This window comes from Pyrus communis, chromosome 8, assembly GCF_041283825.1.
Source record: "Pyrus communis isolate YQ-2024b chromosome 8, ASM4128382v1, whole genome shotgun sequence".
In the NCBI taxonomy this organism is placed as follows: domain Eukaryota; kingdom Viridiplantae; phylum Streptophyta; class Magnoliopsida; order Rosales; family Rosaceae; genus Pyrus; species Pyrus communis.
The window spans coordinates 9,967,529-10,096,701 of NC_142572.1; the positions used below are offsets into that span (position 1 = coordinate 9,967,529).

The 129,173-nt window shown below is 38.7% G+C and overlaps 1 protein-coding gene and 1 pseudogene across 1 annotated transcript; one reads left to right on the forward strand and one right to left on the reverse strand.

The window, feature by feature from the left end:
- Positions 1–3,474: 3,474 nt before the first annotated feature.
- Positions 3,475–5,752, forward strand: LOC148695065 (uncharacterized). Its single transcript, XM_088698298.1, has 2 exons — positions 3,475–5,125; positions 5,504–5,752. The coding sequence occupies exons 1-2, from the start codon at positions 4,361–4,363 to the stop codon at positions 5,750–5,752; spliced, it is 1,014 nt and encodes a 337-aa protein (XP_088554424.1). The 5' UTR covers positions 3,475–4,360.
- A 1,642-nt stretch (positions 5,753–7,394) lies between these two features.
- LOC148695066 (uncharacterized) lies at positions 7,395–93,998 on the reverse strand (annotated as a pseudogene).
- Between the last annotated feature and the right edge of the window lie 35,175 nt (positions 93,999–129,173).

Genomic DNA, 129,173 nt, shown 5'->3' on the forward strand with positions numbered 1-129,173 from the left:
TGCTCGAACAAACAACCTCGAACTCCTTGAGATGCTTGTTGGGATCTTCCATGGAAAGCCCATGGTATTTCGGAATGTGGTGCAACAAGCTTGACTTCAACTCGAATTCATCGGTCTTGCCTTGGGTAGCCGCGGGGTATTGAATGCATAATGGTGCGGCATTGGCCAACCCCGAGGCCGAAAGCTCTTTAATGGTCCGATTGTCTGCTGCCATAACTTCTTCTTCCACACTTTCAAACTCAGATTCGGCCTCTGAACTTGAACTAGGTTCACTAGGTTCACTAGGTTCGGGATGCCTCCTCTTTCTTCTCAAATCACGTTCAAAATCGTCGTTAAAGTCCAAGATATGTGCATGCACAGTTTGAGAACTCCGCGTCATGCACTAGTACCTAAACCAAGAAAACAAAACAAAATGAGAAAACTAGGTAAATTACACTAAAAACATACGGCTAAAACACAAGGGATTAGCAATTTTGCTAATCCCCGGCAACGGCGCCAAAATTTGATGCGAAAATAGTTAAACACACAAATTAACCCTATGGATGACAATTGTAGTAAATGAGCAAATAGGGATCGTTCTAGACCGGGGATTAACTAGGGATGCTAATCAATGTGAAATTGACTCAAAAGACTCAAAACAACACAAACACACTCAAATCTGCCTAAAAACCACTTTCTGGGCAGATTTGAGCACAAACACAAATTTGGACGAAATTAAGTAATAACTTGACTCAAGAACGTAAAAACACAATATAAAACACTAAACTAACTCAAAGAATGTAAAACTAAACACTTAAAACATTAAAACAAACCAAAAGACTCAAACATCACCCAAAACACTCAAAACTGCCTTAAAATCACTTTCTGGGCAGTTTTGAGCACTTTGGTGAATCTGGACGAAATTGGGAAATAAAATGAATCAAAACACTTAAAAGCACAAACTAAATTGATTTCTAACTAAATTGGACATTAAAGTAAAGGGGGATTAAGGTTTTGACGAAATTAAATTAAATAAAACAAGTTAATAAACTAGGCAGATTGTATAAACGGATTTGAGAAACAAGATGATGGATGGATTAGTTAGAGGTCCATTCTCCACACATGACACATTTATATATGAATCGATTCTCCAATTGCTTTTCATTATCTATGATGCTCAACACCCCAAGTTAACCGTGATGCACTAATTAACTCTCAAATTTTCCTTATGTTATTGAATTGGATGATGCATGCGACAATTCAAATCATTCTCCAATGGTTCTCAACATGAATGCATAGAAGAGATACAATGAGAGATCATTATGCTCTATGAGAATTATAAGTGTTGACGAGGCAATTGTAACTATGAATGCATGATACTTTTGCCAAGAATTCAATTAACGCGGTTGTGACTAGCAACCTTCACTACTCATGTTTATAAACTTGTGACGATTAGGTGAAACTTGTTTATAAACTAGCATCGAGTTTATGCATGAAGACTAAGTATGCATCCCTAATCAACATACAAAAACAAGTTTTTAATAAACATGATAATTGAATTACAATCACAACTTAACAAATCACAATTGGAAGAAATCAATTCATATTTCAAACATGTTCATGGCTTCAAACTTTCCCCTAACTAATTAGGGGTTTAGCCACTCATGATTACAACAAACTTAGAGAGTAATAACAAAGTAAACATTGAAAACAAGAATCGAAGTACACCTAAAAATTCCAACAACTCAATCTTGAATTGTATGAACGTTTAGGCCTCTTCTCCTCTAGTTGCTGCGGCACAAGGGGTTTTGGTGAGTTTTGGGGGTTATGGATGATGTAGAATGATGTGTTTAGGGTAGGGATGGATGTAGGGGAAGGCAAGGAGTGTTTTTGGGCAGAAAATATGAAGAATGGTGAAGTATGGTAGTGCTAGAGGGAGAGGAGGAATTTCTGGCGTGAATGAATGTGTATGAGAGATGGTTTTCTGAAATGGAAGAGTGTGTGTTTTGTGGCTGCAATGCATGCTTATTTATAGGTGAAATGGGGGGAACATGATGACTAGGAATTAGGTGGAAAGCTGAAATGGTGATGGGAGATGCATGTGGCTGAAATGCATGTGATTAAAGGGTGGGAATGCATGTGTTTTGACAGAAAATAAAAGGGAATGCTGGAAATCTGGAATGGGAACCCACGGCATGGTTGTTTTCTGGTGGTGAATGGGTTTATGTTTGATTGGTGCATGTGGGTTGATTATTTAAAGTGTAAATGATTAATGAATGGTTCTTTGTTGATGGTGGAAATCTGAAATGATGAAGTGGAATGTGCATGTGGCTGCAATGGTAAAGGATGGGAGTGCATGTGCTTTGACAGCTAGGTTGCATGTGGAATGTGACTGTAATTGATGGAGAAAGGCCACGGCAAAAGGGGATTGTGGTGCAATGATGGTGTTTTGCACGGCAATGATGGGGAAAGAATGTGTGGATGCATGGTTGTGTTGGTGATGAATGTGAACTCTTTGTTCTTCATTTTCATTCCTTTGGTCTTCAATTTCGTCCATCTACTTGGCTTTAAGCATATGCAATCCATTCCAATCTCTAATTTGCTCCAAAAGGCTCCGAAAGGCATCCTTTTGCATCCTTAGCCATATGAACCTATAAACACACGAAAATGACTTTAAACACTAAATTAAGTAAGAAAACACAACATAAATGCATAAGAACTAGCTAACTAAGGCGCATAAATATGCTCCTATCAGCAGTTTTGAGTGTTTCAAATCTGTTTTGAGTCATAGTAGTCTTGTTAAGAGTCTTTAAGTTTAGTTTTTGTGTTTTTAAGTCAATTCAAATTAGATTAGCACCCCTAGTTAATCCCCGGTTAGAACGATCCCTACTTACATCATTACTACAATTGTCACAAATAGGGTTTAATTTGTGTGTCAACATAATTTACACATCAAATTTTGGTGCTGTTGTCGGGGATTAGCAAAGTTGCTAATCCCTTGTCTTGAGTCTTGTTTAAATTGTTTATTTTCTGTTTTGTTTTTAAAGTTTGCACCGTGTGTGTGTTTTGCTTTTGTGCCGTGTATAGGCACCTTATTTCCTTACTTGTGCCGAGTCTATTAGGTTGATTGCTAACCTTGTTTGCTCTTGTGTGCAGGTAATAGTTTATGACCCGTAGCTCACAACCTGTTCGTGAGCATATCTTCGACCTTGACGGTGATTTCGAGAGGACTTTGAGAAGGAAAAAGAAATTGCAAGCGTCTAATCCTCCTAGTCCCGAACCTGAATTAGAAGAGCAAGAAGTTGAGGTTGAAGAGGAGGCCACGGCAAGGTTTGAAGAGGAAGTACCAACCATGGCAGTGGACAATCGACCCATCAAGGAGCTTTCTGCCTCGCGTTTGGCCAATGCAGCCCCTCTTTGCATCCAATACCCTAGGGCAGCCCCTGAGAAGGCCGATGAATTTGAGTTGAAGTCCAGTTTGCTACATCATATACCCAAGTTCCATGGGTTATCAATGGAGGACCCCAATAAGCATTTAAAGGAGTTCGAAGTCGTATGCTCAAGTATGACACCGGTGAACGTGGACAGCAACATATTGAAGATGAAGGCTTTTCCTTTTTCTTTGTTGGAGAAGGCCAAGGATTAGTTGTATGAGTTGGCTCCCGGAACTGTCACATCATGGGAGAGTATGAAGCGAGCCTTCTTAGAGAAGTTCTTTCCGACATCACGAGTCATTCTTCTTCGCAAGAAGATTAGTGGAATTCAGCAAAGCCAAGGTGAATCTTTTCCAACTTATTATGAACATTTTAAAACTCTTGTTGCTTCATGTCCACATTACCAAATGAAGGAGGAGCTACTTCTTCAATATTTTTACGAAGGTCTTTTACCACTTGAACGGCAAATGTTGGATGCATCCGTGGGAGGAGCTCTAGTGGACAAGACACCTAGGGATGCCAAAACTCTCATTGCTAATCGAGCACTCAATGCACAATAATATGAAGGTGTTGGGCAGAGAGACACCCCACGGCCACATCATGTAAATGAGGTAAGTTCTATTTCTGAGTTACAATCCCAAATGGCTAACCTTACGTCTATGTTATCGCAGTTTGTTGAAGGCCCCAAAACGCAAGGAACTACAATCTGTGGTGTATGCTCCATTCAAGGACACTAATCTGATCAATGCCCTCAATTAATTGAGAATGGAGGGTGGGAATCTGCCAATGCCGTGGGCTATGGGAATCAAAACCAACCAAGGGGTGATCCTTTCTCCAATACATACAATCAGGGATGGCGTGACCACCCCAATTTCAGATGGAGAGATGCACCACAATATGCCCAACAAAGTAGATTTCGACAACCCCCGGGTTTCTTTCCAAGGCCAATGGCACCACAACCACCTCCTCAAGCACAATCATCCCAAACCAACTCAGGTACGTCTATGAATGACGATAAAACATATCAGTTACTAACCATAATGGCGCAGGGAATGCAGAACCAAGCAAAGGAGGTTAATGAGCTAAAGAAGCAAATGGGCCAAATGGCCGAACTTTTGGGACAATTCCGTGAAAATGGTAAGTTACCAAGCACTACGGTGGTCAATCCCAAGGGTGGTTTCGAATCTGCAAAAGCTATCACACTAAGAAATGGAAAAGAAGTGGGAAACAAGGAAGATGAGAAGATACAAATCGAAGAAGAGGAGCAAAATTACCCTACGGCAAGGGTGGCACCACCCATGCCGCAGCCATCTAAGACCTCCCATCCATCCACCTCAGGTAAGGTTGTCTCAAATGTTGTGATTTCGAACACTAATCTGCCCAATGTTCCTTTCCCTCGCAGATTTGCACAATCGAAGAAGGAAGAAAGCGAAAATGACATTTTGGATACCTTTCGAAAAGTCCAAGTAAACATTCCTTTACTTGATGCTATTAAGCAAGTGCCCAGGTATGCAAAGTTTTTAAAAGAGTTATGCACAACTATGAAAAGAATTTCAAACAAAGAAGTTGTGAAAGTAAGTGAAAATGTATCCGCGGTTTTGCAACGAAAGTTACCTCCAAAGTGTAAGGATCCAGGGAGCTTTACTATCCCATGCATAATTGGAAACACTAGATTTGAGCAATGCATGTTAGATTTAGGTGCTTCTATTAATGTTATGCCATATTCCATTTATGCATCTATGAACCTTGGTGAGTTAAAACAAGATGGCGTTATAATTCAATTGGTCGATCGTTCTAACGCTTATCCCAAGGGAGTCCTTGAGGATGTTTTAGTGCAGGTCAATCATCTTATCTTTCCTGCAGATTTTTATGTCTTAGAAATGGAGGATTCGAGCCATGCTCCATCATTGCCAATCTTGCTAGGCCGTCCATTCATGAAAACAGGGAGAACAAAGATAAATGTGTTTACGGGAACATTAACCATGGAATTTAATGGGGACATTATTCGTTTTAATCTTTCTGAAACCATTAAATATCCAATTGAGGACCATTCTTGTTTTGCTATTGACATTGTTGATTCTTTGGCACAGGTACATTTGAATCGAATGAACGAAGATGCACTTGAAGTAGCCTTAGCGCACGGCATAAGAGCAAGAAATGAGGGTGGGGGAATCCTTGCAATCCACGGCATGGAATCTGACCATATTGCCGTGCCCCCTTGTAGTGAAGTGTTTGAAATGGAAGCAGCCCTTGAGTCATTGCCCTCACACTCTGGTAAGTCTCCACTCTCAATTTTAGATTCGGTTTTGACTAACAAGTTACTTCCATCAATTGTGTAGCCAGGTACACTTGAGTTAAAGCCATTACCTAGTCACTTGAAGTATGTTTTCTTGGGAGAAGATTAGACACTACCTGTCATCAGATCTAGCTCACTCACGGCCCAAGAAGAAGACAAGTTGATAAGGGTGTTAAAGGAGCACAAATCTGCCATTGGATGGACCTTGGCGGATATCAAAGGCATTAGTCCCACCATGTGCATGCATCGCATCCTTTTGGAGGAGGGAGCCAAGCCATCTCGTGAAGCTCAACGTCGCCTTAATCCACCCATGTTGGAAGTAGTAAAAAATGAGGTTATAAAATTGCTTGATTGTGGTGTTATATATCCTATTTCTGATAGTCGTTGGGTGTCACCCGTGCAGGTTGTTCCAAAGAAGTCCGGAGTCACGGTGGTGAAGAATGATGAACAAGAGCTTGTACCCACTCGTGTTGTGACAGGTTGGCGTGTTTGTATTGATTACAGGAAGTTAAATGCCATGACAAGGAAGGATCACTTTCCATTGCCATTCCTGGACCAAATGCTAGAAAGGTTAGTCGGTTATAAATTTTATTGCTTTCTTGATGGATATTCCGGATATAACCAAATTGTGATAGCTCCGGAGGACCAAGAAAAGACAACCTTCACGTGCCCCTTTGGCACCTTTGCATATAGGCGTATGCCATTTGGTTTGTGCAATGCCCCTGCGACATTTCAACGATGCATGGTGAGTATATTTTCTAATTATGTGGAGAAGATTATTGAGATATTCATGGATGATTTTAGCGTGTTTGGTAATTCATTCGATCATTGCTTGAATAATCTGACCTTAATTTTGAAACGTTGTGTTGAAACGAATCTTGTGCTTAATTGGGAAAAATGTCACTTCATGGTTAAGCAAGGTATTGTTCTAGGACATATTATTTCTGAAAAAGGCATTGAAGTGGATAAATCTAAGGTAGACCTTGTTCGTCACCTACCCTCTCCAACTTCGGTTAGAGAGGTTCGTTCGTTTCTTGGTCACGCAGGTTTTTATAGGCGTTTCATAAAGGATTTCTCCAAGATTGCACAGCCACTATGCCGATTGCTTCAAAAAGAGGTGGCTTTCGAGTTTGATGATGCATGCTCCACGGCATTCAAGCACTTAAAGGAGGCTCTCACTTCGGCTCCCATTATCACACCTCCAGATTGGAGCCTTCCATTCGAGTTGATGTGCGATGCTTCGGACTATGCGATTGGTGCTGTTTTGGGGCAGCGAAAGAACAAACAACCTCATGTTATTTATTATGCATCTAGGACACTAAATGATGCTCAATTAAATAACTCAACCACTGAAAAAGAATTACTTGCTGTGGTATTTGCATTAGATAAGTTTCGGTCATACTTACTTGGTACTAAAGTTATTATTTTTACTGATCATGCAGCTCTCAAGTATTTGCTCACGAAAAAGGAGGTCAAGCCTAGACTAATTCGATGGCTGTTGCTTTTACAAGAGTTTGACATTGAGATTCGGGATAAGAAGGGCGTGGAGAATGTGGTGGCTGACCATCTAAGTCGAATGGTACATGAGGAAGCATCGCCAATTTCTGAAACCTTTCCCGATGAGCAATTAATGTCTATCCAGGTAAGTGAGCCTTGGTATGCAGATTTGGTGAACTTTTTGGTGTCTAAACATACCCCTAGCACAATTAATAGGAATCAACGTGATAAGCTTAAAAAGGATGCTAGGTTTTATGTTTGGGATGACCCATACCTTTGGAAATTTTGTCCTGATCAAATTGTACGACGTTGTGTGAATGAATCTGAGTTTCAATCTATTTTAACATTCTGTCATTCATATGCATGTGGGGGACATTTTGGCACCCAACGCACTGCCCTTAAAGTCTTAGAATGTGGGTTTTATTGGCCAACCATTTTTAGGGATGCTAGGACATTTTGCCTTACATGTGATCGTTGTCAACGAATGGGTAATATAAGTGTTAAGGATCAAATGCCACAAAACCCTATACTTTCTGTTGAAATATTTGATGTGTGGGGAATTGATTTTATGGGTCCTTTTCCTTCCTCACATGGTTTTCTCTATATCTTGTTGGCGGTGGATTATGTTTCCAAATGGGTGGAAGCAAAAGCCACCCGTACTAACGATTCCAAAGTGGTTGCAGATTTTGTGAAGTCTAACATTTTTGCTAGGTTTGGAATGCCTCGAGTCCTTATAAGTGATGGAGGTTCACATTTTTGTAATTGCACAATCGAGGCACTGCTCAAGAAGTACAACGTTACACATAGGGTTTCGACACCCTATCATCCTCAAACAAGCGGGCAAGCCGAGGTGTCGAATCGCGAGATAAAACAGATTCTTGAGAAGACGGTTGGCCCAACAAGAAAAGATTGGAGCTTGAGGTTAGAGGATGCATTGTGGGCTTATAGGACCGCCTACAAAACACCCATAGGAATGTCCCCCTTTCGGCTTGTGTATGGAAAACCATGTCACTTACCTGTGGAGTTGGAGCACAAGGCTCATTGGGCCGTGAGGAAGTTCAACATGGATGTAGATGAGGCGGGAATTCATCGTAAGCTTCAATTGAATGAACTTGAGGAAATACGGAATGAAGCTTACGAGAATGCTCGACTTTACAAGGAAAAGACAAAGGCCTTTCATGACAAGATGATTCGCACCAAGTCCTTCTCTGTTGGACAAAAAGTGTTGTTGTTTAATTCTCGTCTTCGTCTATTTCCGGGTAAATTACGTTCACGTTGGATTGGACCCTTTGTTATTACTAATGTTTTTCCTCATGGTGCAGTCGAAGTTCGTAGTTTCAAAACAGGTCAAGAGTTCAAGGTGAATGGGCATCGCTTGAAGCCATACTACGAGAGCTTTGTAGAACATGATGTGGAGGAGACAACCCACTATGCCGTGGGTTCCCATGAAGGTTGATCAATGTGGCATCGTCCGCCTGCAAGACGTAAAAGAAAGCGCTACTTGGGAGGCAACCCATGCAATCAACAAAGGTAGAACTTGGGAATCGCTCCACACTCAGATTTGCGTCCCTAAACCCTTTCCTTTGTTGCTTACTTTATGTTATGTGTAATGTGTTCAATTGTGTCTAAAACATTGAGGACAATGTTTAGTTTAAGTGTGGGGGGAGGGGGGTAACATTCTGTTTTGAGATATTTTTGCATGAAATTCGTAGGGTATTACCACCTAACATGTCTAAACTTGTTTCCCACTGTTTTTGAGTGTTTTTAACATGTTTTGAAGTCTTTTTATGTGTTATTTTGAAAAATCCGAAAAACAGTTTGAAACAACTAAAAAGAGTCAGTTTTGTGTTTGTTTTTGTGTGTTTGTGTCTTAGGATACCTTCCAACACAATGATGAGGATTTGATTTTTATGTGCATGGCTGTGAAAGAGTGTTATAAACATGGATGGAAGTTGATATATTCTTGGTTTATACTTGGTTATAGTTGTTGTTTATGAATTCATGTTTAATCCCAAAGATAAAAAAATAAGTTTTTGTAATATGCTTGAAGGAAGGAACTTAGAATAACATTACAACCCTGAGAGACTTGAGCTTTAAACATTCTTTGGAGAGTATTAATCTGTGATTCTTGTTTTCAAACTCGTTGCATGATCTCATTATTCTTGCTTGGTTGCTAATTAGAAGGCGTTTCATCACTTAGTTCCAAATGCTAGAACTTGCATCCATTCCATTCAAAGCATGATATTGAGTGCATAATATATATCAAGATGAAGTGTGTAGTGAAGCCATCAACCAAACAGCCAACCCATGCACTATATATTGTAGGTCATAACCCCCATTCAGCCATTGTTATCCTTTGTTCCTTGTTTACCCATATCATCCCTACCTAGCCTAGATTAGGACCACCCATACCCTTGTTCTTGAAGCATAGTAAGCATGACTTAGAGGGAATCCTTTCGAGTATGCAAAACAACAAGTGTGGGGGAATTTGTGTGTGTGTGTTGATATGCCACGAAAAGAAATAAGGCATGAAAAAAAAAAAATCGTGGAAAAAGAAAAAGAAAAGAAAAAGTTGTGAAAAGAAAGAAAAAGAGTATGAAATAAGTGAAAATATGCTCACATGTTTGTGGTAGTTGAAGAAAGGGCCCAAAACGTGGAATATGGCCCTAAGAGTTGTGTGAATTTTTCCCCCTGTGTGTCTAAGTGAGTTTATGTAATCATAAGTGATTCTAAGTGTCAAATTTCAATACTTTGCTTGCTATTGCTTAAAGAACTTTTGTTATCCTTACCTTTCATTGTTAGCCAATCGCCCTTAACCCATTACAACCCTTATGCTTTAATCTTGATCATTATGTTTTAAATAATGTGGAGTTTGGAATTGATGTAAGCATATGGTGACCCTGGTTCTCGCATCTAATTAGTAGCATTCCTTTCATGAGATCATATTCATATACATCCCAGAAAAGTGCTTTCCTTGTTATAAACATATGTGGGTGTTTAGTTTCATATTTACATCAATCTTCTCACATATACTTAGTGTAGGGTGTGTAACCAGAAATTCTATGTGAAAATAAGAGAGTATCTTGTAAGGAATTAAGTGAATTCTCTAAGGCATATTACTACATTCAAATGTTGTTTTAAATTGATTAAATGAGAACTAGTAAGTAGTGATTATGATTACGTATGTACCTAAGCGTAAGGATGACTAAAATCTATGTGAGTAATGATCTTGAACATGTCATGTGCATTAAGAATCCCTGAGACCATTGTTGGAAGGTTTAGGTTTTGTTTTGTTTTTCCGTTTTGCTCGAGGACTAGCAAAAGTTAAGTGTGGGGGAATTTGATAGGAGCATATTTATGCGACTTAGTTGCTTGTTTTCGTGCATTTATGTTATTAGTTCTTAGTTATTTTAGTTCTTTAAGCCTCTTTTGTGTGTTTTCAGGTTCATAAGACGTATTTTGGCAAAATGATGCATTTTGGAGCCTTTTAAAGCAGTTTTGGGCTTATTATGGATAGCTTGTATATGGAGCAAGGTGGATGGACGAATTTGGAGTCAAAAGAGGTTAGAAACATGTTACAAATCAGAAAAGGAAAGTTCATGACAAAGAAGATAAGGAAAGTGCAAGAAAAGAGGAAACATTATCCAAAACCTTATCCAACCTTATCTTATCCAAACCTTATCCTATCTTGTCCTAACCTAATCTTGTTCCACCTTAATCCTAGCTACAAGTGGACCTAAAAACCTAATTTCTAGAGGCCCTATCTGACCCTAAAAGGGTGCCACACCTTTCCCTCTTTTATGCCTTCTAGAATACCCAAAATCAGCCATAAGACACTTAGTTTCTAGAAGGCCCAATTTTGGACGAAAATTCTTAACCTATTTCTAATTGGATTCTGATTTTAATTGGCCCTTTTTCTCTTGGATTTGGATTGTGTAAGTCCATATCTGAAACCAATTGGGCTAGGACTTAATTCCCAAACCCATGCCGCAACTTAGGGGCCCAAAAACACTTGTATCAGCTAGGTTAACCCTAAATCTGTTTGCTAGGGTTTCGGCCATGCTATATAAATATACCCATTAGTGTGCCGCACCCCCCAAGAGATAACCTACGCAGCCATTCATCATTCATCACAGAAATTCGTCCAAAAACACCCTAGGGCAGAAAAACACCCCAAAACACCATTCTAGCGCCCAGAAAATACAAGCAGCCGCTCCACCTTCTTCCACCTCTTTGCCGAGTTCTCCACCACCTTCCAACCATCAAACACCCATCCACACTCAACCTACACCCCTTGCCGTGCCTCTACACCACCCAAAATCCATTCTACATCATCAAAACAGCCCAGAAACCATCATCATCCAATCTGCCGCAAGCAAAGGAAAGGAGACAGTTTCACACAATTGTTTGGCTCTTCATTCTGAGTTGTTGAACAATTTTAGGTGTATTCTATCTTAAATTTCAATGTTTAATTCATGTAATCTTTGTTTTGCTTTGAGAATGATTGGCTAAATTCGTTTTGGCTAAGGGTGTATTCGAAACCATGATTATATATGTGAATTAAGTTGATTACTTCCAGTTATTGGTGCATAAGTCGTGAATACAATTTGCTTAACCGTTTGATTTAGAACTTATTCTTGTATGTTGATTGAGAGTGCACGCTTAATTTGCATGCTTGAATTTGGTGCTAGGATATAAGTTTGTTTCACCTAATCGTTATGAATTTATATTCACAAGTAGTGAAGGTCGCTAGTCAGGATCATGTTATGTAGATTCCTGGCAAGAGTATCATGCTTTTCATAGTTACAAATGCCTTGTCGATGCTTATGATTTCCAAAGAACGTAATGATTCTAACTTATGTCTTTATCATGCTGTTCATATAGAGAATTTGTTAGGAATAATTTGTTTGCGATGCATATTCATCTGATAGGCGCATATTCATGCGACTTAAATGGCTTGTTCTCGTGCATTTACGTTATGTTTCTTTAGTTATTTTAGTCCTTTAAGCTATTTTCGTGTGTTTGTAGGTCTAAAGGGCTAAAGGAGCAAAAAGATGCATTTTGGAGACTTTTGGAGCACTTTTGGGCTAAGGATGGATAGCTTATGCATAGCGCCAAAGTGTTGGACGAAATTGAAGACCTAATTGAAGACCAAAGTGTTGGAACCTTGTTCCCTTTAGTTTTAGGACATTTAAACCTTTCCAATTTCCTTAGCCGTGCATAACATTCCAACATTCCACTCCTTCATTTCAGCCACACTCACACATATCATTACTTATCATCACCACTTATCACTTATCATAACCACATATCATATCACTTATCACTTATCACTTATCACTTATCATCATCACTTATCATATCACTTATCATAATCACTTATCACTTAACATGCACCCATCACCTAACACAAAACCTTGCAGCCACATGCATTCCCCTTTTGCACATGCTTTCCCATTTCATTATTCATTCACCTTAATCATTCCCTCACATGTTTTCCCAACCCATTGCAGCACATGCACATTCACCCTTCATTATTTCCATCCACATGCATTTATCATCATTCACCCTAGCTTTAAGTCACATGCAAACACATTCAAATCAGCCACATGCATCTCCCATCTCATTTCCAGATTGTCCCCTTGCACATGCAGCCACTTATTCAAAGCACATGCATTTCCACCCTTTAATCACATGCATAAATCAGCCACATGCATCTCCCATCATCATTCCAGATTTCCACCACCCTCCTAGCTGTCATGTTCCCCCCATTTCACCTATAAATAACCCTTCATTGCAGCCACAAAGGGGGGGATCCATTCACCACAGAAATAAGGCCTTTGTGCCAGAAATTCATCCATTCCATAAACACTTCCATTCCATTGTACATACCACCAACACTTCCCCCTTTGTGCCGTGAGTTTCCCTTACAATCCAAACACCATCCTTCCATTTTCACCACTCCCCAAACCATTCACACCATCAAACTATCCTTAGACCTTGTGCTACAACGAAGAGGAAGAGAAGAGTGCCTAAACGTTCATACAATTCAAGTTTGAGTTGTTGGAATGTTTAGGTGTTTCTTTGATTTCAATGTTAATTTCAATACTCTTTGTTTTGTACGTATGAGGAATGGAAGAGAAGAGTGCCTAAATGTTCATACAATTCAAGTTTGAGTTGTTGGAATGTTTAGGTGTTTCTTTGATTTCAAAGTTATGAGGAAATTCGAAATATATGTTTATGCTTGCATTTTGATTTGATTACTTCTAATTGCGTTTCATAAGTTGTGATTCAATTTGTTTAACCGTTTGATTGATAACTTATTTATGTATGTTTATTGAGAGTGCACGCTTAATTTTCATGCATGAATATGACGCTAGAATATAAGTGAGTTTCACCTAATAGTTACGAACTTATATTCACAAGTAGTGGAGGTTGCTTATAAACAATCGCGTTAAACGAATTCTTGGCATAAGTTTCATGCGTATTCCATAGTAACGAATGCCTCGTCAACACTTATAATTTTCATAGAGCGTAATGATTCTTGCTTGTATCTCTATTATGCAATCATGTAGGGGACTTGTGGGGAATGTTTTTTATTGTTGTATGCGCTAACCCATCCAATTCAATAACGTTAGGAAGATTTGAAGGTTAATTAGTGCATCACGGTTAACTTGGGGTGTTGAGAATTCATGGTTTATTGAAATGCAATTGGAAATCATTTTATTATGCAAGTGTAACATGTGTGGAGAAGAACCTTCTAGCTAGCATTCATCCATTCATTTTCATCGCATTCATATTTACATTCTGTCTAGTTTATTAAACTTGTTTCGTTATTTCAATTTTCGTCAAATTAAAATCCCCCTTTACTTTATTGTCTAATTTAGTTAGAAAGTGTCTTAGTTTGTGTTTATAAGAGTTTTGAGTCATTTTGTTACACAAATTCGTCCAAATTTGTGTTTGTGCTCAAATCTGCCCAGAAAGTGGTTTTTAGGCAGATTTGAGTGTGTTTGTGTTGTTTTGATTCTTTTGGTTTGTTTTAGTGTTTTAAAGTTTAGTTTTGCATTCTTTGAGTCTAGTATAGTGTTTTATATTGTTATTTTATGTTTGAATCAAGCCATAATCTTAAATTCGTCCAACATTGGGTTTAAGGTCAGAAACTGCCTAGTTAGTGTTTTTAGGCAGTTTTGAGTCTTTTGAACTTGTTTTGAGTGCTTTGAGTCTTTGTGAACGTTTTTAACTTTGTTTTTATGTTTTTGACTCAAATCCAAGTGATTAACAATCCCTCCTAATCCCCGGTCCAGAACGATCCCTACTTATACATATACTACAATTTGACAAAAAGAGGGTTTAATTTGTGTGCTTAACTATTTTCGCATTAAATTTTGGCGCCGTTGCCGGGGATTAGAAAATTTGCTAATCCCTTGGATTGTTTTATTTTCGTTTGTTTTTATTTTATTCCAGATTCTTAATCTTGTTTTGTTTCTTGTTTTAGGTACTAGTTCATGACTCGGAGTTCTCATCCGATTCGTGAACATATCCTGGAGTGATTGGGTTCTTCGTCCGGCTGCAAGACGTAAAAGAAAGCGCTACTTGGGAGGCAACCCAATGCACTAAATAAAACAAAGCATGTTCAAAAAAAAAAAAAAGAAAAAAAAAAGAAAAAAAAAAAAAAAGATACTAAACATGGAGAAAAGTGGAGCTTCACAAAGGTTGTTTACGTGAAGCCCCACTACGAGGCGTCGAAGCGGAAGGCATAGAAGCGGGAGGCATAGTAGCGGAAGGCATCGAAGCGGAAGGCATCGGAGCGGAAGGCATCGAAGCGGAAGGCATCGGAGCGGAAGGCATCGGAGCTAGAGCATTCCAGGCCTCAATACTTGGCCAAGTGCTGGATGACCCAGGAAAAAGGTGCCTCTGGAGATAAGACGCAAGCCTTTGACGGTCACTGTGAATTCGACCCTCAGATTCTTGCAGCTCATCAAGCTTCCTCTTCATCCCCGACGAATAGTTATTTGCAAGCACATGCAAACTTCTATTCTCGTACTTAAGCTGCTGGATCTCTTGCTTAAGTCTTTCCACCTCTGCCATCAATGATTCCACCTGACGGGACCGAGCAAGCAGGCGTTGGCCCATGTTGGACACAGAACTCGCACACTGAACACTAAGTGCGAGGGACTCTTGAACGGCCAACTCATCGGACCGTCCTGACAGCAGCCTACTATCTTTTGGAGTGAGGAGGTTCTTAGCTACTATTGTAGCTGTTGTGGCGTCCTGCATCACGGAGTCTTCACCTGTAAGAAGACCGTTAGAAGATAAAAAAGAAGGGCGCCATACGTTACCTTGACGCGGCGCGCCCGTATCACTGCTAAGGCTCAATTCCAAGCTAAGGTTCGATGGGTTTGCCATTTTTTCAAAAGTGTTCAAAGAGAAGGGATGGAGTTAAATTTCAAAGGGCCGGAGTCGATTTTCAAGAATGGGAAATCTTCAGAGTGTGTTTGTTGGCGGTGATCGATAGCTCTATAAAAAGCCAAGGCGACGTGTCCACCGATTCAAAAAGCCGGAATTTCCGGCGTAATTTTGGCGACGCTTTCTCGGCTTTTCTGAAGACGTGTTCAACTTTGTCAAAAGTTTTCTTCTTTTCAGAAAACACGTGGAGGCCATCATCGCAACTACACATCTTTAGCCGACAAGCGCAAAGTCCGGCGACGCTTTCTCTGCTTTTCAGAAAACGCGTGCAGCTTTGTCAAAAGGAGCCGCATACGCACTACTACGTGTCGTTCAGAAAGCAAAGAGGCGTCGTTCAGAAATCGAAGGGGCGTCTGCTCAGAAATCGAAGAGGCGTCGTTCTGATATCTGATAGGAGCATATTTAGGCGACTTACTTAGCTTGTTTTCGTGCATTTATATTGTTAATTCATAGTTGTTTTTGGCGTTTAAGCCATTTTCGTGTGTTTTTAGGTTCATGTGGCTAAGGAAGCAAAAAGATGCATTTTGGAGCATTTTGGAGCAAAATTGGACTTGGAAGGGATAACTTATACTTGGAGCAAAAGGAATGGACGAAATTGAAGAGTTGATGTCACAAGGATTCCTACTTGAAGTAGCCACACACCTTCCACATTTCAGCCACATGCACTTGTTCCTCCATCATTGCACCAACAACAACATTGCACATGCACTCCCTTTAATTAATTAACCCACATGCACCCTTTATTCTTTCATCATTCCAGCCACTCCACATCCCTCACCAAGAAATCATTCAACATATGCATCCATAATCATTTCTCCACACCAAAACCGTGCACATGCATTCCCCTTGTGCAATTCCATCATTCCACACCTCCATGGAAGCCACCAACCAACCTAGCTGTCATGTTTCCCCTTTAATCATTCAAACATTCACCCACATGCATTTCTAACCCACATGCACCCTAGATTCTAATCAGCCATTCACATTTAATCATTCATTCCCATCAGATTTCTAGCATATTCACATGCATTCCATCCTTTAAAACATTGCACATGCACTCCACATGCATTCATCCTAGCTGTCATGTTTCCCCTTTCATCATTCCCTCACATTCTTTAAATCAGCCAACACATGCATCCACCTTTCTCCCATCAGATTTCCAACATTGCACATGCATTCCCCTTACAATTTCAGCCATCCTAGCTGTTTTGCACATGCATTCACTTAACCTAGCTGTCATGTTCCCTCTCCCATCCATTCATCTCCCTATAAAAACCATACACACTTCACACAACACTAATTCATTCTCATTCATACACATTTCATCCCACACTTCCATTTCAGAAATTCATCCATTGTATATACCACAAACACTTCCCCCTTTGTGCCGTGAGTCTCCCTACAAATCCAAACACCATCCTTCCATTTTCACCACTACCCAAACCATTCACACCATCAAACTATCCTTAGACCTTGTGCTACAACGAAGAGGAAGAGAAGAGTGCCTAAACGTTCATACAATTCAAGTTTGAGTTGTTGGAATGTTTAGGTGTTTCTTTGATTTCAATATTTAATTTCAATACTCTTTGTTTTGTACGAATGAGGAATGGAAGAGAAGAGGACCTAAACGTTCATACAATTCAAGTTTGAGTTGTTGGAATGTTTAGGTGTTTCTTTGATTCTCTTTGTTTTGTACCATGAGGAACTAAAACCCCCTTGGCTAGGGGGTAATTCGAAATATATGTTTATGCTTGCATTTTGATTTGATTACTTCTAATTACGTTTCATAAGTTGTGAATTCAATTTGTTTAACTGTTTTATTGATAACCTATTTATGTATGTTTATTGAGAGTGCACGCTTAATTTTCATGCATGAATATGACGCTAGAATATAAGTGAGTTTCACCTAATAGTTATGAACTTATATTCACAAGTAGTGGAGGTTGCTTATAAACAATCGCGTTAAACGAATTCTTGGCATAAGTTTCATGCAATCATAGTAACGAATGCCCCGTCAACACTTATAATTTTCATAGAGCGTAATGATTCTTGCTTGTATCTCTATTATGCAATCATGTAGGTGATAGGAGCATATTTAGGCGACATACTTAGCTTGTTTTCATGCATTTATGTTATTAATTCATAGTTGTTTTAGTCTTTTAAAGTATTTTCGTGTGTTTTTAGGTTCTAATGGCAAAGGGAGCAATAAAGTGCATTTTGAGGCTATTTGGAGCATTTTTGGGCATGGATTGGATAGCTTAACATAGGAGCAAAGAGGATGGACGAAATTGAAGACAAGAAGAGCTAGGAAAGGCTACAAATCTGGTGGAAGAAGTTCTACTCCAATGAAGATAAGGAAGAAGCAAGAAACAAGGAACCTTATCCAACCTTATCTTATCCTATCCTAGAAACCCTATCCTATCCTATCTCTAACATTATCCTATTCTATCCTATCCAAATCAGATTGGGACCTAAACCTAGCTACTTAGGGAGAATCAATTACACATTTAAACACCTATTTCAGTTTCTAGAAGACTCATCCATACCATTGCCGCAAATCACCATTCCTTGTAGGTTTAGGAATCACAATCCTTTTCCTACTCCTATATCACATGTCCTAGGCCCTTTAGGATTAGGAAATCTGCCTTAAATACAGTTTCTAGAACACCTAATCCTATCCCTACATGTGTGCCGCACCTAGCCTTCTAGAACTCCCTAATTCCTAGCCGAAATTCCTATTCCCATTCCCACTTGATTTCTGCCTTGAGTTAACCTTTTTACAATGGGATTAGGCAATCCTTTTCCTTCACTAAGTGTGCCAAAATAGCCTATATAAACAGCCTTGCCGCACCCTTTAGTTCACCACCATCCCTTCACACAACATTCATACATCCCTTCAGAAATCAACCTTTGCCGTGACCTTGCAACCACCCATCCATCATTCCCCTACTTCCATACATCCATTCCAACCTCCATACACCACCATAACCCCTTGCCGCACCACCATATATACCTAAAACCATCTAAAAACCAGAAAATCGTCCACAAACTCACCATAGACCCTTGTGCCGTGACCTAGCAAGGAGGAGGAGAAGGAAGACCAAGCCTTGGGCGTTTGTGCATTCAAGTTGGAGTGTTGGACGTTTCTAGGTGTAATCTATCCTTTATTGTTAATGTTTAAATCTATATTGCTTTGTTTTGTCATGAACATGAGAGGCTAAACTCGTTTTAGCCTAGGGATGCTTTGAAACCATGATTACATTTATAATATGAGTTGATTAATTCCAGTTGTGATTTCATAAATTGTGAATGCAATTTACTTAACCGTTTGATGGATAACTTATTCTTGTATGTTTATTAGGGAGGCCTACTTAATTTGCATGCTTGAATTTGGGGCTAGAATATAAGGGTGTTTCACATAATCGTCACAAACTTATATTCATAAGTAGTTAAGGTTGTTTTCACAATCATGTTAAGTAAATTCCTAGCATGCGTATCATGATGTCATAGTTACAAGTGCTTTGTCAATACTTATGGTTTCCATTGAACGTAATGATCTTTAACCGTATCTCTATTATGATGTCATGTAGGGGACTTTTTGAAGAATGCTTTGGGTTGTCGTATGATGTCATCCAATCCACTAACTTAAGGGAAATCTGAGGGTTAATTAGTGATGTCACGGTTAATCTGGGGTGTTGAGGTTCATGGTTTATTGGAAAAGCAACTGGAAATCAATTTATGTTAGAAAGTATCATGTGTGGAGAAGTATCCCTTGGCTATCCCATCATCCATTAGTTTTTCTTATTTTCGTCCAAAATCTGTTTTAAAGTTTTAAGTCACTTGTTTTCTTTTAAATTCGTCCAAAATCAAAACCCCCTTTCTTATTTGTTCCAAATCTGTCCAAAAGAGTCTTTTTGAGTCTTTAGAGTCAAAACCAAGTGTATTTTCGTCCAAATTAAGTCATAGAGTCTAAATTGAGTCTTTGTGGTTGTTTTTGGTTGTTTTGAGTCTTTAAAGTTTGTTTTGAGTTATATAAGTTAGTAAGAGTCTTGTGAGTCTATTTAAAGTGTTTTAAAACATATTTTCACATCTTTGAGTCAATTTTCATTAGATTAGCAATCCCTCCTAATCCCCGGCCTAGAACGATCCCTACTTATATCTATACTACAATTGTCGAAAAGAGGGTTTAATTTGTGTGCTTATATATTTCGCATCAGTAGGGGACTTGTGGGGAATGTTTTGGGTTGTCGTATGCAATCATCCAATTCAATAACGTTAGGAAGATTTGAAGGTTAATTAGTGCATCACGGTTAACTTGGGGTGTTGAGAATTAATGATTTGTTGAAATGCAATTGGAAATCGTTTATTATGCAAGTATAACATGTATGGAGATGAACCCCTTAGCCATTCTATCATCCATTCATTCCATTCCATCAAATTCGTTTTACAATCTGTTTAGTTTATTAACTTGTTTTGTTATTTCAATTCTCGTATAAATCTAAATCCCCCTTTACTTTATTGTCCAATTTAGTTAGAAAGTGTCTTAGTTTATGTTTCTAAGTGTTTTGATTAAATTTGTTACATAAATTCGTCCAAATTCACCAAAGTGCTCAAAACTGCCCAAAAAGTGATTTTAAGGCAGTTTTGAGTGTTTTGGGTGATGTTTGAGTCTTTTCGTTTGTTTTAGTGTTTTAAAGTTTAGTTTTGCATTCTTTGAGTCTAGTATAGTGTTTCATATTGTTATTTTACGTTTTTGAGTCAAATCCAAGTGGTTAACAATCCCTCCTAATCCCCGGTCTAGAACGATCCCTACTTATACATATACTACAATTTGACGAAAAGAGGGTTTAATTTGTGTGCGTATAAATCACGCATCAAATTTTGGCGCCGTTGCCGGGGATTAGAAAATTTGCTAATCCCTTGGATTGTTTTATTTTCGTTTGTTTTTATTTTATTCCAGATTCTTAATCTTGTTTTGTTTCTTGTTTTAGGTACTAGTTCATGACTCGGAGTTCTCATCCGATTCGTGAACATATCCTGGAGTGATTGGGTTCTTCGTCCGGCTGCAAGACGTAAAAGAAAGCGCTACTTGGGAGGCAACCCAATGCAAAAAAAAAAAAAAAAAAAAAAAAAAAAAAAAATTTCATATATTAAATAAAATACTAAACATGGAGAAAGATGGAGCTTCACAAAGGTTGTTTACGTGAAGCCCCACTACGAGGCGTCGAAGCAGAAGGCTTTGAAGCAGAAGGCATCGGAGCGGAAGGCATTGGAGCGGAAGGCATCGGAGCAGGAGGCATCGGAGCGGGAGGCATCGGAGCTAGAGCATTCCAGGCCTCAATACTTGGCCAAGCGCTGGATGAGCCCGGAAAAAGGTGCCTCTGGAGGAAAGACGAAAACCTTTGACGGTCACTGTGAATCCGACCTTCAGACTCTTGCAGCTCATCAAGCTTCCTCTTCATGCCCGTCGAATAGTTGTTGGCAAGCACTTGCAAACTTCTATTCTCGTACTTTAGCTGCTGGATCTCTTGCTTAAGACTATCCACCTCTGCCATCAATGATTCCACCTGACGGGAGCGGGCAAGCAGGCGTTGGCCCATGTTGGACACAGAACTCGCACACTGAACACTAAGTGCGAGGGACTCTTAAACGGCCAACTCATCGGACCGTCCTGACAGCAGCCTACTATCTTTTGGAGTGAGGAGGTTCCTAGCTACTATTGTAGCTGTTGTGGCGTCCTGCATCACGGAGTCTTCACCTGAAAGAGGACCGTTAGAAGATAAGAAAGAAGGGCGCCATACGTTACCTTGACGCGGCTCGCCCGTATCACTGCTAAGGCTCAATTCCAAGCTAAGGTTCGATGGGTTTGCCATTTTTTCGAAAGTGTTCAAAGAGAAGGGATGGAGTTAAATTTCAAAGGGCCGGAGTCGATTTTCAAGAATGGGAATTCTTCAGAGTGTGTTTGTTGTGGTGATCGATAGCTCTATAAAAAGCCAAGGCGACGCGTCCACCGATTCAAAAAGCCGGAATTTCCGGCGTAATTTTGGCGACGCGTTCTCGGCTTTTCAGAAGACGCGTTCAACTTTGTCAAAAGATTTCTTCTTTTCAGACAACACGTGGAGGCCATCATCGCAACTACACATCTTTAGCCGACAAGCGCAAAGTCCGGCGACGCTTTCTCTGCTTTTCAGAAAACGCGTGCAGCTTTGTCAAAAGGAGCCGCATCTGCACTACCACGTGTCGTTCAGAAATCGAAGAGGCGCCTGCTCAGAAATCGAAGAGGCGTCGTTCTGATATCGAAGAGACATTTGTCGACAAGGGTAAAAGAACAGTACCACCACTTTATATTATCTCTATATATGTCGACATTCGTCTTTTATGGCAAGGCAAACCTGAAGAAAATGCCCAACTCTCCCTCACCTCTGAGGGCGCACTCCCAGCAAAGCCTTTCGAAATACTCAATTCTTTCTTCTTCCCCAAAGATAATACCAGATGCCTAGAGTACATATGACCCAGGAGGAAACGGCGGATTGAACTGTGCTGATTCATTCACCGCTTCTTCAAAAGCAAAGGTATCTCATATCATCAAGGTCAAAAGCAAAAGTATCTCATATCATGCTCTTTCCCTGTCTTTTTCTTTGTCCTTGTTCTTACTCGCATGGCAAAGTAAAAGAAGCAATCAGCCGGCACTTGGAGTCAGTCGTCCGATCTGGAGCCAACTGCCTGGAATCTATTCCTGATTGCTTACCTAGCGTTGCTCTCGAGTAGTCATCTTCAACGGTTGATACACTTCCGGAGAAGGGACCACTTCTGCAAAGGGGAGCGAGTAAGGCAAGTGAAAATGATACATTGAAGCATGTGGAGACAAACATAGGCTGAGTTTTCCTCCAACCCTTTTCAATACGAATTGGACAGATTGAACAAAGAAACAGACCAAAGGAGTAAGCTCAGACCTTCGGGGAAGACCAAAGGAATCCTGCTGCCCAGTTCAAGAGTAGCACAAAGGAAAATCAATGATGGGCGGAAACCAGTTCAAGAGTAAGCTTGTGGAGTTACTATGATCAAAGCCTCAATGCAATTACCAAGAAGAAGAGGGAATTTACACTCCATAACCAGATTTGCGTCCCTAAACTCTTCTCTTTGTTAATTACATTCTGCTATGTTTAGTATGTTTAAATTGCTTTTTGTGTGTTTACTTATGTTTTGTGTGAACCATATGCTTAAAACATTGAGGACAATGTTTGATTTAAGTGTGGGGGGGTAACTAATGTTGTTAATGCAAATTCGTGCGATTTTATCACCCATGACTTCAAATGTTGTTCCTTGCTGTTTTAAGGTGTTTTTAAATTGTTTTAGAGTGTTTTAGTATGTTTTGTTTTTATAACTCCGAAAATACCATAAAAATTTGAAAAACATGTTTTAAAAAAGCCTAAAAAGAGTGTTTTGAGTTGTTTTTGTGTGTTTGTGTCTTAGGGTACCTTCCAACACAATGATAAGTATTTGGTTTATAATTGCATGACGGTTAGAAAGAGTTATAAACATAGAGAAAAGTTTGATTTACTCTTGGTATATGCTTGGTTATGGTTATAATGTATGACTTCACATGCAATCATAAAAGAAAAAAAAAAATTCGTTTTTGTAACATGCTTAAAGGAAGGAACTCAAACAAACGCTACAACTCTGAGAGACTTGAGCCTATAACGTTCTTTGGAGAGTATAATCTGTGATTTTTTGTTTTCTAAAGTTGTTGCATGATTGATAGGAGCATATTCATGCGACTTAAATGGCTTGTTCTCGTACATTTACGTTATGTTTCTTTAGTTAGTTTAGTCCTTTATGCTTCTTTTGTGTGTTTTCAGGATAATAAGACGTGTTTGACGAAAGGATGCATTGTGGAGTGTTTTGGAGCACTATTGGGCTAAGGATGGATAGCTTATGCTTGGAGCCCAAGTGTTGGATGAAATTGAAGGCCTTGTAAGCACTTGAGGACATAAAACAATGGCCCTAACCCAATTACATTCACCTTGCCTTGGGCTTAACACAAACACCATTCCTTGCCATGCAAGGGGGAGCAATTTGGGTCCATTTCATGTACTTAAACCCTAGCCCAATCCACAATCACTTCAAAGCCATGCAAAACCTTTCAACACCCTTTAATCATTCCCCTTTAAGTTATGATTTTATTTCCTAACCCTACATGCATTATTTATTAGCATCTTCACATGCATTCACACCTCTTTAATCCACATGCATTCATCATCATTCACTCTAGTTTTAATTCACATGCAAACACATGCATTTCCAACACCAAACACACCTTGCCATGTATCCCATTCCATTTTCCAGCTTTTCTCCTTCTCTTTGCAACCTAATTCACATGCATTCCATCCTTTAATTCACCCACATGCCCCTTTAAATCATTCAATCACACCATCACACATTCATCCTCCAACATTGCACATGCACTTTGCCTTTCATCATTGCACAACAATCATAAGAGCCACATGCACTCTTAAACAATCAACAACATATTCTCCCATTCCCCCTATAAAAACCCATGCATTCATTGAGAAATTCATTCACTCCCCACTCCATCTCTCCATTTCTCACACCACAACTAACACAAACACTTCCCCTTAGAATCCAAAACCGTGAGTCCCCCTTCCACCATTCCTCATCCATTTCCATAATTCCCCAAACCTCACCTTAGACCTTGTGCTACAACAACGAGGAAGATAAGAGGGCCTAAACATTCATACAATTCAAGTTTGAGTTGTTGGAATGTTTAGGTGTTTCTTTGATTTCAAAGTTTAAATTCAATTCTCTTTGTTTTGTACGTATGAGTAATGGAAGAAAAGAGTGCCTAAACGTTCATACAATTCAAGTTTGAGTTGTTGGAATGTTTAGGTGTTTCTTTGATTTCAAAGTTATGAGGAACTAAACCCCCTTTAGCTAGGGGGTAATTCGAAATAAATGTTTATGCTTGCATTTTGATTTGATTACTTCTAATTGCGTTTCATAAGTTGTGAATTCAATTTGTTTAACCGTTTGATTGATAACTTATTTATGTATGTTTATTGAGAGTGCACGCTTAATTTTCATGCATGAATATGACGCTAGAATATAAGTGAGTTCCACCTAATCGTTATGAACTTATATTCACAAGTAGTGGAGGTTGCTTATAAACAATCGCGTTAAATGAATTCTTGGCACGAGTTTCATGCAATCATAGTAACGAATGCCTCGTCAACACTTATAATCTTCATAGAGCGTAATGATTCTTGCTTGTATCTCTATTATGCAATCATGTAGGGGACTTGTGGGGAATGTTTTGGGTTGTCGTATGCAATCATCCAATTCAATAACGTTAGGAAGATTTGAAGGTTAATTTAAGCGGACCTAATTAACCCGGGGTGATGAGTTTCATAATTTATTGAAATGCAATTGGAAATCTTTTTATTATGCAAGTGTAACATATGTGGAGATGACCCCCTTAGCTAGCATTCATCCATTCTATTTCATCAATTTTATACTTACATTCTGTTTTAATTTGTTCATTTAATTTAATTTCGTATAAACTTAAATCCCCCTTTACTTTAATGTCAATTTAGTTAGAAATCATTTTAGTTTGTGTTTTTAAAAGCATTTTGAGTCTTTGGTTTGTCTTAGTGTTTTAAAGATTAGTTTTGCATTCTTTGAGTCTAGTATAGTGTTTTATATTGTGTTTTTACGTTTTTGAGTCAAATCCAAGTGATTAACAATCCCTCCTAATCCCCGGTCTAGAACGATCCCTACTTATACATATACTACAATTTGACAAAAAGAGGGTTTAATTTGTGTGCGTATAAATTCTCGCATCAAATTTTGGCGCCGTTGCCAGGGATTAGAAAATTTGCTAATCCCTTGGATTTTTTGTTTCTGTATTGTCTTTTAGATTTAGTTTTTTTTTATTATTTTTTTATTTGTGTTTTGTTTGTTAAGAACAGGATGGCACTTGATAATGCTTCTCTTTTGTCACAACTCATGGAAAGGTCCCAAATGCAAAGAGTTGATATATTTAATCTTCAATCAAGGAATAACGTGTTTTCCAATACTTACAATTCGGATTGGAGTGATCATTCAAACTCTATGCGGTGGGAACCTCAAAATGCTCAACAAGGAGGATATTGGCAGCCACCACAACCTCATATTCAATATGCCCAACCAAACTCAAGTTCGTCAATAGATTATAATCAAAAGCTTAATGAATTAATTTGTTTGGTGCAGGGCTCACAAATTCAAGACAATGAGGCTCAACAAGAAGGATATTGGCAGCCATATGAGGAGTTCTATTCTACGCCTATGCAGCCACCACAAAAGTTGGACCACTTGGATAAGCAAATTGGGCAGATCGCGGAGTTCGTAGGACAGTTTCGAGACCAAGGCGAACTCCCTAGTTCAACCATTGCAAATCCGAAGGGAGAATTTGAAACTGCCAAGGAAATCATGTTGAGAAGTGACAAGGAGGTTGGAACGGACCCTCAACCATCAAAATCAAATCACAAGGAAGAGGAATACACCCAACCCACGGCAAGGGTGGAAACACCTTTACCGGAGGCACCTATTGCTCCTATGCCATCTAATACAGGTGTGGTTGTTCCAAATTTCATTATTTTTAACCCTGTTCCAAGATTCATGACTTCCAAGGAAAAAGAAGGTGAAAAAGACATCTTGGAAGCCCTTCCAAAGGTGACAAGTAGGGAATGTCATGAATTCATCAAAGAGGACGTTCTTGAAACCACAAAATCCAAAGAAGTTAAATTTGATGACATTGGACAAGTAATAACCATCACTTGCAATCTGGCCAAGTCCAATATCCCTGAAACTTTCAAAGGAGTGGTATTTGTCATTGAGTTCTTGTCGGACAAAACAAGTAAGTATTTTTTTCCAAATTCCATTAGATTTTATACTAACTTGCTATTTTTTTTGAATCAGGCACCTACACTAGAATTCAAACCAATGCCGGTTCACTTCAAGTATCACCTTCCATTCAAGGACCAATTCCATGCCGTTTGATTTTATTTATGTTAATAAAAAAAAATATAAAAAAAAATAAAAAAAAATAAAAAATAAAAAAAAAAAAGAAAAAAAAAAGAAAGATACTAAACATGGAGAAAGGTGGAGCTTCACAAAGGTTGTTTGCGTGAAGCCCCACTACGAGGCGCAGAAGCGGGAGGCATAGAAGCGGGAGGCATCGGAGCTAGAGCATTCCAGGCCTCAATACTTGGCCAAGTGCTGGATGACCCAGGAAAAAGGTGCCTCTGGAGATAAGACGCAAGCCTTTGACGGTCATTGTGAATTCGACCCTCAGATTCTTGCAGCTCATCAAGCTTCCTCTTCATGCCCGCCGAATAGTTATTTGCAAGCACATGCAAACTTCTATTCTCGTACTTAAGCTGTTTGATTTCCTGCTTAAGACTTTCCACCTCTGCCATCAACGATTCCACTTGGCGGGACCGAGCAAGCAGGCGTAGGCCCATGTTGGACACAGAGCTCGCACACTGAACACTAAGTGCGAGGGACTCTTGAACGGCCAACTCATCGGACCGTCCTGACAGCAGCCTACTATCTTTTGGAGTGAGGAGGTTCCTAGCTACTATTGTAGCTGTTGTGGCGTCCTGCATCACAGAGTCTTCACCTGAAAGAGGACCGTTAGAAGATAAAAAAGAAGGGCGCCATACATTACCTTGACGGGGCGCAACCGGATCGCTGCTGAGACTCAAATCTAAGCTAAGGTTCGATGAGTTTGCCATTTTCTTTCAAAAGTGTTCAAAGAGAAGGGGTGGATGGAGTTAAATTTCGAAGGGCCGGAGTCGATTTTCAAGAATGGGAAATCTTCAGAGTGTGTGTGTTGGGGTGATTGATAGCTCTATAAAAAGCCAAGGCAACGCGTCCACCGATTCAAAGAGCCGGATTTTCCGGCGTAATTTAGGCGACGTTTTCTCGGCTTTTCAGAAGACGCACGTGGAGGCCATCATCGCAACTACACCTCTTTAGCCGACAAGCGCAAAGTTCGGCGACGCTTTCTCTGCTTTTCAGAAAACGCGTGCAGCTTTGTCAAAAGGAGCCGCATCTGCACTACCACGTGTCATTCAGAAAGCGAAGGGGCGTCGTTCAGAAATCGAAGGGGCGCCTGCTCAGAAATCGAAGAGGCGTATTCAAAGATCGAAGAGGCGCCACTATTTCAAAAAGACGGATTTGCGGGATCAAAACGTTTGTCGACAAGGGTAAAAAGTACCACCACTTGCTATTATCTCTATATATGTCGACCTTCATTTTGTTTTTGGCAAGGTAAAACCTGAAGAAAATGCCAAACTCTTCCTCACCTCTGAGGGAGTACTCCCAGCAAAGCCTTTCGAAATACTCCATTCTTTCTTCTTCCCCAAAGATGATACCAGATGCCTGGAGTACAGATGACCCAGGAGGAAACGGCGGATTGAAATACGCTGATTCATTCACCGCTTCTTCAAAAGCAAAGGTATCTCATATCATCAAGGTCAAAAGCAAAAGTATCTCATATCATGCTTTTTCCCTGTCTTTTTCTTTGTCCTTGTTCTTACTCGCATGGCAAAGTAAAAGAAGCAATCAGCCGGCACTTGGAGTCAGTCTTCCGATCTGGAGCCAACTGCCTGGAACCTATTCCTGATTGCTTACCTAGCGTTGCTCTCGAGTAGTCATCTTCAACGGTTGATACACTTCCAGAGAAGGGACCACTCCTGCAAAGATTGAACAAAGAAACAGATAAAAGGGATAAGCTCAGACCTTCGGGGGAGACTAAAAGAACCATCCTGCTGCCCAGTTCAAGAAGTAGCACAAAGGAAAATCAACGATGGGTAGAAACCAGTTCAAGAGTAAGCCTGTGGAATCACAAAGATCAAAGCCTCAATGCAATTACCAAGGAGAAGATGGAATTTACACTCTATAACCAGATTTGCGTCTCTAAACTCTTCTCTTTGTTAATTACATTCTGCCATGTTTAGTATGTTTAAGTGCTTTTTGTGTATTTACTTATGCTTTGTGTGAATCTATGCTTAAAACATTGAGGACAATGTTTGATTTAAGTGTGGGGGGGGGGGGGGGGGGGGGGTAACTAAGTATGTTGATGCAAATTCGTTGAATTTTATCACCCATAACTTCAAGTGTTGTTCCTTGCTGTTTTAAATGTTTTTAAGGTGTTTTTAAACTGTTTTAGCGTGTTTTGTTTTATAACTCCGAAAATCACATAAAAATTTGAAAAACATTTTTTTGAAAAGCCTAAAAAGAGTGTTTTGAGTTGTTTTTTTGTGTCTTAGGGAACCTTCCAACGTTATGATGAGGATTTGGTTTGTAATTGCATGACTGTTAAAAAGAGTTATAAACATGGATGAAAGTTTGATTTACTCTTGGTATATGCTTAGTTATGGTTATAATGTATGACTTCACATGCAATCATAAAAGAAAAATTCGTTTTTGTAACATGCTTGAAGGAAGGAACTCATAATAACGCTACATCCCTGTGAGACTCGAGCCATTACCTTCTTTGGAGAGTTATATTCTGTGATTCTTTGTTTTCTAAAGTTGTTGCATGATCTCATTATTCCTTGCTTGGTTGCTACTTAGAATGCAATTGTATCATGATAGAACTAAATGCTAGAACTTATATCCGTTTCATTCAAAGCATGACATTGAATTGCATAACATATATCAAGATGAAGTTGTGTAGTTGCCACCATAGCCAAATAGCCTTACTTCCCATATTTCGTATATATTAGTTTTAACCCCGTTGAGCCTCGTTTAGCCTATTTTCTTTGCTAACCACATCACCCCTTACCTAGCCTAGAGTAGGACTTTCCTATACCCTTGTTCTTAAAGTATAGTGAGCATGACTTAAATGAATTCCTTTTGAGTTACATTATGCAAGGAAATAAGTGTGGGGGAGTAAAAGTTTGTTCTTACGTTTATATGTATGTTTTGAGATTCAAAAGAAAAAGAAGAAGAAAAGAAAAAGAAAAAAAAAAAAGGAGTGAAAATAAGTAAGAATGAACTCACGAGCGTTGATGGTTGAAGAAAGGGTCCAAAAAAGTTGAATATGGCCCTAAGTTTTGTGTAATTCCCCCTTGGGTGATCAAAGTTGACTTCTGCATTCTAAAGGAAATTCTAAGTGCCTAATTCAATACTTTGCTCACTATTGCTTAAAGAACGTTTGTTATCCTTACCTTTCATTTTTAGCCAATTACCCCAAGCCCCATTACAACCCGTGACTTCAATCTTGAGTGTTATGTGTTTCAATTTGTGGAGTTTGAACTTGGTATGAGCATATGGTGTCACTGGTTCTCGCATCTAAGTAGGAGCATTCCATTCATGAGATCATATCTAAACATGCTTATTAACTCCAGAAATTGCTCTCTTTATGATACATATATGTGAGTGTTCGTTTTCATATTTACATCAATCTTCTCACATGTAACTAGATTAGGGTGTGTAGTCAGAAAATCTGAGTGAAAATTGAGTACATATCTTGTAAGGAATTGAGCAAATTCTCTAAAGGCATGTTACTACATTCAAAATATAGTTTTAAATGCTTAATTGTGAATTAGTATGTGGTGACTATGATTAAGTATGTACTTAAGTGTAAAGATAACCAAAATCTGTGGGAATAATGATTTTTAACATGTCATGTGCATTGGAAATCCCTGAGGCAACGTTGGAAGGTTTAAGATTGTGTTTGGTTTGTTTCGTTTCGTTTTATTTTGTTTTTCTGTTTTGCTCGAGGACTAGCAAAAGCTAAGTGTGGGGGTATTTGATAGGAGCATATTCATGCGACTTAAATGGCTTGTTCTCGTACATTTACGTTATGTTTCTTTAGTTAGTTTAGTCCTTTATGCTTCTTTTGTGTGTTTTCAGGATAATAAGACGTGTTTGACGAAAGGATGCATTGTGGAGTGTTTTGGAGCACTATTGGGCTAAGGATGGATAGCTTATGCTTGGAGCCCAAGTGTTGGATGAAATTGAAGGCCTTGTAAGCACTTGAGGACATAAAACAATGGCCCTAACCCAATTACATTCACCTTGCCTTGGGCTTAACACAAACACCATTCCTTGCCATGCAAGGGGGAGCAATTTGGGTCCATTTCATGTACTTAAACCCTAGCCCAATCCACAATCACTTCAAAGCCATGCAAAACCTTTCAACACCCTTTAATCATTCCCCTTTAAGTTATGATTTTATTTCCTAACCCTACATGCATTATTTATTAGCATCTTCACATGCATTCACACCTCTTTAATCCACATGCATTCATCATCATTCACTCTAGTTTTAATTCACATGCAAACACATGCATTTCCAACACCAAACACACCTTGCCATGTATCCCATTCCATTTTCCAGCTTTTCTCCTTCTCTTTGCAACCTAATTCACATGCATTCCATCCTTTAATTCACCCACATGCCCCTTTAAATCATTCAATCACACCATCACACATTCATCCTCCAACATTGCACATGCACTTTGCCTTTCATCATTGCACAACAATCATAAGAGCCACATGCACTCTTAAACAATCAACAACATATTCTCCCATTCCCCCTATAAAAACCCATGCATTCATTGAGAAATTCATTCACTCCCCACTCCATCTCTCCATTTCTCACACCACAACTAACACAAACACTTCCCCTTAGAATCCAAAACCGTGAGTCCCCCTTCCACCATTCCTCATCCATTTCCATAATTCCCCAAACCTCACCTTAGACCTTGTGCTACAACAACGAGGAAGATAAGAGGGCCTAAACATTCATACAATTCAAGTTTGAGTTGTTGGAATGTTTAGGTGTTTCTTTGATTTCAAAGTTTAAATTCAATTCTCTTTGTTTTGTACGTATGAGTAATGGAAGAAAAGAGTGCCTAAACGTTCATACAATTCAAGTTTGAGTTGTTGGAATGTTTAGGTGTTTCTTTGATTTCAAAGTTATGAGGAACTAAACCCCCTTTAGCTAGGGGGTAATTCGAAATAAATGTTTATGCTTGCATTTTGATTTGATTACTTCTAATTGCGTTTCATAAGTTGTGAATTCAATTTGTTTAACCGTTTGATTGATAACTTATTTATGTATGTTTATTGAGAGTGCACGCTTAATTTTCATGCATGAATATGACGCTAGAATATAAGTGAGTTCCACCTAATCGTTATGAACTTATATTCACAAGTAGTGGAGGTTGCTTATAAACAATCGCGTTAAATGAATTCTTGGCACGAGTTTCATGCAATCATAGTAACGAATGCCTCGTCAACACTTATAATCTTCATAGAGCGTAATGATTCTTGCTTGTATCTCTATTATGCAATCATGTAGGGGACTTGTGGGGAATGTTTTGGGTTGTCGTATGCAATCATCCAATTCAATAACGTTAGGAAGATTTGAAGGTTAATTTAAGCGGACCTAATTAACCCGGGGTGATGAGTTTCATAATTTATTGAAATGCAATTGGAAATCTTTTTATTATGCAAGTGTAACATATGTGGAGATGACCCCCTTAGCTAGCATTCATCCATTCTATTTCATCAATTTTATACTTACATTCTGTTTTAATTTGTTCATTTAATTTAATTTCGTATAAACTTAAATCCCCCTTTACTTTAATGTCAATTTAGTTAGAAATCATTTTAGTTTGTGTTTTTAAAAGCATTTTGAGTCTTTGGTTTGTCTTAGTGTTTTAAAGATTAGTTTTGCATTCTTTGAGTCTAGTATAGTGTTTTATATTGTGTTTTTACGTTTTTGAGTCAAATCCAAGTGATTAACAATCCCTCCTAATCCCCGGTCTAGAACGATCCCTACTTATACATATACTACAATTTGACAAAAAGAGGGTTTAATTTGTGTGCGTATAAATTCTCGCATCAATGATCTCATTATTCCTTGCTTGGTTGCTACTTAGAATGCAATTGTATCATGATAGAACTAAATGCTAGAACTTATATCCGTTTCATTGAAAGCATGATATTGATTGCATAACATACAATAAGATGAAGTTGTTAGTCAAGCCAAAGCCAAAAAGCCTATCCCTTTTCACATGTATTGTAGGATTACCCCTTTTGAGCCTTTTCAAGCTTATTTTCTTTGTTAACCCCTTGTTCTTAAAGGATAGTGAAGTATGACTTAGAATGAACTCCTTTTGATCAATATACTGCAGAAAATAAGTGTGGGGGAAGATAATAGGGCACGGCCAAAGAATGAAATAAAGAAAAAAATTGTTGAAAAGAAAGAAAAAAAAAAAAAAAAAAGAGTTGAAAAATAAGTGAGAATGATCTCACAAGCATTGGTTATTGAAGGAAGGGTCCAAAAGAGTGAATTTGACCCTAGTTGTTGCATGAATCTTCCCTTGTGTTTAAAAGTTGATTTCTGCCATTAAAAGTGAGTTTAAGTGTCAATTTCATTACTTCGCTTCCTATTACTTTAAGAACCTTTGTTTTACTTTACCTTTCTTTGTTAAACCATTACCCTTAGCCCCGTTACAACCCTCAACTTCTATCTTGATGTTATGTATTCAATATGTGGAGTTTGGAATTGATATGAGCTTATGGAATCCCTGGTTCTCATTCTAAGTAGTAGCATTCCATTCATGAGATCATATTCATGTCATTATCGTAAATCCAGAAAATGCTTTCTTTGTTATAACATATGTGAGATGCTAGTCTTTCATGTTTACATCAATCTCTCACATATAACTAGTGTAGGGTGTGTAGTCAGAAAATCTGAGTGAAAATTGAGTGCATATCTTGTAAGGAATTGAGCAAATTCTCTAAGGCATGTTACTACATTCAAAATATAGTTTTAAATGCTTAATTGTGAATTAGTATGTGGTGACTATGATTAAGTATGTACTTAAGTGTAAAGATAACCAAAATCTGTGGGAATAATGATTTTTAACATGTCATGTGCATTGGAAATCCCTGAGACGATTGTTGGAAGGTGTAGGTTGTGTTTTGTTCGTTTTCTTTTGTTTTTGGTTTCTTTTGTTTTGTTTTGCTCGAGGACTAGCAAAAGCTAAGTGTGGGGGAATTTGATAGGAGCATATTTAGGCGACTTACTTAGCTTGTTTTCGTGCATTTATATTGTTAATTCATAGTTGTTTTTGGCGTTTAAGCCATTTTCGTGTGTTTTTAGGTTCATGTGGCTAAGGAAGCAAAAAGATGCATTTTGGAGCATTTTGGAGCAAAATTGGACTTGGAAGGGATAACTTATACTTGGAGCAAAAGGAATGGACGAAATTGAAGAGTTGATGTCACAAGGATTCCTACTTGAAGTAGCCACACACCTTCCACATTTCAGCCACATGCACTTGTTCCTCCATCATTGCACCAACAACAACATTGCACATGCACTCCTTTTAATTAATTAACCCACATGCACCCTTTATTCTTTCATCATTCCAGCCACTCCACATCCCTCACCAAGAAATCATTCAACATATACATCCATAATCATTTCTCCACACCAAAACCGTGCACATGCATTCCCCTTGTGCAATTCCATCATTCCACACCTCCATGGAAGCCACCAACCAACCTAGCTGTCATGTTTCCCCTTTAATCATTCAAACATTCACCCACATGCATTTCTAACCCACATGCACCCTAGATTCTAATCAGCCATTCACATTTAATCATTCATTCCCATCAGATTTCTAGCATATTCACATGCATTCCATCCTTTAAAACATTGCACATGCACTCCACATGCATTCATCCTAGCTGTCATGTTTCCCCTTTCATCATTCCCTCACATTCTTTAAATCAGCCAACACATGCATCCACCTTTCTCCCATCAGATTTCCAACATTGCACATGCATTCCCCTTACAATTTCAGCCATCCTAGCTGTTTTGCACATGCATTCACTTAACCTAGCTGTCATGTTCCCTCTCCCATCCATTCATCTCCCTATAAAAACCATACACACTTCACACAACACTAATTCATTCTCATTCATACACATTTCATCCCACACTTCCATTTCAGAAATTCATCCATTGTATATACCACAAACACTTCCCCCTTTGTGCCGTGAGTCTCCCTACAAATCCAAACACCATCCTTCCATTTTCACCACTACCCAAACCATTCACACCATCAAACTATCCTTAGACCTTGTGCTACAACGAAGAGGAAGAGAAGAGTGCCTAAACGTTCATACAATTCAAGTTTGAGTTGTTGGAATGTTTATGTGTTTCTTTGATTTCAATGTTTAATTTCAATACTCTTTGTTTTGTACGAATGAGGAATGGAAGAGAAGAGGACCTAAACGTTCATACAATTCAAGTTTGAGTTGTTGGAATGTTTAGGTGTTTCTTTGATTCTCTTTGTTTTGTACCATGAGGAACTAAAACCCCCTTGGCTAGGGGGTAATTCGAAATATATGTTTATGCTTGCATTTTGATTTGATTACTTCTAATTACGTTTCATAAGTTGTGAATTCAATTTGTTTAACTGTTTTATTGATAACCTATTTATGTATGTTTATTGAGAGTGCACGCTTAATTTTCATGCATGAATATGACGCTAGAATATAAGTGAGTTTCACCTAATAGTTATGAACTTATATTCACAAGTAGTGGAGGTTGCTTATAAACAATCGCGTTAAACGAATTCTTGGCATAAGTTTCATGCAATCATAGTAACGAATGCCCCGTCAACACTTATAATTTTCATAGAGCGTAATGATTCTTGCTTGTATCTCTATTATGCAATCATGTAGGCGACTTGTGGGGAATGTTTTGGGTTGTCGTATGCAATCATCCAATTCAATAATGTTAGGAAGATTTGAAGGTTAATTAGTGCATCACGGTTAACTTGGGGTGTTGAGAATTAATGATTTGTTGAAATGCAATTGGAAATCGTTTATTATGCAAGTATAACATGTATGGAGATGAACCCCTTAGCCATTCTATCATCCATTCATTCCATTCCATCAAATTCGTTTTACAATCTGTTTAGTTTATTAACTTGTTTTGTTATTTCAATTCTCGTATAAATCTAAATCCCCCTTTACTTTATTGTCCAATTTAGTTAGAAAGTGTCTTAGTTTATGTTTCTAAGTGTTTTGATTAAATTTGTTACATAAATTCGTCCAAATTCACCAAAGTGCTCAAAACTGCCCAGAAAGTGATTTTAAGGCAGTTTTGAGTGTTTTGGGTGATGTTTGAGTCTTTTCGTTTGTTTTAGTGTTTTAAAGTTTAGTTTTGCATTCTTTGAGTCTAGTACAGTGTTTCATATTGTTATTTTACGTTTTTGAGTCAAATCCAAGTGGTTAACAATCCCTCCTAATCCCCGGTCTAGAACGATCCCTACTTATACATATACTACAATTTGACGAAAAGAGGGTTTAATTTGTGTGCGTATAAATCACACATCAATATCGAAGAGACATTTGTCGACAAGGGTAAAAGAACAGTACCACCACTTGATATTATCTCTATATATGTCGACCTTCGTCTTTTATGGCAAGGCAAACCTGAAGAAAATGCCCAACTCTCCCTCACCTCTGAGGGCGCACTCCCAGCAAAGCCTTTCGAAATACTCAATTCTTTCTTCTTCCCCAAAGATGATACCAGATGCCTGGAGTACAGATGGCCCAGGAGGAAACGGCGGATTGAAGTATGCTGATTCATTCACCGCTTCTTCAAAAGCAAAGGTATCTCATATCATCAAGGTCAAAAGCAAAAGTATCTCATATCATGCTCTTTCCCTGTCTTTTTCTTTGTCCTTGTTCTTACTCGCATGGCAAAGTAAAAGAAGCAATCAGCCGGCACTTGGAGTCAGTCTTCGGATCTGGAGCCAACTGCCTGGAATCTATTCCTGATTGCTTACCTAGCGTTGCTCTCAAGTAGTCATCTTCAACGGTTGATACACTTCCGGAGAAGGGACCACTTCTGCAAAGGGGAGCGAGTAAGGCAAGTGAAAATGATACATTGAAGCATGTGGAGACAAACATAGGCTGAGTTATCCTCCAACCCTTTTCAATACGAATTGGAAAGATTGAACAAAGAAACAGACCAAAGGGGTAAGCTCAGACCTTCGGGGAAGACCAAAAGAATCCTCCAGCCCAGTAGCACAAAGGAAAATCAACAAGTGGAGGAGACCAAAAGAATCATGCAGCCCAGTTCAAGAGTATGCCTGTGGAATCACCAAGATCAATGCCTCAATGCAATCACCAAGGAGAAGAGGGAATTTACACTCCATAACCAGATTTGCGTCCCTAAACTCTTCTCTTTGTTAATTACATTCTGCCATGTTTAGTATGTTTAAGTGCTTTTTGTGTGTTTACTTATGTTTTGTGTGAATCTATGCTTAAAACATTGAGGACAATGTTTGATTTAAGTGTGGGGGGGTAACTAATGTTGTTAATGCAAATTCGTGGGATTCTATCACCCATTACTTCAAATGTTGTTCCTTGCTGTTTTAAGGTGTTTTTAAGTTGTTTTGGAGTGTTTTTAGTGTGTTTTGTTTTATAACTCCGAAAATCACATAAAAATTTGAAAAACATGTTTTAAAAAGCCTAAAAAAAGTGTTTTGAGTCATTTTTGTGTGTTTGTGTCTTAGGGTACCTTCCAACAAAATGATAAGGATTTGGTTTGTAATTGCATGACTGTTAAAAAGAGTTATGAACATAGAGAAAAGTTTGAATTACTCTTGGTATATGCTTGGTTATGGTTATAATGTATGACTTCACATGCAATCATAAAAGAAAAATTCGTTTTTGTAACATGCTTGAAGGAAGGAACTCAAACAAACGCTACAACCCTGTGAGACTCGAGCCATTACCTTCTTTGGAGAGTTATTTTCTGTAATTCTTTGTTTTCTAAAGTTGTTGCATGATCTCATTATTCCTTGCTTGGTTGCTACTTAGAATGCAATTGTATCATGATAGAACTAAATGCTAGAACTTATATCCGTTTCATTCAAAGCATGACATTGAATTGCATAATATATATCAAGATGAAGTTGTGTTGTTGCCACCATAGCCAAATAGCCTTACTTCCCATATTTCGTATATATTAGTTTTAACCCCGTTGAGCCTCGTTTAGCCTATTTTCTTTGCTAACCACATCACCCCTTACCTAGCCTAGAGTAGGACTTTCCTATACCCTTGTTCTTGAAGTATAGTGAGCATGACTTAAATGAATTCCTTTTGATTAATATGTTGCAGAAAATAAGTGTGGGGGAAGGGATTTTTGTGTGTATGTATGTGCCTAAGTCTTAAAGGAGGCACGGGAAAAAGAAAAAAAAAATGTGAGAAAAAGAAGAAGAAAAGAAAGAAAAAGAGTGAAAATAAGTGAGAATGGACTCACAAGTGTGATTGTTGAAGAAAGGGCCCAAAAAGTTTGAATATGGCCCTAAGTTTTGTGTGACTTCCCCTTGGGTGTTCAAAGTTGACTTCTGCGTTCTAAAGGGAATTCTAAGTGCCTAATTCAATACTTTGCTCACTATTGCTTAAAGAACGTTTGTTTTCCCTATCCTTTCTTTGTTAGCCAAACACCTTTAGCCCCGTTTCAACCCTTATGCTTCTATCTTGATCGTTATGTGTTCTATATGTGGAGTTTGGAATTGATATGAGCTTATAGAATCACTGGTTCTCATTCTAAGTAGTAGCATTCCATTCATGAGATCATATTCATGTCATTATCGTAAATCCAGAAAATGCTTGCTTTGTTATAACATATGTGAGATACTAGTCTTTCATGTTTACATCAATCTCTCACATATAACTAGTGTAGGGTGTGTAGTCAGAAAATCTATGTGAAAATAGAGTGCATTCTAGTAAGGAATTGAGGAAATTCTCTAAGGCATGTTACTACATTCGAAATGGTTTTAAATGCTTAAATGTGAACTAGTATGTGGTGACTATGATTAAGAATGTACTTAAGTGTAAAGATGGCTAAAATCTGTGGGAATAATGATTTTTAACTTGTCATGAGCATTGGAAATCCGTGAGACGATTGTTGGAAGGTGTAGGTTGTGTTTTGTTCGTTTTCTCTAGTTTCGTGTTCTTTTGTTGTTTTGTTTTGCTCGAGGACTAGCAAAAGATAAGTGTGGGGGTATTTGATAGGAGCATATTCATGCGACTTAAATGGCTTGTTCTTGTGCATTTACGTTATGTTTCTTTAGTTATTTTAGTCCTTTAAGCTATTTTCGTGTGTTTGTAGGTCTAAAGGGCTAAAGGAGCAAAAAGATGCATTTTGGAGACTTTTGGAGCACTTTTGGGCTAAGGATGGATAGCTTATGCTTAGCGCCAAAGTGTTGGACGAAATTGAAGACCTAATTGAAGACCAAAGTGTTGGAACCTTGTTCCCTTTAGTTTTAGGACATTTAAACCTTTCCAATTTCCTTAGCCGTGCATAACATTCCAACATTCCACTCCTTCATTTCAGCCACACTCACACATATCATTACTTATCATCACCACTTATCACTTATCATAACCACATATCATATCACTTATCACTTATCACTTATCACTTATCATCATCACTTATCATATCACTTATCATAATCACTTATCACTTAACATGCACCCATCACCTAACACAAAACCTTGCAGCCACATGCATTCCCCTTTTGCACATGCTTTCCCATTTCATTATTCATTCACCTTAATCATTCCCTCACATGTTTTCCCAACCCATTGCAGCACATGCACATTCACCCTTCATTATTTCCATCCACATGCATTTATCATCATTCACCCTAGCTTTAAGTCACATGCAAACACATTCAAATCAGCCACATGCATCTCCCATCTCATTTCCAGATTGTCCCCTTGCACATGCATGATGCGAAAATAGTTAAACACACAAATTAACCCTATGGATGACAATTGTAGTAAATGAGCAAATAGGGATCGTTCTAGACCGGGGATTAACTAGGGATGCTAATCAATGTGAAATTGACTCAAAAGACTCAAAACAACACAAACACACTCAAATCTGCCTAAAAACCACTTTCTGGGCAGATTTGAGCACAAACACAAATTTGGACGAAATTAAGTAATAACTTGACTCAAGAACGTAAAAACACAATATAAAACACTAAATTAACTCAAAGAATGTAAAACTAAACACTTAAAACATTAAAACAAACCAAAAGACTCAAACATCACCCAAAACACTCAAAACTGCCTTAAAATCACTTTCTGGGCAGTTTTGAGCACTTTGGTGAATCTGGACGAAATTGGGAAATAAAATGAATCAAAACACTTAAAAGCACAAACTAAATTGATTTCTAACTAAATTGGACATTAAAGTAAAGGGGGATTAAGGTTTTGACGAAGTTAAATTAAATAAAACAAGTTAATAAACTAGGCAGATTGTATAAACGGATTTGAGAAACAAGATGATGGATGGATTAGTTAGAGGTCCATTCTCCACACATGACACATTTATATATGAATCGATTCTCCAATTGCTTTTCATTATCTATGATGCTCAACACCCCAAGTTAACCGTGATGCACTAATTAACTCTCAAATTTTCCTTATGTTATTGAATTGGATGATGCATGCGACAATTCAAATCATTCTCCAATGGTTCTCAACATGAATGCATAGAAGAGATACAATGAGAGATCATTATGCTCTATGAGAATTATAAGTGTTGACGAGGCAATTGTAACTATGAATGCATGATACTTTTGCCAAGAATTCAATTAACGCGGTTGTGACTAGCAACCTTCACTACTCATGTTTATAAACTTGTGACGATTAGGTGAAACTCGTTTATAAACTAGCATCGAGTTTATGCATGAAGACTAAGTATGCATCCCTAATCAACATACAAAAACAAGTTTTTAATAAACATGATAATTGAATTACAATCACAACTTAACAAATCACAATTGGAAGAAATCAATTCATATTTCAAACATGTTCATGGCTTCAAACTTTCCCCTAACTAATTAGGGGTTTAGCCACTCATGATTACAACAAACTTAGAGAGTAATAACAAAGTAAACATTGAAAACAAGAATCGAAGTACACCTAAAAATTCCAACAACTCAATCTTGAATTGTATGAACGTTTAGGCCTCTTCTCCTCTAGTTGCTGCGGCACAAGGGGTTTTGGTGAGTTTTGGGGGTTATGGATGATGTAGAATGATGTGTTTAGGGTAGGGATGGATGTAGGGGAAGGTAAGGAGTGTTTTTGGGCAGAAAATATGAAGAATGGTGAAGTATGGTAGTGCTAGAGAGAGGGGAGGAATTTCTGGCGTGAATGAATGTGTATGAGAGATGGTTTTCTGAAATGGAAGAGTGTGTTGTTTGTGGCTGCAATGCATGCTTATTTATAGGTGAAATGGGGGGAACATGATGACTAGGAATTAGGTGGAAAGCTGAAATGGTGATGGGAGATGCATGTGGCTGTTTGTGCATGTGATTAAAGGGTGGAAATGCATGTGCTTTGACAGAAATGAAAGGGAATGCACGGTTTTGGTTGATTTCTGGTGGTTGTGAGGTGGAAATCTAGGTGGAAATGCATGTGGATTAAAGCTATGTGAATGATTAAGGTGAATGTGCATGAGTGCATGTGAAATCTGCCAAGATGCATGTGTTATGAAGTGGATTTTCTGCAAAGGCAAGGTGAATGTGCATGTGATTAAATTAAAAGATGGAATGCATGTGAAAGGTTGGAGATTGAATGATTAAAGTGCATGTGGCTGATTTATGAAGGGGAAATGCAAAGGGGAAATCTGGAAATGGGATAGGAGCCACGACATTGTGTGGTGTTTGTTTGAATGTTTGCAATGATGAAATGGATGGGAGTGGTTTGATGAATGAGTGGATGGAATGATGAAAGAATAAAGGGAATGATGAAAGGGGAACAAGTGCATGTTAGCCACGGCAAGGAATGCATTTTCTGAATGAATGAAGGCAGGTTATGTGGAAGGGCTTGAACAAAGGTAGAAGCATGGCACAAAGGTGAATGGGTGATGTGTGAATGTGGTTGAATGATTAAAGTGTAAATGATTAATGAATGGTTCTTTGTTGATGGTGGAAATCTGAAATGATGAAGTGGAATGTGCATGTGGCTGCAATGATGGTGTTTTGCACGGCAATGATGGAGAAAGAATGTGTGGATGCATGGTTGTGTTGGTGATGAATGTGAACTCTTTGTTCTTCATTTTCATTCCTTTGGTCTTCAATTTCGTCCATCTACTTGGCTTTAAGCATATGCAATCCATTCCAATCTCTAATTTGCTCCAAAAGGCTCCGAAAGGCATCCTTTTGCATCCTTAGCCATATGAACCTATAGACACACGAAAATGACTTTAAACACTAAATTAAGTAAGAAAACACAACATAAATGCATAAGAACTAGCTAACTAAGGCGCATAAATATGCTTCTATCAAATTCCCCCACACTTAGCTTTTGCTAGTCCTCGAGCAAAACAAAGAAACAAAACATAACCTAAACCTTCCAACGTTCACCTCAGGGATTTCCAATGGTACATGACAAGTTAAAAATCATCATCCCCACAGATTTGAGTCATCTTTACAATTGAAAACATACTTAATCATAGACACCACTTACTAGTTCACAATTAATCGATTAAAAGAATGTTTTGAATGTAGTAACATGCCTTAGAGAATTTGCTCAATCCTTACAAGATATGCACTCAATTTTCACTCAGATTTTCTAACTACACACCCTATACTAGTTATATGTGAGAAGATTGATGTAAATATGAAAACGAATGCTCACATATACGTATAACAAAGAACGCAATTTATGGAGTTAATAAGCATGTTTAGAAATGATCTCATGAATGGAATGCTACTACTTAGATGCGAGAACTAATGACCATATGCTCATACCAAATTCAAACTCCACAAATTGAAACACATAACACTCAAGAATGAAGTCAAGGGTTGTAACGGGGCTTGGGGTAGTGGTTAACAAAGAAAAGATAAAGAGAACAAGCGTTCTTCAAGTAATAGTAAGCAAAGTAGTGTACTTAAGACTTAGAATTCATTTAGATTGCAGAAATTAACTTTAAAACACAAGGGGAAGACTTAGACAACTCCCTAGGGCCGAATTCATTGTTTTGGACCCTTACTTCAACAAACAATACTTTGGAATTCTTTTTCACAACTTTTCAACTCTTTTTCATACTTTTCACGCCTTTTTTTTTTTTTTCTTTTTCTTTTCTTTCATGCCGTGCCTATGGCACACAAATTCTCACACAAGAACACTTCCCCCACACTTGTTTTCTGCCAACATAAATCAAAAGAAATTCAATTTGAATCATGCTTTACTAAGCTTTAAGAACAAGGGTGTGGATGGTCCTAATCTAGGCTAGGTGATGATAATGTGGGTTAACTTGAACATAAAATGACATGGGATACACGGCAATATGGCTAAGGTGGTGGTCACTACACAACTTCATCTTGAATCTGTGTTATGCAAATCAATAACATGCTTTGAATGAAATGGGCATGAGTTCTAGCATTTGGAACTAAATGATGAAACGCCTCTAAGTAGTAACCAAGCAAAGAATAATGAGATCATGCAACGACTTAGAAAACAAAAATGCACAGATTCTAACTCTCCAAATAAACGTTTAGGCTCAAGTCTCACAAGGTTGTAGCGTTAATTTGAGTTCCTTCCTTCAACCATGTTACAAAAACTGATTTTTTTTTTTTTTTTTTTTTTTTTTTTTTTTTTTCTTTATGATTGCATGTGAAGTCATAAGTTATAATCACAACCAAGCATACACAAAGAGTAAATCAAACTTTCATCCATGTTAATCACTCTCTTTAACAGCCATGTAATTACAAACCGAATCCTCATCATTGTGTTGGAAGGTACCCTAAAACAAAAACAAACACACAAAAACACTTTGAAAACAACTCTTTTTGGGTTTTTAAAACAAATTTTTCAAATTTTTATGTGATTTTCGGATTTTTACTTCAAAACACACTAAAACACACCAAAACTGCTTAAAAACACTTAAAAACAGCAAGGAACAAGTCTATAAGTAAAGGGTGATAAAATCCCATGAATTTGCATCAAAAACACTTAGTTACCCCCCCCACACTTAAATCAAACATTGTCCTCAATGTTTCAAGCATAAAATCACACAAAACACAAAGAAACACACAAACAGCAAGTAAAACAACTAAATAGGCAGATTCGAAATAAACAACAAAGTGAAGGGGTTAGGAACGCAAATCTGGAATTGGAGTGATTCCTTGAGCTTCCTTTGTTGAATTGCATGGGTTGCCTCCCAAGTAGCGCTTTCTTTAACGTCTTGCAGCCGGACGAAGACACGTTCATGCTCCATTGGAGCCCACGGCATGGAGTGGGGTCTCCTCCACGACATGCTCCACAAAGTTCTCATAGTATGGCTTCAATCTATGTCCGTTCACCTTGAACTCGTGGCCACTTTTTAAGCTTTGGACTTGGACTGCACCATGAGGAAAAACATTAGTAACAACAAGAGGTCCAATCCATTTAGAACGTAACTTACCAGGGAATAACCGAAGTCTTGAATCAAAAAGCAACACTTTCTGCCCCTTGGAGAACGTTTTGGTACGAAGCATCTTATCATGATAAGCCTTCGTCTTGTCCTTGTAGATGCGAGCATTCTCGTAAGCCTCGTTCCTAATCTCCTCAAGTTCATCTAATTGGAGCTTCCTATGAACTCCAGCAGCGTCTATGTCCAAATTGAAGGTTTTCACAGCCCAATGTGCCTTGTGCTCTAACTCAACGGGCAAATGACATGGCTTACCATATATAAGCCGAAAAGGTGACATGCCAAGGGGAGTTTTGTAAGCCGTACGATAGGCCCACAATGCATCGTCCAAGCGCAAACTCCAATCTCTTCTTGAGGGTCCCACGGTTTTCTCTAGGACTTGTTTGATCTCCCTATTTGAAACCTCCGCTTGCCCATTGGTTTGAGGGTGATAAGGTGTGGAAACCTTATGAGTAACGTTGTACTTCTTGAGCAAAGCTTCAATGGTGCGGTTACGAAAGTGAGAACCCCCATCACTAATTAAAACTCGTGGCATCCCAAACCTAGCAAAAATATTAGATTTCACAAAATCTGCAACAACCTTAGAATCGTTAGTACGGGTGGCTTTGGCTTCCACCCATTTGGAAACATAATCGACAGCTAGCAAGATATAAGTGAAACCAAAAGATGGAGGGAAGGGGCCCATGAAATCAATACCCCACACATCAAAAATTTCCACAAATGAGAGAGATTGTTGTGGCATTTGGTCCTTAGGCCCTATGTTACCTGTTCTTTGACACTTATCGCATGTTAAACAAAACATTTTAGCATCTTTAAAGAGATTAGGCCAATAAAATCCAGATTGTAACACCTTTAGGGCTGTCCTTTGGGTGCCAAAATGTCCCCCACATGCATAAGTATGGCAGAATGTAAGAATGGAATTAAATTCAGATTCGGGCACACATCTACGCACAATCTGATCTGGGCAGAATTTCCATAAATATGGATCATCCCAAACATAAAAACGTGCATCATGAACAAGTTTATCACGTTGGAACTTGTTTAGGGTACTAGGAACTTGCTTAGACACCAAGAAATTGACCAAATCGGCATACCAAGGGGTTCTTACCTCAATGGACAGAAGTTGCTCATCCGGAAACGTTTCTAAAATGGGGGTGGACTCTTCCTCACGCACCATTCTACTTAGGTGGTCAGCCACCACGTTTTCACACCCTTTCTTGTCTCGGATTTCAAGATCGAACTCTTGAAGTAGGAGCATCCAACGAATGAGTCTTGGCTTAGCCTCCTTTTTGGTGAGAAGATACTTCAAGGCTGCATGGTCAGTGAAAACAATTACTTTAGTACCAAGAAGATATGATCTAAACTTATCTAAAGCAAATACAACCGCCAAGAGTTCTTTTTCGGTTGTAGAATAATTCAATTGAGCATCATTTAAAGTGCGTGAAGCATAATAAATAACATGTGGCTGTTTATTTTTCCTTTGACCCAAAACAGCCCCAAGTGCATAATCCGATGCATCACACATCAATTCAAAGGGAATGGACCAATCCGGGGGAGTTATGATGGGTGCCGTGGTGAGTAAGTCTTTTAGATGCTTGAATGCCTTCTCACACGCCTCGTTGAACTCAAAAGACACATCCTTTTGGAGTAGGCGGCATAGGGGTTGTGCAATCTTGGAAAAGTCCTTGATAAATCGTCGATAGAATCCTGCATGGCCAAGAAAAGAACGGACCTCTCTAACCGACGTAGGAGAGGGTAAGTGACGTACAAGATCTATTTTAGACTTATCAACTTCAATTCCTTTTTCAGAGATGATATGACCCAAAACTATACCTTGTTTAACCATAAAATGACATTTTTCCCAATTCAAAACAAGGTTAGTTTCCATGCATCTTTTCAAGATTAAAGTGAGATTATGCAAACAAGCATCAAATGAGTCTCCAAACACACTAAAATCGTCCATAAATACTTCAATTATCTTTTCAACATAATCAGAGAAGATACTTACCATGCATCGTTGGAAAGTGGCCGGTGCATTGCATAAACCAAATGGCATACGACGATATGCAAAAGTACCAAATGGACAAGTAAAGGTGGTCTTTTCTTGATCATCCGGCGTTATGACAATTTGATTATAACCCGAATAACCATCAAGAAAGCAATAAAAAGAATGACCGGCTAACCTTTCAAGCATTTGATCAATGAATGGCAAAGGGAAGTGATCTTTCCTTGTTGCGGCATTTAGCTTTCTATAGTCAATGCACACCCTCCAACCGGTTTGAATGCGTGTAGGCACAAGTTCATCTTCTTCATTCTTCACCACAGTCACTCCGGATTTCTTTGGCACAACTTGAACCGGTGAAACCCAACGGCTATCCGAGATAGGATAGATCACCCCACAATCTAGAAGCTTGATAATCTCCTTTTTCACAACTTCCATCATTGGAGGGTTGAGCCGGCGTTGAGCCTCTCTGGTTGGTTTAGCCCCCTCCTCTAAAAGTATGCGATGCATGCAAGTTGTAGGACTAATACCCTTTATGTCGGCCAAGGTCCATCCTATGGCCGTCTTGTGCTCTTTCAACACCCGAATCAATTTCTCCTCCTCCATTGCTGTGAGGGATAAGGAAACTATGACAGGCAACGTCTCATTGTCTCCCAAATAGACATACTTCAAATGATCCGGCAATGGTTTAAGCTCAAGAATGGGTGCCTGAATCACTGAAGGTAACAACTTGTTAGTCGAAACAGGAATTGGACTCGGTTTTGGAGGCTTACCAAAGTGTTGTGGCAATGACTCAAGTGCAGCAACCATCTCGGCCTCATCTTCACTTCTAGGCACGGCAAAACCAGATTTTTGCCCAATTCCTTGTGCAATTGTTGTTTCAAGTGTATCCCTCTCCAAAGAATCGAGAAATTCCTGCGCCAAATCATCAATTATATCAATAGAAAAGCAAGAATGATCGTCCTTAGGAAATTTAATACTTTCAGAAAGATTGAAATCAATGACTTCCCCATCAAATTCCATCGTTAAAGTTCCTTTAAACACATCTATCTTGGTGCGGGCTGTTTTCATGAAGGGCCTCCCTAATAGAATCGGTAGTGGGGTGGAATGGGGTGAATCCTCCATGTCAAGCACGTAGAAATCCGCTGGAAAAATCAAGTTATCAACCTGTACCAAAACATCTTCCAAAACACCCTTTGGATATGCATTAGAACGATCGGCTAATTGAATTATCACACCATCATTTTTAAGCTCACCTAAGTTCATAGATGCATAAATAGAGTATGGCATAACATTAATCGAAGCCCCTAAGTCTAACATGCATTGTTCAAACTTAGTATTACCAATAACGCACGGAATTGTAAAACTACCCGGATCTTTGCATTTAGGGGGTAATTTCCTTTGTAACACAGCAGAGACATTTTCACTTACCTGGACCACCTCCTTGTTTGAAATCCTCTTCCTCGTTGTGCAAAGCTCTTTTAAGAACTTGGCATACTTAGGGACTTGCTTGATTGCATCAAGGAGCGGAATGTTAACTTGAACTTTCCTAAAGGTTTCCAAAATGTCCTTTTCACTCTCCTCCTTCTTTGATTGCCTAAACCTGCTAGGAAAGGGCACGTTTAGTGGAATGGAACTTGACAAAGTCGAATTTGGACTTACCTTAGGCATATTGGACGGTTTTGGCACAATAGGGGGTTGCGGCAAAGATTCTTTCACCCTTGCCGTGGCCTTTATTCCTTGTTCCTCCTCTTCTTGCAGCAACACGTCCTCTTCTTGACTTGTTTTGGACGTGCTTGGGGTGGTTTCGACCTCCTTACCACTTCTCAACATGATTGCCTTGGCAGATTCGAATCCTCCCCTTGGATTGACAACGGTTGAGCTAGGGAGCTTGCCTTTGTCTCGGAATTGTCCTACAAATTCCGCAATCTGCCCAATTTGTTTCTCCAAGTGATCCACCCTTTTGTCTTGGTTTTGCATGGCTTTGGTTTGATCCTCTTGCCCCTGAGACAAATTGGTAAGTAATTTAAGAAGTGTTTCATTGCCCAACGACGTACCTTGATTGTTTTGGGCAGGTTGTGCTTGGTTTGGATTGGGGCCGAATGGCTTGGTGTAGAACCCCGGGGGTTGTTGTCTAAAGCCTCCTTGTTGTTGAGGTTGTTGAGGTTCCCTCCACTTGAAGTTTGGATGGTCTCTCCAACCCGGATTGTATGTGTTGGAATATGGATCATTCCTTGGTTGATTGTGGCTCGGAAATCCCATGGCATTTGCACTCTCCCATCCCCCATTCTCAATCAATTGAGGGCATTTTTCCGAAGGGTGTCCTTGGATAGAACATACACCACATACAATCGGTCCTTGTATCTTCATTCCTTCGGCCATCTGAGACACAATAGAAGTAAGATTAGCTATCTGAGATTGAATATCGGATTGAGAACTTACCTCATTCAAGTGTTGCCGTGGGGGGTCCCTTTGCCCAAGTCCTTCATATTGTTGTGCATTTAGAGCACGGTTTGCAATTAGGGTCTTGGCCGACATAGGAGTTTTGTCCACCAATGCACCTCCCGCCGAAGCATCGAGCATTTGCCTTTCAATGGGAAGAAGGCCCTCATAGAAATATTGAAGGAGAAGCTCCTCCTTCATTTGATGTTGAGGACACGATGCAACAAGGGCTTTAAAACGCTCGTAGTATGCCGGAAAAGATTCTCCTTGACTTTGTTGGATTCCGCTAATTTTCTTCCTCAAGAGAATGACTCTTGAAGTAGGGAAGAACTTCTCCAAGAACGCTCTCTTCATGCTCTCCCAAGAAGTAACGGTCCCGGGTGCCAATTCATAAAGCCAATCCTTAGCCTTTTCCACAAGAGAGAATGGAAAAGCTTTCATCATTAGAATGTTCCCATCGACATTTATGGGTGTCATGCTCGAACAAACAACCTCGAACTCCTTGAGATGCTTGTTGGGATCTTCCATGGAAAGCCCATGGTATTTCGGAATGTGGTGCAACAAGCTTGACTTCAACTCGAATTCATCGGTCTTGCCTTGGGCAGCCGCGGGGTATTGAATGCATAATGGTGCGGCATTGGCCAACCCCGAGGCCGAAAGCTCTTTAATGGTCCGATTGTCTGCTGCCATAACTTCTTCTTCCACACTTTCAAACTCAGATTCGGCCTCTGAACTTGAACTAGGTTCACTAGGTTCGGGATGCCTCCTCTTTCTTCTCAAATCACGTTCAAAATCGTCGTTAAAGTCCAAGATATGTGCATGCACAGTTTGAGAACTCCGCGTCATGCACTAGTACCTAAACCAAGAAAACAAAACAAAATGAGAAAACTAGGTAAATTACACTAAAAACATACGGCAAAAACACAAGGGATTAGCAATTTTGCTAATCCCCGGCAACGGCGCCAAAATTTGATGCGAAAATAGTTAAACACACAAATTAACCCTATGGATGACAATTGTAGTAAATGAGCAAATAGGGATCGTTCTAGACCGGGGATTAACTAGGGATGCTAATCAATGTGAAATTGACTCAAAAGACTCAAAACAACACAAACACACTCAAATCTGCCTAAAAACCACTTTCTGGGCAGATTTGAGCACAAACACAAATTTGGACGAAATTAAGTAATAACTTGACTCAAGAACGTAAAAACACAATATAAAACACTAAATTAACTCAAAGAATGTAAAACTAAACACTTAAAACATTAAAACAAACCAAAAGACTCAAACATCACCCAAAACACTCAAAACTGCCTTAAAATCACTTTCTGGGCAGTTTTGAGCACTTTGGTGAATCTGGACGAAATTGGGAAATAAAATGAATCAAAACACTTAAAAGCACAAACTAAATTGATTTCTAACTAAATTGGACATTAAAGTAAAGGGGGATTAAGGTTTTGACGAAGTTAAATTAAATAAAACAAGTTAATAAACTAGGCAGATTGTATAAACGGATTTGAGAAACAAGATGATGGATGGATTAGTTAGAGGTCCATTCTCCACACATGACACATTTATATATGAATCGATTCTCCAATTGCTTTTCATTATCTATGATGCTCAACACCCCAAGTTAACCGTGATGCACTAATTAACTCTCAAATTTTCCTTATGTTATTGAATTGGATGATGCATGCGACAATTCAAATCATTCTCCAATGGTTCTCAACATGAATGCATAGAAGAGATACAATGAGAGATCATTATGCTCTATGAGAATTATAAGTGTTGACGAGGCAATTGTAACTATGAATGCATGATACTTTTGCCAAGAATTCAATTAACGCGGTTGTGACTAGCAACCTTCACTACTCATGTTTATAAACTTGTGACGATTAGGTGAAACTCGTTTATAAACTAGCATCGAGTTTATGCATGAAGACTAAGTATGCATCCCTAATCAACATACAAAAACAAGTTTTTAATAAACATGATAATTGAATTACAATCACAACTTAACAAATCACAATTGGAAGAAATCAATTCATATTTCAAACATGTTCATGGCTTCAAACTTTCCCCTAACTAATTAGGGGTTTAGCCACTCATGATTACAACAAACTTAGAGAGTAATAACAAAGTAAACATTGAAAACAAGAATCGAAGTACACCTAAAAATTCCAACAACTCAATCTTGAATTGTATGAACGTTTAGGCCTCTTCTCCTCTAGTTGCTGCGGCACAAGGGGTTTTGGTGAGTTTTGGGGGTTATGGATGATGTAGAATGATGTGTTTAGGGTAGGGATGGATGTAGGGGAAGGTAAGGAGTGTTTTTGGGCAGAAAATATGAAGAATGGTGAAGTATGGTAGTGCTAGAGAGAGGGGAGGAATTTCTGGCGTGAATGAATGTGTATGAGAGATGGTTTTCTGAAATGGAAGAGTGTGTTGTTTGTGGCTGCAATGCATGCTTATTTATAGGTGAAATGGGGGGAACATGATGACTAGGAATTAGGTGGAAAGCTGAAATGGTGATGGGAGATGCATGTGGCTGTTTGTGCATGTGATTAAAGGGTGGAAATGCATGTGCTTTGACAGAAATGAAAGGGAATGCACGGTTTTGGTTGATTTCTGGTGGTTGTGAGGTGGAAATCTAGGTGGAAATGCATGTGGATTAAAGCTATGTGAATGATTAAGGTGAATGTGCATGAGTGCATGTGAAATCTGCCAAGATGCATGTGTTATGAAGTGGATTTTCTGCAAAGGCAAGGTGAATGTGCATGTGATTAAATTAAAAGATGGAATGCATGTGAAAGGTTGGAGATTGAATGATTAAAGTGCATGTGGCTGATTTATGAAGGGGAAATGCAAAGGGGAAATCTGGAAATGGGATAGGAGCCACGGCATTGTGTGGTGTTTGTTTGAATGTTTGCAATGATGAAATGGATGGGAGTGGTTTGATGAATGAGTGGATGGAATGATGAAAGAATAAAGGGAATGATGAAAGGGGAACAAGTGCATGTTAGCCACGGCAAGGAATGCATTTTCTGAATGAATGAAGGCAGGTTATGTGGAAGGGCTTGAACAAAGGTAGAAGCATGGCACAAAGGTGAATGGGTGATGTGTGAATGTGGTTGAATGATTAAAGTGTAAATGATTAATGAATGGTTCTTTGTTGATGGTGGAAATCTGAAATGATGAAGTGGAATGTGCATGTGGCTGCAATGATGGTGTTTTGCACGGCAATGATGGAGAAAGAATGTGTGGATGCATGGTTGTGTTGGTGATGAATGTGAACTCTTTGTTCTTCATTTTCATTCCTTTGGTCTTCAATTTCGTCCATCTACTTGGCTTTAAGCATATGCAATCCATTCCAATCTCTAATTTGCTCCAAAAGGCTCCGAAAGGCATCCTTTTGCATCCTTAGCCATATGAACCTATAGACACACGAAAATGACTTTAAACACTAAATTAAGTAAGAAAACACAACATAAATGCATAAGAACTAGCTAACTAAGGCGCATAAATATGCTTCTATCAATGCAGCCACTTATTCAAAGCACATGCATTTCCACCCTTTAATCACATGCATAAATCAGCCACATGCATCTCCCATCATCATTCCAGATTTCCACCACCCTCCTAGCTGTCATGTTCCCCCCATTTCACCTATAAATAACCCTTCATTGCAGCCACAAAGGGGGGGATCCATTCACCACAGAAATAAGGCCTTTGTGCCAGAAATTCATCCATTCCATAAACACTTCCATTCCATTGTACATACCACCAACACTTCCCCCTTTGTGCCGTGAGTTTCCCTTACAATCCAAACACCATCCTTCCATTTTCACCACTCCCCAAACCATTCACACCATCAAACTATCCTTAGACCTTGTGCTACAACGAAGAGGAAGAGAAGAGTGCCTAAACGTTCATACAATTCAAGTTTGAGTTGTTGGAATGTTTAGGTGTTTCTTTGATTTCAATGTTAATTTCAATACTCTTTGTTTTGTACGTATGAGGAATGGAAGAGAAGAGTGCCTAAATGTTCATACAATTCAAGTTTGAGTTGTTGGAATGTTTAGGTGTTTCTTTGATTTCAAAGTTATGAGGAAATTCGAAATATATGTTTATGCTTGCATTTTGATTTGATTACTTCTAATTGCGTTTCATAAGTTGTGATTCAATTTGTTTAACCGTTTGATTGATAACTTATTTATGTATGTTTATTGAGAGTGCACGCTTAATTTTCATGCATGAATATGACGCTAGAATATAAGTGAGTTTCACCTAATAGTTACGAACTTATATTCACAAGTAGTGGAGGTTGCTTATAAACAATCGCGTTAAACGAATTCTTGGCATAAGTTTCATGCGTATTCCATAGTAACGAATGCCTCGTCAACACTTATAATTTTCATAGAGCGTAATGATTCTTGCTTGTATCTCTATTATGCAATCATGTAGGGGACTTGTGGGGAATGTTTTGAATTGTTGTATGCGCTAACCCATCCAATTCAATAACGTTAGGAAGATTTGAAGGTTAATTAGTGCATCACGGTTAACTTGGGGTGTTGAGAATTCATGGTTTATTGAAATGCAATTGGAAATCATTTTATTATGCAAGTGTAACATGTGTGGAGAAGAACCTTCTAGCTAGCATTCATCCATTCATTTTCATCGCATTCATATTTACATTCTGTCTAGTTTATTAAACTTGTTTCGTTATTTCAATTTTCGTCAAATTAAAATCCCCCTTTACTTTATTGTCTAATTTAGTTAGAAAGTGTCTTAGTTTGTGTTTATAAGAGTTTTGAGTCATTTTGTTACACAAATTCGTCCAAATTTGTGTTTGTGCTCAAATCTGCCCAGAAAGTGGTTTTTAGGCAGATTTGAGTGTGTTTGTGTTGTTTTGATTCTTTTGGTTTGTTTTAGTGTTTTAAAGCTTAGTTTTGCATTCTTTGAGTCTAGTATAGTGTTTTAAGGTCAGAAACTGCCTAGTTAGTGTTTTTAGGCAGTTTTGAGTCTTTTGAACTTGTTTTGAGTCCTTTGAGTCTTTGTGAACGTTTTTAACTTTGTTTTTATGTTTTTGAGTCAAATCCAAGTGATTAACAATCCCTCCTAATCCCCGATCCAGAACGATCCCTACTTGCACCTATACTACAATTGATAAAAAGAGGGTTTAATTTGTGTGCGTATAATTCCCGCATCAAATTTTGGCGCCGTTGCCGGGGATTAGAAAATTTGCTAATCCCTTGGATTGTTTTATTTTCGTTTGTTTTTATTTTATTCCAGTTTCTTAATCTTGTTTTGTTTCTTGTTCTAGGTACTAGTTTATGACTCGGAGTTCTCATCCGATTCGTGAAATTATCCTGGAGTGATTGATAGGAGCATATTCATGCGACTTAAATGGCTTGTTCTCGTGCATTTACGTTATGTTTCTTTAGTTATTTTAGTCCTTTAAGCTATTTTCGTGTGTTTGTAGGTCCAAAGGGCTAAAGGAGCAAAAAGATGCATTTTGGAGACTTTTGGAGCACTTTTGGGCTAAGGATGGATAGCTTATGCTTGGCGCCAAAATGTTGGACGAAATTGAAGACCAAAGTGTTGGAACTTTGTTCCCTTTAGTTTTAGGACATTTAAACCTTTCCAATTCCCTTATGCCGTGCATCTCCACCTTTCTCCCAAAACCATACACATGCATTCATTATTCATTCCCTCACATGCTCCCATTACTTATCATCACCACTTATCACTTATCATAACCACATATCATATCACTTATCATTCACCACTTATCACTTATCATATCATTCACCACTTATCATTCATCACTTATCATTTACCACTTATCATTCATCAAACACATGCATTCACATGTTTTCACAATCCAACTCACATGCACATTCATCCACCTTTCTCCCTAAAACCGTGCACATGCAAACACATTCACCCACATGCACCCTTTATTCTTTCATCATTCCATCCACTCATTCATCAAACCACTCCCATCCATTTCATCATTGCAAACATTCAAACAAACATCACTCATTGCCGTGGCCTCCCTTTGCATTCATATGCATCTCACTTCATCATTTCAGCCACAAAACCACTCCACATGCACCCTAGATTCTAATCAGCCACTTCACATGCACATTCAACATTCCAGAAAATACCCATGCCGTGCACATGCATTCATCATCTTCCCCCTTTACATTTGATGCGAGAATTATACGCACACAAATTAAACCCTCTTTTTATCAATTGTAGTGAAGAATGTAAGTAGGGATCGTTCTGGACCGGGGATTAGGAGGAATTATTAATCACTTGGATTTGACTCAAAAACGTAAAAACACAATATAAAACACTATACTAGACTCAAGGAATGCAAAACTAAACTTTAAATCACCAAAACAAACCAAAAGACTCAAAACAGCACCAAAACACTCAAAACTGCCTAAAAAACACAATCTGGGCAGTTTTGAACACTAGACACAACTTTGGACGAAAATTGGTTTTAACTTGACCTAAGACACTTAAAAACACAAACTAAAGTGATTTCTAACTACTATGACTCAACAAAGTGAAGGGGGATTGGTTTTGGACGAATTTAAAAACAAAACACACTTTTTAAATTAGAACAGATTGTAAAAACGAATTTGATGGAATTGAATGGATGGGAAGCTAGCTAAGGGGTTCATCTCCACACATGTTATACTTGCATATAAAACGATTTCCAATTGCTTTTCAATAACCCATGAATTCTCAACGCCCCAAGTTAATTAGGTTCGCTTAAATTAACCTTCAGATTTTCCTAACGTTATTGAATTGGATGATTGCATACGACAACCCAAAACATTCCCCACAAGTCCCCTACATGATTGCATAATAGAGATACAAGCAAGAATCATTAAGTTCTATGAAAACCATAAGCATTGACGAAGCACTTGTTACTATGATTGCATGAAACTTATGCCAAGAATTTACTTAACGCGATTGAGATCATCAACCTTTACTACTTGTGAATATAATTCCATAACGATTATGTGAAATTTCCTTATATCCTAGCATCCAATTTATGCATGATAATTAAGCGTGCACTCTCAACCAACACACACAAATCAATGTAATTTACATAGATAAGTAAATTGAATTCACAACTTATGAAACGCAATTAGAAGTAATCAAATCATATAGCAAGTATGTTCATGGTTTCGAATCCCCCCCCCCCTAGCCAAGGGGGGGTTTAGTTCCTCATACGCACAAAACAAAGAGAATTGAAATTAAACATTGAATTCAAAGGAAAAGAAACACCTAGAAATTCCAGCGACGCGAACTTGAATTGCATGAACTTCCGAGCTTCCTTCTCCTCCTCCTTGGTGCGGCAAAGGTCTAGGGACAGGTTTAGGGCCTTAGGTGTATGGATGCATGGTTATGGAGGGGTGTAGTAGTGTTTAGGGGAAGGGGATGGTGCGGCAAAGCTTAAAACTAAGGAGAAAGGTGTTTGGTGGCTGCGGCAAGGGTGTGGAGAGGGTTGGACGAATTTCTGGAATTAATGAATGTGTATGAGAGGTGGTGATCTGATCTAGGGGTTAATATGAGTATATATAGGCACTTAAAACCCTAGGGTAATCTGATATGGACTTGAATAACCCAAATCCACAAGGAAATAGGCTTAGAAATCAGAAATAGAAAGGGATAATGCTTCCTAGGTGCGGCAGGTAAGGAGATAAGGTGATAAGGCTTCTAGAATGCCTTGCAAGGCAAGGGAAATCAGCTTTCTAGAAGGATTTGGGGCGCCACTTTTGTAGGAGATAAGATAAGGTTCCTAGAATCATGTTTTAAGGGCCAAATTTGTAGGGAAAAAGAGATAAGGGTGCAGCACCTTTGTAGGGATAATGTTAGGGCTTCTAGAAAGCCTAAAAACTAAGGGGATTTGGATAAAACCCACGGCAAAGATAGGATAGGGCATCTAAGGCTTCTAGAAACCCTCCAAGATAAGGTAAAGTGCATGGCATCCCTATAGGATTAGGATAAGGTGTCCTAAATGGATAAGGACTCCTCATTGCACTTGGAAACTTTGCCTATTAGGATTAGGAAACCTTGTCTTCATCATTCCTTCTTCATCTTGGACTCCTTTTCCTTCTTGGACTTGGAAAACTTCTTTGTTGCTTCACTTGAGACCATTTGGACTTTGCCTTTCCTACATCAAGTAGGAAACCTTATTTGAGTAGGAAACTTTATTCTTCTAGGAATCCTAATTTAACTAGGAAACCCATTTTAACTAGGAATCCTAATTCAACTAGGAAACCATCTTCCATGAGGGACTTTCCTACTGCAACTAGGAAACCTTGCTCAAGTAGGAATCATCATCTTCAAGTCTTCAATTTCGTCCATCCTCTTGGCTCCAAGCATATGATGTCCATTCCAAGCTCTAATTTGCCCCAAAAGGCTCCAAAATGCATCCTTTTGCATACTTTGCCCTTAAAACCTGAAAACACATAGAACTAGCTTAAAAGACTACTTTACTAAGGAAAAACACTATAAATGCACAAAAACAAGCTAAACTAAGGTGCATAAATATGCTCCTATCAAATTCCCCCACACTTAGCTTTTGCTAGTCCTCGAGCAAAACAAAATGAAACAAAGTAAATAAACGAAGTAAAACGAGTAAAACACAACCTACACCTTCCAACAATCGCCTCAGGGATTTCCAATGCACATGACATGTTAAAAATCATCATTCCCACAGATTTTAGCCATCTTTACGCTTAAGCATCTACTTAATCATAGTCACTACTTGATGCGGGAATTATACGCACACAAATTAAACCCTCTTTTCGTCAAATTGTAGTATATGTATAAGTAGGGATCGTTCTGGACCGGGGATTAGGAGGGATTGTTAATCACTTGGATTTGACTAAAAAACGTAAAAACGTAATATAAAACACTAAACTAGACTCAAAGAATGTAAAACTAAACTTTAAAACACTAAAACAAACCAAAAGACTCAAACATCACCCAAAACACTCAAAACTGCCTTAAAAACACTTTCTGGGCAGTTTTGAGCACTTTGGTGAATTTGGACGAAATTATGTAATAAATGGAATCAAAACACTTAGAAACATAAACTAAGACACTTTCTAACTAAATTGGACAATAAGGTAAAGGGGGATTGAGTTTTGGACGAAAATAAACTAAATGCACAGATTGTAAGTAAAAGCAAAATGTAAATGTGAAAGTGTGATAGAATTGAATGGAATGAAGGCTAGCTAAGGGGTTCATCTCCATACATGTTATACTTGCATAATAAAACGATTTCCAATTGCATTTCAATAAATCATTAATTCTCAACACTCCAAGTTAACCGTGATGCACTAATTAACCTTCAAATCTTCCTAACGTTATTGAATTGGATGATTGCATACGACAACCCAAAACATTCCCCATAAGTCCCCTACATGATTGCATAATAGAGATACAAGCAAGAATCATTACGCTCTATGAAAATTATAAGTGTTGACGGGGCATTCGTTACTATGATTGCATGAAACTTATGCCAAGAATTCTTTTAACGCGATTGTTTATAAGCAACCTCCACTACTTGTGAATATAAGTTCGTAACTATTAGGTGAAACTCACTTATATTCTAGCGTCAAATTCATGCATGAAAATTAAGTGTGCACTCTCAATAAACATACATAAATAAGTTATCAATCAAACAGTTAAACGAATTGAATCCACAACTTATGAAACGCAATTAGAAGTAATCAAATCAAAATGCAAGCATAAACATATATTTCGAATCCCCCCCTAGCCAAGGGAGGTTTAGTTGAATTTAAACATTGGAATCAAAGAAACACCTAAACATTCCAACAACTCAAACTTGAATTGTATGAACGTTTAGGCCCTCTTCTCTTCCATTCCTCATTCGTACAAAACAAAGAGTATTGAAATTAAACATTGAAATCAAAGAAACACCTAAACATTCCAACAACTCAAACTTGAATTGTATGAACGTTTAGGCCCTCTTATCTTCCTCTTCGTTGTAGCACAAGGTCTAAGGATAGTTTGATGGTGTGAATGGTTTGGGGAGTGGTTGGAGTGGCTGCAATGGAGGAGAAAAGTGTTTTGGTGGCTGCTGCAAGGGTGTGGAGAGGTTTTGACGAATTTCTGGAATATGGAAGAGTTAATGAGAATGAATGCAATGGATGCTTATTTATAGGTGAAATGGGGGGAACATGACAGCTAGGAGGGAATGTGGCTGCATGTTTGAATGATTAAAGGATGCATGTGGGTTGGAATTGCATGTGCAATGAATATGTGGCTGCATGTGCAAGGGGACAATCTGAAAATGCATGTGAAAGCATGTGTTGGCTGCAATGATGAAGTGGATGGGAGTGCATGTGGCTTAATTAATTAAAGGGAGTGCATGTGCAATGTTTTAAAGGATGGAATGCATGTGAATATGATGGAAATCTGATATGGTGATGGGAGATGCATGTGGCTGATTTATGCATGTGATTAAAGGGAGTGCATGTTTGAATGATTAAAGGGACATGTGGGGGTGGAAATGATGAATGAAATGCATGTGAATGAAAGAGAGAGAATGTGGTGTAATGATGAAGTGGAATAAGTGCATGTGGATGTATGTGCATGTGCAAGGTTGTTGTTGTGATAAGTGATAAGTGTATGGTTATGATAAGTGTATGATATGATAAGTGAATGATATGATAAGTGAATGATATGATAAGTGAATGATAAGATAAGTGAATGATATGATAAGTGGATGATAAGATAAGTGAATGATATGTGGTGAATGATATGTAATGATATGTGGTGATATGTGGGAGTGTGGCTGAAATGAAGGAGTGGAATGTTGGAATGTTATGCACGGCTAAGGATATAGGAAAGGTTTAAATGTCCTAAAACTAAAGGGAACAAGGTTCCAACACTTTGGTCTTCAATTAGGTCTTCAATTTCGTCCAACACTTTGGCTCCAAGCATAAGCTATCCATCCTTAGCCCAAAAGTGCTCCAAAAGTCTCCAAAATGCATCTTTTTGCTCCTTTAGCCCTTTGGACCTACAAACACACGAAAATAGCTTAAAGTACTAAAATAACTAAAGAAACATAACGTAAATGCACGAGAACAAGCCATTTAAGTCGCATGAATATGCTCCTATCACTACTCATTAGTTCACAAATAACCAATTAAAACATGATTCTGAATGTAGTAACATGCCTTAGAGAATTTCCTCAATTCCTTACTAGATATGCACTCAATTTTCACACAGATTTTCTGACTACACACCCTATACTAGTTATATGTGAGAAGATAGATGTAAATATGAAAACGAATGCTCACATATATGTATGACAAAGAAAGCACTTTTCGGAGTTAATAACATGTTTGGATATGATCTCATGAATGGAACGCTACTACTTAGATGCGAGAACCAGTGACACCATATGCTCGTACCAATTTTAAACTCCACAAATTGAAACACATAACACTCAAGATTAAAGTCAAGGGTTGTAACGGGGCTAGGGGTATTGGCTAACAAAGAAAGGTAAAGGATAAAATAAACGTTCTTTAAACAATAGTAAGCAAAGTAATGAACTTGATACTTAGAATTCACTTTAGAGTGCAGAAAATAACTTTAAACGCAAAGGGGAATACACGTGCATACTTAGGGTCAAATGCAACGTTTTGGACCCTTTCTTCAATAACCAACAACTTAGAGCTCATTTTATGCTCTTCCAACTCCTTTTCATACTATTCACAACTTTTTCTTTTTTTTTTTCCTTTCTATTTTGCACGAATTTTTCTCTTTTTTTTTTTTTCTTGCCGTGCCTCATTCAAGACTTGGCACACCCATATATCAAGAATAATTCCCCCACACTTGTTTTCTGCAATGCAATGATCAAAAGGAATTCATCTTTGAGTTATGCTTTTACTATGCTTCAAGAACAAAGGTATGGGTGGTCCTACTCTAGGCTAGGTGAGGATAATTGTGGGTTAACAAAGAAAGTAGGCTACACAAGGCTCAACGGGGTTAAATCCTACAAACAAATGAAATAGGGAAATATGGCAATTTGGCTATGGTGGTCACTACTAACTTCATCTTGAATATGTGTTATGCAATTCAATAACATGTTTTGAATGAAATTGGCATGAGTTCTAGTATTTGGAACTAAATGATGAAACGCCTTCTAAGTAGTAACCAAGCAAAGAAAAATGAGATCATGCAACGACTTTAGAAAACAAGAATGCACAGATTTTAACTCTCCAAATAAACGTTTAGGCTCAAGTCTCACAAGGTTGTAGCATTAGTTTGAGTTCCTTCCTTCAAGCATGTTACAAAAACTAATTTTTTTTTCTTTTTGATTACATGTGAAGTCATAAGTTATAACCACAACCAAGCATAAACAAAGAGTAAATCAAACTTTCATCCATGTTAATCATTCTCTTTAACAGTCATGCAATTACAACCGAATCCTCATCATTGTGTTGGAAGGTACCCTAAGACACAAACAAACACACAAAAACAACTTAAAACAACTCTTTTTGGGTTTTCAAAACAATTTTTTCAATTTTTTCTGGGATTTTCGGATTTTTAGAACAACAAACTCTAAAACACTCTAAAACGGCTTAAAAACACTTAAAAACAGCAAGAAACAACATTTGAAATTATGGGTGACCAAACCCTACGAATTTGCATCAAAACACCTTGGTTACCCCCCCACACTTAAATCAAACATTGTCCTCAATGTTTCAAGCATAGACTCACACAATTAACAAACAAACAAACAAAACAACATCTAACAACCTAACATGGCAGAAACAAAATCAACAACAAAGAGAAGAGTTTAGGAACGCAAATCTGGAATTGGAGTGCTTTCTCGGTCTTCCTTTGTTGAATGCATGGGTTGCCTCCCAAGTAGCGCTTGCTTTAACGTCGTACAGCCGGACGAAGACCTCATTCACTCCTTACTAGGGCCCACGGCTTCCAAGGGTATGTCATCCACGGCATGCTCCACAAAGGTGTCATAATAGGGCTTCAAACGATGCCCGTTCACCTTGAATTCTTGTCCCGTTTTCAAGCTTTGGATTTGGACTGCACCATGAACAAAAACATTAGTAATAACAAATGGTCCAATCCACTTAGAACGTAACTTACCGGGAAATAAACGTAAACGGGAATTGAACAATAGCACTTTCTGCCCAATTGAGAATGATTTCCCACGGATCATGTTGTCATGGAAAGCTTTGGTCTTTTGCTTGTAAATGCTTGCATTATCGTACGCCTCGTGCCGTATTTCATCAAGCTCATTCAATTGGAATTTCCTAGTACTTCCCGCTTCATCTAAGTGCATGTTGAACTTCTTGACGGCCCAAAGAGCTTTATGCTCCAACTCCACGGGAAGATGGCATGCCTTGCCATAGACAAGTCGAAAGGGGGACATCCCAATGGGGGTTTTGTACGCCGTACGATACGCCCAAAGTGCATCATCTAACTGTAAACTCCAATCCTTTCTTGTTGGCCCAACGGTCTTTTCTAGGATTTGCTTGATCTCTCGGTTGGAAACCTCGGCTTGGCCATTCGTTTGAGGATGGTAAGGTGTAGAAACCTTATGGGTGACATGGTATTTCCTCAATAACGCTTCAATGGTCCGATTGCAAAAGTGTGACCCTCCATCACTAATGATCACTCGTGGCATTCCAAACCTTGCAAAAATGTTAGTTCTAATAAAATCTGCAACCACTTTAGAATCATTAGTCCGGGTGGCCTTGGCTTCCACCCATTTTGACACATAATCAACCGCAAGCAAAATATACATGAAACCATACGATGAAGGGAAGGGACCCATAAAATCAATACCCCAAACATCAAAAATTTCAACATTTAAGATAGAAACCTGCGGCATTTGGTCCTTTGCACTAATACCACCCATTCTTTGGCATTTATCACATGTTAAGCAAAACGTTCTAGCATCCTTAAAAATACTAGGCCAATAAAATCCACATTGTAACACTTTGAGGGCCATGCGTTGTGTGCCAAAGTGCCCTCCACATGCATATGTATGACAAAAACTCAAAATTGAATGACATTCAGAACCATGCACACAACGACGTATAATCTGATCGGGACAAAATTTCCATAAGTATGGATCATCCCACACATAAAACCGTGCATCATGCCTAAGTTTGTCACGTTGGTGCCTATTGAACTCATTTGGAATACGTTTTGACACCAAAAAATTAACTATATCGGCATACCAAGGTGTACTAACCTTTATGGACAGCAATTGTTCATCGGGGAATGTCTCGGCAATGGGTAGGGCTTCTTCATTGTGCACCATTCGGCTTAGGTGGTCAGCCACCACATTTTCACTTCCCTTCTTGTCCCGAATCTCTATGTCGAACTCTTGAAGTAGCAACATCCATCGAATTAGCCGTGGCTTGGCCTCCTTTTTAGTGAGCAAGTACTTCAGAGCTGCATGATCAGTGAAAACAATTACTTTAGTACCAATTAGATATGATCGAAATTTATCTAAAGCAAAGACAACGGCCAGAAGTTCTTTTTCCGTAGTGGAGTAGTTCAATTGTGCATCGTTCAATGTCCGTGAGGCGTAGTAGATGACATGCGGCCTCTTGTCCCTTCTTTGTCCTAAAACAGCTCCTAAAGCATAGTCGGACGCATCACACATGAGCTCGAAAGGTAGACTCCAATCCGGTGGAACAATGATGGGTGCCGTGGTCAACAACTCCTTAAGTTGGTTGAATGATGCCGTGCACTCCTTGGTGAATTCAAACGTCACGTCTTTTTGTAGGAGACGGCAAAGAGGTTGTGCAACCTTCGAGAAATCCTTGATAAACCTACGATAAAATCCTGCATGGCCAAGAAAAGAACGAACCTCTCTAACCGAAGTTGGAGAGGGTAAGTGACGTACAAGATCTATTTTCGACTTATCAACCTCAATACCGTTTTCAGAGACTATATGACCTAAAACTATGCCTTGTTTAACCATGAAATGGCATTTTTCCCAATTAAGAACAAGGTTAGTTTCAACGCAACGTTTTAAGATTAAACTAAGATTATGCAAGCAACCATCGAAAGAATCACCAAACACGCTAAAATCATCCATAAACACTTCAATGATTTTCTCAACATAATCAGAAAATATGCTCATCATGCATCGTTGAAATGTAGCAGGTGCATTACATAAACCAAAAGGCATGCGACGATATGCAAAAGTACCGAAGGGGCATGTAAAAGTGGTTTTTTCTTGATCTTCGGGTGTTATGACAATTTGATTATAACCAGAATAACCATCAAGAAAACAATAGAAAGCATAACCGGCTAACCTCTCAAGCATTTGGTCGATGAACGGCAGTGGGAAGTGATCCTTCCTTGTTGCGGCGTTTAGCTTCCTATAATCGATGCACACCCTCCAACCGGTTTGAATGCGTTGAGGAACAAGTTCATTCTCGGCATTTGCAACCACAGTCACTCCAGATTTCTTCGGAACACATTGCACGGGTGAGACCCACTTACTATCCGAGATTGGATAGATTACTCCACAATCCAAAAGCTTGATTACCTCCTTCTTCACAACTTCCATCATCGGAGGGTTGAGACGGCGTTGAGCCTCTCGGGATGTTTTGGACCCCTCCTCTAGAAGTATGCGATGCATGCATGTAGTAGGGCTAATTCCCTTGATGTCGGCCAAGGTCCATCCAATTGCCGTTTTGTACTCCTTAAGCACTCGCACCAATTTGTTTTCTTCTTGTGCCGTGAGTGAGGATAAGATAATGACGGGCAATGTCTCATCCTCGCCCAAGAAAACATACTTCAAATGACTAGGCAATGGCTTAAGTTCAAGTGTAGGTGGCTGCACAACTGAGGGAAGCATTTTATTAGCCGAAACTGAACTTAAAATAGGGTCCGAATACTTACCCGATTGTAATGGCAATGACTCGAGGGCAACCACCATCTCAATAATATCCTCATTAGGGGGCACGGCCAAGGATTCCTCATGCATGCCGTGGGGTTCCTTGGTGGTTGTTTCTATGTTTTGCATGTTCCTTCCTTGTGCAATGACCAATTCAAGTGCATCATCCTTCAAATTGTCTAAATAGTCCTGCGCCAAAGAGTCAATTATATCAATAGCAAAACACGAATGATTCTCACTAGGGTACTTCATAGAATCAGAAAGATTGAAATTAATAACTTCCCCATCAAATTCCATGGTCAAAGTGCCATTATATACGTCAATCTTCGTACGAGCAGTTTTCATGAATGGCCTTCCGAGGAGGATGGGCAATGAAGGGGCATGGTCCGATTCATCCATCTCAAGTACGTAGAAGTCCGCCGGGAAGATCAAATGATTAACCTGCACTAACACATCTTCCAAAACTCCCTTTGGATAGGCATTAGATCTATCGGCTAATTGTATGATCACACCATCGTTTTTCAATTCACCAAGGTTCATTGAAGCATAAATAGAGTAGGGCATGACGTTAATTGAAGCCCCTAAGTCTAACATAGCATTTTCAAACTTAGTTTGACCAATAATACAAGGAATTGTAAAGCTACCTGGATCCTTGCATTTTGGTGGTAACTTCCTTTGTAAAACAGCGGAAACGTTTTCACTTACCCGTACTACCTCTTTATGTGACGCCCTCTTCCTTGTAGTGCACAATTCCTTCAAGAACTTAGCGTATTTGGGCACTTGCTTTATTGCATCCAAAAGGGGGATATTGACTTGAACTTTCCGAAACGTCTCCAAAATGTCCTTTTCCGCTTCTTCTTTCTTTGTTTGCTTAAACCTACTAGGAAAAGGAACATTCGCAGGAAAATCATTAGTAGGAACCGAACTTGACACGTTCTTACCTTTATTGGATGAATTGGACGACTTGGGATCACTTGGAACTTGCGGCACAATTGGTTCCACCTTGGCCGTGAGTGGCCTTTGCTCCTCCTCTTCAATTCTCAACTCGTCCTCCTCGTTGGAACGTGATTTGGATGGTTTGAGGTCAGATCCGACTTGCTTTCCACTTCACAAATGCATAGCTTTTGCAGATTCGAATCCACCTTTCGGATTGACCACCGTTGAGCTAGGCAACCTTCCTTGCTCACGAAATTTCCCCATGAACTCGGCAATCTGTCCCACTTGCTTCTCCAAGTTGTCCACCCTCTTGTCTTGGATTTGCCTCTCTTTGTTTTGAGTTTGGACTTCCTGCGTCAAAGTAGTAAGTAATTGAAAAATCTTATCATTATCACTTGAATTACCTACATTGCTTTGGGCAGGTTGTGCTTGGGCTTGTGGTGGTGCCAACGGCTTTTGATAGAAACCCGGGGGTTGTTGCCTAAATCCGCTTTGTTGTTGACCTTGTTGGGGGTCTCGCCATTTGAAATTCGGATGATCACGCCAACCGGGATTGTAAGTATTAGAGAACGGATCACCACGTGATTGGTATTGGTTGCCATATCCCACGGCATTGAGTGTCTCCCACCCTCCATTCTCGATTAATTGTGGGCACTTGTCCGTAGGGTGTTCTTGCATGGAGCATACGCCACAAGAAGCTATGGTTTTGACTTTTGGACCTTCCACCACCTGAGAAAGCAACGTAGTAAGGTTAGCCATTTGATTTTGAAGTTCGGTTATGGCACTTACCTCATTGACTTGGTGTTGCCGTGGGGTACTCCTCTGTCCAACGCCTTCGTATTGTTGAGCATTCAATGCTCGATTAGCAATCAAGGTCTTTGCAGCCGTAGGGGTCTTGTCCACCAAGGCTCCTCCCGCTGAGGCATCTAGCATTTGACGTTCAATAGGTAGAAGTCCCTCGTAAAAGTATTGTAGAAGTAGTTCCTCCTTCATTTGATGCTGTGGACATGAAGCAACAAGAGATTTAAAACGTTCATAATAAGTAGGAAAGGATTCACCTTCATCTTGTTGAATTCCACTTATCCTTTTTCGTAGGAGGATGACTCGAGAAGTTGGGAAAAACTTCTCCAAGTAAGCTCGTTTCATGCTCTCCCATGATGTGACAGTTCCGGGAGCCAATTCGTACAACCAATCTTTCGCTTTCTCTTGGAGAGAAAAGGGAAAGGCCTTCATCTTCAAGATGCTCTCATCCACGTTCACCGGAGTCATGCTTGAGCAAACGACTTCAAACTCCTTCAAGTGCTTGTTCGGATCTTCCATGGATAGCCCATGGTACTTCGGAATGTGATGTAACAGGCTTGACTTCAATTCGAACTCGGCAGTCTTGTCTTGAGCCGCCCTTGGGTATTGGATGCACAAGGGTGCGGCATTGGCCAATCCCGAAGCGGAAAGCTCCTTGATTGTTCGGTTGTCCGCTGCCATGTCTTCCACTTCTTCTTCAAATTCAGAAACGGACTCAGAGCTTGCACTTGATTCACTAGGTTCCGGGTTCTTCCTCTTACGTCTCAACTCACGCTCAAAATCGTCGTCAAAGTCTAAAATATGTTCGTGAACCGGATTAGAACTCCGAGTCATAAACAAGTACCTAAAACAAGAAACAAAATAACATAAGAATCTGATCTAATAAGAAAAACGAAAATAACAATCCAAGGGATTAGCAAAGTTGCTAATCCCCGGCAATGGCGCCAAAATTTGATGCGAGAATTATACGCACACAAATTAAACCCTCTTTTTATCAATTGTAGTGAAGAATGTAAGTAGGGATCGTTCTGGACCGGGGATTAGGAGGGATTATTAATCACTTGGATTTGACTCAAAAACGTAAAAACACAATATAAAACACTATACTAGACTCAAGGAATGCAAAACTAAAATTTAAATCACCAAAACAAACCAAAAGACTCAAAACAGCACCAAAACACTCAAAACTGCCTAAAAAACACAATCTGGGCAGTTTTGAACACTAGACACAACTTTGGACGAAAATTGGTTTTAACTTGACCTAAGACACTTAAAAACACAAACTAAAGTGATTTCTAACTACTATGACTCAACAAAGTGAAGGGGGATTAGTTTTGGACGAATTTAAAAACAAAACACACTTTTTAAATTAGAACAGATTGTAAAAACGAATTTGATGGAATTGAATGGATGGGAAGCTAGCTAAGGGGTTCATCTCCACACATGTTATACTTGCATATAAAACGATTTCCAATTGCTTTTCAATAACCCATGAATTCTCAACGCCCCAAGTTAATTAGGTTCGCTTAAATTAACCTTCAGATTTTCCTAACGTTATTGAATTGGATGATTGCATACGACAACCCAAAACATTCCCCACAAGTCCCCTACATGATTGCATAATAGAGATACAAGCAAGAATCATTAAGTTCTATGAAAACCATAAGCATTGACGAAGCACTTGTTACTATGATTGCATGAAACTTATGCCAAGAATTTACTTAACGCGATTGAGATCATCAACCTTTACTACTTGTGAATATAATTCCATAACGATTATGTGAAATTTCCTTATATCCTAGCATCCAATTTATGCATGATAATTAAGCGTGCACTCTCAACCAACACACACAAATCAATGTAATTTACATAGATAAGTAAATTGAATTCACAACTTATGAAACGCAATTAGAAGTAATCAAATCATATAGCAAGTATGTTCATGGTTTCGAATCCCCCCCCCCCTAGCCAAGGGGGGGTTTAGTTCCTCATACGCACAAAACAAAGAGAATTGAAATTAAACATTGAATTCAAAGGAAAAGAAACACCTAGAAATTCCAGCGACGCGAACTTGAATTGCATGAACTTCCGAGCTTCCTTCTCCTCCTCCTTGGTGCGGCAAAGGTCTAGGGACAGGTTTAGGGCCTTAGGTGTATGGATGCATGGTTATGGAGGGGTGTAGTAGTGTTTAGGGGAAGGGGATGGTGCGGCAAAGCTTAAAACTAAGGAGAAAGGTGTTTGGTGGCTGCGGCAAGGGTGTGGAGAGGGTTGGACGAATTTCTGGAATTAATGAATGTGTATGAGAGGTGGTGATCTGATCTAGGGGTTAATATGAGTATATATAGGCACTTAAAACCCTAGGGTAATCAGATATGGACTTGAATAACCCAAATCCACAAGGAAATAGGCTTAGAAATCAGAAATAGAAAGGGATAATGCTTCCTAGGTGCGGCAGGTAAGGAGATAAGGTGATAAGGCTTCTAGAATGCCTTGCAAGGCAAGGGAAATCAGCTTTCTAGAAGGATTTGGGGCGCCACTTTTGTAGGAGATAAGATAAGGTTCCTAGAATCATGTTTTAAGGGCCAAATTTGTAGGGAAAAAGAGATAAGGGTGCAGCACCTTTGTAGGGATAATGTTAGGGCTTCTAGAAAGCCTAAAAACTAAGGGGATTTGGATAAAACCCACGGCAAAGATAGGATAGGGCATCTAAGGCTTCTAGAAACCCTCCAAGATAAGGTAAAGTGCATGGCATCCCTATAGGATTAGGATAAGGTGTCCTAAATGGATAAGGACTCCTCATTGCACTTGGAAACTTTGCCTATTAGGATTAGGAAACCTTGTCTTCATCATTCCTTCTTCATCTTGGACTCCTTTTCCTTCTTGGACTTGGAAAACTTCTTTGTTGCTTCACTTGAGACCATTTGGACTTTGCCTTTCCTACATCAAGTAGGAAACCTTATTTGAGTAGGAAACTTTATTCTTCTAGGAATCCTAATTTAACTAGGAAACCCATTTTAACTAGGAATCCTAATTCAACTAGGAAACCATCTTCCATGAGGGACTTTCCTACTTCAACTAGGAAACCTTGCTCAAGTAGGAATCATCATCTTCAAGTCTTCAATTTCGTCCATCCTCTTGGCTCCAAGCATATGATGTCCATTCCAAGCTCTAATTTGCCCCAAAAGGCTCCAAAATGCATCCTTTTGCATACTTTGCCCTTAAAACCTGAAAACACATAGAACTAGCTTAAAAGACTACTTTACTAAGGAAAAACACTATAAATGCACAAAAACAAGCTAAACTAAGGTGCATAAATATGCTCCTATCAACATTTCAGCCACACATTCACCCACATGCACCATTCAAACATACACCACCAGAAATCATCATTGCCGTGGCTCTCCCTCCACTTTCTAGCATCCCATTTCCATCCTTGCACATGCATTCACTTCATCATTGCAGCCACATTTCCACTCACATCCATTTAATTCACATGCTTTCACATGCATTTCAGATTGCATTCCATTCATTCCACCCTTTAATCACATGCATTCCATCTTTGTTCCAGCAACCCACATGCACAATCCACTCCACAAACATCCCATGCCGTGCACATTCATACACTTTCACATGCATCTTGGCAGATTTCACATGCACACACAAGCATTAGCACATGCAACCTAGCTGTCATGTTCCCCCCATTTCACCTATAAATACTCATTCATTCATTCTCATTCAGGCACAATTCATTTCACAACAGAAATTGGTCCCTTGGGGCCGTGCCCTTCACAAAGTCCATCCATTCCATTCATACACTTCATCCTTTGCAGAAATGTAGACCATAAACCCCCCTTTGTGCCGTGAGTCTCCCCTACAAATCCAAACACCATCCTTCCATTCCTCCACCACTACCCAAACCATTCACACCATCAAACTATCCTTAGACCTTGTGCTACAACGAAGAGGAAGATAAGAGTGCCTAAACGTTCATACAATTCAAGTTTGAGTGGTTGGAATGTTTAGGTGTTTCTTTGATTTCTATGTTTAATTTCAATACTCTTTGTTTTGTACGAATGAGGCATGGAAGATAAGAGTGCCTAAACGTTCATACAATTCAATTTTGAGTTGTTGGAATGTTTAGGTGTTTCTTTGATTCTCTTTGTTTTCTATCATAAGGAACTAAAACCCCCTTGGCTAGGGGGTGATTCGAAATATATGTTTATGCTTGCGTTTTGATTTGATTACTTCTAATTGCGTTTCATAATTTGTGGATTCAATTTGTTTAACTATTTGATTGATAACTTATTTATGAATGTTTATTAAGAATGCGCGCTTAATTTTCATGCATGAATATGATGCTAGAATATAAGTGAGTTTCACCTAATAGTTACGAACTTATATTCACAAGTAGTGGAGGTTGCTTATAAACAATCGCGTTAAATGAATTCTTGGCAAGAGTATCATGCATTCATAGTTACAATTGCCTCGTCAATACTTATAATTTTCATAGAGCGTAATGATTCTTACTTGTATCTCTATTATGCAATCATGTAGGGGACTTGTGGGGAATGTTTTGAATTGTTGTATGCGCTAACCCATCCAATTCAATAACATTAGGAAGATTTGAAGGTTAATTAGTGCATCACGGTTAACTTGGGGTGTTGAGAATTAATGATTTATTGAAACGCAATTGGAAATCATTTTATTATGCAAGTATAACATATGTGGAGATGAACCCCGTAGCTAAACTTTCCATTCATTCCATTCCATCAATTTGTTCATTCTTTTCTTGTTTTTGTTTTCATGTTTAATTTAACTTGTTGTTCAATTATGTTAAACATGTGGAACTAATTTCTTTTTAGTTAGAGGCGAATTTGAAGCCATGAACATATGTTGGTTATGATTTGATTTACTCCAGTTATGAATTCATGAACTTTAGATGTGGGTTACTTTTCTGTTTTGATTAAGAACTTGTTTATGTATGTGGGTTGAGGGTCGACACTTAATTTGCATGCCTAAACTTGATGCTAGGATATAAGGGAATTTCACCTAATCGTTATGAACTTATATTCATGAGTAGTAAAGATCGCTAGTCACGATTGTGTTTAGTAAACCCTAGGCTGGATTAACATGCGTATTCCATAGTTATGAATGCCTAGTCGATGTTTATGATTTCCGTTGAACTTAATGATCTTTGTTGAATGTCTCTATCATGCGTATTCCATGGTTAGGGACTTTGATTAGGAATGCTTTGGATTGTTGTATGCGCTAACCCATCCAATCCAATGAATCTAGGGAAATCTGAAAGTTAATTTAAGCGGACCTAATTAACTTGGAGCATTGTCATTCATCGTTTGTTGAAGTCATAACTGGGAGTCAATTTATATGCTTATGTTCATGTGTGGATAAGGAACCCTCTAACTAGTTTTTCATCATTTTATTTCATTAATTTCGTTTTTACAATCTGTTTGTTTCCAAGTTTCTGTTTTTAGATTAATTTCATTCAAAACCAATCCCCCATTTCTTTTAAAGTGTTAGATTAGTTAGAAATACATTTAGTTTGTGTTTGTAAGTGTTTTGATTCATTTTGTTTCCCAAATTCGTCCAAAGTACTCAAGGTGCTCAAAACTGCCCAGAAAGTGATTTTAAGGCAGTTTTGAGTGTTTTGGTGCTGTTTTGAGTCTTTTGGTTTGTTTTAGTGTTTTAAAGTTTAGTTTGCATTCCTTGAGTCTAGTATAGTGTTTCATATTGTTATTTTACGTTTTTGAGTCAAATCCAAGTGGTTAACAATCCCTCCTAATCCCCGGTCCAGAACGATCCCTACTTATACATATACTACAATTTGACGAAAAGAGGGTTTAATTTGTGTGCGTATAAATTTTCGCATCAGTGATTGGGTTCTTCGTCCGGCTGCAAGACGTAAAAGAAAGCGCTACTTGGGAGGCAACCCAATGCACCGAATAAAACAAAGCATGTTCAAAAAAAAAAAAAAAAAAAAAAAAACATGGCAGAACGATGGAGGCTTCACAAAGGTTGTTTACTTAAAGACCCACTACGTGGCAAAACTCTTGAAGCGGAAGGCATCGGGACGGAAGGCATCGGTGCAGAAGATATAGGAGCGGAAGGCATCGGAGCTGGAGGCATCGAAGATAGAGCATTCGAGGCCTCAATACTTGGCCAAACGCTGGATGATCCAGGAAAAAGGTGCCTCTGGAGGAAAGACGAAAACCATTGACGGTCACTTTGAATCCGACCTTCAGACTCTTGCAGTTCATCAAGCTTCCTCTTCATGCCCGTCGAATAGTTGTTGGCAAGCACGTGCAAACTTCTATTCTCATGCTTAAGCAGTTTGATCTCCTGCTTAAGACTTTCCACCTCTGCCATCAATGATTCCACCTGACGGGAGCGGGCAAGCAGGCGTTGGCCCATGTTGGACACAGAACTCGCACACTGAACACTAAGTGCGAGGGACTCTTGAACGGCCAAGTCATCGGACCGTCCTGACAGCAGCCTACTATCTTTTGGAGTGAGGAGGTTCCTAGCTACTATTGTAGCTGTTGTGGCGTCCTCCATCACGGAGTCTTCACCTGTAAGAAGATCGTTAGAAGATAAGAAAGAAGGGCGCCATACGTTACCTTGACGCGGCGCGCCCGTATCACTGCTAAGACTCAATTCCAAGCTAAGGTTCGATGAGTTTGCCATTTTTCAAAAGTGTTCAAAGAGAAGGGATGGAGTTAAATTTCAAAGGGCCGGAGTCGATTTTCAAGAATGGGAAATCTTCAGAGTGTGTTTGTTGGCGGTGATTGATACCTCTATAAAAAGCCAAGGCGACGAGTCCACCGATTCAAAAAGCCGGAATTTCCGGCGTAATTTTGGCGACGCTTTCTCGGCTTTTAAGAAGACGTGTTCAACTTTGTCAAAAGATTTCTTCTTTTCAGACAACACGTGGAGGCCATCATCGCAACTACATATCTTTAGCCGACAAGCGCAAAGTTCGGCGATGCTTTCTCTGCTTTTCAGAAAACGCGTGCAGCTTTGTCAAAAGGAGCCGCATCCGCACTACTACGTGTCGTTCAGAAAGCAAAGGGGCGTCGTTCAGAAACGAAGGGGCTCCTGCTCAGAAATCGAAGAGGCGTCGTTCAGATATCGAAGAGACATTTGTCGACAAGGGTAAAAGAACAGTACCACCACTTGATATTATCTCTATATATGTCGACCTTCGTCTTTTATGGCAAGGCAAACCCGAAGAAAATGCCCAACTCTCCCTCACCTCTGAGGGCGCACTCCCAGCAAAGCCTTTCGAAATACTCAATTCTTTCTTCTTCCCCAAAGATGATACCAGATGCCTGGAGTACAGATGACCCAGGAGGAAACGGCGGATTGAAGTATGCTGATTCATTCACCGCTTCTTCAAAAGCAAAGGTATCTCATATCATCAAGGTCAAAAGCAAAAGTATCTCATATCATGCTCTTTCCCTGTCTTTTTCTTTGTCCTTGTTCTTACTCGCATGGCAAAGTAAAAAAAGCAATCAGCCGGCACTTGGAGTCAGTCTTCCGATCTGGAGCCAATTGCCTGGAATCTATTCCTGATTGCTTACCTAGCGTTGCTCTTGAGTAGTCATCTTCAACGGTTGATACACTTCCAGAGAAGGGACCACTTCTGCAAAGGGGAGCGAGTAAGGCAAGTAAAAATGATACATTGAAGCATATGGAGACAAACTTAGGCTGAGTTATCCTCCAACCTTTTTCAATACGAATTGGAAAGATTGAACAAAGAAACAGACCAAAGGAGTAAGCTCAGACCTTCGGGGGAGACCAAAAGAATCCTGCTGCCCAGATCAAGAGTAGCACAAAGGAAAATCAACGATGGGCGGCAACCAATTCGAGAGTAAGCCTGTGGAATCATCAAGATCAAGCCTCAATGCAATCAACAAAGAGAAGATGGAATTTACACTCCATAACCAGATTTGCGTCCCTAAACTCTTCTCTTTGTTAGTTACATTCTGCCATGTTTAGTATGTTTAAGTGTTTTTTGTGTGTTTACTTATGTTTTGTGTGAATCTATGCTTAAAACATTGAGGACAATGTTTGATTTAAGTGTGGGGGGGTAACTAAGTATATTTAATGCAAATTCGTGGGATTTTATCACCCATTACTTCAAATGTTGTTCCTTGCTGTTTTAAGGTGTTTTTAAGTTGTTTTAGAGTGTTTTTAGTGTGTTTTGTTTTATAACTCCGAAAATCACATAAAAATTTGAAAAACATGTTTTAAAAAGCCTAAAAAGAGTGTTTTGAGTCATTTTTGTGTGTTTGTGTCTTAGGGTACCTTCCAACAAAATGATAAGGATTTGGTTTGTAATTGCATGACTGTTAAAAAGAGTTATGAACATAGAGAAAAGTTTGAATTACTCTTGGTATATGCTTGGTTATGGTTATAATGTATGACTTCACATGCAATCATAAAAGAAAAATTTGTTTTTGTAACATGCTTGAAGGAAGAAACTCAAACAAACGCTACATCCCTGTGAGACTCGAGCCATTACTTTCTTTGGAGAGTTATTTTCTGTGATTCTTTGTTTTCTAAAGTTGTTGCATGATCTCATTATTCCTTGCTTGGTTGCTACTTAGAATGCAATTGTATCATGATAGAACTAAATGCTAGAACTTATATCCGTTTCATTCAAAGCATGACATTGAATTGCATAATATATATCAAGATGAAGTTGTGTTGTTGCCACCTAGCCAAATAGCCTTACTTCCCATATTTCGTATATATTAGTTTTAACCCCGTTGAGCCTCGTTTAGCCTATTTTCTTTGCTAACCACATCACCCCTTACCTAGCCTAGAGTAGGACTTTCCTATACCCTTGTTCTTGAAGTATAGTGAGCATGACTTAAATGAATTCCTTTTGATTAATATGTTGCAGAAAATAAGTGTGGGGGAAGGGATTTTTGTGTGTATGTATGTGCCTATGTCTTAAAGGAGGCACGGGAAAAAGAAAAAAAAAATGTGAGAAAAAGAAGAAGAAAAGAAAGAAAAAGAGTGAAAATAAGTGAGAATGGACTCACAAGTGTGATTGTTGAAGAAAGGGCCCAAAAAGTTTGAATATGGCCCTAAGTTTTGTGTGACTTCCCCTTGGGTGTTCAAAGTTGACTTCTGCGTTCTAAAGGGAATTCTAAGTGTCTAATTCAATACTTTGCTCACTATTGCTTAAAGAACGTTTGTTTTCCCTATCCTTTCTTTGTTAGCCAAACACCTTTAGCCCCGTTTCAACCCTTATGCTTCTATCTTGATCGTTATGTGTTCAATATGTGGAGTTTGGAATTGATATGAGCTTATGGAATCACTGGTTCTCATTCTAAGTAGTAGCATTCCATTCATGAGATCATATTCATGTTATTATCGTAAATCCAGAAAATGCTTTCTTTGTTATAACATATGTGAGATACTAGTCTTTCATGTTTACATCAATCTCTCACATATAACTAGTGTAGGGTGTGTAGTCAGAAAATCTATGTGAAAATAGAGTGCATTCTAGTAAGGAATTGAGGAAATTCTCTAAGGCATGTTACTACATTCGAAATGGTTTTAAATGCTTAAATGTGAACTAGTATGTGGTGACTATGATTAAGAATGTACTTAAGTGTAAAGATGGCTAAAATCTATGGGAATAATGATTTTTAACTTGTCATGAGCATTGAAAATCCGTGAGACGATTGTTGGAAGGTGTAGGTTGTGTTTTGTTCGTTTTGTCTAGTTTCGTGTTCTTTTGTTGTTTTGTTTTGCTCGAGGACTAGCAAAAGATAAGTGTGGGGGTATTTGATAGGAGCATATTCATGCGACTTAAATGGCTTGTTCTCGTGCATTTACGTTATATTTCTTTAGTTATTTTAGTCCTTTAAGCTATTTTCGTGTGTTTGTAGGTCCAAAGGGCTAAAGGAGCAAAAAGATGCATTTTGGAGACTTTTGGAGCACTTTTGGGCTAAGGATGGATAGCTTATGCTTAGCGCCAAAGTGTTGGACGAAATTGAAGACCTAATTGAAGACCAAAGTGTTGGAACCTTGTTCCCTTTAGTTTTAGGACATTTAAACCTTTCCAATTTCCTTAGCCGTGCATAACATTCCAACATTCCACTCCTTCATTTCAGCCACACTCACACATATCATTACTTATCATCACCACTTATCACTTATCATAACCACATATCATATCACTTATCACTTATCATCATCACTTATCATATCACTTATCATAATCACTTATCACTTAACAACACATCACCTAACACAAAACCTTGCAGCCACATGCATTCCCCTTTTGCACATGCTTTCCCATTTCATTATTCATTCACCTTAATCATTCCCTCACATGTTTTCCCAACCCATTGCAGCACATGCACATTCACCCTTCATTATTTCCATCCACATGCATTTATCATCATTCACCCTAGCTTTAAGTCACATGCAAACACATTCAAATCAGCCACATGCATCTCCCATCTCATTTCCAGATTGTCCCCTTGCACATGCAGCCACTTATTCAAAGCACATGCATTTCCACCTTTTAATCACATGCATAAATCAGCCACATGCATCTCCCATCACCATTCCAGATTTCCACCACCCTCCTAGCTGTCATGTTCCCCCCATTTCACCTATAAATAACCCTTCATTGCAGCCACAAAGGGGGGGATCCATTCACTACAGAAATAAGGCCTTTGTGCCAGAAATTCATCCATTCCATAAACACTTCCATTCCATTGTACATACCACCAACACTTCCCCCTTTGTGCCGTGAGTTTCCCTTACAATCCAAACACCATCCTTCCATTTTCACCACTCCCCAAACCATTCACACCATCAAACTATCCTTAGACCTTGTGCTACAACGAAGAGGAAGAGAAGAGTGCCTAAACGTTCATACAATTCAAGTTTGAGTTGTTGGAATGTTTAGGTGTTTCTTTGATTTCAATGTTAATTTCAATACTCTTTGTTTTGTACGTATGAGGAATGGAAGAGAAGAGTGCCTAAACGTTCATACAATTCAAGTTTGAGTTGTTGGAATGTTTAGGTGTTTCTTTGATTTCAAAGTTATGAGGAAATTCGAAATATATGTTTATGCTTGCATTTTGATTTGATTACTTCTAATTGCGTTTCATAAGTTGTGATTCAATTTGTTTAACCGTTTGATTGATAACTTATTTATGTATGTGTATTGAGAGTGCACGCTTAATTTTCATGCATGAATATGACGCTAGAATATAAGTGAGTTTCACCTAATAGTTACGAACTTATATTCACAAGTAGTAGAGGTTGCTTATAAACAATCGCGTTAAACGAATTCTTGGCATAAGTTTCATGCGTATTCCATAGTAACGAATGCCTCGTCAACACTTATAATTTTCATAGAGCGTATTGATTCTTGCTTGTATCTCTATTATGCAATCATGTAGGGGACTTGTGGGGAATGTTTTGAATTGTTGTATGCGCTAACCCATCCAATTCAATAACGTTAGGAAGATTTGAAGGTTAATTAGTGCATCACGGTTAACTTGGGGTGTTGAGAATTCATGGTTTATTGAAATGCAATTGGAAATCAATTTATTATGCAAGTGTAACATGTGTGGAGAAGAACCTTCTAGCTAGCATTCATCCATTCATTTTCATCGCATTCATATTTACATTCTGTCTAGTTTATTAAACTTGTTTCGTTATTTCAATTTTCGTCAAATTAAAATCCCCCTTTACTTTATTGTCTAATTTAGTTAGAAAGTGTCTTAGTTTGTGTTTATAAGAGTTTTGAGTCATTTTGTTACACAAATTCGTCCAAATTTGTGTTTGTGCTCAAATCTGCCCAGAAAGTGGTTTTTAGGCAGATTTGAGTGTGTTTGTGTTGTCTTGAGTCTTTTGGTTTGTTTTAGTGTTTTAAAGTTTAGTTTTGCATTCTTTGAGTCTAGTATAGTGTTTTATATTGTTATTTTACGTTTGAATCAAGCCATAATCTTAAATTCGTCCAACATTGGGTTTAAGGTCAGAAACTGCCTAGTTAGTGTTTTTAGGCAGTTTTGAGTCTTTTGAACTTGTTTTGAGTCCTTTGAGTCTTTGTGAACGTTTTTAACTTTGTTTTTATGTTTTTGAGTCAAATCCAAGTGATTAACAATCCCTCCTAATCCCCGGTCCAGAACGATCCCTACTTGCACCTATACTACAATTGATAAAAAGAGGGTTTAATTTGTGTGCGTATAATTCCCGCATCACCAACCAATCTAGTTGTCATTACACATGCATTCCCTTCTTTAATCATTCCGAGCTGCCATTCACATGTTCTCCCATCCATTCTCTCCTTATAAAACCATGCAATGCATTCATACAATTCATTCCATTCACCACAACACAACACACAACACAAACACCTTTGTGCCGTGCAAATCCCCTTCCATTTCTGCACCATTTCTTCCCCTCCATTGCAGCCACTCCAACCATTCCCCACTCCAACCATTCCCCACTCCATTCCACATACACCTAAAGCCCTAAACATCTCCTTAGACCTTGTGCTACAACAACGAGGAAGAAAAGAGTGCCTAAACGTTCATACAATTCAAGTTTGAGTTGTTGGAATGTTTAGGTGATTCTTTGATTTCAATGTTTCATTTTAATTCTCTTTGTTTTGTACGTATGAGGAATGGAAGAGAAGAGTGCCTAAACGTTCATACAATTCAAGTTTGAGTTGTTGGAATGTTTAGGTGTTTCTTTGATTTCAAAGTTATGAGGAACTAAACCCCCTTTAGCTAGGGGGTGATTCGAAACTATGTTTATGTTTGCAATATGAATTGATTAACTTTCGTTGGAATTTCATAAGTTGTGGATTCAATTCGTTTAACCGTTTGATTGATAACTTATTTATGTACGTTTATTAAGAATGCGCGCTTAATTTTCATGCATGAATATGACGCTAGAATATAAGTGAGTTTCACCTAATCGTTACGAACTTATATTCACAAGTAGTGGAGGTTGCTTATAAACAATCGCGTTAAATGAATTCTTGGCACGAGTTTCATGCTCATCATAGTAACGAATGCCTCGTCAATACTTATAGTTTTCATAATGCTTAATGATCTTTGATTGTATCTTTATTGTGCTGTTCACGTAAAGGACTTTTGGAGAATGTTGTGAATTGCGTTGCGCAAACCCATCCAATTCATTAACTTAAGGAAAACTTGACGGTTAATTTAAGCGGACCTAATTAACCCGGGGTGTTGAGTTTCATAATTTATCGAAAGACCAACTGAGAATCAATCTTGTATGCAAGTGTAACATGTGTGGAGAAGAACCCCTTGGCTATTCCATCATCCATATTTTCATCACATTCATATTTACGTTTTGCCTTTAATTACAATTTGTGCATTTTAGTTAATTTCGTCAAAAACTCAATTCCCCCCCATCTTTTGTTAAGTCTTAATCATTTGATTGGTTTTAGTATTTTACGTTTATTTAAGTTTTGCATTCTTTGAGTTTAGTTAGTGTTTTAAACTTTATTTTTACGTTGTTTAGTTTTGCATTCTTTGAGTCTAGTATAGTGTTTTATATTGTGTTTTTACGTTTTTGAGTCAAATCCAAGTGATTAACAATCCCTCCTAATCCCCGGTCCAGAACGATCCCTACTTACATACTTACTACAATTGTCAAAAAGAGGGTTTAATTTGTGTGCGTATAAATCTCGCATCAAATTTTGGCGCCGTTGCCGGGGATTAGCAACTTTGCTAATCCCTTGGTTCTTTTCTTTTTGGTTTAGTTGTTTTCGTTTTAGTTTCTAACTTAGTGTTGTTTTCTTTGTTTGTTGTTACTTTTGATATTTGATTTAGTTCTCTTTCTTTGATTTTAGGTACTAGAGAAGTAAGATATGGATTTTGCTAGCATTCAAGCTCAATTGGCAAATCTTACTTCTCAATTGTCGCCGTATGCCGAAAGGACCACAATGGAGAGTGTCCCTACATTTGGTGCTTCATATAGGCAAGGATTTCAAGCCAATCAATGTCCACAAAGAGATTGGAGGGATCATTCAAACTCTATGTGGTGGGAAGCTCAACAAGTTCAACGTGAAGCATATTGGCAGCCATATGAGGAGTTCTATTCAAGACCTACGCAGCCACTGTAACTTCATATGCAATATGCTCAATTAAATTCAAGTTCGTCAATAGATTATAATCAAAAGCTTGATGAATTAATTTGTTTGGTGCAGGGCTTACAAATTCAAGAGCAAAGTGAACTCTCCAACTCAACTATTGAAAACTCGAAGGAAGATTTTGAAATCCATAATGCTATCACTTTGGGAAGTGCTATGGAGGTTGGAGCTGACCTAAAAATGTCCAAACATAGCCTAGAAGTGGATGAGGAGCTGCGAATTGAGGAGGAGGAAGAAGACATGCACACGGAAAGGGTAGAACAACCCTTGCCGCAGCCCCCTAAGCCCTCTAAACCACCCACCACAAGTAAGGACGTCCCAATTCCATGTTATTCTGATGTTATTCCACCCAATGTCCCTTTTCCTAGCAGGTATATTATTCCCAACCAAGAAGAGAGTAAAAAGGACATCGTGGAAGCCTTCCCAAAGGTGCAAAATGCTATTCCAATTCTTGGTGCAACACAGCAAGTTTTAGATGGTGTTGAATTCTTCAAAGGACTTTGTACACCAAGAAGAATGATTCAAGAGAAGGTAGTGGTTGGAGAAGATGTAGAAGGCATCAAAGAGGACATATTTGAAACCACAATTCCCAAAGAAGTTGGATTTTATGACACGGGACAAGTCATAACTTTCGAAGGGGTGTTTATTCTGGAGTTCATTTCGGAGCACACAGGTAAGCCGCCTCCCCGAATTTCAATTTTCTTTTATACTAACATGTGGTTAATGATTCAGGCACCAAATCTTGAATTTAAACTATTACCGGATCATTTCAAGTATCACCTTCCATTCAAAGATAAAGTTCATGCCATTTGATTCAAAAAAAAAAAAAAAAAAAAAAAAAAAATAATAATAATAATAAAGCAGATGCAGCCTTCACAAAGGTTGTTTACGTGAAGACCCACTACGTGGCAAAACTCTCGGAGCGGAAGGCATCGGGGCAGAAGGCATCGGGGCGGGAGGCATCGGGGCGGGAGGCATCGGGGCGGAAGGCATCGGAGCGGGAGGCATCGAAGATAGAGCATTCGAGGCCTCAATACTTGGCCAAACGCTGGAAGACCCAGGAAAAAGGTGCCTCTGGAGGAAAGCCGAAAACCTTTGACAGTCACTTTGAATCCGGCCTTCAGACTCTTACAGCTCATCAAGCTTCCTCTTCATGCCCGTCGAATAGTTGTTTGCAAGCACATGCAAACTTCTATTCTCATACTTCAGCTGCTTGATCTCTTGCTTGAGACTTTCCACCTTTGCCATCAACGATTCAACCTGACGGGAGCGAGCAAGTAGGCGCTGGCCCATGTTGGACACAGAGCCTGCACACTGAACACTGAGAGCGAGGGACTCTTGAACGGCCAACTCATCGGACCGTCCTGAAAGCAGCCTACTATCCTTAGGAGTGAGGAGGTTCCTAGCTACTATCGTAGCTGTTGTTGCATCCGTCATCACGGAGTCTTCACCTGTAAGAGGACCGTTAGAAGATAAGAAAGAAGGGCGCCATACATTACCTTAACGGGGCGCAACCGGATCGCTGCTGAGACTCAAATCTAAACTAAGGTTCGATGGGTTTGCCATTTTTCAAAAGTGTTCAAAGAGAAGGGGTGGATGGAGTTAAAATTTCAAAGGGCCGGAGACGATGTTCAAGAATGGGAAATCTTCAAAGTGTGTATGTTGGCGGTGATCGATACCTCTATAAGAAGCCAAGGCGACGCGTCCACCGATTCAAAAAGCCGGAATTTCCGGCGTAATTTAGGCGACGCTTTCTCGGCTTTTCAGAGGACGTGTTCAACTTTGTCAAAAGATTTCTTCTTTTCAGAAAACACGTGGAGGCCATCATCGCAACTACACATCTTTAGCCGACAAGCGCAAAGTTCGGCGACGCTTTCTCTGCTTTTCAGAAAACGCGTGCAACTTTCTCAAAAGGAGCCGCATCCGCACTACTACGTGTCGTTCAGAAAGCGAAGGGGCGTCGTTCAGAAATCGAAGGGGCGTCGTTCAGAAATCGAAGAGGCGCCACTATTTCAAAAAGCCGGATTTGCGGGATCAAAACGTTTGTCGACAAGGGTAAAAGAACAGTACCACCACTTGATATTATCTCTATATATGTCGACCTTCATCTTTTGTGGCAAGGTAGACCTGAAGAAAATGCCCAACTCTTCCTCACCTCTGAGGGCGCACTCCCAGCAAAGCCTTTCGAAATACTCAAATTCATTTTCTTCCCCAAAGATGATACCAGATGCCTGGAGTACAGATGACCCAGGAGGAAACGGCGGATTGAAGCATGTGCTGATTCATTCACCGCTTCTTCAAAAGCAAAGGTATCTCATATCATCAAGGTCAAAAGCAAAAGTATCTCATATTATGCTATTTCCCTGTCTTTTTCTTTGTCCTTGTTCTTACTCGCAAGGCAAAGTGAAAGAAGCAATCAGCCGGGACTTGGAGTCAGTCTTTCGATCTGGAGCCGACTGCCTGGAATCTATTCCTGGTTGCTTACCTAGCGTTGCTCTCGAGTAGTCATCTTCAACGGAGCAAGTAAGGCAAGTGAAAATGATACATTGAAGCATGTGGAGACAAGCAAAAACTGCATATGCTGAGCTATCCTCTAACCCTCTTCAATACGAATTGGAAAGATTGAACAAAGAAACAGATAAAAGGAGGAAGCTCAGACCTTCGGGGGAGACCAAAAGAATTCCTGCTGCCCAGTTCAAAAGTAGCACAAAGGAAAATCAACGAGTGGAGGAGACCAAAAGAATCCTCCAGCCCAGTTCAAGAGTAGCTTGTGGAAAATCAACGATGGGAGGAAACCAGTTCAAGATTAAGCCTGTGGAATCACCAAGATCAACCCATGCATTCAACAAGGAGAAGATGAAATTTACACTCCATAACCAGATTTGCGTCCCTAAACTCTTCTCTTTGTTAGTTACATTCTGCCATGTTTAGTATGTTTAGTTGCTTTTTGTGTGTTTACTTATGTTTTGTGTGAATCTATGCTTAAAACATTGAGGACAATGTTTGATTTATGTGTGGGGGGGGGGGGGGTAACATTCTGTTTTGAGATATTTTTGCATGAAATTCGTAGGGTATTACCACCTAACATGTCTAAACTTGTTTCCCACTGTTTTTAAGTGTATTTAAGTTGTTTTAGAGTGTTTTAGTATGTTTTGTTTTTATAACTCCGAAAATCACATAAAAATTTGAAAAACATGTTTTGAAAAGCCTAAAAAGAGTGTTTTGAGTCGTTTTTATGTGTTTATGTCTTAGGGTACCTTCCAACACAATGATAAGGATTTGGTTTTAATTGCATGACTATTAAAGAATGTTGTAAGCATGGCTGGAAGTTGATTTGTGCTTTGGTATATTCTTGGTTATGGTTATAGCTTATGAATTCGCATGTAATCACAAAAAGAGAAAATCAGTTTTTGTAACATGCTTGAAGGAAGAAACTCAAACTAAAGCTACATCCTTGTGAGACTTGAGCCTATAACGTTCTTTGGAGAGTATAAATCTGTGATTTCTTGTTTTCTAAAGTCGTTGCATGATCTCATCATTCTTTGCTTGGTTGCTACTTGGAATGTGATAGAAGCATATTTAGGCGACTTACTTAGCTTGTTTTCGTGCATTTATATTGTTAATTCATAGTTGTTTTAGTCGTTTAAGCCATTTTCGTGTGTTTTTAGGTTCATATGGCTAAGGAAGCAAAAAGATGCATTTTGGAGCATTTTGGAGCAAAATTGGACTTGGAATGGATAGCTTATGTTTGGAGCAAAAGGAATGGACGAAATTGAAGGATTCCTAATCCATTGCAGCCACATGCACCCATAATCATTCACACCTTGCAGCCACATGCATTCACATGCATAAATCAGCCACATGCATCTCCCATCACTGATAGGAGCATATTCATGCGACTTAAATGGCTTGTTCTCGTGCATTTACGTTATGTTTCTTTAGTTATTTTAGTCCTTTAAGCTATTTTCGTGTGTTTGTAGGTCCAAAGGGCTAAAGGAGCAAAAAGATGCATTTTGGAGACTTTTGGAGCACTTTTGGGCTAAGGATGGATAGCTTATGCTTGGCGCCAAAATGTTGGACGAAATTGAAGACCAAAGTGTTGGAACTTTGTTCCCTTTAGTTTTAGGACATTTAAACCTTTCCAATTCCCTTATGCCGTGCATCTCCACCTTTCTCCCAAAACCATACACATGCATTCATTATTCATTCCCTCACATGCTCCCATTACTTATCATAATCACATATCATATCACTTATCGTTCACCACTTATCATATCATTCACCACTTATCATTCATCACTTATCATTCACCACTTATCACTTATCATATCATTCACCACTTATCATTCATCAAACACATGCATTCACATGTTTTCACAATCTGCCATCATTCCAACCAAAACCGTGCACATGCTATCACCATGCATTCACATGCACTTGTTCCTCCATCATTCCATCCTTTAAAACATTGCACATGCACTTTAATCATTCAACACATGCACTCCCATTCTTTAATCCATGCAGCCACACATTCACCCACATGCATTTCCACCCACATGCTATCCCATTTCAGATTGCATTCCATCCTTTAATTCACTCACACACACTCATAATCATTCACATTTTGCAATCACATGCACTTCCTTTAATTAATTCATCCTAGCTGTCAAAGCACATGTACACTCACCCTAATCATTCACATAGCTTTAATTCACATGCAAACACATTGCATTACCATTCACCACAGAAAAACACCATCATTGCCGAGCCTAATTCCCTTTGCATCCATTCCACATGCATTCACTTCATCATTGCAGCCACATTTCCACTCACATCCATTTAATTCACATGCATTTCAGATTTCATTCCATTCATTCCACCCTTTAATCACATGCATTCCATCTTTGTTCCAGCAACCCACATGCACAATCCACTCCACAAACATCCCATGCCGTGCACATTCATACACTTTCACATGCATCTTGGCAGATTTCACATGCACACACATGCATTTTCAGCACCAACAACACTCATTGCCATGCACATTCACTCACCATACCATTCAAGCACTAGCACATGCAACCTAGCTGTCATGTTCCCCCCATTTCACCTATAAATACTCATTCATTCATTCTCATTGATTCACAATTCATTCACAACAGAAATTGGTCCCTTGGGGCCGTGCCCTTCACAAAGTCCATCCATTCCATTCATACACTTCATCCATTGCAGAAATGTAGACCATAAACCACCTTTGTGCCGTGAGTCTTCCCCTACAAATCCAAACACCATCCTTCCATTCCTCCACCACTACCCAAACCGTTCACACCATCAAACTATCCTTAGACCTTGTGCTACAACGAAGAGGATGATAAGAGTGCCTAAACGTTCATACAATTCAAGTTTGAGTTGTTGGAATGTTTAGGTGTTTCTTTGATTCTCTTTATTTTGTATCATAAGGAACTAAACCCCCCTTGGCTAGGGGGTAATTTGAAATATATGTTTATGCTTGCGTTTTGATTTGATTACTTCTAATTGCGTTTCATAAGTTGTGGATTCAATTTGTTTAACCGTTTGATTGATAACTTATTTATGTATGTTTATTAAGAGTGCACACTTAATTTTCATGCATGAATATGACGCTAGAATATAAGTGAGTTTCACCTAATAGTTACGAACTTATATTCACAAGTAGTGGAGGTTGCTTATAAACAATCGCGTTAAATGAATTCTTGGCAAGAGTATCATGCATTCATAGTTACAATTGCCTCGTCAATACTTATAATTTTCATATAGCGTAATGATTCTTGCTTGTATCTCTATTATGCAATCATGTAGGGGACTTGTGGGGAATGTTTTGAATTGTTGTATGCGCTAACCCATCCAATTCAATAACGTTAGGAAGATTTGAAGGTTAATTAGTGCATCACGGTTAACTTGGGGTGTTGAGAATTCATGGTTTATTGAAATGCAATTGGAAATCATTTTATTATGCAAGTGTAACATGTGTGGAGAAGAACCTTCTAGCTAGCATTCATCCATTCATTTTCATCGCATTCATATTTACATTCTGTCTAGTTTATTAAACTTGTTTCGTTATTTCAATTTTCGTCAAATTAAAATCCCCCTTTACTTTATTGTCTAATTTAGTTAGAAAGTGTCTTAGTTTGTGTTTATAAGAGTTTTGAGTCATTTTGTTACACAAATTCGTCCAAATTTGTGTTTGTGCTCAAATCTGCCCAGAAAGTGGTTTTTAGGCAGAGTTGAGTGTGTTTGTGTTGTTTTGAGTCTTTTGGTTTGTTTTAGTGTTTTAAAGTTTAGTTTTGCATTCTTTGAGTCTAGTATAGTGTTTTATATTGTTATTTTACGTTTGAATCAAGCCATAATCTTAAATTCGTCCAACATTGGGTTTAAGGTCAGAAACTGCCTAGTTAGTGTTTTTAGGCAGTTTTGAGTCTTTTGAACTTGTTTTGAGTCCTTTGAGTCTTTGTGAACGTTTTTAACTTTGTTTTTATGTTTTTGAGTCAAATCTAAGTGATTAACAATCCCTCCTAATCCCCGGTCTAGAACGATCCCTACTTATACATATACTACAATTTGACGAAAAGAGGGTTTAATTTGTGCGCGTATAATTCTCGCATCAATCACCATATCAGATTTCCATCATATTCACATGCATTCCATCCTTTAAAACATTGCACATGCACTCCCTTTAATTAATTAAGCCACATGCACTCCCATCCATTTCATCATTGCAGCCAACACATGCTTTCACATCCATTTTCAGATTGTCCCCTTGCACATGCAGCCACATATTCATTGCACATGCAATTCCAACCCACATGCATCCTTTAATCATTCAAACATGCAGCCACATTCCCTCCTAGCTGTCATGTTCCCCCCATTTCACCTATAAATAAGCATCCATTGCATTCATTCTCATTCAACTCTTCCATATTCCAGAAATTCGTCAAAACCTCTCCACACCCTTGCAGCAGCCACCAAAACACTTTTCTCCTCCATTGCAGCCACTCCAACCACTCCCCAAACCATTCACACCATCAAACTATCCTTAGACCTTGTGCTACAACGAAGAGGAAGATAAGAGGGCCTAAACGTTCATACAATTCAAGTTTGAGTTGTTGGAATGTTTAGGTGTTTCTTTGATTTCAATGTTTAATTTCAATACTCTTTGTTTTGTACGAATGAGGAATGGAAGAGAAGAGGGCCTAAACGTTCATACAATTCAAGTTTGAGTTGTTGGAATGTTTAGGTGTTTCTTTGATTCCAATGTTTAAATTCAACTAAACCCCCCTTGGCTAGGGGGGAATTCGAAATATATGTTTATGCTTGCATTTTGATTTGATTACTTCTAATTGTATTTCATAAGTTGTGGATTCAATTCGTTTAACTGTTTAATTGATAACTTATTTATGTATGTTTATTGAGAGTGCACACTTAATTTTCATGCATGAATATGACGCTAGAATATAAGTGAGTTTCACCTAATAGTTACGAACTTATATTCACAAGTAGTGGAGGTTGCTTATAAACAATCGTGTTAAACGAATTCTTGGCATAAGTTTCATGCGTATTCCATAGTAACGAATGCCTCGTCAACACTTATAATTTTCATAGAGCGTAATGATTCTTGCTTGTATCTCTATTATGCAATCATGTAGGGGACTTGTGGGGAATGTTTTGGGTTGTCGTATGCAATCATCCAATTCAATAACGTTAGGAAGATTTGAAAGTTAATTTAAGCGGACCTAATTAACTTGGAGCGTTGAGAATTCATGGTTTATTGAAATGCAATTGGAAATCATTTTATTATGCAAGTGTAACATGTGTGGAGATGAACCCCTTAGCTATTCTATCATCCATTCATTCCATTTTATCATTTTCATATTTACATTCTGTTTTAATTAGAATTTGTTCATTTATTTTAATTTCGTCCAAAACTCAATCCCCCTTTACTTTATTGTCCAATTTAGTTAGAAAGTATCTTAGTTTATGTTTCTAAGTGTTTTGATTCAATTTATTACACAAATTCGTCCAAATTCACCAAAGTGCTCAAAACTGCCCAGAAAGTGATTTTAAGGCAGTTTTGAGTGTTTTGGGTGATGTTTGAGTCTTTTGATTTGTTTTAGTGTTTTAAAGTTTAGTTTTGCATTCTTTGAGTCTAGTATAGTGTTTTATATTGTGTTTTTACGTTTTTGAGTCAAATCCAAGTGATTAACAATCCCTCCTAATCCCCGGTCCAGAACGATCCCTACTTATACTTATACTACAATTGTCAAAAAGAGGGTTTAATTTGCGTGCGTATAAATCTCGCATCAGAATGCATTTCATTATAGTTCCAAATACTAGAACTCATGCCCATTTCATTGAAAGCATGATATTGATTGCATAACATACAATAAGATGAAGTTGTTAGTCAAGCCAAAGCCAAAAAGCCTATCCCTTTTCACATGTATTGTAGGATTACCCCTTTTTGACCCTTTTCAAGCTTATTTTCTTTGTTAGCCACATTATCCTCACCTAGCCTAGATTAGGACCATCCGTACCCTTGTTCTTGAAGCATAGTAAGCATGACGGAAAATGAATTCCTTTTGAGTTACATTATGCAAGAAAATGAGTGTGGGGGAGTAAAAGTTTGTTCTTAAGTTTATATGTATGTTTTGAGATTCAAAAGAAAAAGAAGAAGAAAAGAAAGAAAAGGAGTGAAAATAAGTAAGAATGAACTCACAAGCGTTGATGGTTGAAGAAAGGGTCCAAAAAAGTTGAATATGGCCCTAAGTTTTGTGTGATTCCCCCTTGGGTGATCAAAGTTGATTTTTGCGTTCTAAAGGGAATTCTAAGTGCCTAATTCAAATACTTTGCTCACTATTGCTTTAAGAACCTTTGTTTTCCATATCCTTTCATTGTTAGCCACACACCCCAAGCCCCATTACGACCCGTGACTTCTATCTTGATGTTATGTATTCAATATGTGGAGTTTGAATTTGGTATGAGCATATGGAATCACTGGTTCTCGTTCTAAGTAGTAGCATTCCATTCATGAGATCATATTCATGTCATTGTCGTAAATCCAGAAAATGCTTTCTTTGATATAACATATGTGAGTGTTAGAATTCATATTTACATCAATCTTCTCACATATACCTAGTGTAGGGTGTGAAGTTAGAAAATCTGTGTGAAAATAGAGTGCATTCTAGTGAGGAATTGAGGAAATTCTCTAAGGCATGTTACTACATTCCAAATGTGTTTTAATTGATTAAATGCGAACTAGTGAATGGTAACTATGATTAAGTGTTTGTTGAAGTGTAAAGAAAGCTAAATGTTGTGGGAATGATGTTCTATATTGTGTAATGTTCGTTTGAAATCCCTGAGATACATGTTGGAAGGTTTAGATTGTGTTTTGTTTTGTTTTTGGTTTCTTTTGTTTTATTTTGCTCGAGGACTAGCAAAAGCTAAGTGTGGGGGAATTTGATAGGAGCATATTTAGGCGACTTACTTAGCTTGTTTTCGTGCATTTATATTGTTAATTCATAGTTGTTTTAGTAGTTTAAGCCATTTTCGTGTGTTTTTAGGTTCATATGGCTAAGGAAGCAAAAAGATGCATTTTGGGGCCTTTTGGAGCTCTTTTGGGCTAAGGATGGATAGCTTATGCTTGGAGCCAAAGTGTTGGACGAAATTGAAGGCCTTGTATGCACTCTAGGACATAAAACAAAGGGCCTAGCCCATTCTAATACCTTGCCATGCATATCCAACACACCATTCACCCTAGAAACCATCTCAACCATTCACCCTAGAAACCATCTCAACCATTCACTCAAACACCCTAAACTACAACCTTGCACATGCTTTCCCATTTCATTATTCATTCACTTTGCATTCATTCATTTCAGCCCCATGCACTTATTCTTTCATCATTGCACCACCAATTCAACACATGCACCCATCACCTAACACAAATCATCCTAACCCATGCATAACCTAAGAATTGCAGCCACATGCACACAAAACCCATTCTTGCCGTGCATTCCCTTGCAATTCTTCCATCATTGCACAACCTTGCAGCCACATGCATTCATCCTATCATTTTCTGCACATTCACTTCCATATTCCCTCTTTAATCCACATGCATTCTTAATCATTCACCCTAGCTTGTATCCACATGTTTTCCCAACAAACAAATCAGCCACATGCACACCAAACCCCACCTTGCCGTGGCCTCCTTGCATTTCCAGCATTCCCATTTGCATTTTCAGATTTCCACCAACCAATCTAGTTGTCATTACACATGCATTCCCTTCTTTAATCATTCCTAGCTGCCATTCACATGTTCTCCCATCCATTCTCTCCTTATAAAACCATGCAATGCATTCATACAATTCATTCCATTCACCACAACACAACACACAACACAAACACCTTTGTGCCGTGCAAATCCCCTTCCATTTCTGCACCATTTCTTCCCCTCCATTGCAGCCACTCCAACCATTCCCCACTCCATTCCACATACACCTAAAGCCCTAAACATCTCCTTAGACCTTGTGCTACAACAACGAGGAAGAAAAGAGTGCCTCAACGTTCATACAATTCAAGTTTGAGTTGTTGGAATGTTTAGGTGATTCTTTGATTTCAATGTTTCATTTTAATTCTCTTTGTTTTGTACGTATGAGGAATGGAAGAGAAGAGTGCCTAAACGTTCATACAATTCAAGTTTGAGTTGTTGGAATGTTTAGGTGTTTCTTTGATTTCAAAGTTATGTGGAACTAAACCCCCTTTAGCTAGGGGGTGATTCGAAACTATGTTTATGTTTGCAATATGAATTGATTAACTTTCGTTGGAATTTCATAAGTTGTGGATTCAATTCGTTTAACCGTTTGATTGATAACTTATTTATGTACGTTTATTAAGAATGCGCGCTTAATTTTCATGCATGAATATGACGCTAGAATATAAGTGAGTTTCACCTAATCGTTACGAACTTATATTCACAAGTAGTGGAGGTTGCTTATAAACAATCGCGTTAAATGAATTCTTGGCACGAGTTTCATGCTCATCATAGTAACGAATGCCTCGTCAATACTTATAGTTTTCATAATGCTTAATGATCTTTGATTGTATCTTTATTGTGCTGTTCACGTAAAGGACTTTTGGAGAATGTTGTGAATTGCGTTGCGCAAACCCATCCAATTCATTAACTTAAGGAAAACTTGACGGTTAATTTAAGCGGACCTAATTAACCCGGGGTGTTGAGTTTCATAATTTATCAAAAGACCAACTGAGAATCAATCTTGTATGCAAGTGTAACATGTGTGGAGAAGAACCCCTTGGCTATTCCATCATCCATATTTTCATCACATTCATATTTACGTTTTGCCTTTAATTACAATTTGTGCATTTTAGTTAATTTCGTCAAAAACTCAATTCCCCCCCATCTTTTGTTAAGTCTTAATCATTTGATTGGTTTTAGTATTTTACGTTTATTTAAGTTTTGCATTCTTTGAGTTTAGTTAGTGTTTTAAACTTTATTTTTACGTTGTTTAGTTTTGCATTCTTTGAGTCTAGTATAGTGTTTTATATTGTGTTTTTACGTTTTTGAGTCAAATCCAAGTGATTAACAATCCCTCCTAATCCCCGGTCCAGAACGATCCCTACTTACATACTTACTACAATTGTCAAAAAGAGGGTTTAATTTGTGTGCGTATAAATCTCGCATCAGACTACACCATGCACAAAAACATTAGTGATAACAAATGGACCAATCCACTTAGAACGTAACTTACCGGGGAATAACCGAAGACGGGAATTGAATAACAACACTTTCTGCCCGATTGAGAAGGTTTTGCCTCTAATCATCTTGTCATGGACGGCCTTGGTCTTCTCCTTGTAAATCCGGGCATTCTCATACGCCTCATGCCTAATCTCTTCAAGCTCGTTCAATTGTAGCTTCCTATGGGTTCCAGCCGTGTCCACATCCATATTGAAGGTCTTGACCGCCCAATGTGCCTTGTGTTCAAGCTCCACGGGTAGATGGCATGGCTTGCCATAGACTAGCCGAAATGGGGACATACCAATGGGCGTTTTGTAAGCCGTTCGATACGCCCACAGTGCATCCTCCAAACGCAAGCTCCAATCTTTCCTATTCGGCCCAACGGTCTTTTCCAGGATTTGCTTTATTTCTCAATTTGAAACTTCGGCTTGGCCACTTGTTTGGGGGTGATAAGGTGTGGAAACCTTATGCATCACGTTATACTTCTTGAGCAACGCCGCAATGGTCCGGTTGCAAAAATGAGACCCACCATCGCTTATGAGCACTCGAGGCATCCCAAATCTAGAGAAAATGTTAGATTTTACAAAATCTGCAACAACTCTAGAATCGTTAGTTTGGGTGGCTTTAGCTTCCACCCACTTTGACACATAATCAACGGCAAGTAAAATGTAAGTATAACCAAACGACATAGGGAAAGGACCCATAAAATCAATACCCCAAACATCAAAGATTTCAACAACAAGGATTGGGGTTTGCGGCATTTGGTCTCTTTGGCCTAAACTTCCGGTGTTTTGACATTGATCACATGTTAAGCAAAAAGCCCTAGCATCTCTAAACAATGTAGGCCAATAAAAACCACTTTCAAGAACCTTAAACGCTGTGCGTTCTGTGCCAAAGTGTCCACCACATGCATATGTATGGCAAAAACTCAAAATGGAATTAAATTCAGATTCATGAACACAACGACGCACAATCTGATCCGGGCATATTTTCCACAAATAAGGGTCGTCCCAAACATAAAAACGTGCATCCTTTTTTAATTTATCATGTTGAGCCTTGCTTAAGGTGTTAGGGACTTGCTTAGACACCAAAAAATTAACCAAATCGGCATACCAAGGGGTACTTACCTCAACGGACAGAAGTTGTTCATCCGGAAATGTTTCTAAAATGGGAAGGTCCTCTTCTTCACGCACCATTCGACTTAGGTGGTCAGCCACCACGTTTTCACATCCCTTATTGTCCCTAATTTCGATGTCGAATTCTTGAAGTAGGAGCATCCAACGAATGAGCCTTGGTTTGGCCTCCTTTTTGGTGAGAAGATACTTGAAGGCTGCGTGGTCAGTGAAAACAATTACTTTAGTACCAATTAGATATGATCTAAACTTATCTAACGCAAATATAACCGCCAAAAGTTCTTTTTCGGTTGTAGAATAATTCAACTGAGCATCATTTAAAGTGTGTGAAGCATAATAAATAACATGTGGCTGTTTGTTTTTCCTTTGGCCCAAAACAGCTCCAAGGGCATAATCCGATGCATCACACATCAACTCAAAGGGAATAGACCAATCTGGTGGAGTGATGATTGGTGCCGTGGTGAGGAGGTCCTTGAGGTGGTTGAATGCTTTTTCACACGCCTCGTTGAACTCGAAAACCACCACTTTTTGGAGCAATCGGCATAGTGGCTGCGCAATCTTGGAGAAATCCTTTATGAAACGCCTATAAAAACCTGCGTGACCAAGAAACGAACGAACCTCTCTAACCGAAGTTGGAAAGGGTAAGTGACGAACAAGGTCTACCTTAGATTTATCTACTTCAATGCCTTTTTCAGAAATAATATGTCCTAGAACAATACCTTGCTTAACCATGAAGTGACATTTTTCCCAATTAAGCACAAGATTAGTTTCAACACATCGTTTCAAAATTAAGGTTAGATTATTTAAACAATGATCAAAGCAATCACCAAACACACTAAAGTCATCCATGAATATTTCAATAATCCTCTCAACATAATCAGAAAATATGCTAACCATACACCTTTGAAACGTGGCAGGAGCATTGCACAAACCGAATGGCATGCGTCGATATGCAAACGTTCCAAAGGGACAAGTAAAAGTGGTCTTTTCTTGATCATCCGGGGCAATAACAATTTGATTATACCCAGAATATCCATCAAGAAAACAATAAAATGAATGACCCGTTAACCTCTCAAGCATTTGATCTAGGAACGGCAATGGGAAATGGTCCTTCCTTGTGGTGGCGTTTATCTTCCTATAATCAGTGCATACGTGCCAACCGGTTTGGATTCGGGTGGGCACAAGCTCATTCTCCGCATTCTCCACAACCGTCACTCCAGATTTCTTGGGAACACATTGGATAGGTAAAACCCAACGACTATCGGAGATGGGGTAAATCACTCCACAATCAAGGAGTTTGATTATCTCCTTTTTCACCACTTCCATCATCGGAGGGTTGAGACGGCGTTGAGCCTCTCTAGTTGGTTTAGCCCCCTCCTCAAGAAATATGTGATGCATACATGTGGCGGGACTAATACCTTTGATATCGGCCAAGGTCCATGATAGGAGCATATTCATGCGACTTAAAAGGCTTGTTCTCGTGCATTTACGTTATGTTTCTTTAGTTATTTTAGTACTTTAAGCTATTTTCGTGTGTTTGTAGGTCGAAAGGGCTAAAGGAGCAAAAAGATGCATTTTGGTGCACTTTTGGGCTAAGGATGGATAGCTTATGCTTGGAGCCAAAGTGTTGGACGAAATTGAAAACCTAATTGAAGACCAAAGTGTCGGAACCTTGTTCCCTTTAGTTTTAGGATATTTAAACCTTTCCTATATCCTTAGTCGTGCATAACATTCCAACATTCCACTCCTTCATTCACCACTTATCATATCATACACTTATCTTATCATCACCACATATCATATATTTATTACTTATCATATCATTCATTCATCTACATATCAATAACCACATATCAATAACCATTTATCTTATCACTCAACATATCATTCACTTATCACTTATCTTATCATTCACTTACCACTCAACATATCACTCAACATATCATACACTTATCACTCATCACACTTCATCATTATACCACCATTCATTCTTTAAAACACATGCACATTCACACACACTTCACACAAACAACATTCACATGCAAACACAAGCTTTAACCAACAAACAAAACAGCCAACACATGCACCAAAACACCTTTGCCGTGGCCTTCACTCCCCCTTGCATTTTCAGCCATTCCACTTCATCATTACACCACCTTCTCCATCTTTAATCACATGCACCACTAATTCAACACATGCACTTGTTCCTCCATTAAATCAACCACATTCATCACCAAAGAACCCTTGTGCCGTGAGTTCCATTGCATTTCCAGCATCTTCACATGTCTTTCTAGCTTTCCCTTTTATTTCCACCACTCATTCTTCATCATTTCAGCCACCTACATGCATTAATTATTAAACTCTTCATCATTGCATCCAGAAAATGAGCAAGAAAGCTTCCCAAACACATGCATACACACACCATTTTCAGCACACACATGCAAATCCAACATCAAAAACTGTCAATGCCGTGCACTCCATTTGCTTTCCAGATTTTCACATGTGTCCTAGCTGTTTTCTCATCATTCCTCCACACAAACACATTAAACAAACAACCATTTACACCTCCACTCCTCCTATAAATACCCTTGCATTCATTCATTTAGGATCATCTCATATTTCAATCACTCCTCACTCCATTCCACACTTCCATTCCCCCAAACCAACTATCCTTAGACCTTATGCTACAACAACGAGGAAGAGAAGAGGACCTAAACGTTCATACAATTCAAGTTTGAGTTGTTGGAATGTTTAGGTGATTCTTTGATTTCAATGTTTCATTTTAATTCTCTTTGTTTTGTACGTATAAGGAATGGAAGAGAAGAGTGCCTAAACGTTCATACAATTCAAGTTTGAGTTGTTGGAATGTTTAGGTGTTTCTTTGATTTCAACGTAATGAGGAACTAAACCCCCCCTAGCTAGGGGGGTGATTCAAAATATATGTTTATGCTTGCAATATGATTTGATTACTTTTAATTACGTTTCATAAGTTGTGAATTCAATTTGTTTAACTATTTGATTGATATCCTATTTATGTATGTTTATTGAGAATGAACGCTTAATTTTCATGCATGAATATGACGCTAGAATATAAGTGAGTTTCACATAATAGTTATGAACTTATATTCACAAGTAGTGGAGGTTGCTTATAAACAATCGCGTTAAACAAATTCTTGGCATAAGTTTCATGCAATCATAGTAACGAATGCCTCGTCAATACTTATAGTTTTCATGTTGCTTAATGATTCTTGCTTGTATCTCTATTATGCAATTCATGTAGGGAACTTGTGAGGAATGCTTTGGATTGTCGTATGCAATCATCCAATTCATTAACTTAAGGAAAACTTGACGGTTAATTTAAGCGGACCTAATTAACCGGGGCGTTGAGAATTCATGGTTTATTGAAAAGCAATTAGAAATCGTTTTGTATGCAAGTATAACATGTATAGAGATGAACCCCTTAGCTAGCTTCCCATCCATTCATTTCCATCAAATCCATATTTACAATTTGTTTTGTTTCCAAGTATTCATTTTAGTTTAAATTCGTCCAAATCCAATTCCCCCCTATTTCGTTGAAGTCTTAGTCTTAATCTTTCTTATTTTTAGTTTTGCTTTCTTCGAGCATTAAATAGTGTTTTATATTGTGTTTTTATGTTTTTAAGTCAATTTAGAAGGTTTTAGCAAGCCCTCCTAATCCCCGGTCTAGAACGATCCCTCACTTATCCATTCTACTACAATTGTCAAACGAGGGTTTAATTTGAGTGTCAAGTAAATCTCGAACCAGTCCAACCTAGGGCAGATTTGTACTCCTTCAAAACACGCACTAGTTTCTCTTCTTCTTGTGCTGTGAGTGATGAAGAAATAATGACAGCTAAGGTCGCCTCTTCCCCCAAGAAAATGTACTTCAAATGGCTAGGTAGTGGTTTGAGATCAAGGGTAGGTGCCTGAACTATAGATGGAAACAACTTGTTAGTCGAAATGGGAATTGACTCAAAGTTAGAAAACTTACCATCGTGCTTAGGCAATAACTCAAGGGCAGCAACCAACTCGATACATTCCTCACTAGGATGCACGGCATGCAATGGGTTGCGTGTCCCGTGGCCTAGCAATAATCCCCCTCCCTTGGTTTTGAGTTCCATGCTTCTTGTAATGACGTTTTCCAATGCATCGGCGTTCAAATCTTCAAGGTATCCCTACGCCAACGAGTCAATTACGTCAATGGAGAAACATGAATGATCCTCACTAGGATACTTAATAGAATCAGAAAGACTAAAATTAACAACTTCCCCATCAAATTCCATGGACAAAGTTCCATTAAACACATCGATTTTCGTCCGAGCCGTCTTCATGAATGGCCGCCCAAGGAGAATTGGCAATGAAGGGGCATGATCAGATTCATCCATCTCTAGCACATAGAAGTCCACCGGAAAGATTAAATGATTTACCTGCACTAACACATCTTCCAAAACTCCCTTTGGATAGGCGTTAGATCTATCGGCCAATTGTATGATTACACCGTCATTTTTCAATACTCCTAGTTTCATAGATGCATAAATTGAGTATGCCATGACATTTATAGAAGCACCTAGGTCTAGCATGGCAGATTCAAAACGAGTGTTACCTATCACACAAGGAATGGTAAAACTACCCGGATCTTTGCATTTGGGGGGTAGTTTGCGTTGCAAGATGGCAGAGACATTTTCACCTACCTTTACCACCTCGTTGGTCGACATCCTCTTCCTAGTGGTGCAAAGCTCCTTTAAAAACTTGGCGTACCTCGGGACTTGCTTGATTGCATCCAAAAGGGGTGTGTTGACTTGAACTTTCCGAAATGTCTCAAGGATGTCCTTCTCGGCTTCTTCATTCTTTGTTTGCATGAACCTACTAGGAAAAGGCACATTCGAAGGAAAAACATTAGTAGGAACCGAATTTGACACATTCTTACCCTTTTTGGACAAATTGGACAATTTGGGGTCACTTAAGGCTTGCGGCAAAGGTGTTTCCACCTTTGCCGTGGGTTGGCTTGATTCCTCCTCTTCAATTCTCAGTTTTTCGTCCTCGTTAGGACCTGATGGTGATGGTGTAGGACCTGCCCCGACTTCTTTTCCACTTCTCAAGAGTATGGCATTTGCACTTTCGAAACCTCCCTTTGGGTTTGGAATGGTAGAACTAGGAAGTTGGCCTTGCTCACGAAACTTCCCTACAAAATCTGCAATCTGCCCAATTTGTTTCTCCAATTGCTCCACCCTCTTGTCTTGGTTTTGCATGGCTTTGGCTTGATTTTCTTGCCCCTGAGACAAATTAGTTAGTAACTTAAGAAGTGTATCATTGTCTATAGTGTTACCTGAACTTGTTTGGGCAGATTGTGGAGGTGCTTGTGTGGGTGCGTATGGCTTGTTGTAGAAGCCCGGGGGTTGTTGCCTAAAGCCTCCTTGTGATTGGGGTTGTTGTGGCTCCCTCCAGTTGAAGTTTGGGTGGTCTCTCCAACCTGGATTATAGGTGTTAGAATACGGATCATTCCTTGGTTGGTTTTGGCCTTGAAATCCATTTGCATTTGCGCTTTCCCATCCACCATTTTCAATGAGTTGTGGGCACTTCTCAGAAGCATGTCCTTGGATAGAACACACTCCGCACGCAATTGGTCCTTGCATCCTAATTCCTTCGGCCATCTGAGACACAATGGAAGTAAGATTAGCTAATTGTGAATGAATGTCGGGTGTGGAACTTACCTCATTTACTTGCTGCCGTGGGGGTCCTCTTTGGCCTACTCCTTCGTATTGTTGAGCGTTCAACACTCGGTTAGCAATCAAGACCTTGGCAGCCATGGGTGTCTTGTCCACCAATGCTCCACCCGCTGAGGCATCGAGCATTTGACGTTCAATTGGTAGGAGCCCCTCGTAGAAGTATTGTAGAAGTAACTCCTCCTTCATCTGATGCTGTGGACAAGAAGCAACAAGGGATTTAAAACGTTCATAATACGTAGGAAAAGACTCACCTTCTTCTTGCTGAATTCCACTTATCCTTTTACGTAAAAGGATGATTCAAGAAGTTGGGAAAAACTTCTCCAGAAATGCCCTCTTCATACTCTCCCATGATGTGACGGTTCCGGGAGCTAATTCATACAACCAATCTTTGGCTTTGTCCATTAAAGAAAATGGAAAAGCCTTCATCTTCAATATACTTCCATCGACGTTGAGGGGAGTCATGCTTGAACACACCACCTCGAATTCCTTCAGATGCTTGTTCGAATCCTCCATGGACAACCCATGGTATTTCGGAATATGGTGGAGCAAAAGGCTCCAATTTTGCTCCAATTTCGGAATATCGTTTCTTCAAGTCTTCAACTCATTCATTCCTCTTTTGCTCCAAAAGGCTCCAATTTGCATCTTCTTGCACACTTTGGCCTTATAATCTGAAAATACACAAAAGTGACTTTAAACACTAAAATCACTAAGGAAACACAACATAAATGCACGAGAACAAGCATCTGAAGGAATTCGAGGTGGTGTGTTCAAGCATGACTCCCGTCAACGTCGATGGAAGCATTTTGAAGATGAAGGCTTTTCCATTCTCTTTAATGGACAAAGCCAAAGATTGGTTGTACGAGTTAGCTCCCTGAACCGTCACATCATGGGAGAGCATGAAGAGGGCATATCTGGAGAAGTTTTTCCCAACTTCTCGAATCATCCTTCTACGAAAAAGGATAAGTGGAATCCAACAAGAAGAAGGTGAGTCATTTCCTACGTATTATGAACGTTTTAAATCCCTTGTTGCTTCTTGTCCACAACATCAGATGAAGGAGGAGTTACTTCTACAATACTTCTACGAGGGGCTCCTACCAATCGAACGTCAAATGCTCGATGCGTCGGCGGGTGGAGCATTGATGGACAAGACATCCATGGCGGCCAAGGTCTTGATTGCTAACCGAGCGTTGAACGCTCAACAATACGAAGGAGTAGGCCAAAGAGGACCCCCACGGCAGCAAGTTAATGAGGTAAGTTCCACACCCGATATTCATTCACAATTAGCTAATCTTACTTCCATTGTGTCTCAGATGGCCGAAGGAATGAGGATGCAAAGACCAATTGTATGCGGGGTGTGTTCTATCCAAGGACATGCTTCTGAGAAGTGCCCACAACTCATCGAAAATGGTGGATGGGAGAGCGCAAATGCAATTGGATTTCAGGGCCAAAACCAACCAAGGAACGATCCGTATTCTAACACCTATAATCCAGGTTGGAGAGACCACCCGAACTTCAAGTGGAGGGAGCCCCAACAACCACCACAACAAGAAGGCTTTAGACAACAACCCCCGGGTTTCTTGACCAAGCCATATGCACCCACACATGCTCCACAACAATCTGCCCCAAATGCTTCAGGTACGTCCCTAGACAATGATACACTTCTTAAGTTACTAACTAATTTGTCTCAGGGGCAAGAGAATCAAGCCAAAGCAATGCAAAATCAAGAAAAAAGGGTGGAGCAATTGGAGAAACAAATTGGGCAGATTGCGAAGTTTGTAGGCTAATTCCGAGACCAAGGCAAGCTCCCAAGCTCAACCATTCCAAACCCAAAGGGAGGGTTCAAAACGGCCAATGCAATCATCTTGAGAAGTGGAAAAGAAGTTGGGGCAGGTCCTAAACCATCACCATCAGGTCCTAACGAGGATGAAAAATTGAGAATTGAAGAGGAGGAAGCAAGCCACCCCACGGCAAAGGTGGAAACACCTTTGTCGCAAGCTTTTATTGATCCAAAAATGTCCAATTCGGCCAAAAAGGGTAAGAAGGTGTCAAATTCGGTTCCTAGTAATGTTTTTCCTTCGAATGTGCCTTTTCCTAGTAGGTTTATGCAAACGAAGAAAGAAGAAGCCGAGAAGGACATCCTTGAGACATTTCGGAAAGTTCAAGTAAACATTCCTTTACTTGATGCCATTATGCAAGTGCCCAAGTATGCAAACTTTTTAAAAGAGTTATGCACAACTAGGAAAAGAATTTCAAACAAAGAAGTTGTGAAAGTAAGTGAAAATGTATCCACGGTTTTGCAGCGAAAGTTACCTCCAAAATGTAAGGATCCAGGGAGCTTTACTATCCCATGCATAATTGGAAACACTAAATTTGAACAATGCATGTTAGATTTAGGTGCTTCTATTAATGTCATGCCATATTCCATTAATGTCATACCATCGTCCGGCTGCACGACGTTAAAGAAAGCGCTTCGTGGGAGGCAACACATGCAATCACCAAGGAGAAGATGGAATCTACATTCCATAACCAGATTTGCGTCCCTAACCTCTTCTTTTTGTTATTTACATTCTGCCATGTTTAGTGTGTTTAGTTGCTGTTTGTGTGTTTGTTTTTGTTTAGTGTGATTTTAAGCTTAAAACATTGAGGACAATGTTTGATTTAAGTGTGGGGGGGTAACTAATGTTGTTGATGCAAATTCGTGGGATTTTATCACCCATAACTTCCAATGTTGTTCCTTGCTGTTTTTAAGTGTTTTTAAGCTATTTTAGAGTGTTTTAGTGTGTGTTGACTTAAAAATCCGAAAAACCCATAAAAATTTGAAAAATTGTTTTGAAAAACCCAAAAAGAGTTGTTTTTGTGTGTTTGTTTGTGTCGTAGGTCACCTTCCAACACAATGATGAGGATTTGGTTTTTAATTGCATGATGGTTAAAGAAAGTTACAAACATGGATGGAGGTTTGATATACTCTTTGGTTTATGCTTGTTTGTAGTTATAGTTTACGAATTCACATGTAATCACAAAGAGAAAAATTAGTTTTTGTAACATGCTTGAAGGAATGAACTCAAACTAACGCTACATCCCTGTGAGACTTGAGCCTAAACGTTATTTGGAGAGTTAAAATCTGTGCATTATTGTTTTCTAAAGTTGTTGCATGATCTCATTATTCTTTGTTTGGTTACCACTTAGAAGGCGTTTCATCACTTAGTTCCAAATGCTAGAACTCATGCCCATTTCATTCAAAGCATGTTATTGAATTGCATAACACATATTCAAGATGAAGTTGTGTAGTAACCACCATAAAAACCAAATAGCCGTGTGCCCTTCACTCATTTTGTGTTTAAGTTTAACCCCATTAAGCCGTGTTAGCCATGTTCTTTGTTAACCCATATTGTCCTCACCTAGCCTAGATTAGGACCATCTGTACCCTTGTTCTTGAAGCATAGTAAGCATGAATGAATTCATTTTGATTAATGTGTTGCAGAAAATAAGTGTGGGGGAAGGATTATTGATGTGAGTTATGTGCCATAGGCACGGTTAGAAAAGAAAAAAAAAAGAAAAGAAAAGAAAAGAAAAGAAAAGAAAAGTGAAAAAGAGTTGAAAAGAGGTAAAAAAAAAGAGTTCCAAAGTATTGGGTGTTGAAGTAAGGGCCCAAAACAATGAATTAGGCCCTAAGAGTTGCTTGAATCCTCCCTATTTGTCTTAAAGTTGATTTCTGCATTCTAAGTGAATTCTAAGTCTTATTCATGACTTTGCTTGCTATTGCTTAAAGAACTTTTGTTTATCTCTATCTTTCCTTGTTAGCCAATACCCCAAGCCCCGTTATAACCCTTGACTTCTATCTTGAGTGTTGTGCATTTCAATTGTGGAGTTTGAATTTGGTATGAGCATATGGTGTCACTGGTTCTCGCATCTAAGTAGTAGCATCTCATTCATGAGATCATATCTAAACATGTTTAATTACTACAGAAATTGCGTTCTTTGTTATAAGATATGTGAGTACTAGTCATCCATGTTTACATCAATCTTCTCACATATAACTAGTGTAGGGTGTGTAGTCAGAAAATCTGAGTGAAAATTGAGTGCATAACTAGTGAGGAATTGAGGGAATTCTCTAAGGCATGTTACTACATTCAAAATGTGTTTTAATTGATTAAATGCGAACTAGTGAATGGTGACTATAATTAAGTATGTGCTTGAGGGGAAGGAAGACTAAAAGCTATGTGAGTAATGATCTTTGACATGTCATGTTTCATTGGAAATCCCTGAGGCAAACGTTGGAAGGTTTAGGTTTTGTTTTGTTTGTTTTGTTTGTTTTGTTTCGTCTTATTCTTTAGTTGTTTTGTTTTGCTCGAGGACTAGCAAAAGTTAAGTGTGGGGGAATTTGATAGGAGCATATTCATGCGACTTAATTAGCTTGTTCTCGTGCATTTATGTTGTGTTTCCTTAGTGATTTTAGTGTTTAAAGTCACTTTTGTGTATTTTCAGATTATAAGGCCAAAGTGTGCAAGAAGATGCAAATTGGAGCCTTTTGGAGCAAAAGAGGAATGAATGAGTTGAAGACTTGAAGAAACGATGAATTCCTACTCCAACGATGAATTCCTACCAAAACGAGGATTCCTACTCAAACAAGGATTCCTACTTGAAGTAGGAAAGTTAACCCTAGGTTTCCCGTTTTGGTAAATTTCTTGGTGTCTAAGCAAGTTCCTAGTACCCTAAACAAGTTCCAACGTGATAAACTTGTTCATGATGCACGTTTTTATGTTTGGGATGATCCATATTTATGGAAATTCTGCCCAGATCAGATTGTGCGTAGATGTGTGCCCGAATCTGAATTTAATTCCATTCTTACATTCTGCCATACTTATGCATGTGGGGGACATTTTGGCACCCAAAGGACAGCCCTAAAGGTGTTACAATTTGGATTTTATTGGCCTAATCTCTTTAAAGACGCTAAAATGTTTTGTTTAACATGCGATAAGTGTCAAAGAACAGGTAACATAGGGCCTAAGGACCAAATGCCGCAACAATCTCTCTCCTTTGTGGAAATTTTTGATGTTTGGGGTATTGATTTCATGGGCCCCTTCCCTCCATCTTTTGGTTTCACTTATATCTTGCTAGCTGTCGATTATGTTTCCAAATGGGTGGAAGCCAAAGCCACCCGTACTAACGATTCTAAGGTTGTTGCAGATTTTGTGAAATCTAATATTTTTGCTAGGTTTGGGATGCCACGAGTTTTAATAAGTGATGGGGGTTCTCACTTTCGTAACCGCACCATTGAAGCTTTGCTCAAGAAGTACAACGTTACTCCCCACACCTTATCACCCTTAAACTAATGGGCAAGCGGAGGTTTCAAATAGGGAGATCAAACAAGTCCTAGAGAAAACCGTGGGACCCTCAAGAAGAGATTGGAGTTTGCGCTTGGACGATGCATTGTGGGCCTATCGTACGGCTTACAAAACTCCCCTTGGCATGTCACCTTTTCGGCTTATATATGGTAAGCCATGTCATTTGCCCGTTGAGTTAGAGCACAAGGCACATTGGGCTGTGAAAACCTTCAATTTGGACATAGACGCTGCTGGAGTTCATAGGAAGCTCCAATTAGATGAACTTGAGGAGATTAGGAACGAGGCTTACGAGAATGCTCGCATCTACAAGGACAAAACGAAGGCTTATCATGATAAGATGCTTCGTACCAAAACGTTCTCCAAGGGGCAGAAAGTGTTGCTTTTTGATTCAAGACTTCGGTTATTCCCTGGTAAGTTACGTTCCAAATGGATTGGACCTCTTGTTGTTACTAATGTTTTTCCTCATGGTGCAGTCCAAGTCCAAAGCTTAAAAAGTGGCCACGAGTTCAAGGTGAACGGACATAGATTGAAGCCATACTATGAGAACTTTGTGGAGCATGTTGTGGAAGAACTTCCCTTGGGTGCCGTGGGCTCCAATCTGGAATGATTTGGGTTCTTCGTCCGGCTGTACGACGTTAAAGCAAGCGCTACTTGGGAGGCAACCCATGCATTTAACAAAAGAAGACCTAGAATGCACTCCAATTCCAGATTTGCGTTCCTAAACTCTTCTCTTTGTTGCTATTTCGTTTCTGCCATGTTAGGTTGTTTAGTTGCTTTTTGTGTGTTTACTTATGATTTGTGTGAATCTAAGCTTAAAACATTGAGGACAATGTTTGATTTAAGTGTGGGGGGGTAACTAAGTTTATTTAATGCAAATTCGTGGGATTTTATCACCCATTACTTAAAATGTTGTTCCTTGCTGTTTTAAGGTGTTTTTAAGTTGTTTTAGAGTGTTTTAGTATGTTTTGTTTTTATAACTCCGAAAATCACATAAAAATTTGAAAAACATGTTTTAAAAAGCCTAAAAAGAGTGTTTTGAGTCGTTTTTGTGTGTTTGTGTTTTAGGGTACCTTCCAACACAATGATGAGGATTTGGTTTTAAATTACATGACTATTATAGAATGTTGTAAACATGGCTGGAAGATGATTTATGCCTTGGTTTATGCTTGGTTATGGTTATAGCTTATGAATTCACATGTAATTACAAAGAGAAAATCTGTTTTTTTTTGTAACATGCTTGAACGAAGGAACTTAAACTAAAGCTACATCCTTGTGAGACTTGAGCCTATAACGTTCTTTGGGAGTATAAATCTGTGATTTCTTGTTTTCTAAAGTCGTTGCATGATCTCATCATTCTTTGCTTGGTTGCTACTTGGAATGCATTTCATTATAGTTCCAAATACTAGAACTCATGCCCAATTCATTCAAAGCAGGATATTGATTGCATAACATACAATAAGATGAAGTTGTTAGTCAAGCCAAAGCCAAAAAGCCTATCCCTTTTCACATGTATTGTAGGATTACCCCTTTTGAGCCTTTTCAAGCTTATTTTCTTTGTTAAACCACATTATCCTCACCTAGCTTAGATTAGGACTTTCCATACCCTTGTTCTTAAAGGATAGTGAAGCATGACTTAGAATGAACTCCTTTTGATCAATATATTGCAGAAAACGAGTGGGGGGGAAGATAATAGGGCACGGCAAAGAAGAAAAATTCAGAAAAAAAAAAAAAAAAAAAAAAAAAAGTGGTGAAAAGAAAGAAAAAGAGTTGAAAAAGAAGTAAGAATGATCTCACAAGTGTTGGTTATTGAAGGAAGGGTCCAAAAGAGTGAATTTGACCCTAATTGTGCATGAATCTTCCCTTGTGTTGAAAAGTTGATTTCTGCCATTAAAAGTGAGTTTAAGTGTCAATCTCATTACTTTGCTTCCTATTGCTTTAAGAACCTTTGTTTGTCCTTTGCTTTTCCTTGTTAGCCATTACCCTTAGCCCCGTTACAACCCTCAACTTCTATCTTGATGTTATGTATTCAATATGTGGAGTTTGAATTTGGTATGAGCATATGGAATCACTGGTTCTCGTTCTAAGTAGTAGCATTCTATTCATGAGATCATATTCATGTCATTGTCATAAATCCAGAAAATGCTTTCTTTGATATAACATATGTGAGTGTTAGAATTCATATTTACATCAATCTTCTCACATATACCTAGTGTAGGGTGTGAAGTTAGAAAATCTGTGTGAAAATAGAGTGCATTCTAGTAAGGAATTGAGGAAATTCTCTAAGGCATGTTACTACATTCCAAATGTGTTTTAATTGATTAAATGCGAACTAGTGAATGGTAACTATGATTAAGTGTTTGCTGAAGTGTAAAGAAAGCTAAATGTTGTGGGAATGATGTTCTATATTGTGTCATGTTCGTTTGAAATCCCTGAGATACATGTTGGAAGGTTTAGATTGTGTTTTGTTTTGTTTTTGGTTTCTTTTGTTTTGTTTTGCTCGAGGACTAGCAAAAGCTAAGTGTGGGGGAATTTGATAGGAGCATATTTAGGCGACTTACTTAGCTTGTTTTCGTGCATTTATATTGTTAATTCATAGTTGTTTTAGTTGTTTAAGCCATTTTCGTGTGTTTTTAGGTTCATATGGCTAAGGAAGCAAAAAGATGCATTTTGGAGCATTTTGGAGCAAAATTGGACTTGGAATGGATAGCTTATGTTTGGAGCAAAAGGAAGGGCTTTGTGACCTGATTTGCAAGCTGTGAAAACAAGAAAAAAACGCTCAAAACACATGCCATATGTGGAAATACCATTTACATCAGATTTGAGCCATTTAACTTACCTTAAATACTTACCTTGTTTGTCATCCTCTCAGCCATATTTTAAAGTAATGAAAACCTGATTTGGAGGTGGAAAATGAGGAAACAAAGTTCAAAACAAATGCCATTCTCTTTGAATCAGATTCTAGCCTTTTATACACACTTCATTCCAGCCACTCCACATGCATTTCCAACCCACATGCACCTTTAATCATTCAACCATGCAGCCACACATTCACCCACATGCATTTCCACCCACATGCTCTCCCAATTCATCATTGCAGCCACATATCCATCCCACTTCATCATTTCAGTCACCAAAACACCCACATGCATTCCTAATCACCCTTCCACACAACTTGCCTTCATTCATTCAGAAAATACATCCCTTGCCGTGGCTTTCCACCATTCCACACCATCATTTCAGCACATGCACTTCCCCCTTTCTTTAATCCATTGCAGCCGCATGCATTTCCACAATCACATTCACTTCATCATTGCACCACAAATCAGCCACACATTCACCCACATGCACCCTTTCATTTCTGTCAAAGCACATGCATTCCCACCCTTTAATCACATGCACAAATCAGCCACATGCATCTCCCATCACCATTTCAGATTTCCACCAAGTTCCTAGCTGTCATGTTCCCCCCATTTCACCTATAAATAAGCATCCATTGCATTCATTCTCATTCACTCTTCCATATTCAGAAAACCATCTCATATACACATCCATTCACGCCAGAAATTCATGCTCTCTCTCTAACACAGCCATACTTCACCATTCTTCATATTTTCTGCCCAAAAACACTCCTTGCCTTCCCCTACATCCATCCCTACCCTAAACACATCATTCTACATCATCCATAACCCCCAAAACTCACCAAAACCCCTTGTGCTGCAGCAACTAAAGGAGAAGAGGCCTAAACGTTCATACAATTCAAGATTGAGTTGTTGGGATTTTTAGGTGTTCTTCGTTCTTGTTTTCAATGTTTACCTTGTTATTACTATCTAAGTTTGTTGTAATCATGAGTGGCTAAACCCCTAATTAGTTAGGGGAAAATTTGAAGCCATGAACATGTTTGAAATATGAATTGATTTCTTCCAATTGTGATTTGTTAAGTTATGATTGCAATTCAATTATCATGTTTATTAAAAACTTGTTTTTGTATGTTGATTAGGGATGCATACTTAGTCTTCATGCATAAACTCGATGCTAGTTTATAAACGAGTTTCACCTAATCGTCACAAGTTTATAAACATGAGTAGTGAAGGTTGTTAGTCACAACCGCGTTAATTGAATTCTTGGCAAGAGTATCATGCATTCATAGTTACAATTGCCTCGTCAACACTTATAATTCTCATAGAGCATAATGATCTCTCATTGTATCTCTTCTATGCATTCATGTTGAGAACCATTGGAGAATGATTTGAATTGTCGCATGCATCATCCAATTCAATAACATAAGGAAAATTTGAGAGTTAATTAGTGCATCACGGTTAACTTGGGGTGTTGAGCATCATAGATAATGAAAAGCAATTGGAGAATCGATTCATATATAAATGTGTCATGTGTGGAGAATGGACCTCTAACTAATCCATCCATCATCTTGTTTCTCAAATCCGTTTATACAATCTGCCTAGTTTATTAACTTGTTTTATTTAATTTAATTTCGTCAAAACCTTAATCCCCCTTTACTTTAGTGTCCAACTTAGTTAGAAAGTGTCTTAGTTTGTGTTTTTAAGTGTTTTGATTCAATTTGTTACACAAATTCGTCCAAATTCACCAAAGTGTCCAAAACTGCCCAGAAAGTGTTTTTAAGGCAGTTTTGAGTGTTTTGGGTGATGTTTGAGTCTTTTGGTTTGTTTTAGTGTTTTAAAGTTTAGTTTTGCATTCTTTGAGTCTAGTAAGTGTTTTATATTGTGTTCTTACGTTTTTGAGTCAATTTCACATTGATTAGCATCCCTAGTTAATCCCCGGTCTAGAACGATCCCTATTTGCTCATTTACTACAATTGTCATCCATAGGGTTTAATTTGTGTGTTTAACTATTTTCGCATCAGACTTTTGGAGAATGTTTTGAATTGTGTATGCGCTGTCCCATCCAATTCATTAACTTAAGGAAAACTTGAAGGTTAATTTAAGCGGACCTAATTAACCCGGAGTGTTGAGTTTCATAATTCATCGAAAGACCAACTGAAAATCATCTTGTATGCAAGTGTGACATGTGTGGAGAAGAACCTTCTAGCTAGCATTCCATCCATATTTTCATCAAATTCATATTTACATTCTGTTTTAATTGCAATCTATGCATTTTGTTTAATTTCGTCAAAACCTCAATCCCCCTTTACTTTAGTGTCCAATTTAGTTAGAAAGTGTCTTAGTTTGTGTTTCTAAGTGTTTTGATTCAATTTATTACTCAAATTCGTCCAAAATAGTCAAAATGCTCAAAACTGCCCAGATTGTGTTTTTAAGGCAGTTTTGAGTGTTTTGGGGCTGTTTTGAGTCTTTTGGTTTGTTTTAGTGTTTTATTATTTAGTTTTGCATTCTTTGAGTCTAGTTTAGTGTTTTAACCTTTGTTTTAAGTTTTTGAGTCAGTTTCCAAGTGATTTAGCAATCCCTCATAATCCCCGGTTTAGAACGATCCCTACTTATTCATATACTACAATTGTCAAAAGAGGGTTTTAATTTGTGTGCTTATTTAGTTCGCATCACCTAGCTTATTTTTATTAACTAAAATAAAATCAAAGGCTTCTAGAAAAAGGAAATAAAATCAGAAATTAAAGAGGGAATGGCTGCAAGGTGCGGCTAGGGTTTTAAATTAGGAGAGGAGCATCTGTTTATTTGCACAACCTAGGAAAAAACTACCCCTCTTGCACGGCAAGGGAAGGGAATTAGGGGAATGGCACGGCAAAGAGGTTTAAGGGGGCTAAGGCCTTTGTTTTGTGTCCTAAAGTGCCTACAAGGCCTTCAAAGTGGCTAGAAAATACGGACGTTTAAGATTAGGAAAGGTTACCAAAACGGGAAACCTAGGGTTAACTTTCCTACTTCAAGTAGGAATCCTTGTTGAAGTAGGAATCCTCGTTTGAGTAGGAATTCATCGTTGGAGTAGGAATTCATCGTTTCTTCAAGTCTTCAACTCATTCATTCCTCTTTTGCTCCAAAAGACTCCAATTTGCATCTTCTTGCACACTTTGGCCTTATAATCTGAAAATACACAAAAGTGACTTTAAACACTAAAATAACTAAGGAAACACAACATAAATGCACGAGAACAAGCTAATTAAGTCGCATGAATATGCTCCTATCATCTAGACATCCATACACATCCATACGAATTATTCCTCATTCTCCCCATTCATTCAGCCATCATCCACCCTCTACCACCATCCAACCTCTACCACCATCCAACCTATCCATCCATCACCATAATTCATACCCAAACACCCTTGTGCCGCAACAAAGAAGGAGAAAGAAGAGAGGAGAAGCCTTGGACGTTGATAGGAGCATATTTATGCGACTTAATTGGCTTGTTCTCGTGCATTTATGTTGTGTTTCCTTAGTTATTTTAGTGTTTAAAGTCACTTTTGTGTGTTTTCAGATTATAATGCCAACGTGTGCAAGAAGATGCAAATTGGAGTCTTTTGGAGCAAAAGAGGAATGAATGAGTTGAAGACTCGAAGAAATATGAATTCCTAATTGAAGATGGATTCCTACTCACATGAGGATTCCTAGAAGAACAAGGATTCCTACTCCAACAAGGATTCCTACTTGAAGTAGGAAAGTTAAGCCAAGGTTTCCCATTTTGGTAACCTTTCCTAATCTTAAAAGTCCTTATTTTCCAGCCACTTTGAAGGCCTCGTATGCACTTTAGGACACAAAACAAAGGCCCTAGACCCCTTAGGGACCTTTGCCGCACCTTTCCCTTTCTCCCCATCCCTTGTCGTGCAAGGGGGGGTCCTTACTTCCTATTTTCTGCACTTAAACACATTCCCCTTTCAAATAAAACCCTAGCCGCATATTTTAGCCAATTTCCTTTTAATTTCTGATTTGATTTCCTATTTCTAGAAGCCTTTGACTTAATTTTAGTTAACCAAAATAAGTTAGGGTTTTAATTTCTGAAAACCCTTTATATATTTGGACTTAAGCCGCACCCTAGAGGATTATTATTCATCATTCCACCTCTTTGCCGCAGCCACCATCATCCTTCTACCACCATTCTACATCTTTGCCGCAACCCTTTACCATCCTAAATCCCTTCCAAAAACCAAAATCACATCCAAAATCACCCTAAGACCTCTGTGCCGCAGCAAGGAGAAGAAGAAAGAGGAGCTTGAACGTGCAGAAATTCAAAGTGGAATCGTTGGGCGTTCTAGGTGTAATCAATCTTTTGTTCTCTATGTTTAATTTCAATTTTGTTTCTCTTTCTGTGAACATGAGAGGCTAAACCCCTAGTTAGCTAGGGGGTGATTCAAAACCATGTATATGCTTGCAATATAAATTGATTACCTTCAGTTGTGGATTCAATTTGTTTAACTACTTGATTGATAACTTATTCGTGTATGTTTATTGAGAGTGCACGCTTAGTTTTCATGCATGAATATGATGCTAGAATATAAGGGAGTTTCACCTAATAGTTACAATCTTATATTCACAAGTAGTGGAGGTCGCTTATAAACGATTGCGTTACATGAATTCTTGGCACTAGTTTCATGCTCATCATAGTAACGAATGCCTCGTCAACACTTATAGTTTTCATGTTGCTTATTGATCTTTGATTGTATCTTTATTGTGCTTTTCACGTAAAGGACTTTTGGAGAATGTTTTGAATTGTTGTATGCGCTGTCCCATCCAATTCATTAACTTAAGGAGAACTTGAAGGTTAATTTAAGCGAACCTAATTAACCCGGGGTGTTGAGTTTCATGATTCATCGAAAGACCAACTGAAAATCATCTTGTATGCAAGTGTGACATGTGTGGAGAAGAACCTTCTAGCTAGCATTCCATCCATATTTTCATCAAATTCGTTTTTACAATCTGTTTTTATTACAATCTGTTTCTTTGTTTTAATTTCGTCAAAACTAAATCCCCCTTTACTTTAGTGTTTCAATTTAGTTAGAAAGTGTCTTAGTTTGTGTTTCTAAGTGTTTTGATTCAAGTTGTAAACCAAATTCGTCCAAATTAGTGTTAGGTGTTCAAAACTGCCCATATTGTGTTTTTAAGGCAGTTTTGAGTGTTTTGTTGTTGTTTTGAGTCTTTTAGGTTGTTTTAGTGTTTTAGTGTTTAGTTTTGCATTCTTTGAGTCTAGTTTAGTGTTTTAACCTTTTTTTTTACGTTTTTTAGTCAGTTTTAAAGTGATTTAGCAATCCCTCCTAATCCCCAGTTTAGAACGATCCCTACTTATACATATACTACAATTGTCAAAAGAGGGTTTTAATTTGTGTGCTTATATATTTCGCATCAAATTTTTGGCACCATTGCCGGGGATTAGCAACTTTGCTAATCCCTTGGATTGTTTACTTTCTGTTTATTTTATTTTGTTAAAGTTTCTGACCTTGTTTTGTTTTTCTGGTTTTAGGTACTAGTTTATGACTCGGAGTTCTCAACCGATTCGTGAGCATGTCTTGGACTTTGACAACGATTTCGAGAGGAATTTGAGACGAAAGAGGAAGCAACACGAATCAAATCCACCAAGCTCGGAACCTGACCTTGAAGAACAAGTCCTAGAGGAGGAAGAAGAGGCCACGACAAGGATTTTTGAAGAAACACAAGGCATGGCCGTGGACAACCGGACACTCAAGGAGCTTTCTGCTTCGGGATTGGATGATGCCGCACCTTTGTGTATCCAATATCCCACGCCTGCCCAAGGTAAGACCGAAGAGTTCGAGTTGAAGTCAAGTTTGCTCCACCACATTCCAAAATACCATGGGTTGTCCATGGAGGATCCGAACAAGCATCTGAAAGAATTCGAGGTGGTGTGTTCAAGCATGACTCCTGTCAACGTTGATGGAAGTATTTTGAAGATGAAGGCTTTTCTATTCTCTTTAATGGACAAAGCCAAAGATTGGTTGTATGAATTAGCTCCCGGAACCGTCACATCATGGGAGAGTATAAAGAGGGCATTTCTGGAGAAGTTTTTCCCAACTTCTCGAATCATCCTTCTACGTAAAAGGATAAGTGGAATTCAGCAAGATGAAGGTAAATTTTTTCCTACATATTATGAACGTTTTAAATCACTTGTTGCTTCTTGTCCACAACATCAGATGAAGGAGAAGTTACTTCTACAATACTTCTATGAGGGGCTCCTACCAATTGAACGTCAAATGCTCAATGCCTCGGCGGGTGGATCATTGGTGGACAAGACACCCATGGCTGCAAAGGTCTTAATTGCTAATCGAGCGTTGAACGCTCAACAATACGAAGGAGTAGGCCAAAGAGGACCCCCACGGCAGCAAGTTCATGAGGTAAGTTCCACACCCGACATTCATTCACAATTAGCTAATCTTACCTCCATTGTGTCTCAGATGGCTGAAGGAATGAGGATGCAAGGACCAATTGTATGCGGAGTGTGTTCTATCCAAGGACATGCTTCTGAGAAGTGCCCACAACTAATTGAAAATGGTGGATGGGAAAGTGCAAATGCAATTGGATTTCAAGGCCAAAACCAACCAAGGAACGATCCATATTCTAACACATATAATCCAGGTTGGAGAGACCACCCAAACTTCAAGTGGAGGGAGCCCCAACAACCACCACAACAAGGAGGCTTTCGACAACAACCCCCGGGTTTCTTCACTAAGCCATACGCACCCACACATGCTCCGCAACAATCTGCCCCAAATGCTTCAGGTACATCCCTAGACAATGATACACTTCTCAAGTTACTAACTAATTTGTCTCAGGGGCAAGAGAATCAAGCCAAGGCCATGCAAAACCAAGACAAGAGGGTGGATCAATTGGAGAAACAAATTGGGCAGATTGTAGATTTTGTAGGGAAGTTTCGTGACCAAGGCCAACTTCCTAGTTCTACCATTCCAAACCCAAAGGGAGGCTTCAAAAGTGCAAAGGCCATACTCTTGAGAAGTGGAAAAGAAGTTGGGGCAGGTCCTACACCATCACCATCAGGTCCCAAAGAGGATGAAAAACTGAAAATTGAAGAGGAGGAAGCAAGCCAACCCATGGCAAAGGTGGAAACACCTTTGCCGCAAGTTTCTAGTGATCCCAAACTGTCCAATTTGTCCAAAAAGGGTAAGAATGTGTCAAATTCGGTTCCTACTAATGTTTTTCCTTCAAATGTGCCTTTTCCTAGTAGGTTCATGCAAACAAAGAAAGAAGAAGCCAAGAAGGACATCCTTGAGACATTTAGGAAAGTTCAAGTTAACATACCCCTCTTGGATGCAATCAAGCAAGTCCCGAGATACGCCAAGTTTTTAAAGGAGCTTTGCACCACTAGGAAGAGGATGTCGACCAAAGAGGTGGCAAAGGTAGGTGAAAATGTCTCCGCTATCTTGTAACGCAAACTACCCCCAAATGCAAATATCCGGGTAGTTTTACCATTCCTTGTGTCATAGGTAACACTCGTTTTGAATTTGCCATGCTAGACCTAGGTGCCTCTATAAATGTCATGCCATATTCAATTTATGCATCTATGAACCTAGGAGTATTGAAAAATGATGGTGTGATCATACAATTGGCCGATAGATCTAATGCCTATCCAAAGGGAGTTTTGGAAGATGTGTTAGTGCAGGTCAATCATTTAATCTTTCCGGCGGACTTCTATGTGCTCGAGATGGATGAATCTGACCATGCCCCTTCGTTGCCAATCCTCCTTGGACGACCATTTATGAAGACGGCTCGGACGAAGATTGATGTGTTTAATGGAACTTTGTCCATGGAATTTGATGGGGAAGTTGTTAATTTTAATCTCTCTGATTCTATTAAGTATCCTAGTAAGGATCATTCATGTTTCTCCATTGATATAATTGACTCTTTGGTGCAGGGATACCTTGAAGAGTTGAACGCCGATGCACTTGAAAATGTCATTACAAGAAGCATGGAACTCAAAACCAAGGGAGGGGAACTTTTGCTAACCCACGGCACACATGCTCTATTGCATGCCGTGCCTCCTAGGGAGGAATTCATTGACTTGGTTGCTGCCCTTGAGTCATTGCCTAAGCACGATGGTAAGTCTTCTAACTTTGATTCAATTCCCATTTCGACTAACAAGTTGCTTCCATCCATAATTCAGGCACCTATCCTTGATCTCAAACCAGTACCTAGCCATTTGAAGTACATTTTCTTGGGGGAAAAGGAGACCTTACCTGCCAGTATTTCTTCATCACTCACGGCACAAGAAGAAGAGAAACTAGTGTGTGTTTTGAAGGAGTTCAAATCTGCCCTAGGTTGGACCTTGGCCGATATCAAAGGTATTAGTCCCATAACGTGTATGCATCACATATTTCTTGAGGAGAAGGCCAAACCAACTAGAGAGGCTCAACGCAGTCTTAACCCTCCGATGATGGAAGTGCTGAAAAATGAGATAATCAAACTCCTTGATTGTGGAGTGATTGACCCCATCTCCGATAGCCGTTGGGTTTCACCTATCTAATGTGTTCCTAAGAAATCTGGAGTGACAGTTGTGGAGAATGAGCTTGTGCCCACCCGAATCCAAACCGGTTGGCGCGTATGCATTGATTATAGGAAGATAAACGCCACCACAAGGAAGGACCACTTCCCATTGCCGTTCCTAGATCAAATGCTTGAGAGGTTAGCAGGTCATTCCTTTTATTGTTTTCTTGACGGATATTCTGGTTATAATCAAATTGTTATTGCCCCGGATGATCAAGAAAAGACCACTTTTACTTGTCCCTTTGAAACGTTTGCATATCGACGCATGCCGTTCGGTTTGTGGAATGCTCCTGCCACGTTTCAAAGGTGTATGGTTAGCATATTTTCTGATTATGTTGAGAGGATTATTGAGATATTCATGGATGACTTTAGTGTGTTTGGTGATTCCTTTGATAATTGTTTGGCTAATCTCACTTTGATCTTGAAACGTTGTGTTGAAACAAACCTTGTGTTAAATTGGGAGAAATGCCACTTTATGGTTAAACAAGGTATTGTTTTGGGTCATATAATCTCTGAAAAAGGAATTGAAGTTGATAAGTCTAAAGTAGATCTTGTACGCTGCTTACCCTCTCATACTTCGGTGAGAGAGGTTCGTTCTTTTCTTGGTCATGCAGGATTCTATCGACGATTTATCAAGGACTTTTCCAAGATTGCACAACCCTATGCCGTCTCCTACAAAAGGAAGTATCTTTTGAGTTTAACGAGGCATGTGAGAAAGCATTCAACCATCTCAAGGACCTCCTTACCACGACACCAATCATCACTCCACCAGATTGGTCCATTCCCTTTGAATTGATGTGTGATGCATCGGATTATGCCCTTGGACCTGTTTTGGGCCAAAGGAAAAACAAACAGCCACATGTTATTTATTATGCTTCACGCACCTTAAATGATGCTCAATTGAATTATTCTACAACTGAAAAAGAACTTTTGGCGGTTGTATTTGCATTAGATAAGTTTAGATCATATCTAATTGGTACTAAAGTAATTGTTTTCACTGACCATGCAGCCTTGAAGTATCTTCTCACCAAAAAGGAGGCCAAACCAAGGCTCATTCGTTGGATGCTCCTACTTCAAGAATTCGACATTGAAATTAGGGACAAGAAGGGATGTGAAAATGTGGTGGCTGACCACCTAAGTCGAATGGTGCGTGAAGAAGAGGCCCTTCCCATTTCAGAAATGTTTCCGGATGAACAACTTCTGTCCGTTGAGGTAAGTACTAATAGGAGCATATTTAGGCAACTTACTTAGCTTGTTTTCGTGCATTTATGTTGTTAGTTCATAGTTGTTTTAGTAGTTTAAGCCATTTTTGTGTGTTTTTAGGTTCATATGGCTAAGGAAGCAAAAATGTGCATTTTGGAGCAAAATTGGGCTTGGAATGGATAGCTTATGTTTGGAGCAAAAGGAATGGACGAAATTGAAGACCTAATGAAGTTAGGATTCCTAATCACAAGAGGATTCCTAATCTAATGAGGAATCCTAGTCAAAGAAGGTTTACTACTTGAAGTAGGAAAGTTAAGCCAACGTTTCCTATTTTGGTTTAATCTTTCCTAATCCTTAAAGACTCCATATTCCAACAAGATCAAAGGCTCCTACCTATTCTAGGTCACAAAAACAACATCCCTTGCAACCTTAGGACATTGCCGTGTGTTCCCTTGTGTTTCCCTTCCTTGCCGTGCAAGGAAGGGCCTTGTTCCCTATTTTAACTACTTAAACACCTTCCTTTTTCATACCAATCTCAGCTATAACTCACATACCCTTTTATATTCCTAAATCCTTACCTAAATTCAGAAATAAATGACATTCCCTTTCTCTCTAACCTTTGCCGCAGGTCACCTTCCTATTCCTTTCAATTTCTGATTTTGTGTTTCCTATTCTTCAAGGATTTAGAATTAATTCCTTTCCTAAACTAAGTAATAAAGCCTTTAGGTCTTTTCTTCCTTATAAATACCCTTGTGCCACAACCTTATGGACCTAATCCCCCATTCCACACAACCTGCCTTCATTCACAAACACATCCAGCATTGCCGCAGCTTTCCATCCAAATTTCCACCATCCCTCGACTTTCAAACCTTTGTCCAAACCACCCTACACCACCACTAAGCCTTGCCGCACCACCATACCTCCATAAACCCAACTTAAACCCAGAAACTCATCCATAAAACCACCTTAGCACTTGTGCCGTGACCTAGCAAAGAAGAGGAGAAAGAAGACGAAGCCTTGGATGTTTATGCATTCGAGTTGGAGTGTTGGAACACTTCTAGGTGTAATCTATCTTTTGTTTTCAATGTTTAATTCTAATTTCCTTTGTTTTGTTATGAACATGAGAGGCTAAACTTGTTTTAGCCTAGGGATGCTTTAAAGCCATGATTACGTTTATAATATGAGTTGATCAATTCCAGTTGTGATTTCATAAATTGTGAATGCAATTTACTTAACCGTTTGATGGATAACTTATTCTTGTATATTGATTAGGGAGGCCTACTTAATTTGCATGCTTGAATTTGGTGCTAGAATATAAGGGAGTTTCACATAATTGTTTCAACCTTATATTCACTAGTAGTTAAGGTTGTTTTCACAATCATGTTAAGTAAATTCCTAGCATGCGTATCATGATGTCATAGTTACAAGTGCTTTGTCAATACTTATGATTTCAATTGAACGTAATGATCTCTGATTGTATCCGTATTATGATGTCACGTAGGGGACTTTTGAAGAATGCTTTGGGTTGTCGTATGATGTCATCCAATGATGCGAAAATAGTTAAGCACACAAATTAACCCTCTTGTTGTCAAATTGTAGTAAGGATGCAAGTAGGGATCGTTCTAGACCGGGGATTAGGAGGGCTTGCTAAAACCTCTAAACTGACTCAAAAACATAAAAACAAACTTAAAAACGTTCACAAAGACTCAAGGACTCAAAACAGGTTCAAAAGACTCAAAACTGCCTAAAAACACTAAATAGGCATTGTTGATGTATAATTCCTTCCTAATGCTAGAATATATTTAGTATAATGGCACAAGCAAGGGTGTCGAATCCGCAGGGACTAATTGGACCTATGTAACTACTTGTTTTGCAAGAACTCTAAGAAATGAATCAAACTAAACAAACTAGGCAGATTTGGAAATGAATCAAACTAGTCTAAATAGACAGATTTGTTGTTGTAACTTGAAAGCATGAGAAAATGAAGTAAACACAAATAAATGAATCAACAACTAATGTAATAGGATAGTATCAATGGAAATGAAGCTAGGGATTCGGTTTCACCATTGCTCAACTAAGTCCATGTTTGTCAAGTTAGTTTGTACTCATTCATCTACCTATTTCTTGAGTTTGTTTCACTTGGATATGATCAACCATATGATGTGTGGATTTGATCAAATGTCTCTAATCATGAACCTAATTGTGATGTGCAACTTTGGTTCATAATCAAGATTTAATGTACAAGAAACTTTCATAAAACCAAAGGGAATAACTCGGCAGGATGTGTGCTAAACACTCCCTTCATTCATTCACATATCTACCAAGATTATGCATGATGTGTGTTCTAATCTTGGCTACACAACTTTGTGATTAATTCAAATGATGATCAAACATTAAAATCAACACACTAAGTCACCATTAAAACAGAAAATGAAACAAGAAATAGATGGACAAATTGAGCATTCTAACTTAATTACATGGCAAACTTTGCAAGGTTACATCGAATCCCTAGAGGAGGATTAGTTACACTTCATGTTTACAAAGGTTTAACATAAAAATAAATAACATGAGTGAACATAAGATTAAGAAGGAGAAACCTTTGAAGCAAAACTGATGTTGAAGTCCTTGAAGAGTTCCATGGTGTTGCTTCTCCAAATGTGGTGCGGATGAAGGTAGAATGGCTTGGTTGAATGGTTTCTGCCCTTGGGACAGAAAAATGGACAGAGAATGGAGTGAAATGGGAGAGGTTATGGGTGTGTAATGGACTGGTTGAAGAAGAAAACTTGCGGAACCCCCCTTGCATGAAGTGAGACTTGTTTTATAGAAAAGAATGTGTCTCCAACATTCAGATTGGATCTGGAATATGTTTAATTCAGATGGCAGTGCATAAGTCAGCTGGAATGATGGGTTTCTGAGGTAGTGGACGCATGGCATGGACAAGATCTGCAACAAGTGTTAATGTATTCAAAGAAGCATGTGCCCTTGCTGCAACAAGTGAGTGGAACCTGCAAAGGTGGATTGGAGCACCAGAAATTGTTTGTACAAATCTGGAAATGGGAATAAAGCACACGGCATGAACAAGGAATGAGTGATTTTCTGGAATAATGGGTGAATAACAAAAGGGAAATGTGCAAGCATGTGGATTTCTGCAAAGATGAAGTATGAGGAAGGTAATGGAATGCACGGAATGAATGTTAGCATGCATGTGACTGCATGCTTGGTGTTTAGAAGTGTATAATATGACTTGCAATCATATGGGAGTGCACGGCCAGGTTGTGATCATGGTGAAAATGTGGCTGAGTAGATTAAGTAATGGAAGTGGATGGTTTTGGCGCACAAGAGAGATGGACAAGTACTGGAATGCACGGCCAAGGTTGTGAACATGCATGTGAATGCATGTTTTGGTGTTGGAACCACATAGATGACTTCAATGTTTTTGCTTTGTTTAAAATCACCCAATATGGCTGAATTGCATCTCTTAACACTTCACATCTTTTCTGGAATGTTTTTACTTCATTTGTTTTCCCTTTGATCCAAATTCACATTGGCTGCACACTAACACCAAATAATGTAAAATGCAACTAGTTTAATCCAAAATAATAACAAAAACGCCAATTAAGGAAGATATAAATGCATGCAAAATGATGACTTATCAAATACCCCCAAACCTGGTTTTTGCTAGTCCTCGAGCAAACTTAAAACTAAAACACACAAAACACAAACATCTAACTAAACCACTTTCGCTGGCCAAACGATTGCACTGAGCATGTGCAACAAGCCTTTGAACCCCTAGGTGTCCCTAGTTGGAGGAGTTGTGTCTCCTGAGGGTTTACAGTGATGAACCCACAAACATCTACAAAAACTACAAACAAATTGGCTAAAACATGCTTTAAACAAACTAATAAGAACCAATGAAGATTTTGTCGTTCATTCAACTCAAAAGATTGTCACTTCAAAGAATCGTATCAATTATAACGTATAAAGATATTTCTCCATGTCTTACAACTTTAAGGTCACCATACCCAAATGCTTAAGATAGAATTCGCCTCAACTCCATTCCTCACAGATTTCACTCAACTTTTCACTCAGATCCTAAGGTTTTAATCTCTCCACAACCATATATGAGTGAAATTATGCAAAGGGAATCAAAATTCTCACATATGAAATCTGAAATGAAAGCACAATTTCTGAGCAGATCTCATGAAATGAATCAAATGCTAAAAATATAGATAACACACACACTTACCATCACATCATGAATACATCCTCAATGATCAGCTAGGTCTTTCTCAAGATTGTAATGTAAGGCTTAGGTTATAGGTTACGAGAGAAGTGATATGAAATACTAGAGCTTGGGGCATACCAAAGTGTTCTTGAGGATCATGCTCTTCACTTGCATTTGTCTTCTTTTTCTTTGTTTTTGGCGTCCAGGACCTATGCATTAAAATGAGGGGATTTGGAACTTGTATCCACGTTGACTCTTTTTTTTTTTTTTTTTTTTTTTTTTTTTAGAAACTTCTTCAACATAGGTGTCCTTGGTACACGCCACAATCTTGTTCTAAACTCAATTTACCCTTAGTCTTCATCACATTGGTATACCCCAAACTATAAGGTATGGCTTGTAATGGGCTAGAATGGTTAGATTATGGTGTGGGTGATGAAAGAGTTAGGCTACAGTGTTTGGCTGCAATGAGGGTGGATGGAGCACACAAATGGGTAGGATTTAAGCCTTTTAGTAGTTAAACATGCATAGCCTAACATCATCTCATTGAGTTCATTCATGAATGATACTAAATACATGGTATCTGCAAAGGAGAATGATTCTTAGCATCCAAACGAAATAGAAGTAATGAGATCATTTAAAGTGAAAATGAAAGAAAAAGATAGGAGTAGAAACACTTTAAACCCTCTCAAAGAAGCAATTAGGCTCAAAATAACTCACTAGGGTAGTCTCCACTATTCTTCTTCCAGAATTTGAGTATGGTACCTCTATCATCATAATTTCAAGAGTTATAGCCTTATAAATGACAACAAGATGCAACTCTTTTCCATAGCAACCCAATCGTTTGTTTTCAAACATAGTCCTCATATACATTCGTATTAGCATGCACAAACATTCTTAACCAAAACTAACACCTCAAACAAACACAAACACAAAACAACACTTCCAAACCACCCCCAAACCTAATCTAAACATTGTCCTCGATGTTTAAAATTGTATGCAATGCAAGTAGGCAAAGAATATGGAATGGTAACAAAATAAACACAATATAAAGAAAGAACACAAACCACACTAGGTTGCCTCCTAGCAAGCGCTGTATTTAATGTCTAGGCAAGACATGGTAGCTTGTTCATGGTGTTGAAAATTCAAGAACATCCACGACTTGATACACTTGCTCTTCATCCACTTTATCCAAATATGGTTTCAATCGCTGCCCGTTGACTTTAAAAGAGGTGCCATTCTTCATGTTCTCTATCTCCACAGCTCCGTGGGGAAATGTTTGCAGCACTTTAAATGGTCCCACCCACCTAGACTTCAATTTTCCTGGAAAAAGTTTCAAACGTGAGTCAAACAAAAGTACTTTCATACCTTGGTGAAACTCCTTCCTTAGGATGGCCTTGTCATGATAGAGCTTAGTCCGTTCCTTGTAGATTTTGGCATTCTCATATGCCTCATTTCTAAGCTCTTCCAACTCATTAAGTTGGAGCTTCCTTGCTATTCCAGCATCCTTGTAATCAAAGTTGAACTTCTTGATGGCCCAATATGCACGGTGTTCAAGCTCCATTGGCAAGTGGCAAGCTTTCCCAAACACAAGGCGATAAGGACTCATGCCAATGGGGGTCTTGTATGCTGTTCTATATGCCCATAGTGCATCATTTAACCTCAATGACCAATCCTTCCTTGTAGGGCTCACAGTCTTCATCAAAATGTTCTTGATCTCCCTATTGCTAATCTCCACTTGTCCTGAGGTTTGAGGATGGTACGGGGTTGCCACTTTGTGGTTGATGTTTGATGCGAGATTTATACGCGCACAAATTAAACCCTCTTTTCGTCAAGTTGTAGTAAATGTATAAGTAGGGATCGTTCTGGACCGGGGATTAGGAGGGATTGTTAATCACTTGGATTTGACTCAAAAACATAAAAACGTAATATAAAACACTAAACTAGACTCAAAGAATGTAAAACTAAACTTTAAAACACTAAGACAAACCAAAGACTCAAAATGCTTTTAAAAACACAAACTAAAATGATTTCTAACTAAATTGACATTAAAGTAAAGGGGGATTTAAGTTTATACGAAATTAAATTAAATGAACAAATTAAAACAGAATGTAAATATGAAATTGATGAAATAGAATGGATGAATGCTAGCTAAGGGGGTCATCTCCACATATGTTACACTTGCATAATAAAAAGATTTTCAATTGCATTTCAATAAACTATGATACTCAACACCCCAAGTTAACCGTGATGCACTAATTAACCTTCAAATCTTCCTAACGTTATTGAATTGGATGGGTTAGCGCATACAACAATTCAAAACATTCCCCACAAGTCCCCTACATGATTGCATAATAGAGATACAAGCAAGAATCATTACGCTCTATGAAAATTATAAGTATTGACGAGGCAATTGTAACTATGAATGCATGATACTCTTGCCAAGAATTCATTTAACGCGATTGTTTATAAGCAACCTCCACTACTTGTGAATATAAGTTCGTAACTATTAGGTGAAACTCACTTATATTCTAGCGTCATATTCATGCATGAAAATTAAGTGTGCACTCTTAATAAACATACATAAATAAGTTATCAATCAAATAGTTAAACAAATTGAATCCACAACTTATGAAACGCAATTAGAAGTAATCAAATCAAAATGCAAGCATAAACATTTATTTCGAATTACCCCCTAGCTAAAGGGGGTTTAGTTCCTCATAACTTTGAAATCAAAGAAACACCTAAACATTCCAACAACTCAAACTTGAATTGTATGAACGTTTAGGCACTCTTTTCTTCCATTACTCATACGTACAAAACAAAGAGAATTGAATTTAAACTTTGAAATCAAAGAAACACCTAAACATTCCAACAACTCAAACTTGAATTGTATGAACGTTTAGGCCCTCTTATCTTCCTCGTTGTTGTAGCACAAGGTCTAAGGTGAGGTTTGGGGAATTATGGAAATGGATGAGGAATGGTGGAAGGGGGACTCACGGTTTTGGATTCTAAGGGGAAGTGTTTGTGTTAGTTGTGGTGTGAGAAATGGAGAGATGGAGTGGGGAGTGAATGAATTTCTCAATGAATGCATGGGTTTTTATAGGGGGAATGGGAGAATATGTTGTTGATTGTTTAAGAGTGCATGTGGCTCTTATGATTGTTGTGCAATGATGAAAGGCAAAGTGCATGTGCAATGTTGGAGGATGAATGTGTGATGGTGTGATTGAATGATTTAAAGGGGCATGTGGGTGAATTAAAGGATGGAATGCATGTGAATTAAAACTAGAGTGAATGATGATGAATGCATGTGGATTAAAGAGGTGTGAATGCATGTGAAGATGCTAATAAATAATGCATGTAGGGTTAGGAAATAAAATCATAACTTAAAGGGGAATGATTAAAGGGTGTTGAAAGGTTTTGCATGGCTTTGAAGTGATTGAGGATTGGGCTAGGGTTTAAGTACATGAAATGGACCCAAATTGCTCCCCCTTGCATGGCAAGGAATGGTGTTTGTGTTAAGCCCAAGGCAAGGTGAATGTAATTGGGTTAGGGCCATTGTTTTATGTCCTCAAGTGCTTACAAGGCCTTCAATTTCATCCAACACTTGGGCTCCAAGCATAAGCTATCCATCCTTAGCCCAATAGTGCTCCAAAACACTCCACAATGCATCCTTTCGTCAAACACGTCTTATTATCCTGAAAACACACAAAAGAAGCATAAAGGACTAAACTAACTAAAGAAACATAACGTAAATGTACGAGAACAAGCCATTTAAGTCGCATGAATATGCTCCTATCAAATACCCCCACACTTAGCTTTTGCTAGTCCTCGAGCAAAACAGAAAAACAAAATAAAACGAAACGAAACAAACCAAACACAATCTTAAACCTTCCAACGTTGCCTCAGGGATTTCCAATGCACATGACATGTTAAAAATCATTATTCCCACAGATTTTGGTTATCTTTACACTTAAGTACATACTTAATCATAGTCACCACATACTAATTCACAATTAAGCATTTAAAACTATATTTTGAATGTAGTAACATGCCTTTAGAGAATTTGCTCAATTCCTTACAAGATATGTACTCAATTTTCACTCAGATTTTCTGACTACACACCCTAATCTAGTTACATGTGAGAAGATTGATGTAAATATGAAAACGAACACTCACATATATGTATCATAAAGAGAGCAATTTCTGGAGTTAATAAGCATGTTTAGATATGATCTCATGAATGGAATGCTCCTACTTAGATGCGAGAACCAGTGACACCATATGCTCATACCAAGTTCAAACTCCACAAATTGAAACACATAACACTCAAGATTGAAGTCACGGGTTGTAATGGGGCTTGGGGTAATTGGCTAAAAATGAAAGGTAAGGATAACAAACGTTCTTTAAGCAATAGTGAGCAAAGTATTGAATTAGGCACTTAGAATTTCCTTTAGAATGCAGAAGTCAACTTTGATCACCCAAGGGAAAGTCACACAAAACTTAGGGCCATATTCAACTTTTTGGACCCTTTCTTCAACCATCAACGCACGTGAGTTCATTCTTACTTATTTTCACTCCTTTTTTTTTTCTTTTCTTCTTCTTTTTCTTTTGAATCTCAAAACATACATATAAACGTAAGAACAAACTTTTACTCCCCCACACTCATTTTCTTGCATAATGTAACTCAAAAGGAATTCATTTAAGTCATGCTCACTATACTTTAAGAACAAGGGTATAGGAAAGTCCTACTCTAAGCTAGGTAAGGGGTGATGTGGGTAAACAAGGAATAAAGGCAAAACGAGGCTCAACGGGGTTAACACTTACAACAAATACGAAATATGGGGAGTAAGGCTATTTGGTTATGGTGGCAACTACACAACTTCATCTTGATATATGTTATGCAATTCAATGTCATGCTTTTAATGAAACGGATATAAGTTCTAGCATTTAGTTCTATCATGATACAATTGCATTCTAAGTAGCAACCAAGCAAGGTATAATGAGATCATGCAACAACTTTAGAAAACAAAGAATCACAGAAAATAACTCTCCAAAGAAGGTAATGGCTCGAGTCTCATAGGGTTGTAGCGTTTGTTTGAGTTCCTTCCTTCAAGCATGTTACAAAAACGAATTTTTCTTTTATGATTGCATGTGAAGTCATACATTATAACCATAACTAAGCATATACCAAGAGTAAATCAAACTTTCATCCATGTTTATAACTCTTTTTAACAGTCATGCAATTACAAACCAAATCCTCATCATAACGTTGGAAGGTTCCCTAAGACACAAAAAAACAACTCAAAACACTCTTTTTAGGCTTTTCAAAAAAATGTTTTTCAAATTTTTATGTGATTTTCGGAGTTATAAAACAAAACACGCTAAAACAGTTTAAAAACACCTTAAAAACATTTAAAACAGCAAGGAACAACACTTGAAGTTATGGGTGATAAAATTCAACGAATTTGCATCAACATACTTAGTTACCCCCCCCACACTTAAATCAAACATTGTCCTCAATGTTTTAAGCATAGATTCACACAAAGCATAAGTAAATACACAAAAAGCACTTAAACATACTAAACATGGCAGAATGTAATTAACAAAGAGAAGAGTTTAGAGACGCAAATCTGGTTATAGAGTGTAAATTCCATCTTCTCCTTGGTAATTGCATTGAGGCTTTGATCTTTGTGATTCCACAGGCTTACTCTTGAACTGGTTTCTGCCCATCGTTGATTTTCCTTTGTGCTACTTCTTGAACTGGGCAGCAGGATGGTTCTTTTAGTCTCCCCCGAAGGTCTGAGCTTATCCCTTTTATCTGTTTCTTTGTTCAATCTTTGCAGGAGTGGTCCCTTCTCTGGAAGTGTATCAACCGTTGAAGATGACTACTCGAGAGCAACGCTAGGTAAGCAATCAGGAATAGGTTCCAGGCAGTTGGCTCCAGATCGGAAGACTGACTCCAAGTGCCGGCTGATTGCTTCTTTTACTTTGCCATGCGAGTAAGAACAAGGACAAAGAAAAAGACAGGGAAAAAGCATGATATGAGATACTTTTTCTTTTGACCTTGATGATATGAGATACCTTTGCTTTTGAAGAAGCGGTGAATGAATCAGCGTATTTCAATCCGCCGTTTCCTCCTGGGTCATCTGTACTCCAGGCATCTGGTATCATCTTTGGGGAAGAAGAAAGAATGGAGTATTTCGAAAGGCTTTGCTGGGAGTACTCCCTCAGAGGTGAGGAAGAGTTGGGCATTTTCTTCAGGTTTTACCTTGCCAAAAACAAAATGAAGGTCGACATATATAGAGATAATAGCAAGTGGTGGTACTTTTTACCCTTGTCGACAAACGTTTTGATCCCGCAAATCCGTCTTTTTGAAATAGTGGCGCCTCTTCGATCTTTGAATACACCTCTTCGATTTCTGAGCAGGCGCCCCTTCGATTTATGAACGACGCCCCTTCGCTTTCTGAATGACACGTGGTAGTGCAGATGCGGCTCCTTTTGACAAAGCTGCACGCGTTTTCTGAAGAGCAGAGAAAGCGTCGCCGAACTTTGCGCTTGTCGGCTAAAGAGGTGTAGTTGCGATGATGGCCTCCACGTGCGTCTTCTGAAAAGCCGAGAAAACGTCGCCTAAATTACGCCGGAAAATCCGGCTCTTTGAATCGGTGGACGCGTTGCCTTGGCTTTTTATAGAGCTATCAATCACCCCAACACACACACTCTGAAGATTTCCCATTCTTGAAAATCGACTCCGGCCCTTCGAAATTTAACTCCATCCACCCCTTCTCTTTGAACACTTTTGAAAGAAAATGGCAAACTCATCGAACCTTAGGTTAGATTTGAGTCTCAGCAGCGATCCGGTTGCGCCCTGTCAAGGTAATGTATGGCGCCCTTCTTTTTTATCTTCTAACGGTCCTCTTTCAGGTGAAGACTCTGTGATGCGAAAATTAGCTTAACACACAAATTAACCCTCTTTTGACAATTGTAGCATATAAATAAGTAGGGATCGTTCTTACACCGGGGATTAGGAGGGCTTGCTAAACACTCTAAACTGACTCAAATAAATAAAACTGACCTTTAAAACACTTAAACTCACTTAAAAAAACTCAAACACGTTCACAAGACTCAAAATAGGCTAAAAACACTCAAAACTGCCTTAAAAACACAATCTGGGCAGTTTTGAGCCTAAACACAAACTTGGACGAAAATTGGTTCTAACTTGACTCAAAACTCTAAAAAACACAATCTAAAACATATTTGGACCAATTAGACACTCTAAGACACTTGGGGATTTGGTTTTTGACGAAAATCAAACAAACAAAACAAATATGTAAACTAGGCAGATTCTGACGAAATTGGTGAAATTAAGTGGATGGTGAGATGGCTAGGAGGTTTTTCTCCACACATGGCATACTTGCACATAATACAATTTCCAGTTGCTTAATCAATGAATTCATGAACCTCAACACCCCAAGTTAATTAGGTACGCTTAAATTAACTCTCAGATTTCCCTTAGGTCATTGAATTGAATGGAATTAGCGCATTGCAATCAAATTATTCCTTAACAGTTTTCTATATGAAAGCGCATAATAGAAAGACAATCAAAGATCATTAGGTTCTATGGAAATCATAGGTGTTGACGAGGCATTCGTAACTATGAAAGCGCATGATACTTATGCCAAGAATTTACTTAACATAATTGCGACCAACAATCTTAACTACTCATGGATGTGAGTTCCCAACGATTAGGTGAAGTTCCCT

Bases quoted from the DNA above. Each gene is read 5' to 3' on its own strand.
- LOC148695065 (XM_088698298.1), top strand. From the start codon at position 4,361: ATGGCACCACAACCACCTCCTCAAGCACAATCATCCCAAACCAACTCA. The intron at 5,126-5,503 runs GTTATGCCATAT...TCTTTGGCACAG, and splicing joins ATTTAGGTGCTTCTATTAAT to GTACATTTGAATCGAATGAA.